Raw genomic sequence first — 130,499 nt, forward strand, 5'->3', positions numbered from 1 at the left:
AGCTCCAGACAAGAGGTAGAGCGAGTGCCGAAATCTCTCCTCCAATTTCCTGAAAGTTTCCTTCCCTTATGAAAGAGGTTTCCAATTTTTTTATTATTTCATTCCCCATTTTTATAATTTGTTTTGAATTGATTTTGGTGTAGTTTATTAGGGCTGCACTCTGCCTTGCTTCGGTTTGGAGAAGCAACAATGGAGCGGCCTGATTTGCCTCTGACAAAGGCGAACATGGATTGGGTCGGGGGGCTGCGGATCAAGGCAAAGCAGTTCACCGTGATATGTAGCACCGGACGCAGGTAAGAGGGGGGAGGGGACTCACCTGGCGGCGGTGCCACCACCGCAGTCCATGTGGCGATGGCGATGGAGCCAGGTAAGGGGGCAGGGGAGAGGGGGGCTTACCTGTGTTCATCGCAGCATCGTGGGCTTCAGTTGAGGCCCCAGCTTCAAGACGGAAGAGGCCACGGCCTTCTCTTCCTGCTTGAAGCCAGGGCCTCAATTGAAGCCTGTGACAGACACAGGTAAGGGGGCGGGGGAGTTGGGCTTATTGGACCCCATTTTGTCCCTCCTTCCCCACTTACCTGCCTCCGCCATCTGCCACGGAGGCAAGTAAGTAGGGAAGGGGGGCAAAATCCCGATCTGCCCTTCCGGATCTCACTTTGTGGAGTGGAGCGGGGGATGGGCGGATCGGCCTGAAGTGGTTTTGGGGTGGGGGGGTCCATGCACAGCCCTATTGTTTATGAGTGCGGCTAAAATGCTGTGTGTGTTTTCTTTCCACTGCTCTGCAGAGTCCCAGACTGTCTACACTTCCTGACCTGAAAAAAGCCCTATGGGAGGAATTACCTTGCAATATCTTCCCCTGGGCTTTAACTGAATTATGGAAGCCAAAGAGGTGCAGGATGTTAGAGATGTGATTGCACAATAAAAGACAGGACACTCGTGCAAACTCCATGGCCACTTCCTAAGTAAGATAAGCACAAGAAACCCAACCTCAACCCATAAGAATTTCTTTGAAGTTGTCTTCACCAATTTTTTCCCCATTAAATTGAATGACAATAGTAAAATAAAAATAAAAAATCTGTGAAAATTTTTCAATATGTCCAAATCAGACTAATTTTGTTTGGGATTCAGAATATAGGTAAATATAAGATGTATATCTATTGCATAGATATAACTTACCATAGTGTACATGGAACCACTTACAATCTGGTTTTTGGTATCCTCATGCCAAGTGACTAAGAGTTTTAGTACAGTTCTATAGTAGATAAGAGAGCAGTTCTATGGCCCCTAGACAGTGTCTGGAAGGGACATAGGAATGTTCAGTTCTCTGGCTCCAGTGTTAGAGACAGGGTGTTACATGACCTGCCCACAGGTCTGAGTGCCTATGCTTTGGGTCAGCTATCTTCACTGACCCACAAGCTTCAGCCCCTATATTAGGGAAAACAGACACCCCATATGTCCAATAGGTTCCCTTGGCCCAAATAGGAGAAGTACCAAAGAAATATGTCTTCTACTGGTTCCACAGAAAGGCATTTTTTATATTTTAAAAACAAACAAATTAATATTTATTTAATAAATACAACCATATAAACAGAACCTTATTCTTTTTAAAATGGTAATTTTTAATATGGTGTTTTTATTCTTTAATTCTATTTGTTGTTCACTGCCCAAAATATTTTGGATGGGGATCAGTATATAAATATTGTAAATGAATGAATGAATGAATGAATAAAATCTTGTAATTAATCACTCAGTTCTCGCTCTTACCCTGCCTACTCTACTCCTTTGAATGCCCACTAACTAGATGATTTTGTTCAAAGCCAGTAAATCATGCTCCCCACTCCCTACTCATCCCCATCATTACTGGTGCAGTGAGAAGTACATCAGCCACATTTCCACACTCGAAACCTGGGTGCTGAGATAAAGAAAAGGGAGTGCTCCTGGCAGCAGGGTGGGGAATAAGACTGGGAAATTGCTTTACACAACTTCTTATGCTCGCCCCAGGCTTCTTCCCTCCCACTCCAAAGTGCCATGGCTAGACAAGCAAAATTGCCCATCTATTATCTAGATCCATTCCAGTCTGGGTTCCGATCTGGTTACGGGACTGAATCAGCCTTGGTCGCCCTGATGGATGACCTTTATCGAGAGAGGGACAGGGGGAATGCAACCCTGTTAATCCTGCTCAATCTCTCGGCGGCTTTTGATACCATCAACCATGGTATCCTCCTGGATCGACTCAGTGGGATGGGCATCAGAGGCACTGTTTTACAGTGGTTCAGGTCCTACCTACAGGGTCGTTTTCAGAGAGTAGCATTGGGTGACCAGTCCTCGGCCTCTTGGCAATTGAGCTATGGAGTGCCGCAGGGCACCATCTTGTCCCCAATGTAATTTAACATCTATATGAAGCCGTTGGGAGCGGTCATTAGGGGATTTGGAGCTAAATGCCATCAATACGCTGATGACACGCAGCTCTATCTCCCTGTGACAACTGAATCAGGTGAGGCTGTGCAGGTCCTGGACCAGTGCCTAGACTCAGTAATGGGCTGGATGAGGGCCAATAAACTGAGACTGAATCCTGACAAGATGGAAGCCCTGTGGGTGAGTGGTTCCCGAGTCCGGGAGACAGGCTCATTGCCTGTTCTGGATGGGGTTGCTCTGCCTCTGAAAGAACAGGTTCATAGTTTGGGGGTACTCTTAGACCCATTTCTGTCGTTGGAGGCTCAAGTAGCCGGCTCGGAGTGCCTTTTACCATCTTCGGTTGGTTCGCCAACTACGGCCTCTCCTGGACAGGGATAGCTTGACCACAGTGGTACAGGCATTGGTAACCTCAAGATTGGATTACTGCAACGCGCTCTATGTGGGGCTGCTCCGGAAGCTGGAGCTAGTGTAGAATGCTGCAGCTCAGCTGTTGTCTGGAGCTGCCCCTTTCCAGCATGTAACTCCTCTGCTGAGGGAACTGCACTGGCTGCCTATTCGCTACCGGGCCAGGTTTAAGGTTCTTGTACTTGTGTACAAAGCCCTAAACAACTTGGGACCAGGATATCTGAGAGAGTGTCTTCTCCCTTACCAACCTGCCCGGTCACTGAGGTCATCCGGGGGCCTGCTCCTGGTGGTTCCACCTAGATCCATCCTCCGATGGGAATCCACCAGGGGAAGAGCCTTCAGTGTGGTGGCGCCCCTCCTGTGGAATTCCCTGCCTCTGGAGGTCAGGCAGGCTCCAACCTTGTACTCCTTTCGGCGTCTCCTGAAAACATCTTTATTCCAAGAAGCCTTTCTTTAACATGCAGCCTTGGATTTCTGTGTTGTTGTTGTTTTGCTTCTTTTTAAATTTTGTTTTAACTGTTTTATTCTGTTTTTATTTTTATTTTACCTTGTACACCGCTCTGAAATTTTTCAATGGGGAGCGGTATATAAATATTCTAAATAAATAAATAAATAAATAAATAAATAATAAATCTAGCAAAAATGCAGGGTGGATGGAGCACAGAGGTGAGGATCACCTCCATGCTCTGTCCGCTCTGCATTAGGATACTTGACAGCCTCCAACTTTGGAGGCTGCCAAATATCAACATAGGACTGTGCCCAAAGACTTCTGGGTATTGTTGAAATTCTCCCCTTGCCCCCCCCATTAGCCAGACAATAGAGCTGGCAGTGCCATCTTCGTGAATATCAGGGTCAGTCCAGTTCTCCCTAGTGTGGGGAAAGGTTTTTTTTGGTGGGGGGGTCAAGCGGACTCAGAAGAAGAAGCAGGACCAGAAATTTACCAGCCAACACAGGAAGCAGGGGAGGAGATTATGCAAGACTCTTCAGGAGTCAAGGATGAACTTTCCCATGAGCTTATCAAGGAGAATGCAGATGGCTCAGAGACCATCCACCCACTCCTGAGAACTCAGCCTCTGCCTGAGGGTGAGGGGACAAGTGAGCGAAGTTGAGAAGAGGTAAGAAGTGGTCTCTTAGCGTAGCAGCTCGCGAGAGGCTCCTCCTGAAAGAACCTCCCTGAGCTAAAGTGCCTGTTGGATTGTAGGTATCAGTCCTGCCTAGCTTTGTTAGCCAAATTAAGGTTAGAGAATAGCTCCTAGTAGTCACACTCCCATCATGTGTTTATTTGCTGAATACAGCTTTGTGGACATCTTTATTGTCTCACATCAGTGGGAGGGCTTGGAATCACAACAGTGAATGATTTTTCTGTATCCACTCATTCTCTCGGAAAATGCCAACAGTCAATAGAATTGATTAGCAGCAGCTTTAGGACAGCCAGAAGGAAGCAACTCCATACACAGAGCATATTTAAGGCACATAATTCATAACCACAATATGTGACAGTATTATTATTATTATTATTATTATTATTATTATTATTATTTATATAGCACCATCAATCTACATGGTGCTGTACAGCGTAAAACAGTAAATAGCAAGACCCTGCCGCATAGGCTTACATTCTACTAAAGAGTGGCCACCAGATACCTTTAAGAAAAGATTAGCCAGTTTTCATAGGGCTAAAAACAGCACTTCCATGTTCGTGATCACAGGGAATATATCTCGGAGGGCTGCTGGGGACAGAACAGAAAAGTTACAGTCACCACACTCTGTTTCTTCTAGGCATCATGCAGGTCTCTGTTGTAGACAGAATACTGCTCTAGATCAAAATTGGTCTGATTCAGCAAGACAGTTGTATGTCTGGGCCCGTTAAAATAACAACCTGATCCCCTTAAATTAGCGCTGGGTGGAAGTGACTTGAGTCAGCACAGCTAGTAGTTTGAATTCTGTTTCACGCTTTAAATCAAAACTGATATTTCCTCCTTCCCATCCAATTACTGACCAAAAAACAAAACAAAAAAAACCACGCTGCCTTTTAAGTGGATTGGATTTCAGTTCTTCCAAAATAATCCTTTAGAGAGATGCCCTTTGGAAAAACAAGGAAAGGAGATTTCAGTTCACAATGAAAAACCCATTATTTCAGCTAATAAAAAACACTTGTTAAAGCAAAGATGAGCCCATGGTGGAAATGTGATTTTCAAATTATCTGGGATAAATGTATTGTGCAAAGAAATAACCTCCCAACAGAGAGGATACATTTTTACAATGTATTCCTGTCATTTCTTGTTTTCTAGAAGGCAGAAGCATATGTTCCATGGCTACATGCATGCCATTTTTCTGGCACGACCAGATGTCGAACAGCCCAAATGCTGATGTAGCAGATTGGAGCTACCTTGAACTGAGAGAACAACATTCTCTCCCCACTTAGCCTGTTTGAAAACATTTCTCTTCCATGTGTATCTTGCTAGTTCAAATAGTTTCAAGCTTTAGGCAGTTGATTCATCAGCTAAACCAGTGGCTTCCAAACTCTATTCCAGGGAAACAAGAGGTTTGTTTACAGCTATTAGGAGTTAAGAACATAAGAAGAGCCATGCTGCATCAGACGAAGGCCTTAGCTAGACCAGGCTATATCCCCGGGCGAACCCCGCGATTGTCCCCGTGAGTCCACATGACGCACAGGGCACCCCCAGGATTGGGGGTGGATCATCCCTCCCTTGCCCCGGGATACAGCTCTACCCTTTGGGCCCGCTTTTTCCATGGTCTCGGGCTGAGCGTGTGGCCCATTTCCACGGACCCAGGAGCCACACCACGCCCATTGGGGGTAGGGTGGGGGGAGTGGGGAAAGTAGGTATTTTTTAAAAAAGAAACCCTTACCTTTGCGTATGAGTGTTCATGCGCTCTGTCTCCTTTAAGAAAATTTTAAAACGGCGGGCGCAACACCTCTCTTCGTGAGGTCATTGCACCTTACATGTAAATGAGGGTGAGATCTGGCGTTAATCGCAATGCGAGGTCTCCCCTCTCTCCCCCAGAACAAAAGGTAGGTCTAGCTAAGGCCCTAGGGTCCATCTAGTCCAGCATCTAGACCAGCTGCCCACAGGAAACCCACAAGCTGTTCATAAATGCAACAGCACCCTCCCGCCCACGTTCCCCAGCAACTGGGGTACATAGGCATAATGCCTCTGATACTGGAGGTTCCTTGAAAGCTCTTAGGGTCCCTCAAATTGCAGATCTGTAGTGGTAGAAAACCATCTCTGATGAACAGCTTGAACGCTATTGCCAATCTTCCCACCAACGTGTTGGGTGTGCAGTAGGAGGCGCTCTCAGTTCCCAAAGGGCAATGTTTGTTGTTGTTGTTGTTGTTTCATTTCAATTTCTTGAAGATATTTACGATATTGTAAACCATATTTTTTCACCCACACAGCGACTGACGAAAGGTAGTAACAGTAAGGGTGATCTGATGAATCAGTGAAAATGCTCTAATCAGTTGACAGTCCTCCTAAAATGATCTAAGATCAATGGGATGACAACAGGTTCAAGTGACATGTGCAAAGATGAACAGCCGTGAGTCCTGGCATCAAGATGCCGACACCATCACAGAAACAGCAAAGTGTTTTGGTTTTTCCCCACCATTGCGTTTTCTTTCTGATGCAGCTGTGCTGTGCCTAAGCATCAATTAGCTTTGGCAGTCATAAGACTTGCACAGTCTATCCAAACCATTCATGCTATTCCAAGCAACCATATTGGTCTATGGGAGGTGGAGCGGAGGTGGGGGAATTGACTGGCAATCGAGGCAGAGTTTTATTGGCCTTTAATGTCTTGCGCCATTTGCAGAGCCTTCTGAGAAGGCTGCATTTGCCCGCTCTCAAAAACTGTCTCCTGATGAGTCATCTGGACCCTTCAGTCTCAGCTTATAGAGCTCATGACCCTTGTCAGGAATTTGCAAGATTGGAGCTGTGAAGCCAGGCAGAAAGCAGTTGAGGCTGGTGGCTCCGATATGCGTGGGGTGGTGAATCCACTCCAGGTTTCAGACGGAACCAGTCAGAACTCTAAAGGAGGTATCCAAGGTGCAAAGTCAAGAACCTTGGATAGCTCCTTTAGAGTTCTGACTGAAACCCGGAGCGGATTCACCACCCCACTCACATCAGAGCCACCAGCCTCCCCTGTGAACACTATGCATCATCAGCAAGAGAGAGGAAGAAACTGCCCATGTCCGCAGTGACTTTGGCTTCAGCCACTGGCAGCAGAATCCATTTCATGTCTACTCAGAAGTAAGTCCCATTGAATTTAATGGGACTTAGTCCTGGGTAAGTGGGTAAAAGCCTAAATGTGCTTTTAATTCCTTGAAGGAAAGAGATTATCACTGAAGTCCAGGTCATGAAACTACCAGACTATTCAAAGTTGCATGTTCAAAGGGGTGATTTGCATGTCAGAATGAGCCATCACGAATCAAACTATTATTGTTGTTATTATTATTATTATTATTATTATTATTATTATTATTATTATTATTACATTTTTATCCCACCCGTTAGCCAAAAAGGCTCTCAAGGCAGCTTACAAAAATATTTCTTAAAACAGTCCCTGCCCACAGGCTTATAATCTAAAAAACATGAAACACAAAAGGAAAGGGGGATTGGGAGGGAGGAGGAAAAGAAGAAGCAAATTTAGGTGCTAGTTTATCACCTATTCATATCACCTGCAGCATGGTGTTCACACATTCAAATGCACATAATAAAATATTGCAATTTGAAGTGATAAGGAATCAAGTGATGCACATGCGTCTGTGGTAACCTGACAGTTTTGTTATCTCAACTTTGCTCAATGTGGCAAATAATAACATTATTGTGAATTATTTTTGGCTCAAACCTCCATTCCTGCAAGTTTGTGCATCTTCCTGTAATATATCACCAATATTTCTATTCATAAAATGTGCTGGTGCTCTATTTTATTTTATTTTATTGACAGCATTTATATACTGCTGTATATCTCAACTGATCCCAGAGTGATGGACAATAAAAGATAAAATGATGAAAAGATAAAATGATTAAAACACCATATTAAAAATGATTTTTACACACAGAGTACCAATAAAACTGTGGCTGATCAGTCAAGGAAGGCTTCCTGGAATAAAGATGTTGGAAAGAACACCGTTTTGGTGCCTGCCTGACCTCCAGAGGCAGGGAGTTCCATAGAAAGGGGGCCACCACACTGAAGGCTCTTCTCCAGGTGGACTCCAATCAGGCCATTGTCTATGCAGAACCTCCAGGAACATGCTCTCGTATGACCTCAGTGACCAGGAAGGTTGCTTGGGGAAAAGTCTCTCTCTCTCTCTCTCTCAGGTCCCAAGTTGTTTAGGGCTTTGTATACTACTACCAAAACCTTAAACTTGGCCCAGTAACAAACAGGCAGCCAGTGCAGTTCTCTTGGCAAAGGAGTTGCATGCTGAAAAGGGACAGGTCCTGACAACCGGCAAGCTGCTGCATTCTGCACTACCTCCGGTTTCCAGAGAACAGCCTTAGGGCAGCACCATGTAGAGTGCATTGCAGCAAACCAGCCCTGAGGTTGTTTGTGCCTATGCTACTGTGGCCGAGCTATTCCTGTCCATGAGAGGCCGTGGCTGGCAGACCAGCTTATATTTCTAACAGTATAATCCCATACATGTCTGCTTAGAAATAAGTCTTGTGTACTGCGAAATCATTAGGTTCAGTAGATAAGTGGGCATGGGTTTGCACCCTCTTTTTCATCTTAGCTTTGAATATTCTTTGGAATGAAAAATAACAACAACATTTTCTGTATGTATAAGACCTGGGTTTAAAATATGGCAATATATCCGTTGGTGAGATCTCACACATCAGTTTCAAACCAAAAGTTGCTGTTTGAAGTTTAATTCCACCAACACCACTGGATACATCCTGAGGACATATTTCAAAGCTTTAATGTTGCTTTTCCTTCTTTTTTTCTCCATGCGGTGTTTTAAACTGAGTTTGAATTGCTGACACCGCAAAGATGTAAACACTCCGGATAAAGCAATGAAGAGTGCAACCCTATCAAGAATGCGATTTTCCCCACAAGGCCTATAAAGTGGCTTTGGGGTGTTGCAATGCTAAAAGCATTCTTCTCTTCAGATGGTTGAACTTGTTCTAACAGAGAACTGAAATACATTTTAGTGTTTACTGTACAACTTCTGCCCACGGAAAATCGCACTGTCTGTGCTGGACATTTTATAAAGCCTCTACATCAGGTTTACAGCAGAAAAATGTAGATGGGGACGGGGGTTCATACAAAGCTTATCATCTGTGCTCAAATTTAAGAGAGAGCAGAAGGAACCTGACACCCCTGCTTCTTTTTGTCACAGCTCCCTTAGCTACCATTTTTTGAAGACTATTGGCAAATGCAGTTTGGCTAAAAGCAGGGGAATTGGGGGTGAGGCTTGTGGATTTCATTTGTAAAAAAGACGTGTTTTAACGCAAAACTTCAGCATTGGTCATAATTCCCCCCAACCCTATTTTGCTGCTAGTTTCCGAGCGTGTTTTCTGAGCGGCCACTGGGCCGCAGGAGCAGGATTTGATATGAATTAAACAAATGCTTACATCTGCATAATCTTTAAAGATAAAAACTTCAAAATTGGCACAGTAATAGATATTAAGGAGAGCTTTAAGCATACCAAATTTACATCAGATTGGGTCATCTGTTGATTTTTATTTTTTTTACATTTCCCCCCTTAAACCCTTTGCAAAGGATCTTAGGAGTGCTGCCGCCCAGGGTGTGATTTAGCAACAACAACAATAACAACTCCAACAGCTTAGCGCTGTAGGGGATAATTCGAGGGAAACAGGGACGTGGGATGAAACTCTCAGAATCCATCCACTGTTGAGGTTGTTAACAAACTGTGAAAGCTAAGCAGTGATGAAACGTTGTTCAAATCAAACTGCACAACCACAATGAGGGTGAACACGGTGGAAGGCCAGATGCTCTAGATCCTCTACAGCTTCCTGCTACCTGATATTATCCCCACCCTGGAAGGGCATTCCATTTACAAGAACATTTGCAAAGCTCAGGGTTTGGAACGTGTCGTGCTAACGATTCACTTTTATTGATCCTGTTTGGAGATTTATTTGACCTAGTAGCATCTGCTATGTGTCACACACACACACACACAGGGAACAAAAACACAAGCCACCCAAACACTGTAATTTAAAGGCGATGCCTTTTGTGGCTTAATGGTAACCAATGGCATATGTCTGACATATCCATTGTGGCATGTGCGAGAGACACCCCTGAGGATCATGTTTTATTTTTATTTAAAGTGGTATTGTGGGCTAAACTCTGTTCATTCAAACAATCTGAAGACTTGTATTGACATTTAGAGCTGTGACAAGTATTCTTAAAGTCCTATTCCTGGGTAGAAAATGGTAATTTCTGCAGAGTCGATTTCTTTTTCCTTGAAAAACGCTTAGGTTACATGAATATTTATCTTTTGCTCTCCATTGCATCTCCTGACAGCTGCTGCTTCCTCCTTACAAGTAATCCCAACCAATTTGAACCGGATTTCAATGCTACATAGCCAATCAGATTTAACGACAATATGAACATTGAGGGCAAGTGAGGGCTGCATAAATGAATTGGCAAACATTTTCGCAAGGAATGTATGGAGAAAGAGGGCCTTGCCCTCTTGACATACACTTTGCAGATGTCACACTTATAGATTTATCTTGAGAAGGCGGGGCCAGTGATGTGCAAGGCATGGGCCTCTCTCTTTTCTTCCCCATGTGCTTAGCAGATGCATGGAGAAGTACTGAACTGTTCAAATCTGAGTCCAAGCTAGAACTAGAAATAATTAGAGGTAAGTAAAAATCTGTCAGGGACATAAGAAGAGCCAAACTTTAATTCATTAATGTGCAACGTTGAGAGAGGCCCTTATTAGTGATGCATTCTTATTAGGCCCTAAACTCTAGCATATTTAGCCTTGTGTTTAATCTGCTGTCCTCTCTCTCTCTCTCTCTCTCTCTCTCTGCCTTTTCATGCTATAAATGATCAAAAATTGTTCAAACCATACTGACCAGTTGCACCATGTCTCACTGGCAAGACTAATCCTACCAAGTGTGTTGTAGCTTGTCTATCAAGCCAATCCCCATGAAAACCTCAAGTTATATTTTCCCATCAATATCAATGACATGATCCCATCTTTTCTGGCACTTACCAGGTTATCATTCCTGAAATGTCTGCCATACTTTCCCACAACAAAGACAATCGACAAAGAAATCCACCATCCCCCTACACACACACACACTATTCAATGAACACTGATTCCCCTCCATCTTTTAAAGTAAGCTTATCCTCTAAAGCTGTAATTAGTACTTATAGATACTTATGTCCCCCCCCGTAAACCGGCCTGCTCTGATCCCAGCTTAAAGCCAAATCTAGGCAATAGGACCAGCCATATGGAAAATCCTATAGCTATCAAACTAAAAAAAAGTATCAGGATTACACACCTCGTTGTTGAAAATGGAATCCAATAAACTATAATCCCACAACCCCCCCCCAAAAAAAAACCCACACCATTTTAATAGGTATATTCTATGGCTTTAAATGAATAATAATAATAATAATAATAATAATAATAATAATAATAATAATAATTTTATTAGCCACCTCTCCTTTGGATCATGGCAGGGAACAACACAAAATAAATACATAAAATTAGTTAAAAGAGCATATAAAAACAATACAATATTAAAATAATCCAATGATGCTGTGTTCTTTTCTTTAAAAAATAGATAAATAAATAAATAGTATATTTATTTATTATTTATTATTGCATTTATATACCACCTTTTTTTCCTGCAAGGAACCCAAGGCAGCATACACAATCCTCATCCTCTCCATGTTATCCTCACAAAAACGACCCTGTGAGTGGGTTGGACTGAGAGTCTGTGACTGGCCCAAAGTCACCCAGTGGGTTTCCATGGCCAAGTGGGGACTAGAACCCAGATCTCCTGACTCCCAGTCCAACACTTTAGCCATTACACCACACTGGATCTGTACGTATTCTTTGTGCATTTTACATATCTTCTCGACATTGTTATCAACACCGCAGTCCTCTTACTCATGAGCCTCACATCAAATCTGTTAAATGGGTTCTTTCTCCCAAGTTTCCTTCCAAATAAATATCTTAAGAAGTTTCATTTGTGGTTCAAGTTCAGTCTTTCAGCAGTCTGGACATCTGCAAGCCCTACCCTGGCTATTGATAACCCATCCTCATTCCTCTTTCATTTACATAACAAAACTGGGGCGTCCTGCAATGGTAAAGGATGATGAAGCCTACACATACAGGAAGATAAAAGTTTTAGTCCAGAAAACTCTGGGTGACATTGTTTCTCCTTTTCTCTGGTACTGTTCTTTGTTATAGATTTTAGAAACGGGTTTTTTAGTTGTATTTTTGTATTAATTTTATATGATACGGTTTTATGGTTATGCTTAGGACAGGACCTTGGGACAAAAGTCCAAATCCCCCCAAAAGACACCCGAATGTAGTGGGGGTAACTTGCTACATTTTGAAGTAAATAAAGTAATACACATTCCCATTTAAAATTGGGGCCCTATATAACCATTCGGTCCAGAGTCTAAAAGGATCAAATTGCACCTCTGGTTATGTTGTATTATCCTCAGCACTTTTTGTAGAAGACTAGGATATAAACGTGTTGTTGTAGTAGTAGTTGTTAATTCAATCTGGATGCTCACAAAGATGAACGTAAGAACTATGTCTGAATGCATTTTGCAGAAACTCAGAGAAAGCAACCTTCCTTGCTATTTCTTTTCATGAGCATCAACATTCAGCAGACTTGCTTAGGTTATTTCAGTGAACTAAAATCATAATCCCGAACTCTGAAAGCCTTTTCTTTTTAATGTTTGAAGGGCAAAGGGAAAAAAAACTTTTACTAAGATAGCAGTTAGACCACGAGAAGCCTCTGTCGAATCCCTTGTCTCCAATTTTCTGCCCTGATTAATTACAAAGACTACTAATTGCATGTTGATGGTACTTTAAAAGCATTTGGCGTTTTTGTCTGGTGATGATGTCAGAATTTAAAAGGTTCTGCACAAAGGTCAAGTTGAGGGGTACAACCGTGTTGTGTTTTCATCCCTCTCTCATTTCTTTCTTTCTTTCTTTCTTTCTTTCTTTCTTTTTGTTAACTTGTATGCCAGTATTACATTTTATTATATTGTAGCTTGGTAATGCAGAGAACGTTTCATGCTTCTAAACCATTCTGATTTAAAACTCTTTAATGATGTACAACATGCTTTGGGGTTAATTGGACTAGCTGCCAATTCCCAATACCAATCAATAGGCAGGGGAGGAACCAAGAGCATTCATTTACTTAATTAAGGAGGGATTAATTAAGGAGGGAAGGCTGATCGCTACAGCTCAGTGAGGATTTCAACTGAGCTCATTCCAAGTCAGACATTCTATCCACTATTTGATGAAGGAGGTTTTCTGTCTCCAAAGTTAAGGTGGCCATGCAAACAACTAGCAAAATCCAGTCGAGGTGAAGTACTCCTGAGCCTCATGGATGTGAATTGAGAGATAAAACAATATGCTCAGCTACTTCCAATTAATGCAGATTAAAAGATCTCACCTCTTGCTGGATTGTGCTCTAGTTTTAAACTTGGACTGACAAAACAAAGAAGATATTAACTGAAACAAATATTGTTATTTCGTGGGTTATTGGGATGCTCATCATCGTTTGAAATTTCTTTTCCAGAAGACTGTGGGAATTTCCTCTTTTAATGAAATTGACATATTATGTGAGATTCCAGAAGAGTCCATTTACATACTAAAAGACCAATCCTATAGCCGCTAGACTGCAGATTCCTGTTTCTGAGATTGGAGACTGTGGCCTTAGCTAGACCTAAGGTTTATCCTAGGATCGTCCCGGGGTCATCCCTGTTCATGTAAATGACACACAGGGGATCCCGGGAGCAGGCAGGATGTTACAATAAGCAGGTTGGTGGAGTAGAGGAGAGGTGTGGGGGGTTAGGGTGAAGAGTGACAATGAAGTCTGTATGGACAGAATCTTAAATGGAGTGTAGGAGGAGGCACAAATATAAACAGATTCAACTCTACTAGGTGTTATGCAAGTATCAGGTTACACCTAGGACTGTTCAGACAAATGTGAAATGACAGACAACCCCATTGTGTGAACTGGGGGACTGTCTACACGCAGGGAAAGCCCCGCAGTGACTGTGGATCTGAGCCCTGTCGGTTAGATGATGCAGGCGCAGGATTGCAGCCACCGCAGCGCTTCCCCACGATACTGCATTTTGAAAAAGTTGGGGATTTACCCTGACTTTTTCATAGGGAGCGACATCAACAAGACACTTCTGCTGTGTAACGTCGCTCTGTGGCCAGTCCAGGGCCAACTCTGGGGCAGAGCCTGGTGGAAGGCAACCAGTGATTGGTAGCCTTCCACCAGGAAGAGGGCTGAGGTGGCTACGGGACCCGGATGGCCGCCCAGAAATCCAGTGCTCCCACCTCGACACCACCTCAACAGACGGAAAGCATGGGGTTGAGGAGGGAGGTGGCAACAACCCAGCACCATGAAGACAGTCCCAAGGTCGATCTAGTCCAATTTTCTGTTTTCAACAGTAGCTAGACAGATGCCTTTCAGAAACATGCACATAAAGTAGCCACCCACCATCAGAGAACATTAAGCAAGTACCTTCCACTAGCTGCTAAAAGCCTATGAGCGCTTGCAACAATATACTGTAGTTGGATGTCATATACTCAGCATGTTACTACAGAAAGAGCCTCTGCATTATGATGTATTCATTTCAAATCTTCACTTAAAGAAGTTCCAATCTACAGAAGCAACATTTCCTGTTCTTTTAAAGATGTTATTGCAGCATTACCTAAAAACAATATACATAGGGATTTACCATTTGTCCAAAGCCTATATATCTGCAAATCTTTTTTCTGCTCATACTCGCTGATGAGCTTTTAGTGGGTTTAAGGGAAACTATTACCCTTAATGCAGATGTACACACAGTGATACCACTTCAGACAAGAGGGTTCATTGTTCTAAACGAAGCCACGTTAATTGAATAAAAGGATTTGGATTATATTTCATGCCTTACCAAGGTGCAGATAATGGAAACCTTCTCCTTACAACTTCCAAACGTGCATCCGTCAAAGAAACAAGGAAGAAAGGAGAAATGGTTTAAGAGGCAGGATTATCTTTGATAGGTGTAGACTTCAATATGGTTAAGCAGAGAAGAATAGAAGACAAAGCAACGAACGAAGGCGAGATCCGAATCAGTTCTGGGTTATGGTAAACAGACACTCTGTTCCCAAGTATTGCCACACGGCGACCAATTAATAGTCCAATAAAATATACAATGAATATCAGATTTATACATACGGGGGCACGATTTTTTTAAAAAAAAGAACTCAGAGAAGGTTGATTAATTCATTGCCTGTGAAGTTTCACAGATGTGATATAGGAAAGAGTGGAACATGCGGGACCCTTCCTCTTTGAATTCTGCTCCATCCTCATTGCTCTCTCATTCCAACTATGAGTCTTTTCATTCCCTGTATCCCAGCTTCCCTGTTCAGCTCCATTCCATTCCTTCCTGGAATTTCTGCTGCCTCCCATTCCCTTTCCCAGTGCAGAAGACAAAGGGCATGTCTACACCATAGGGTGTAGAGGGAGGGACGTGGGATGATCCCGGACTTACCTGCTTCCAGGATCATCCCAGGGTGTCTACATGCGGCATGTGATGTCCCGGGAGGAAGAGGACGTCACGCCTGCCATTTTTTTGTTTTTTGTTTTATTTTTATTATTAATTTTTATTGTTTTGCAAAAATACATAACATAAAAGCATTACATAGAAACATTACATCCAGGGAAGAAGAAGAAGAAGAAGAAGAAGAAGAAGAAGAAGAAGAAGAAGAAGAAGAAGAAGAAGAAGAAGAAGAAGAAGAGCTCTTTTTCTATTAAAAAACAAAAATAAAATTTTCCTCTGCTTTTCCATTCTGTTTTGTTTTGTTTTTTTAATCAAAAAAGAGTGCAGGAGCGCTCCATCGCAAAAATGAGTTCTTTTTTTTTTAAAAAAAAAAAACCTTCCTGCTCCACCCCACCCCCAATGGGCACAGAGCTTGCCCCATGCCTGGTTCCCTGTGTTTACTCATGAGGAACCAGGACAAAACTGGGACAGCTGGCCACACGTCCCGCAGTCTCAGGATCATCCTGAGACCATGGGAAAAGACAGGAAAAATATGTAAGGCCATATTCCAGGGAAATGCAGGGATGATCCCTCCCTGCTCTCGGGATCCACTGTACATCATGTGGATGCACAGGGATGATCCTGGGGCGATCCCTGGAATATCACCTCATCTAGACATGGCCAAAGAGCCTTCTTGCACCTTAAAGACTAACAAAATCATTATGGCAGAAGCTTTCAAGGAATAGAGTCAATTTCATCAGGTGCATGAAGGGAAATTTGTAGTCTGCGGGTACATATGTATACACAGAGGTGTAAAGGGGGGAAATGCAGAACTATGGGATACAAAAAGTGATTATCAATTAGAGTTCAATGCCTTTAAAATAAGCACAGTGATCCTTCATAACACCCATAACTGTGATAACAGAATCATCTTAGCAATGCTGAATTAATTAATGCCTGTAGCCAGACAGGAAACCATTGTCGCTATTCAGATCTAATATAATAGAACTGAAATTCAGCACTTTCATGCTGGAGTTTCCCTGAGGTTCCTTCGTTCAAGAATGAAGTTGGGATGTTTTCCCCTCAATGTCCACACTTACTTACATTGAACTATATTTGCCATTTTGTTGCCCATTCACCCCAGTGTGGAAAAGACCCTGAATAATTTGATATTATCAGCAAACTTGGCTACCTCACTCCTCAACCCTAACTCCAGATCATTTATTAACGTTTATGAGGGGTTTTGTCATAGCCCGGAAATCATCCAGTACTCTGGCTCGGTTTGTAACCACGCCATATTAATTTAACTGACATTTATTCTGAAATCCTAAATTACTGAAAATGTGGTAATAAATTAACTTGAGTGCTTATTTGCTGTTAATGCTTTTCCATATGTTCCACTGATACCATCCAGCGAACAGTACAAATAGTTTTGGTTGGTGTGATTGCATTCCTGTTTCCATGTCAGACTGTGGTGGAAAGTCTGTTTAATTGTTTAAGTGGAATGGAGAAACCTTTGCTGACTGTTCAGGCACATTATTTTCAAAGATAATATCAATGACTGACATTTAGACAGGATTTGGGACTGGATTGATATGTCTGTTGATTAACCGAAAGACACTGGAGTGACTCAAGCTTCATTTGAGAATGCTCGTCTAGCCTTTTAGACAAGACCAGACATGAAGCATCCTTTTTACAGTACCACAATGTTCCCCCATGGATGGGGTCATCTAGCGGGGGGGGGGGATGTATTGGCTGTACTGTTTGGGAATGATAGGGGTTGTAGTCCAATTCATCTCAAGAAAGGATGCAATAACATCACTTGCAGAACTGTTCTTGCAGGCACTTCATTACCGGTGGCTTTCTCAGGATCATATTCTTGCATTCTGGATGAATTCATCTAGCTTTGTGCACATCACTCTGGGAGCATAGTACCCTCCAGCAATACACAGAAGAAAATGGGGACATTCTTGTAACACCCTTATTTTTATAGCAATGTTCCCTAACACACAGGAACAACAGACATGTGCAGACTGAAGTGTCTATTCTTCTTCCTGTATTCATTTCTTGTGCAATTGCTTGCCCTTGGGGAAGCCAGAAAGACAGAATCATAGAATCATAGAATAGCAGAGTTGGAAGGGGCCTACAAGGCCATCGAGTCCAACCCCCTACTCAATGCAGGAATCCACCCTAAAGCATCCCCGACAGATGCTTGTCCAGCTGCCTCTTGAAGGCCTCTAGTGTGGGAGAGCCCACAACCTCCTTAGGTAACTGATTCCATTGTCGCACTGCTCTAACAGTCAGTAAGTTTTTCCTGATGTCCAGCTGGAATCTGGCTTCCTTTAACTTGAGCCCATTATTCCGTGTCCTGCACTCTGGCAGGATTGAGAAGAGATCCTGGCCCTCCTCTGTGTGACAACCTTTTAAGTATTTGAAGAGTGCTATCATGTCTCCCCTCAATCTTCTCTTCTCCAGGCTAAACATGCCCAGTTCTTTCAGTCTCTCTTCATAGGGCTTTGTTTCCAGACCCCTGATCATCCTCATTGCCCTCCCCTGAACACTCTCCAGCTTGTCTGCGTCCTTCTTGAATTGTGGAGCCCAGAACTGGACACAATACTCTAGATGAGGCCTAACCAGGGCCGAATAGAGAGGAACCAGTACCTCACGTGATTTGGAAGCTATACTTCTATTAATGCAGCCCAAAATAGCATTTGCCTTTTTTGCAGCCATATCGCACTGTTGGCTCATATTCAGCTTGCAATCTACAACAATTCCAAGATCCTTCTCGTTTGTAGTATAGCTGAGCCAAGTATCCCCCATCTTGTAACTGTGCCTTTGGTTTCTGTTTCCTAAATGTAGAACTTGGCATTTATCCCTATTAAATTTCATCCTGTTGTTTTCAGCCCAGCACTCCAGCCTATCAAGATCACTTTGAAGTTTGTTTCTGTCTTCCAGGGTATTAGCTATCCCACCCAATTTTGTGTCATCTGCAAATTTGATCAGTGTTCCCTGCACCTCCTCGTCCAAATCATTAATAAAAATGTTGAAGAGCACTGGGCCCAGGACTGAGCCCTGCAGTACCCTACTCGTTGCCACTCCCCAGTTTGAGAAGGTTCCATTGATAAGTACTCTTTGAGTCCGATTCTGTAGCCACCTGTGAATCCACCTAATAGTTGTTCCATCTAGCCCACTTTTAGCTAGTTTGTTAATCAGAATGTCATGTGGTACTTTGTCAAAAGCTTTGCTGAAGTCAAGATATATTAGGGTGACCAACTGTCAGGATTTCCCCGGATTTGTCCTGGTTTTTGTTCTTTCCATGGTGTAAGGGGGGATTTTCTATAATTTTTAATAATGTCCTGGAATGACACACCTTCCCCTTTAAGGCTGCCATTAGCATGGCAGGAGGGAGTGACATGCTTTCTTGAGGCACATCATTCCCCCACCCCGAGCAACAATTGAGGTCTTAAAGGGGAAAGTGGGTCATTCGTGGACATTATAGAAAAGGGCCCAATTGGAGTGGATGGTGGGGGTGCAGAATGAAATCCTTTCCCCTCCTCCACTCCAATCGGGTTCTTTAAGGTGGCGGGGGAATAATATACTTTCTGCAGGACTCAGAAAGCTGCTTCCACACACACACACACACTAGGTGTCCTCTTTTTGGTTTCCCAAATATGGTCACCCTAAGATATATGACGTCCACAGAAAGAAAGAAAGAAAGAAAGAAAGAAAGAAAGAACATTTTATTGCCTACATTTCATCTATTAGAGAGAATGCACTATGAAAATATGCAAGGTTGAATCACTCTCATAAAGATTGTTCCCAACTAACCACAGAGCGCAGTGAACATATTGTTTTAAAAAGTACTCCTAAATTTAAGTAACTGATGGGACTATTTGGTAATGATGCTTCCTATTAGAAAGGCAATTAGCAGAGAGATAGAAAAAGGCAAAGCAGGATGAGCATTTAACAGTCCCACATGCACGCAAGGCTATCTTAGAATAAAGAGGAGACCACGCCCATCTTCGGTGAGGAAAAGGTAAAACAACTTATTCATAATAAGCTTGCATGTAAAAAGCAGGTACAGCGTAGAGCTTTAAGAGTTTTTAAAAGCGTTTGTTCAGTCCATTTTGTGCTCCATTACACAAGCAGGAGCAAGAGAGCAAACACACATGTGCTCCCAGCATTGGAGGAAGTCAGAGAGAGAAAGGGGGCAGGGGAGGATGGGGAAAAGCAAGAGAAAGAAATCACAGGAAACCACACTGTAAACTATAGAGAGCCTAAGGTCACCTATAGAGAGCTAAGGTCAAAATTCCTTTTAATTAGCTAACTGCAACACTGCCCCCTTTAGGTAACTTGCAGACAGAGTTGCAACGTTCGCAACAGTAATGTCCTCAAAGACACTGCAGCAGAGGCCAAGCTCCCTTTTCCGAACCAGACAACCATTCCGTTTAGCTCAGGATTGTTTACACTGACCTTTAGCAGCGCCATAGGAAAAGAATGTGCTCAACCACTAAGCTACAGCCTGTCCCTAACAACCAGGGTTTGTACCAGCAGAAAACATTACGGATCAAGGCTGTTAGTAAAACACTTTTTATCTTCTGAAATTTATTTCCTTCATTCTTAAACAATGGGAATGTGTCTTTTTTGCACTTGCCAAAACCACAGAAGAGAACAAGCATCACTGAGTGATTAACGCCGTCTGTCTTCTCTGATTATTCCCAACAACGCTAAGGTAGATGTCTAGGATAGGAGCTGAACTTACTAAATGAACCTTCTCAACAACAGTAATGCTTATATCTTCTAACATAAGGAGTTTTGTCGAACTGAAATGCAGAGAAAATGTTTTCTGAATTACAGATGGCTGGGAAGCAAATGAAGTTATCCGATATATGCATCTGTCGCATTGCATGCTGAATCACAAAGCGAGACGAGACAAAAGGGGATGATTTATTTATTTATTTGAAATATATATATATATATATATATATATATATATATATATACTGCGCCTTCATCCCAAAAAAGGCTTTCAGGGCCATTTCCATTAAAAAAAAAAACCCTAAAAGCAATACCATTCCTTTTGCAAAGGAATACAAATACAAAAAAGAATACATATACTGATGTGTTATATTTTATGACTGCATGGCCATTTTGGTCCAGTCTGTACACTGTCCATTTCTGAGTTCAGATGAGAACTACAGGTATTGCAGAATGGGTGGAGGACAGAAAAATAAGCTATGGCGCTTTGAAGCAAAATCCACTAGTTTTTGCTCTGCTTTTTATGTCCACATCTATAGATCCGATAAATAACTTTGTCGGAGAAGAAGGGTCTCTCCAACTACCGGATTTTAAGCAATTGTTCTCAAGAGTTTTGTTCACAGTATATTTTGAAGTGGTACTAAAATCATCATCATCTTGGAAGTTAAAGCTCAAGAAGGAGTAGCATTGTCATATGGCTAGTGGCTCCCAGACATGAGGATTTGAATCATAATGTAAAAACCAACTTGTTAATGGTCCAGGAAGCTCAAAAGAATCAATTAAAAATTGAAATACTTCACATTTTGTAGTGCTTTTCAGCCTGAGCTCAAAAAATGCTTGGCAGATAATTATCCAAAGTTTTACAAAATCCAAAAACAGAGCTATGCCGAGTTATTATTATTATTATTATTATTATTATTATTATTATTATTATTATTATTTATATAGCACCATCAATGTACATGGTGCAGTTCAAGTTCCTTGCCCACATTCACCCAGTAGGTGGCAATGGGTTGTCTACAGTATACACCATATTGTGTGCTGACTTTCCCTTTTTATACATCTTAATCACTGCATAGGCTGCTAAAGATGGTAGTTCCCTATGTGAGATGCTACGTGAAAGGGGTGCCCCTAGGTTTAATCCTATAGAACTTGTGCCATTTTCTCAGATGCATCAGAGATACCGCTGGGGGACATCTTCCCTGCCCAAACCCTGTGTATTTGTTCTGCTGGGGTTGCCCAGAGGCACTTAAACTTTGCATCTGTTTCAGTTTGTGAATGGTATGTTTTTGTCCTCTAGCAATCTCACGGGATCGTTCTGAGACAATAGCAAACGATAAATGAGAACGTATGTGAGGAACAATTAAATTTAGTGTCCCAGACAGCTTCCTGTAGGAGATTAATTGACAAACTTCAAGATCAATTGGCTCGATTACTGCTGCTGGAATGGCACATGAAGATATGTTATTAATTGTGAGGTTCTCATAACAAGCATGTATATATATAATGTGTACACCATGATACTCAGAACAGTTTATTTATGTATTTTGCTTTCGTACTTCAAGGAGAGGTTTTGTTCTAAAAGATATGGTGATGTTTTAATACGTGAGCCTTAGATAGGCTTCTTTTGAAAACTTCTAGGGTAAACCCCAGGTCACCATAGGGCTAGTAGTCTGAGAATGATTGGTTGAAAATATATTTCGTGACTGGAACAACTTTACATGGGATCAAAATATTTATTTTTAAATTAACTCACCTATTAAACTTAAAATATTTTTTTAAATAAATCTACAGTGCTGTAATACTTCTGCGAGGACAATGTTAGGGCTAAATGTGAAGCCATTTTTATGTTGTCCTTGGTGTTCAGTGTCAATAACTTGAACTTTGATATTGGAGAAGTGACTTTGGCCATAGCTAGACCTAAGGTTTATCCCCGGATCGTCCAGGGGTCAAACCTGTTCATCTAGGTGACATACAGGGGATCCAGTGCTCAGGCAGGGACGAACCCTGGATGATCCCAGGATAAACCTTAGGTCTAGCTGTGGCCAAACTCATGAGCTCAGAACATATAACTGTCTGTTTCCTTTACAACAAACACATGATGTTAGATCAAGCACTCTTTTGCGTGTTCTTTTAAAAGAGATCAGTTAACATTTCTTTAAGTTCCATGATGTCAGAATAGGCACAAAGCAAATAAACATATGGTTTTGCTACTACAGCTCAAGCTATGAACTTTTTTGAAGTTTCTGAAATTTCTTCATGACTACACTGCTCAAGCTTCAGTTTTTTAAAAAATAAATAAGCAAAATTGGTGTGGTAGATTTCTAGATAGATAGATATTTAATATAGATATTCTTATATAGATAGAAAGATATTTAATAATGTTAGCAAAATCTTCTAATAGCTGGAGTGCACTATATTGAAATGAGGCCAGTAAATCAGTGCATCTGAGCTTCAAAGGATCACAGACATTCTCCTTATATCAAGTCTGCAGCATTTAAATCTCCAAGGTTTCAAACAGGAGTCTTTTCCAGCCAGAGACTGAACATGGGATCTTATGCAAGCAAAGTAGATGCTCTACCATAAAACCTGTTGTTTGCTCAGAAGAAACCAATTTGGAGACATTCCCAGAAGCTTCAAGAAGCCTTCAAAATTCACTGAATTCCTAAATTTATGGAATGTGTGAATCCCATGAGCATGGCATGGTAGCAATATCACTCCCCCAGTTTTTTCAGAGGAAGCTTTTGTCCCCAGAAACTGCCTCTGAACATGGATGTTCTGTTTAGCCCTTCTAGATAAGGTCTCCTTCTCCATGGATTTTCAAAATGCCTCTTTAAACTGTCTAAGCCAGTAGCTGTAATCATATGTGGTGGTGGAGACATAGGATAGTTTGGATTCGTAGACCTGAGGTCAGAGTCAGTGCTTTGACCTCGGACCCAGGAGTATCCGTTCCTAACCTTCTCCCCCTCGCAGCCAGCATGATAGAACTGCACCATTGCCTCTCCAAGATCACAAAAGCAACACACAGTTCACATATTAAGCCATAATGTTTTGCTCTAAATGCTTAACCACTGTGGCTTAGCATGTCACCTGAACAGGGTCAGTATTGAACATGCTTTTACCAGCAAACCTGGGTTTCGCACTGTCTCACTTCTGTAAAGGTCCAGGAGAGGCACTTTTTTGCACATTTGAAAGGAGGCTGAAGAAACTTGAAAGACTTTCTTAAGCATTGCACTTACATGTTTAGCGGTGAAACACAGTAGCACAGTCACAGGCTTCTCCTTTTTAAATTTTTGCCACTTACATGCTTGCTTAAAAGAGTTTTTGCTGCCACTTTCCTGTGTGGTGTCAGCAATACCATTCTATGTCAGATGATTCGCAGATGGGGGACTTGCATTTTTAGCAGTCAGACACAACAGCACAGTCAGAGGCTTCTCCTTCTTAAAACCCCGTTTCCCACCGCCACCATAAAACTTCTTTTACAGTTTTAGCCGCTGCTTTCTCATGGCAGCAGCAATTCTTCTCTGTCAGAAGTAGGGATGCACAGATTTTCATGGATTACCAGGCGCCTTTCATTCTCTCATCTGCTCATTGACAGAATCTGTTTCCCCCACTCAATTTCCCAAATTTACACAAATTCACACTTGCGAAAATTCACATCTGTGAAATTTTGAAATCCACCTCCCCAGAATGTGCAAATTTCACCCCATGAGCATTTCTATGCTTTCCTGTATGGGGGAAATGTATATGTTCAGCCAGTAGATGTTCAGCTCATAGGTGAGGTATAACTATTTCCAAAAAAAGGAGACTCTATGTTATTGTCTCTGACTGCTGAACTGTAAAAATGGAAGGGCCACACTTCATAAAGTGCTCTCTAAAAATATCAGATTTCTCCAGTACTCTTTTTTCTCCCACCCAAACTTGGCCTCCCCCTCATTCCTACAAATCTGCCAGTGGGGGTGGGAATATCCTGAGAATGTTCAGTGCAGAGTAGAGATGTGAGAATTACAATACTTTAGTTCACCATGATCCTCTGAACTCCACTTCGTAGTTCGGTTCATCTTACTGTCATTCTCATTTGCTGCTTGTTTATCATTCGAATAGAGAAAGTGCACATTTTCATCTACATCTTTCTGCCCATTGACTAATGCATGAAAATTTGGGTTTTTAAAAAATAATAATAATACACATTTAGAAGTGCACATTGTTCAAAATATGCATTTTTACATGAGAACATAAGAAGTGCCCTGATGCTGGATCAGACTAAGGGTCCATCTAGTCCAGCACTCTGTTCACACTGTGGCCAACCAGTTGTCAACCATGGACCCTCTAGCTGGACACAGTGCAACAGCACCCTTATACCCATGTTCCCCAGCAGCTGTCATATATCATTATCATTATTATTAAGAAGAAAGAACAAGGGGACAGGAGCAGGCAGAAGAAACATCATGGCCTGCTCCTGTTGGACTCTTCCCCCACCCCCACAGGGCAAACTGTCATCTTGGCCCTGTGGGGAAGAAGAAAGAGCAAGGGGACAGGAGCAGGCAGAAGAAACATCATGGCCTGCTCCTGTTGGACTCTTCCCCACCCCCACAGGGCAAACTGTCATCTTGTGCCTGTGGGGAAGAAGAAAGAGCAAGGGGACAGGAGCAGGCAGAAAAAACATCATGGCCTGCTCCTGTTGGACTCTTCCCCCACCCCCACAGGGCAAACTGTCATCTTGGCCCTGTGGGGAAGAAGAAAGAGCAAGGGGACAGGAGCAGGCAGAAGAAACATCATGGCCTGCTCCTGTTGGACTCTTCCCCCACCCCCACAGGGCAAACTGTCATCTTGGCCCTGTGGGGAAGAAGAAAGAACAAGAGGACAGGAGCAGGCAGAAGAAACATCATGGCCTGCTCCTGTTGAACTCTCCCTCCCTCCTGAACTCCTGTTCCTTGTATGTCATGTCTTTATTAGACTGTAAGCCTGAGGGCAGGGACTGTCTTTTTTGCTAAGTGTAAGCCGCTCTGAGAGCTTTTTTTGGCTGAGGAGCGGGGTATAAGTATGATAAATAAAATAAATAAATAATAAATTATTATTATTATTATTATTATTATTATTATTATTTATTGCATTTTTATACTGCCCAATAGCCGAAGCTCGCTACCTATATTTTTTAAATGTGATCACAAGTTCAGGATTTTTTTTCCCCTGAAAAAAAAATACACTCCTGTTCACTTTTAGGATCGTTAGCAGTGCCAGTTTGAATGATCTGAAAACTGAAATAAAATCCTCATATCAACCTACCCTGGAAACCTTCTCTTTCTGGTATGGTGGTGGTTTTCTTCTTCTTCAGCAGTTGTTCCTTTGCAGGTATTAGAAGACAGGAAAGTGGAAAACTCTCTTAACACTGCCGGAAACTATTCTGGACATCACAACATACATTGGACTTGCTTTTTATTGGAGGGAGGAATCCTTTGAGTCCCTTTAGGAGAGATCAATTAAAGGGAAGATCCCAAACCAGCAAACTTTTACTATAAAGATATGCAATAAAATTTCAGGCCTCACCTAGACCTACTGGTTTAGCATGATGGAGGGATGAAGATCTCGTGATATTTTTGTTGCGAGATCTCCCCCTGTTTACACATGGAGCACAATGACCTCAGAGGGAGAGGACATCGCACCTGCATTTTGTTTTTTAAAGAGGAAGGAGCGCATGAGCACTCGTGCACAAAAGGTAAGTATTTTATTTTATTTAAAAAACATTTCCCTGCTCCCCACACCCCATCCAGATAGGTGCAGAGCTCCTGAGGAGCTCTGTGCCCCGTGCGCAGGTCCCAGCTCCTCTCAAATAACCGAGAGTAGCCAGGACAAACCGTGACGGTGGGCCACAGTTTCTGCAGTTTCAGGATCATCCCAAGACTGCAGAAAAAGCAGACCTAAAGTGTAGGGCCATATCCCGGGGCAAGGGAGGGATCATCCCTCCCTGATCCCGGGATCCCCTGTGCATCATGTGAATGCACAGGGACGATCCCAGGGATCGCCCCAGGATAAAGCCCTGTCTAGCTATGGCCTCAGAAAGCAAATAGATGGATCCATATCCTCACTCAAATATCAGCGATCAAATGCCATTCATATTTTCTGTTTGCCATTTTTGGCATACTCTATATTTATGTCTCTTTACTAGCTATATTACAGTTAAAAAAGTTTAGCAGGGGTTTGTTTTAGGAATGTGTTTTAAATTAGTACGGTGTGCGCTGTAAAATATCTGAACCCAAATTAAGCTAACAAGCTCCCAGGGAAAGAAGAAGAAAATCTCCACATTTAGCACAAGTTAAATATTTCCCAGCTTTTATGCATTAGATACAGTGCTTGGAAGAAAAGTACATTTTCTGTGCATTGAGACATCCTAAATGGTTTGGCAGAAATCGGTACGGAAGCTGATGTTCAGATTCTGAAGGCAAAGGATCTCCAGAGGCATATGTACTAACAGAGGGAAGGCAAGGTTCCAGCCCTGGACTGAAATTGTGGTAGCGTTTGAAGCAAGATACTATATAATTGAAGGCAAGAGGGCTGTCTTGAGGAAATGATACCCTGATTCCAAAAATCTGTACCATCATGACTCCCTTCTATGTTACATCCATATCAAGACGAGTAAGTTGATCCTGTTGGCATGGGATGTTAGCTCACTAACATGTGTTTGTTTGTTTTAATTGGGTACCCGTGGTCACTCTCAGGCTGATCTATTGTGGCCAAAAGAAATAGAAAACTTAGGCTTAACAACGCCAAGGATAGTGCCGAAATTCATAATTCCCTTGGCTAAGAATTTCAATCTTGGCAACTTTGTAATGCTCACCTCCAATGTGAGGTGAACAGTATGGACCCCCTGCAGTTCTTCTGCAGCCCAGGTTGAAATATGAGCCAAAAGAGCTCATATTTCAACCCTCCTGGGCCGGTCCTGCTAATTGGCAGAGTGAGACAACCCCCTCTGATGGCAGATGCTATGGGGCTATGAATCCATTCTGGTTTTGGGTCAGAACCAGCCACAACTCAAAAGGAACTATCCAAGGTGCTAAATCTATTTTGGGGGAAGGGTTATTATGGAACTTGCATAGCTCTTTTAGAGTTCTGGCTGGTTCTGACCCAAACCTAAAATGGATTCGCAGCCTCACCAAAATAGGAGCTATCAGCCTCCACTACATAGACCTAAAATTAAGGAGGAGTAAAGGGTGCCTCTGAATCAATACTCACTGCAGGAATTCATTTTTTTTTCCAGAACTGAGCTCTTGGCCTTTTTAAACAAAAATACATGTTTCCATGTTTTGTTATGTTTTGTTTTCATTTGAGCAGAGAGAGAGAGAGAGAGAGAGAGAGTTGTTGCTTGGAAGTTAGAAACTTTGGAAGTGAGAAATTGGAAATTACAAACTTTGCTATTTTCCTGCAAAACAGCCAGAGATCTTCTATGGTAGATCCGGATCTGCCTTTTATCCACCCTTGCTTGACAGGACTGAAATTGGCCCTGAGGCTGCCATTCACTTAGGATGACCATAGGGTGCAATCATCATCTTCATCATCCTATTTTGATACATCAACTCAGCCACTCTTACAACCCAGCAAAGTAAGTTCATTTTTCCAAGCCACAGCTTCCTCATCCGTAAAATTGTAAACTGTAAATTATGTCCATCACATGGATTTGGGGGGGGGGGGGGTTATGTATGTGATTTACATGCCCAGAAGAATCATGTAATGCAGTCCACTTGGGAATGTACCACTTTAATTGTTTTACATATTGGCCCTTCACAGAATGTCAAAATATTGCAGATTCTTCAGCATCTAACAAATTTATTTAGTGCCCAGAAAATAATCTGTTGCTTCCAGTCTAGGTTATAAAGGGAAAAAAAGAAGAAAGTGCAAAAGCTGGGTTGCAGTTAAACCTCAAAAAAACCAAGATTATGGCAACCAGCTCGATTGATAACTGGCAAATAGAGGGAGAAAACGTGGAGGCAGTGACAGACTTTGTATTTCTGGGCGCAAAGATTACTGCAGACGCTGACTGCAGCCAGGAAATCAGAAGACGTTTACTTCTTGGGAGGAGAGCAATGACAAATCTTGATAAAATAGTGAAGAGCAGAGACACCACACTGACAACAAAGGTCCACATAGTTAAAGCAATGGTATTCCCCGTAGTAACCTATGGCTGCGAGAGCTGGACCATAAGGAAAGCTGAGCGAAGGAAGATAGATGCTTTTGAACTGTGGTGTTGGAGGAAAATTCTGAGAGTGCCTTGGACTGCAAGAAGATCAAACCAGTCCATACTCCAGGAAATAAAGCCAGACTGCTCACTTGAGGGAATGGTATTAAAGGCAAAACTGAAGTACTTTGGCTACATAATGAGAAGACAGGACACCCTGGAGAAGAGGCTGATGCTAGGGAAAGTGGAAGGCAAAAGGAAGAGGGGCTGACCAAGGGCAAGATGGATGGGTGATATTCTGGAGGTGACAGACTTGACCTTGGGGGAGCTGGGGGTGGCGACAGCGGACAGAAAGCTCTGGCGTGGGCTGGTCCGTGAAGTCACGAAGAGTCGGAAGCGACTGAACGAATAAACAAGAGTCGGAAGCGACTGAACGAATAAACAACAAACAACCCTGCTTCTACTAACTCTTTCTAATCTGGGGCACCTGGAATCAAACACAGGATCTTATCACCCCCTGGACTTACAAAAAGCAGAATTTCCCTCCAGCTCTGAGGGACATCCATTCAGTTTGCACTGTCAATTGCTCAGTAAACTCTAAGTTGTTTGAGAGCCGTGACAATTGTTTTCAAGTATCTGAAGGCCTGCCACACAGAAGATGGTGCAAACCTGTTCTCTGTTGTACCTGAGGACAGGACTAGAATTAATGGGTGGAAATTGCAGGGATACTGATTTCAGCAGAACATTAGGAGGAGCTCCCTAATGGTGTGGTCAATTGGGCAGTGGAACACAAAGTGGTAGACTCTCCTTTGCTGGAGAGATTTAAGAAGAGGATGGTCATCAGTCAGGGACGTTGTAGTTGCATCCTGCATTGTGGCTCACACATTGAGCAAGGGGTTGGATGAAATGATCTCCAAGGTTACTTCCGAGTCAAATTCTATTATTTTATGACAGTTTCGACAAGTGTGGACAAGTGGAGTCCCTTTGTGTTGGAAGTAAACAACTCTGATTTTTCAGAGCATAGGTAAGAACGCAGAGAGAGAGAGAGAAATTTCAGAGTTGAACACACAGGTTCTGCGACTGATGATCTTTTTTTCAGATTAATCTCCAAGTATCATGAAAGGTTGCACGTAATGATTTGTGAATCTGTGCAGAAAGTTGCACTGTAGAGATTCACAATACACTTCCCAAAAAATGTCTCCTATTCTGGACCAAGCTGTAAAAGGGAAACCATGACATTGAAATGTAACTGGAGAACCTGGCCATAGTCATAAAAAGCCACCTGTCTATTTAAATATTTCAGTGTATGACACAGGGTGTATTTAAATGTTTATTAAGGTGTTCTCGATAGAATCTGCTTTCTGTTCCCTTCACTGCATGCTTAACTTGCATCCAAAGAAAATTCCCCCTAGCTAGATACTTCATGAATACTTTGGCTTGCTGACAAAGACGATGTGTTATTTATTAAAAGTTAGGGTCGTCAAATTGCCTTTGATACAATTTTAATTGAATGCAGCAACATGTAGCAGTGTAAAAGAGATTCACAGCGACTGTGTTGTCAGAGGAGCATAGGCTCATTTTGCGGAATATTTTTATTAAAAAGAATAAAATTAAGGGAGTGTTTTTTATTATGTCCATTTGAAAGTAATTAAAAATCCCAAGCCAAGAACAAAACAGTAGTTGATGGAAATGGAAACAGACTGTAGATGCCCCTTGGCTGCTAATGACTTAACAGGCTGATATCTTTGAGTGCCAAAATAATCGTTTTCCATGAATCAGAGCATTTACATAACTAAAATAAAGAGAGAAGGGAACAGGCATGTCTTGGGTCTAGAATTCCAGGCTATCCCCAGGCCTGAATTCTTTCGCTTGGAATTTGCCAGTTCTAGGATTTATCCAATCAATCCAAAAGTGTAGGCTCACACAATGTGATCCATGATGTGAACAATGCGGCCCACCAGCCATGCAAATATGGCTAGTAAAGTTGGAGCGGTTCTACAAAGATATATGAAATGTCATTTCTTGAATCATTAAACGTATTATTTTATTACGATTTTATACATCCCCGGGCATATGTATTTATTAATATGTTTCTTACCGTTGTGTTGTCCATAGATATCCACTGATCTGGGCCACACAATGTATTTTTTATCATTGTTTTCTCAAGTCCCCATCTGCTTATTGTTCCTCCCACTTCCTCTTTTTATTTATTTATTTATTTAAGCATTTTTATGCTGCCATTCAGCCAAAAAAGGCTCTCATGGCAGCTTACAAAAGTATTACAAAAGAGAGCTTCGGCTATTGGGCGGTATAAAAATGTAATAAATAAAATAAATAAATAAATAAAAAATTCTTTTCTTCCATTGTCCCTCCTCCGAGAGAAATGGTGAAAGGTGGTGGTGGAAAGATTTCCCCTCTTTCCACACCTGGGAGCTTTTCCTAAGCTGGAGCCATGGAGGGAGGGAGGGAGGGAGCCTCCAGGCAGGGTTAGGTGATTTACTTTACTCAAAAGTAAATCCCATTGATTTCAACTGCTAACGTGACCTGTTGCCCCTTGGTCTGTGCTGGGAGGGGAGAGAAACGGAGAGAAGGGGGGCTGGAAAGATTTCCCCTCTTTCCACGCCCTTTTCCTAAGCACAGACCAAGGGGCAGCATGTGATGTTAGCAGTTCAAATCAATAAGATTTACTTTTGAGTAATGTACATCCAATAACCCTGCCTGGAGTCTCCCTCCCTGCTTGCTTGCATCTTCAAGTTCATGAACTTCAGGTGTGCTGGTTCCCTTACTCCAAAGTAAATCCCATTGATTTCAACTGCTAACATCACATGCTGTCTCACCTTTGAGGAAAGCCCATTGAACAGAGAGAGTCTTACTTCTGAGTAAATACATATAGAACAATGCCCATACATGGAAGGGGGGAGGGAGGTTGTGGCTGCAAAGAGGAACACGAGGCAAGACTGAAAAAACGGCTGCAAATTTGGGCACGGAAAGAAAAGGAACACGCCCCAAGGAAGCTGATTGGCTTTAAAAAAAAAATAGAAAAAGAAAGAACGCTTAGGAACGATACAATCGGGCACATAACAGATCATACTACAACTTATAAGAATAACATCACAAAATAATGCGACAGGAGGGGTAAGCGATAAAACGATAAAAGCCAAGCATCATGTGGAGGAATAAGATGGAAAACATTTTCAATTCATGTTTGTTGTGGCTAAGCTAAGTAAGTGGAGTAACATATCAAGAATTATTTGCTTTAGGACAGGGATGGGAACTTCTGGCCTGTGGGACTTCAGATGAGGCCCTCCCTTCAGAAGGGAGAGGGGCAGGACGGCAACTGAGCCCTTGCTCAATTGCTTTGCTGCTCCCTCAGCTTCGTCATGCAGCTGATTCTACTTCACTTCTCCCTTACATTCTCCACACTGGAGGAAACAAAGGAGGAGCAAAGCTGCCACTTCAGCAGACCTTCACTTTGTCTGCGCTTTTCTTGGCCAAGCCCCACCCCCCTGATGTCAAGGATGGGCTCTGCCCTCTGACATCATCTAGTCCATGGGCATCCAGGAGCAATCTGGACCAGTAAGGTTCCCTGTCCCTGCTTCGGGGGAAAAGGATATTGCTGCTTCTTGAACTGGCCTTTGCAGCCATACGAACCCCGTAAGGAGGTTTGCTTGGCACCTACATTATATGCTTTTAGACGCCAGGTGAAGACCTTTTTATTCTCCCAGCATTTGAACAGTCTATAAATAAATTTTAACTTGGTGTTTTAAATTTGTAATTTTGCATTGCTGCTGTTTTGATCTGGTTGAGCTTTTATATTGTATTTTATATTATGGTTTTATGCTGTTGTTTTATACTTTGAATGTTTTTAATTTTTGTGAACCGCCCAGAGAGCTCCAGCTATTGGGTGATATAGAAATGCAATAAATAAATAAATAAAACGTTTTTAAGTGGTTTATCCATTTATGTGTAGATCCGCTCCTGGTGACGTTTAGGGAGGGGAGGCTTACAAAGAAGACTCCCCCTACTCATATCAGCTCGGACCTGAAGTAACCTTCAGAGGCCCAACTCCGTGTGTTCCCATCAAAGGAAGCGAGGCAGGTAGCTACAAGACAGAGGACTGTTTGTCAGCTACCCAGAGATCATTAGTTATTGGACGGTTTAGAAATTCAATCCATCAATAATACTTGGATGTTTTAGGTCAGGGCTAGACCATTTAAGTTAGGATCAGATAGGGTGGCCACTTAGGAATTGCCAAAGAGGAGTACAAAAGAGAATGCCTATTTGAATAAAATTTGCATAAGCTGATTTACATGTACAGATGCAGATTTGGAAAGAATCATTATCATTGAAATAGAAATAATAGTATGACCTGAATGCCATGCTCAGTCTTCTGCCCAGGTGCTGTGGATGGACAACTGCAAGGCCCAGCTCTTCAAAAGCATCATTTCTAGTACAGTTTCAGGCAAGCCACCCCCACTCCCAGGTAGTTCAGCGCCCTTTCACAGAGGTACGCATTAGTTTGCTTGCAGGGAGGAGGTCACTGGCAAGGGAAGGACCCCACATGGAAACAATCTGTGTTTTTGCCTGCATGCCTCTCCAGGTGATGAGCTGGGAGTTAAGGTTCACACAGTACAAATGGCAACTAGTCAATTCTTGGCAAGCACACTGGCTCACAAGATTTACCACTCAGCCATGCTGTATTTTAGGCCTCTTTTACATGTCCCTTCCTAGCATGGTTCCTACAGCCTCCACATCTGACAATGGCTCTGCTTCCTGGCATGTTAACAAACCATGCAAGTGACACCCGGCCCTTTGCAATGAAGCCATTAGTTCTGTGGTTTATAAATATACCAGGAAGCCGAACCACATGGGTGGTTGTTACTGCCATTACGCTGGCAGAAAGAAAAGGCATTAAACACTGCAAGATCTTTCTTTTTTCTTTTCGTTTTCATATGGGCATCCCTGGGTTTTGCATCCTGAGACCGTGTTTCTCTTTTTTGATCTCCCAACACCTTGCCACCCCTCAATATCTTCCACCTGAGGCAGCTGCTTCACTCTGCCTAATGGTAGGGCTGGCTGGGGGGAAAGGAATGGGGTTTTGAGTGTCTACCTCTAAGAAGTCTGGATTTGAATCCCTGTGTGTTCAGCCATGTTTTTAGTGCTGCATCAGGACTGCACTGAGCCTTTCATTCTGGCTCAGACGACAGAGGGAATGAGAAGGACTAGCAGTAGATCATAGAACCATAGAATAGTAGAGTTAGAAGGGTTGTATGAGGCCATCGGGCCCAGCGCCCTGCTCAATGCTAGAGTCCACATTAAAGCATACCACAGCCTACTTACTCACTGGCTCCTTGCCTGTCAAGCATGCAAGTAGTAGCAATGTTGAGAAAGTGGATGGTGAGCAATAGCAGCTGTGTCAGTGGCAGTGAGGGTAACTGAGGGTAATTGATTTTCTGTATCTAGCTGACCTGTATCACATGGTATCTGTGTGGCTCACAAAACATTAAAATACAACATCATAATATAATTATAATATAAAATAATAACAACTATTAAAACCCAAGACACAGTTACAACACAGATGTTAAAACTGAGAAGACCAGTTCTGGTGATGAGAGCCAGTGTGGCATAGTGGTTAGAATGTTGGACTGGGAGTCGGGAGATCCAGGTTCTAGTCCCCACTCAGCTACAGAAGCTGACTTGGGGTGAGACACAGACTCTCAGATGAACCTTCCTCACAGGATTGTTGTTGTGAGGATAAAAAACACAGAGAGAGGAGGATTATGTATGCCACCTTGGGTTCCTTGAAGGAAAATAAAAGGTGGTGTATAAATGCAATGAATAAATGAGATAAATAAATTAGACCAGACAATAAGGGATGAGTAATTTAAAGGCCTGGGTGAAGACAGCAGCCTACACCTGGTGCTGAAAACGCCACAAAGATGTCATTATGTAAACCTTTCTGGCAAGGCTGTTCCATAAGGCAGTGGCATGTGCCACTACCAAAAAGGCCCTCTTCCTGAAGATTACCCACCTCATTTCATTTGGCAAGGTAGTAATAGCAGCTATGTTGTCACATTTTGGAAACAGGGTGGGGGTGGGAAGAAGAAGAAGAAGAAGAAGAAGAAGAAGAAGAAGAAGAAGAAGAAGAAGAAGAAGAAGAAGAAGAAGACACGCACACCTTGGCACTTGAAGATGTTGTTCGGACTTTATACTGTTAGTTTTACCCTACCCTGTGCCTGTTTACCCTACCCTGTGCCTGTTTGCATTCTCTTCCCCTCCTTATTGTTCTACTATGATTTTATTAGATTGTAAGCCTATGCGGCAGGGTCTCGCTATTTACTGTTTTACTCTGTACAGCACCATGTACATTGATGGTGCTAAATAAATAAATAAATAAATAATAATAATGTGACTTTTCCCAAATGTAGTTCTCCATACCCTGAGATCTTCATCTGACGCCCTTCTTTGAATTTCCCTGCCATGTGTGCTGCAGCAGACGGCTATGTGTCCAACACATCAGGAGGGCACCCTGTTGATGTTATCTTTGACATCACCTAAAAAGCAAAACTGAACGCTTTAGGATAGTTGTTTGATTCACATATTAAATTTGGACTCCACACCTCTTGCTTACTTACCTGTAAAATAATCCCCATTGAACTCACTGGGATTTACTTCTAAGTAGACATCATGAATCCAAAGGGGGAGGTGGGTAAGAATTATGATGATGATGATGATGATGATGATGATGATGATGATGATGATGAATCAATTTAAATTTCTACAATTAATCAACTGAGATTTCTTTAGTTGCATGAGAATCCTAATTTTAAGCACTTTTTTGTTTGTTTGTTTTACGAACAGTGTATTAACTTTTAAAACATTGTTGCCCTCTCATGAATAAAAAAAGAGAAAAACCAAGTAGCAACAACTGAAGCACAAATGCATCTGTATTGTGCCATGTTCAGTTATGCTGACACAGACATTCTAATCACAAAAGGGAATATGGCAAAGGGTTGATGGGTGTGTGTTGTTTTTTCTTTCCTGGCAATACTTTGTCATTTGTAGGATGTAGCGTTCTTTCACTGTGGCTGCACAGATTTCTAAGAAAGAAGATATCCCATCAGAGAGGGAAAAGCCAGAAGGGCTTAGATTCTGAAGCCAGGTTAGAGGAAAAGTTGTACTTCTGTTCCAGCCCACCCACTGCATGGCAAGTCAGTCTGCCTGATTGTAAATGGAGCATCGCATACAATCTTATTAGCTTTGTGTAATCCAACCATAGGTAGAGTAGTACAAGAATTTTGCTTCAGTTCATTAAACATCAGAACGTGCCATGTTTGCACCCCCGAATGTGGATGCAAGCACATTTTTCGGGAAAGGTCACACATTCCAGAGCATAGGATCAATGCATCCTTTGGAAAAATGTGCACTGTAAAAATGCATGTTCATGCTTTAGTCAATTGCGGGGAGAGTACACATTTGGGGGTGCGCTTTCAAAGATGGGCAATTTGGGAAGGGGAACGAGGCAGAACCATCTTTGAGGTGGAACTTGAGGAACCTCAACAAGCTGAACCCTCCTCGATTCTCTCGTGCTGACCCACAGGACATCTGCTCTTGGGCTGATAAAAAATGTAATGCATAAACAATAAAGCATCTGGTGCATGCTTTGTTGGGTGGAATTGCCATTGAGCAATGTGTAAGGGCTGCCTTTTGAAGAGTATCCAAAAAAAAAAGTAGCCAGTTCTGAATATAATGACCAGGTTATGAATTACCACCTATGGATCTGAACACATTTCTCCAGGAATTGAAGATCTGTGTTGCTTACCACTTTGTTTCTAGATAAAAATGGATGTTCCAATTTTGGCCTTAAAAGCACTGAGCACTCAATCATATTGGGATGCCCATTGGAGGCTGACAAGTTCAGAAGCTGACAGGCATCCTATGCAGAGCAGGAGAAGTGTGATCCTCCCACTCTGCATTTTCACTAGATGGGTATTTTTGCCCATCTAGGTCAGGCAGGAGGAAGTGGGGAGGCTAAGAAAGCACATCCCTTTTCCCTCCTCTAAGGGGTTACCTTTGTGGTTCTCTCGGCATCTGCTGCTAGTGAAGGAGGGAGGGGAGCTCAGACTTCTGGGTTCAAGGTTGGAGTGCTGCCTCTGACCTCAGATCCAGGAATCGGAATCTGGTATTTTTCTGGCTGTTATGCAGTTTGCCCCCTTTCTAGTAAGATAAAGCAGGTTGGGATTTGGGTAATTTGGCCCCACCCTCCAGTTGAATGCCGCCCCTGAGAGCTGCTCCAACATGGAATTTGGCCCTCAGGATGAAAGAAGTTCAACACCCCTGTGTTAGGTCCTGGAACTGTGATGGCCCAGGACTCCAGGGACGTTTCTGTGCATCAACTTCCCAATCCACCTCAGTTGTCCATATTAACAGTGCAGTATTGGGGCCAGGAGGAGCTGCCCATTGAGTGGAGTCAGAGGTATGGACCCACAACTCCAGTCACAGGATGCCCTTTCCCATGAGCCATCAGAGATCAAACACCATGGGCCAAATTTCCCATCAATTCATACGTTTCCAAGCCAGGATGCTTTTCAAAGGAGTTCTATCAAGCATTTAGGGCCAAGTCACCAAATATTGTGTAATAGAGTACTTAGTGACATCAGTTAAATTTGTTATTATTTGGTTCGAAATAGCTATTTGGTCTGCTGGTTAAGCATGCCTGCATTCCTAACTGGGTGTCACCACCACAACTGACCTGCCTCAGAAGACTACATATCTCACGGTGCTTGAGATACTGACATAGCAATATTACAAGCCCCAAGGAGGGAGGGGAGAGATGGGTGAGGAAGAGTGAGAGTGAGGCCACAGTGGTGACAGACAGGATATAGGAGCTCTGCACCCAGGAGGCAGTTGACAGGAAGGATTGGACACATTACATTCCATCAGAGTATGAAACCAGTGACGGCTCCAGGTTTTGGATGGCCCATGAACAAGTAAACTTCAATTTCCCCCCTTCTTCAGTGAGTCTACCTTATCACCACCATTGTCACCAACTGCTATTGCTCCTCCTCCTTGTCATCATCACTACCATTTGCTTGCTGGATAGGCAGAAAACCAGGGAACAAATAGGTAGTGGCATCTATTGTTCCTCCTTCTCACCATCACTGCCAGAATGAGAGGGCAGATGAAGAAGCAGGTTGTGATGGTGAAGAGGAGTTATCAATGGGCCCCTGCTAGGGGTGTGGGCCCTTGGTAGGTGCCCAATCATGCCTACCTTTGACATCAGCCCTGCATAAAATGCAGGATTTGTACCACAAGTCCTTTCCAATGAGAAGGAGGAGGAGGAGGAGGAGGAGGAGGAGAACTTAAAATCCAGTGACACTCTGGTCTGCACTTCTCCATCTGGCCCGAATGCTCCCCTATTCAGTGCCACGTAAAAAGAGAACATCACGGCATTGGCTCCCAAGTCATGTTGACTTCATCCTGATATTAGTCAACCCATGCAACTTTGCACATAACATTTGGGGTTTTGAACAGGGCAGATGTGTAAAACAGCAGAGTAAAAAGAAAAAGAAAGCAAATTAGAAACATGGCTGGGAACGCATAATCAGATCCACTCCTGTTGCCAATATATCTAACAGAATAGCTATACGCACAATTCTCTCACACAAATCTACAAATGTTCGGTAAAGAATGTTGAAATGAAACATATCTGCAGCCCCCCGTTAATCGTGTTCTCCCTTTTTTATATATCTGTCTATGGGCATATCTGCCTTCAGAGCTGCTTGACTGATAGGCGAGACAATTCATAACTCTTCCATACCAGCAAAACGCTGCCTTGGTTATCTGTTACATACATCCTGAATGGCAATTTCATTAATCTCTCTTTCCCATGGACACTCTCCCCCTACAAATCAAACACATCTTGACAGTAACAGGAAGACCCTTCAGCATTGCAATGCTCATGCAGAATACCACCTACAGGGCTAATGTTGAGCATATTCATCCAACACACACACACACACACACACTTTAAGCCTACAATCCTGTGCCCACTGATTTGTGAGCAGACCCCTTTAAATACAATGGTGACCTCCTCCTCATTATTACATTCATGTTCCACCATTTTTCCTCCAAAGAACCCAAAACAGCTTACATGATCTTTGTCCTCTCCGTTTTATCTTTATCCTCACAACAACCCAGTTAGATACAATCGGTTAGGCTGAGAGTCATTGACTGGCTCAAAGTCACCCAGTGAATTTCATGGCCAAGTGGAAATTAGAACACAGATCCTCTGAGTCCCAGTCCAACATTCTAACCACTACACAGCACTGGGTCATTACTTTCAAGTAAACATGCCAAGGAATGCGCTGTAACACGGCAGTCCTATTCACACGTACTTGAGAGTAAGTCAAATGGAAATAAGTGGGCTTCTCAATAAGCCTGCACAGGATCAGGCTGCATGGTTGTGATTCTATACACTAGCAGTGGAGAACTTAAATTGGATGAATGGATTGGTTAATTCCACTGAGAGCTGACTGGGGGTTGGTTCCACCCCCAGACATCATCTCGTCCCTGGCTGAAATGGTTGCTGGAGTTCCCCCAGCCAGCTCTTCAGCCAGGGACCTGCCTTACCCAATTGGGGAGAATGTGGGGCAAAACTTCCCTGAGCAAGTCCTTCACCCAGCAAACCAGTGGGGAGCCCAACTTCTCTACACACAGGCTTTCCCCAGACATAGAAAACCTGAAAGTAATGAATCCACCCCAGCTGGACCACTGGATGGTGGACCCTTGGTCCATTTACTCCAGCATTATCAAAACTGACTGGTAGCAACTCTCCAGGGTTTCAGGCAGGATTGGCTAGCAAACCTTTGACGGAGACCATGGAAGACCACAGCCTCGACGGTAGGCAATCTTTGGGGCCCATGGGCAGATTTGGAAATTTGAGAAAATGTCCTGAACTCAACCAAGGACATGTAACCTGCCCAGAGGCAGACATGGGAAATTTAGACAGCAGCAGCTAGAGGGTCCCATTTCACTGTGGAGCCACCTCAGCTAGCAGTAAGAAAATATCAAAATGTTTTTTAAATAATAAAAAAAAATTGGTGAGGAGTAGGATGTCTCAATGGGCATCCAGCAAAGTGTCTGGGGACACATTAGTGCCCATGGACACCATGTTGCCTACCAGTGTCACAGATAACTATTATTATTATTATTTATTTATATAGCACCATCAGTGTACATGGGCTAGGTGGGCAAGCTGTTTGAAATCCGCTTCCTATGTACCTTCAGAGTTTCCAGTCAGCTCTGACTTCCTACCCTTTTATTTCAGACTCTCCACACCCAGCATCAGAGTCCTGCCCAAGGGCAAGGGTGTGTAGCTAGGGTCGGACGTCACAGGGTGGGGAAAGCACAGACGCAGAAAGAGGTCAAAGTTGGTGGAAACCATCGACGTGATCACCCAAATTTATTTGTCATGGTTTGCTTCCCCTCGAGTCCCTTCCAAGCAGGAGCCCAGTTGAGCAGAGGTTGCAGCCTGACCTCCTCTTGACAAAGAAAACTCTTCACAAAGGGGAAAGCAGTTAATTTGAAATGAAACCGGATACGAACACATGAATTAAGCGCCTCGCTAGGGGAAATTGCAGTTCATAGTGCTATATCATTTCAACGATTGAAGCAGATACTACCCACTTTGTTTAGAACTAGGAGATATATAATATCCTGTGGAACCATTTCCAGGCCAATACATGCACTTCCCCTTTTGGAAAAAAAAAAACACCGCTATTGTCAAATTAACCAGATATACTTTTACATCCATTCATTTTTATTAGATTACAGCTCATTTGTCCCAGCCATATTGATACGTATCAAGTCAACCAACAAGCCGCACCATTGGTTGCCTCAAGCTCACATAATTGGTCTTATCGCAGTTTTTATGGCCGCTCTGTCTGACAGCAAGTATGCCGGGCCAAAAGGAATATGGAATGCAGACTTTTTTTCCCCTTTCTTTTTTATGCTGGTGGCAACAGTCCCACTGATCTCCACCAGACCCAAATTTGTCTTCCTGCATTTATCCGTCTGATCTGTATAACTGCAAGCATCCTTGGCAGACTGCAGTTATCTGGGTTTCCCCCTCTTTTAAAAAGCACTCATTTTGTCTTTGCAGATACGCCTCTATGATTTTCAGGATTCAGATGCCACAGATATTTGTCCCAATCTATAGCTTCAGGTCACACGCAGGCATCCCAGTGCCCACAAGGAATTCCACATGAGCAACAACAGCATTATTCTCTCCAAGTCCAGAGGAACACTTCACAAGTGCATGCTAGGGATGGAGGCATCTGTCAAGCTTGATTCCATCCCAGTATCATGAGAGCTTTTTCTTTCCCAACACACAAACATTGTCCATATTTTCATGTACGTTTTTCTATAGTACACAATTTTGGATGCATGCACCTATTGACTAAAGCATTGCACATTTTAGAAATGTATGCATTTTTCTTTGCACATTTTCTTTCCAAATGTGAGCATGTTGTTCAATGCATATTTTTTGTTGTTGAACACAGGTTTTGTTTTGTAGAATGTGTCACAAGCTCAGAAATATACAGATTTGCAGCCACAAATCTGAATCAGGGCTCAATTCAGTGTGAATTGAGTAAATCCATAAGAAACAAAAGGGGAAAACCCAATTGAGTTGATTTCTCACCCATCCCTAGGGTGACCATATTTGGGAAACCAAAAAAGAGGACACCTAGTGTGTGTGTGGGGAAGCAGCTTTCTGAGTCCTGCAGAAAGTACGTTATTCTCCCACCACCTTAAAGAACCCGATTGGAGTAGAGGAGGGGAAAGGATTTCATTCTGCACCACCACCATCCACTCCAATTGGGGCCTTTTCTATAATGTTCACGAATGACCCACTTTCCCCTTTAAGACCTCAATTGGAGCTCGGGGTGGGGATGTGCCTCAAGAAAGCATGTCATTCCCTCCTGCCATGCTAATGGCAGCCTTAAAGGGGAAAGTGTGTCATTCCAGGACATTATTGAAAATTATAGAAAATCCTCCCTGACACCATGGAAAGAACAAAAACCAGGACAAATCCGGGAAAATCCTGACAGTTGGTCACTCTACCCATCCCTGGTATATTTATGGAACATTATTTATAGAACATGCTTGATTGTCAAAGCTGAAGAAAGAAGTAACTTCTTGTGTAAAGATCTAAGTGCAAGCTGAAGTGTTCTGGATTTGGACAAAGAGTTTAATGACTGCTTGATGTCATTACAGAATCCTACACTTAAAAAATAGAGTTGTTTCCAAAGAGATCTTCGATAATGTCCTATGCAGAGTGTCTTACTTGCTATGCCATACCTATAGTGAAGCCACTATAAGTACAGCAGGTACAGGTGGCCAATTTCTGCCAAATTTAATTGTTCTCCCCCCACCATTTAATTGTGAACCTGGAGATTCCATTTGTTCATTTTTAAAAAACAAAAATATAATAAAGAATATGTCTCAGGTATCTTCAGTCTATTCATTAATTTATCACAGGGGGCTGCACCTTTGGTTATACATGACATGAAAACTCAAACTGATCATTGGGATCCTTATCATATAGGGTGGGATACAATTGTCTTAATAAATAGGAATAGGCCAAAGCACAGTGATAGTGTGTGTGTGTGTTTTATGTAAGAGTTCCCGGGTTCAGTCCTTGGTATCTCCACGTAGGGCTTGGAAAAAATCTGAGATTCTTAGGGATGGATGAAACTATCAAGCTCAATTCTGCCCAGTTCCTAATTTTTCCTACATTATGGTCATTCTGCCCCATTTCTACAGCTATACAGAAACTATGTTTTTTTTTAAAAAAAGCAACACAAAAAAAATAAATGTATATTCATGTTCATTTATCTAAATGTACCCCCTTCTCTAAATATCTGCATTTTTGCAAGCTATATTCCCTAATGTGATACATTTTTTGTGCACTTCACCTTAATACATGCATTTTGGTGTGAATTTTAAATTTGCAAAATTCATAACATTCAGGAAACTGCAAGTATCCATGTATTACTGCATTCCACTTCATACATAAGTTCAGGACATGTGAATTTCAAAAGCATGCATTAAAACGCAAACCAAACAATTTCCTCACCCATCTCTCAAAAGCTGTTCTTCCAACAGGTGTTTTTTCCCCCCTTGTTAGGGAAATCATTGGGCCCAGGTAAATATTATGTCATCAAGTACTACCAATGTAGCTGAAGGTAAGTTATGCTGTTTAAAGATGTTAACAGCTTGCTAGTTCCTACAAGAAGGGTCCTATATCCTTTTAAAACTGGTCAGACTTTTTCTTGCCAGCTAAGCAGGCAAGGGAAACTGCCAATAGGGAATTGAAAACAGGCAGATATCATAGCTCAGCACCGGAGCACTTACTTTGCATGCAGAAGGTCCTGGGTTCAATCCTGTCATCTCCAGTAAAAAGCCAAGGCACGGTATCCAATGGTGTCATTCCACAAGCTCAAATATGGCTAGCTCCACCAAATCTGGTTGTGCAAGTTGTCGCACAAGCAGTTGCTCGATGTGCGGTGAAAGGAGAATGCACAACTGGTTGTACAAGCATTTGTTCAATGGTGCTTGTGCAAACATGACTTTAGTTGGATGCTCCTCTTGCGCATTGTTTGGAACTTGGTTTCTGCTAGCGCTACATCATTTTCACTAATGGACTGGCATGGTTGGATACTGCCCAAAGTGGAAAATATTGGACTACAATATGGACAAATAGCTTGACTTCATATAAGGCAGCTTCCTGCCCCCACTTAAAGTGAAAAATCATAATGATACTTTTTTCTAATGCCCCTCCTCCTCCTCTTATAGAAAAAATAATAATCTCCCAGTCAGGTATGAAGAACAAAAAATAAAAATAAAAAATGTGACCACCTCAAAACCTGTTGCTGCTAGAACCATCTGCTTGTAGTAAGCTGGCCCTGTCTGTCAGTGAAGTTTTGATGAATTCCTCTAAACCGCTAAAGAAGAGCTGAGAGAACCTGACTTTATTTGGAACAAGGGGGACCTCTGCTGGTCAGTTGAGCATGCTACCATTCTCTTTCAGTGTCCAAAGGGTATGTCTACACAGGGACAATTTCAGGGTCTATGCTCAGCGTATAGTGGATGTAGGGAAGTTCTAACCACACTAAACATACTTCGGCCACCTGTTTCCTTAAACCAGGATTAAGCTGCACAAACAACTATTACTCAACCATAATAGCTGCATTTGCAGCTGAATGTCAAAAGCACATGCTACTGTCTCACCATGGGTTGCCATGGCTAGAACACGGCCCAGGCTATGATTGTCTTGCAGACGACACGTGCCGAAGAACTTATTATGAGAATATTGGCGAGGGAGAGAAAGTGGGAAGGCAATCATATATGGCGGGGTGGGAAACATGTGAGCCTACACATGCTCTTGGACTGCAACTTCCATCAGCTCAATGGTGAGGGCTGATGGGAGCAACAGATAAGGGTGTGCAACACTGATGGGTGTCCATCCCATTTAAGCCCGACATGATTCTGCAGTGCTTCTATACTGGTAGGCGGTGGTGGACTTTAGCTAGGGTGACCAACTGTCAGGATTTCCCCGGATTTGTCCTGGTTTTTGTTCTTTCCATGGTGTCAGGGGGGATTTTCTATAATTTTCAATAATGTCCTGGAATGACACACCTTCCCCTTTAAGGCTGCCATTAGCATGGCAGGAGGGAATGACATGCTTTCTTGAGGCACATCATTCCTCCACCCCGAGCTCCAATTGAGGTCTTAAAGGGGAAAGTGGGTCATTCGTGGACATTATAGAAAAGGCCCCAATTGGAGTGGATGGTGGTGGTGCAGAATGAAATCCTTTCCCCTCCTCCACTCCAATTGGGTTCTTTAAGGTGGCGGGGGAATAACGTACTTTCTGCAGGACTCAGAAAGCTGCTTCCCCACACACACACTAGGTGTCCTCTTTTTTGGTTTTCAAAATATGGTCACCCTACTTTAGCAGATTTTTGCCCCCAATTCCGGAAATGCTTTGCACATTTGGAGGGGACCCGTGATGGTGCAAATGGTCAATTGTATCTTGGGGGGGGATCTTGAAAATTATACAGATGGGCATATATAACTTCGGCAAGTGTGTATGATCACAAGTCAGCCTGTCTGCTATGTAGCCCCATTGAGGCATATTTCCCTCTTGTAAATATCCTTGTCAGTTATTTTCTCCCCACACCACTTGTTTTAGCCCAACAAAGACATATTCCATACTTGTCAAAGAACTTGTCAATTCCTCCCACCACTTCACTCAGGAAGGGAAGAAACCTGGAGTCTGCCCAGCCCAATGGCTTGGGCAAGAAGTTGGTCATTGGGGGGGGGGGGAGGAGCTGAATGAAGCACCCCTCATATCGTAACATGTGTGCCATGTGAAGCAGGGTGGGGCGGCGCCTATAACGGCAGCTCTGCACCAGGCATCGGCCTCTTTTGGCTTAGACTTCCACCCTCCCTCCCTCCCTTCTTCTAGTATGGGATTAGCCAGTTGTTTCCTTTCGAGAGAGGATGGTTTTTGCCTACTTCCTACTGGAAGTCTTATGTGGAAGGGTGAGTAAATAGGTTGATTCATTGTAGGGATGGGTGGGAATTGTCTATATTAGATAGGGACAGTGAGCACTCTGGCACCTTTTGGTGATTGGCATAGCTCGAGAACCTGCTCCTAGGGGGATATGCAGCTCCCATGTCAGGATACGGTATGCCTCTGGAGACCCTCCTGCTTCACCTACTTGCTGTCTTATAGCAGCGGGTGGGGATGGCGTAGGGCGGTCTGCCCACACTTACAAAGTGTCACATAAGTAAGGAGCTGGCTTTTTCGACTCCTTGCTTTGGAGAGTGGCTCACCGATAATGAATCATAGAATAGTAGAGTTGGAAGTGGCCTACAAGGCCATCGAATCCAACCCCCTGCTCAATACATGGCTTGGGACCGCAATACCTGATGGAACGCCTCTCCTGACATGAACCTACCCATACACTGCACTCAACATCTAAGGTCCTCCTCCGAGTGCCTACTCCGAGAAAAGCTCGGAGGATGGCAACAAGGGAGAGGGCCTTTTCGGTGGTTGCCCCCGACTGTGGAATGATCTCCCTGATGAGGTTCGCCTGGCGCCAACGTTGTTATCTTTTCGGTGCCAGGTCAAGACTTTTCTCTTCTCCCAGGCATTTAACAGCATTTAACAATGCTAAGTTTGTTTTCTAACGGACCCCAGAACTGTTGTTTTTAAATGGATACTGTTGTTTTTATACTGTTTTTTATGTTTTTGATGGTTTTTAAATTTTGTATACTTTCAATGTTTACTATTTTTAATTGTTGTAAACCTCCCAGAGAGCTTCGGCTGTGGGGCGGTATATAAATGTAATAAAATAAATAAATAAATAAATAAATACAGGAATCAATGTACGTGGTGTTCCCAGGTAGTCACCCTTCCAGAAACTGACCAGGCCTAGACCAACTTCGCTTCATCAAGGTTGCAGCATTCCATGGCCGAGAAAAGGACATTAATTCCTGCACTTTCACATCCAGATCCAGGGAGGGATGAATCTACCCAATTATTAAATAAAGAGGCCCTAGCTCTAGTGTCCGTGTCTTTATTCTATGCTTCCTCCTCTGCTTGCAATGAAATTGACAGGTTTCTGTTCATCACACACTTCTTCCAGTTGAATGTCTGTGTTTCAGAACACCCAAATCCTCATCCCTCTTCTATCTATTTCTGTAGAGCTTTTCTTTAAACTTTTTTTTCCTGCTTATAAACCTGATTATCTCCAAGGAAGAAGTGTACCTATTTAGAACCTTGTGTTTATGCTTGTTGGGATTAGTACTTTTGGAGCCATTGAAATATTCTTTCAGTATCAATGCATCGTTAAAAACTTAACAGTGGTTGAAACAGGCAACTGTTTTTCCCATTCCTGCACATTTGATCTTGTGCAAGTTGAACACTCTTCGCTGTGTGATTCTCATAAAACAAACATGTCAGACAATTTGGCTGTAATTTCTTTGCCAAGCTTTCGACCTGTTCCTTGATTTTAAGCTAGACTAACTCAGTGATACACTTGTCCATTTCCACAGTTGCAGTAATGTTCTACACAGAAAACCATTGTGTCTCCAAAATATTCTTTTTCTCCCTCTTTCCCAGCAGAAATTTATCTAGCATCAGTTTCCCCTGGAGAGCACTGAAGAATGTATTTATTTGTGTATTCAATGTCTTTTTAAATTGCTCTTCTGCTCAATGTGTGCCTGAGGTGATTTATCCACTGGCTTCCAGTCTGTTTCCGGGCACAATTCAAAGTGCTGGTTATGACCTATAAAGCCCTATATGGCTCGGGTCCAGGTTATCTGAAAGACCGTATTCTCCCTTATGAGCCTGCCAGTGCTTTGAGATCTTCTGGGGAAGCCCTTCTTTCAGTCCCACCATCTTCACAGGCGCACTTGGTGGGAACATGGGAGAGGGCCTTCTCGGTGGCTGCTCCGGTGCTCTGGAACTCTCTTCCCGGGGAAGCTAGATCGGTTCCCTCCTTGATGGGCTTTTGTAAAAGCAGGCAAAAACTTGTTTGTTCCAGCAGGCCTTTGGAAAATAATCTGGTCCTCCATCTATGGCTTTTTTTTTTGTACGCTTCTTTTCCTAGGTTTAAAATGTATATGTTTAAAATTTTGTAAGGCCGCCTTGAGGCCTAGTATTGGGCGAGATACCTTTTATCAGCTTAGGCTGATATACCAACTGCGCCCTTATCTGGACAGTGATAGCCTAGCTACAGTTATCCATGCTCTGATAACCTCTCGTTTGGATTACTGCAATGCGTTATACGTGGGGCTGCCTTTGAAAACAGTCCGGAAGCTTCAGCTGGTAGAAAACAGGGCAGCCCGTTTACTAACAGGGACTGGCTGGCGAGATCACATTACGCCAGTCCTTTTACAACTTCATTGGCTGCCAGTCCAGGTCCGGGCCTGATTCAAAGTGCTGGTATTGACATTTAAAGCCCTAAACGGTTTGGGGCCAGGTTATTTGAAGGAACGCCTCCTCCCATATGTACCTACCTGGACCTTAAGATCATCTACAGGGGCCCTTCTCCGTGAGCCCCTGCCAAAGGAAGTGAGGCAGGTGGCTACTAGGAGGAGGGCTTTCTCCGCTGTGGCACCCCGGTTGTGGAATGAGCTCCCCAGAGAGGTCCGCCTGGCGCCTACACTGTACTCCTTTCGTCGCCAGCTGAAGACCTTTTTATTCACTCAGTATTTTAACACTTAATTTTAACTTAAATTTAAATTATACTGTTTTAACTCTGTATTTTAACCTTATATCAATTTTGCTGCGTGGTTTTATCCTGGTTGTGCTTTTTATATTGTATTTTGTATTTGTGTTTTTAACTTGTTGGTTGTTTTATGATGGTTTTAATTTTTGTGAACTGCCCAGAGAGCTTCGGCTATTGGGCGGTATAAAAATGTAATAAATAAATAAATAAATACAAATAAATAATAATAATAATAATTTATTTTAAAAAACCTCTGAAAAGAATCAAGCACAACTATTTCAACAACAAAAACAACACTAAAACCAAAACAGATAAATACATTAGGTTGGACCACTAACCTAAATTCCACTGATTTCAGTAGAACTATTCCAACCATGATTAAGTCTGGATCCAACCCAGACATCACAATAAAACAGGGGAACTCTCTAAAACCAAGTTGTAGAATCAATTACTGAAAGATTGGCAAAACAGAATAAATGTCAATAACAAGGGAATCAATCTAACCTCCCTGAAGCACAAGTTCCACACTTGGGTGCTATTACATAAAAGACCCTGTCAAGGGTTCCCATCAAACTTTTCTCTCTAGGAAGTGAGGCACATAACATGTCCTCATATGGTGAATGCAGACTCTGGACAGGTTCTTACAGGAGATTGTGGTCTTGCAGTTACCCTGGTCCCAAGACTTATAGTGTCTTATGGCCATATAAGACATGACATTAATCATGTGATTGGCACTTGCATACTCTGCTGAAACAACAGCTTGCCTCTAGCTCATTCCCAGTCCACAGCATCCCTCTCAAAGTAAAGAGCAGCTATTAGGGGAGGATTGATCCAGATCAGAACCATAGAAGGGTAAAGGGCTAAAGCCTCACCACCCTCATGCTATGGTCCTCATCTGGACCAGCCCTGAATTCTCAAGAAAGCCCAATAGATTGAAAGTGAACAAATTACAACTGGTTGAAAGTGCTCCTTGTTCAACTTTAAAAAAAGAAAAGAAAATCAACTTGATAGACTTGAGGACTAGAAACACTTCCTAATATTCTCTGGGATCTACATTCTATGGGAAATTCTGCTTCATTGAAATCATAGCTGAGTATCCTAGTAGGATACATTCATGCTGCAGTGGACATCTTTGTACTATACCTGCAATAATACTGCTGAAAGACTGTCCCATTATGCCAGGGCCCACACAATTAGTGATGAGATTCCATGTGGAGCATGACAGAATTCAACCCACACTGGAACTCACACCACTGCTGGCTCTGGAGTGTTTTCCAAGGCACTCACATCTGCTTACTCCATGCTATGTTTCACAGTGTCCTATATGTGGGTTTTGCTAGAGCATTAATCTGTTATCAACAGCCGTTCCCTCTTTGAAGTGAAATTTCTAAATGAGCTCTTTTCTGGTGTTTTGCACGAACTTGCCAAACAAGAAATTCTCGAAGAGCAAAGAGTGTAAACATTTCACATAGGCATGACTGCAAAGACACTAATTACAATAAACTCTGCCCCAGGTGTGTGTACAGCTAAGGGGATTAGAGAAATGATTTCAATAAAAAGAATCTGTAATAGTGTTGATAACTTACATAATGGAGCTGAACACAATTCAAGGCTTCAAGATTACATTAGAAAGATCAAATAAAGGGTAAGTCCTTTATCTGGGGAATGATACAGCTTGGGCACTACTTACTGGCTGTGCACTTTGCAACAGTTAATTATTACTGGCTGCCCTTCCACCACCAAATAGACAGGCATTCTCCAATCTGGCTTCTTCCAGATGTTTGGGACTTTGACTGCCATCAGCCCAAGTCAACATGGTCAATGATTAGCAGCGCTGGGAGTTGTAGTCCCAAACTGCAACTATGGGGCAGTATATAAATGTAATACATACATAAATAAATAGATGATGATGATGATGATGGGAGTCAAAGAACTATGGCAACAAGAAAATGTCACAATTATTCCATTAGTCACTTGCATCACATCAAAAAACCATACAGAAAACCTTCAGAAACTGGGCCTACCAAAATACAACCACCCCAACATCCAGAAAGCAGTCATAATTAAAACATGCCCGTCATGTTCGTCTAGAAAAATGGCCATGCGTGAGAAAGAGATGATTGATGATGATGATCTGGGCAGTACCAGGCTGGAGAAGGCTGGAAGAGATATTTTCGTAGCCTAAGGCCAAGGGCTGATCTACTTGACAGTAACAAATAAGCTGGAGGAACTCTAAGTCATCCCCTGGGGCCTTTGAACAGCAGTAAGGAACAGCACAGGAGAGAATGATGCCTGGCCACCCTTCAGTGGCATCAACCCCTAACATCAACCCCTAACATGAGTGTGGAAATATTCTTAGGAGTCAGACTGGTATTGCAGAGCAGCTCCCAGTCTTTAAATTAATGTCTGGTTTTGGTTTTCAGAATACATCATTTTGTGAAATCTAAAATGGCAGCCACTAGCCAGGTAAAGAGGCTAAGAGCTCCAGTAAGTTCAACATGCCCCACCAAAAAAAATCAGACCCTTAACTCATAAAGATGTGAAAGAGGAGAGGTAGTTTCTTTCCTCCCTTTTGCTCCTCCAAAACCTGGGCCAAACTTTAGAAAGTTCATCCAAGTATTACAGACTATGTCCCCTGACTATCTTAAATGGCTGACCCGTAGGACTGAACCAATCCCCAAGGTGCTTTGTTCAAACATCATTCTCCCCACCCTTAAGAAATTGGCCATCCCTGGGCTAATTGAGTCATTCAGCTCCTTTCAGCTCTGATTCTCCACTGGGCATTGTTGCGCAAGAGTTGGGAATGCTTGCACTTACAATCGTAAAGGATTCCCAAGCCTATATAGGAATGAGCTACTTTTGCCAGAGTTCCCACATGGTGAACACATGTACTATGCTTCTGGTTCATGCTAGGGCCTCTTATCACCTTCTAACATCGTGTTTGTTAATCAGTGTCCATTCCTGCTGTTATATTTGCCTTTGGCTTTGTGGGAAATTGCCTTATGCTTCAAACAAAATCAGAGCGGCAAAGTAATACTATTGGAATAATGATAAGAAAACAATTCTCTTAACACTTCTGTATCTTGTGCCATTTCTTGTACTTATTTTGAAAATAAATAACTACAAAATGATCTTTTCGTAATGCTATACATGGGAGCAAATCTACAGCTTATCAAGTTGTTTTGTTTGTCATTTACAGACCGCTTTACAATCTTTATGTTCTTCTTCCAGCAGCCGTATGAGATGGTCACTCATATTTCCACTTTATAGAACTGATACTGGAAGAATATGATATGCCTCAAGCCATGCAGCAATTTCATGGCTGATCTGGGATCATCAGATAGGTTTTTCTTTCCCTCAAAATATGAGAAAGCATAGAGAAAAACAGCCAAACCATCAAGGGGTTCGTGTGGAGTATGGGGCTTTTTCATTTAGGAAAAAAAAGATATCTTATGTCTATAATCCTATGCACGTTTATCTGGGAGTAAGCTCCGTTAAACTTAAGTGAGACTTATTTCTGAGTAAACATGCTGTGTTAGTCTGGAGGCCTGATCGATTGAGGACCCAGTCAAAGTAGATCCTTTGGATTGCCAAGAAGTAAGTAGACCACTTGTGAAAGGAATGACAGTTTACTGAGAGAAAATGGATATGCAGAAAAACAATACAAAGAAAGTTCACACATCTCTTCAGCCCACAAAGCTAGCAATGCACAAAGAGCTGGCATTTTGCTGGGGCCCCAGTTAACAGCAAATAGAGATTGTTCCTCAACCTCATCTTCTCCAGGCTGGTTGTGGCACATTCCCCCTGGAGTGAAGCCAAATTGGTCAGGCCTTAGCTCCATCATTTATACTCTTTCTGATATTCTAGAATGTGCCCACAAAGCATCACAGGCAGGTGAAGCAACCTTGGGATCAGCCAGGATGGTGCATTCCATGCTGGCTGTGAAGGGGGAGGCTGAAATGTTAGATTTCTCCTTCCTGAGGTTAATGTATTTATTTTACCTTATTTATTGGCCACTTTGCTATAGCATCTGAAGCAATTCACATAATTTCTAATGCAGATTTTTTAAAAAAAAATAATAATAATCAAATATGGTAAAATCTATTATAAGGAAGAAAGAAAGAGGGGAAACAGGTTTGATCTCCAGAATGAAGCAACTAGTCTTCTGTAAAGCTTGTGAAAATACTGCCTTTGTTTCAACAGTCGGCAAAAAAGGAGGTGAAGAATTTGGCTCTTTGATAACGTCTGTGAAAATGCTCAAGCTTCCTGAACAGTCTCCTTGCTCTATATGTCTCCAAGAAATTGTAGTTTTGCATGATTTCCTTCACCTGCACCATCTAGTGGGTCTGAGGCATAATTGCAAGAGTGTTTGATTCACTGTGTCCAACTATTAACACATCCAGAGGGGGCTGGGGGCGTTGAGTAGCTCTCTGAAGAATGTAGCCCATGAAGACACTGAATCTAGTTCATGGGATTACAGCCTTCCTACTTTTATGTATGCGGTGATTCCCTGCTCACTACAAAAGTGTTGCCTATGTGAGACTCCCAGCTCCATTTCTCTCTAACACCTGAAGAGGTTGTACACATTCTAAACCAGTGCCTAGATGCAGTTATGGCTTCGATGAGGGCTAATAAACAAAAGTTGAATCCTGATAAGAGAAAGACCCTGCGAATAGACAGGGCCGGTGCCAGACTATTTTGCACCCTAGGCAGGTGAGCTGCTTTCACCCACCCACACCCACCCCAGCGTACCTAGGCGCAGGGCGCCATCTCGCCCGCCCAGCCGAAGCAAAGCCAGGATGCTGGGGTGGGATGGGCGGCTTCGCAACGGCACGCCTGGCCAGAAGCCGCTCTGGGAGAGTGACTTCCGGGCACACCGTTCCGAAGCCACCCGCCTGTCCCCCCCACCCCAGCGTTCTGTTTTGATCTGGGATCATCAGATAGGTTTTTCTTTCCCTCAAAATATGAGAAGGCATAGAGAAAAACAGCCAAACCATCTGAAGCAAAGCCAGGACGCTGGGGTGGGGGGGCAGGTGTGGCTTCACTTTGGCTGGGTGAGCGCCCAGCCAAAGAGAAGCCAGGACGCTGGGGCGGGCAAGCAGCTTCGGAATGGCACACCCGGAAGCCGCCCTATCAGAGCCACTTCTGGGTGCAGCGTTTGGCACCCCCCCTTACCTTGGCGCTCTAGGTGGCCACCTGAGTGGCCTCTATGGTAGCACCAGCCCTGCGAATAGACAGTTATCAGGTCTGGGAATTGGCCTGTTCACCTCTTCTGGGTGGGGTTGCATTCCCTCTGAGATGCCTACCAAACTGGGGATGCATTTAAATCACTTATGTCAGCAAGGGGTTGGCTCCAGATTTACACTGGATCAACTGTGCTGATGGAGGTGGACCTTCCCCACCCTCTCCTTACTACAGCAGCCCCTCCACCCCCTGACAATGCTACACAAAGAATCAGGAGACTCTGCTGAAAGGGGTGAGCTGTGATGTTGGGGGAAGGGGGTTCCCCAAAATTGGGGGGACTTCCCTGAGCAGAGCCCTTCCCATACCCAACCCAAGAAATTCATTCGGTTTGCATTTCAGTGTGAATTCACCAAATTCTCTGTTTCCAAATCTTTAAAAAAAAAAAAAACAGAATTCAGATACCATCAAAATCCAAACATTTTCAAACTTTTTGATGCAACTTCAAAAAACATATAACATGCATGTCTGATCCCTGTTTAAAGCTTCATTTAAGGGCGGGATCATTTGGGACGTACAGATTTTGTAAAATCTGTTACGTCTGCATTTCACAGATTGTCAAATTACTTTCATTCCACTGTCCACTCACTGACGAAATCAGATTTTTTCCCCAATTACACACAAATTCATATTTGCACACATTTGCATTTGCCCAAATTCACACTTGCACAAATACCTCCCCTCCCAAATGTGGGGGAGATAGGCATGTTTAGCTGATTTTTTTATTATTGTTGTCTGTATTCCTCTATGACTAATGTATAAAATTCCAGAAAGTTGTTGTGTGTGTTTTTAAAAATGGCCCAATTCTATGGAATCCACATAACTTGGGAAAGCCAGTCCACTGGGGAATCCACAGTTGGATCCATAGAAATCCAAACGCATTTGATTCTGTTGCAAATTTCTCTGATATCCTTATATATATTAACTGACATCTGTATATTAACTGTTATCTCCGGTTAAAAGGATCAAGTAGGAGATGTTCAGGAACACCTTTGTGAAATGCAGATGGAACCATTTCACAAGATCTGTACGTCCCTGATGATATCTCCCTTAAAGGAAGCTTTATACAGGGATCAGCAACTAGTAATCTAAGGGTCAAATCTACCCTTTTCCACCAGCAGACAGGGAAGATGTTGTGCTTGGAAGAAACAGTGGCGGTGGCAGCTGCTGTTAGCCTACTTGGTGGTAGGAGGCACTGTGCCATGCCACCTTCTATCTTTTTTTGAAGTAAAAACAACAAAGAGCTTATGCCATAATAAATGTATTATTTTGGAGAGCTTCTGGAACATAGGAAACTGCCTGAAACTGAGTCAGACCCTTAGTCTAGCTGGCCCAGTATTGTCAACACTGACTGGCAGTGCTCTCCAGAGTTGCAGGCAGCATTCTTGCCTAAGCCCTACCTGGAGAAGCCAGGGAGAGAACCTGGGACCTTCTGCATGCCAAGCATGTAATCCATCACACTGAGCTATGACCCTTCCCTTAAGCAGGCAGCCAACAAACTATACAATATTGATGTAGATGGACAAATAGTCTAACCTATGTTCCTAACTGTGTGCACCAAAACTTAATGGTGCACACAGGCCATAATGTGGTGCACACAGGCCATTATTAAGGCCATAATGATGAATGTTTGTCTTCTCCAGTTTCTCTCTGGTTATGAACATGTGTGGAAGAATACTCCATGGAGCAATTGTGGGTTTTAATTTGTTTTTCTGCTGGATCTCATGAAACCCAATACATGCCTTAACATGTGTTGGGTTTCCTTACTGCTGAAGATATGTACAGATTGCTTACAGCTGCACCAACCACATAAAGAGATCCAGCATTCATCCACAGCCATTGTTTCACAGAGCATTCATTTGATGAGTGTTAGATGCTAGACAACAATATCCATTATAATGAGAGGTTTGGCTTCCCACTTGGAGATGCCCTGAACTTTCATTCTCCTGAACAACATCGTACTTGTTACATAATACAAAGAAGATAAAATGCAGTTTCTTTTCCCGTCGGTACTATTACCCCATAATACTTTTTGGGGGGGGGGATAAAAGAATACAACTGGAGAAGCTCAAGCCTGTTTTCTAGTACTGTACTGGATTGTCTTACCCCTCCAACTTAGGAAATGGGTGTAGCAGCCAAGCTGGGCTTCATCCTTCAAATCAACTTCCATTCTAATTTCTTGACATTCAAGGAGAATATCTGTACGAAGGTGCTAAGAGAAATTAGGGATGGTAGAACTCCCCCAAATCCTGTTTGTGCTCTGTTTGCCAGACCCTTGCCATTTGCCTGACTCTGGCATGCTTGCAGGGCAAGCCATTAGACAATCCAGAAGCACCTGATGAGAGCTCATATGTTTTTTTTCTTTTGGTCTATGAGTGGTAGTTTGCGCAAATTCATGGCTGGGAGTATTTATGGAGATGATTTGCACAAACTTCTCGCCATAAATAGCACAATTTTCATAAAAAAGCAGGCTTGAAGGACTATTTATGCCTGAAATTTTGACAAATTGTGCTACTTATAGCCACACATTTGCACAAATCGAGATTTCCGCAAAGGTTAACAGCTGCAGATTTGTGCAAATCAGGATTTCCACCAAAAAGGTGGGAAAACATGAGCTTCCCCGATTTGGCATGCAGAGTCAAGCCGGCTAAGGGATCTGTAAACTGGAATCTGGAAGGGGGGCAGCTGGCAAAATCTCACCAAGCTCCATCCCCAACCAGATTCCTCCGACACCCCTAAAGAGACTTAAGAAAAACTCATGTACCCGTGTGATGAACCTGCAAATCTGCAGGTTTGGAAATTCCCAAGAAGGCAAGGCGTCCCTGCTAGGCTCTGAAGTGACTCTACACTGCCAGGACAGTTATTCGCCCTTCTGGAAACAGGGATGGAGCTGACCTAGGGTTCACCTTTTGGAAAGCAGAACTTTGTTCTCAATATGGCACCCAAACTTTCATTCTACAATCTCCAAGGGCAACAGATTTATTACATTACAAGTAAAACAACAACAAAATGTATAAACAATCCACAACTTAAAACAATGTCCCGACTTTGTTGGCTCAGCCAACTAGAATGCAATCTACAAATTTGAGAAATTTTTGGTCTTGATTCCAGTGGTAAAATCTGCTTTGTAGATTACATCTGGGTCTCAATTTCTATAGGTTGTACATTCCCACATCATTTCCCCCAGATATTGTCACCTTCCAGTTTTTTTATTCCTCTCCCTTTCCTGAATTGTCTCAGATATTCCCAGATATTGGTTTGAGAGCATATGATATAATTCTATTGCCAAAACTAAGCAGGTCTGGGCCTGTAAAGTACATGGATAAGAGACCATCTGGGACACATATGTAAATAAATTTGGAGAAAGAGCAAAGTTATAAACATATTTTTTAAAAAAAACACTCAAGGGTTTACAATCTCCGTAAACTATGCCTTAGGAATGAACCACAAATATATGTTCATCACTTGATGGTTGCTATATCAAGTGATAAGAACATACCAAATCAAACCAAGCAGATTCAGCATGAAGGTGACGATTTAGCAATTTAAATGGCAGCAATGCACTAACTCACGGCCTGTATTCTTATGCACAAAGCTGTTCCATAGTGTTTGAAGTAGGCCGCTTCAACACAATTGTCAACAGCAGGGGAAAACATACTGTAACAATCAAGTGTGAAAAGAGGACTTGAACTTGGACGCACAACACAAAAAATCAACAATGCACAAATGAAAGACATCAGTCCGGAGTATTAAAATGTTTTTGTTTCTTTCTATTTGTAAGAGTGTGATGCGAGGCCAGGATAAATACATGGCATGTGAGAAATGGGATAGGATATTTAATTTTGTGGTGAGGTTTCCGGTGAAGCTCCCCCCCCTGCCTTAGACCACAGTTTCATACCCGGTTGTTTCAGAGACATCTTGTGTGAAATGCCTCAAGAATATTGTTTAGGGAAAGCATAATTGGCTCAGTTTCTGTCCCATGAAAATATATTGGGGTACCTGCAGAGGGGAGATGGAGGTGTCAGACTGCAGAGCAGTCAGGTTTTCATATCTGGGTGGATCTAGCAAACCGTGGACTGGGGTCAGAGGTGACAAGCACTCAGCTGACTGCAGGCAAGGAACCATGATTAGAAAGTTCCAGAGATAGGTAGGATAATCCAAGGTGGGCAGGAGGTCATGTTCTGAAGTGAATTCTACCTGTGAATTCTACCTTATACTGAGGCATATGAGCCAATGGCATCATTCAGCATAGTACAGTTTGGCTGAAAGACCACACCTCAGTGGTGAAGCACACAGTAGAAGCTGGTGGCTCAGATTTCTACGGGGCTGTGAATCCATTAGAACAGGTTGATTTGGTCAAACACAAATAAACAGATCCTGCCCTGCATTAGAACAAGATTTTGTTTCTAATGTTCTTTGGAAAGGAAAGTTAATTTGTTCTAGTAGAAAAGTGTGAAGATAGCAGCTCAGTGAGATGTAATACATTGAAGGCATTTAAGTAATAAGGTGGTGAGTAAAAAGGGAGCAATTTGATTGCAGGATGCTACAATGGCTTCTTACATGTGCTGGAATAATGACAGCTCTTGGACCCTTCTTTATTCTTGCTGAGAATAACAGAAGAGCCGCTTCTTCTCCAATGCCAATGCCACCACCAACCCTACCCAAATAAAAAGACAATTCAATGGTACGTAATGCAGTGCCCATGAGCGCCGTGGTGCCTATGGACACATCTGATGGAGCCTGCAAAGCTCTTCACTCTCTGCTCCAGGAGGAGGAGGAGGAGGAGGAGAAGAATTCAGGTGCCATGTTCTCTTTCCTGTTCCTGAACTTGCCACTGATCAGCTGTTCAGTGGGCAGGAATGGAAAGGAAGGTGAAGAGGCAGAGAAGAGAAAAAGTGAGATAAAGAGATGGAGGGAAAGAAATCATGAGACTAGAGGCTGGGCGTGGAGAGAAACAGAATACAAATGGTCATTTGTTGAAACTGTATTTGTTTAAATGCTGGAGGCATTTCTTAATTCTCTCCTCAGTGTTATGGCTTTTGGACTCCCCTTTCTTTATTACTTGAATTCTGTACTTGTCTTTATAAAAAAAGAAATGTTTTAATCTCACCCTGCTGTTTGGATCTAATCACATATCTAGGAACCTGAGGTCGGTTATACTGGGCTCTGCTTCTTATGCTGAGAACCTGCTTCGGCCAACATCAAGGAGCTGGTGAAAGCACCCGAGGCCGAACTTCGGCAAAAAGTACACATGCACACACAGAATTTTGGCAAGTAAAGATTGAAAAGCAGCATCGCTGTGTCAATGGCCATGCAATACAGTAAATTCTGCCTTGAGTCCATAGGCATACCATATTGTTATGCTTAAGAGTGTTTAAAAAATTCAGTATCTCAAGCTGTGCTGTTTAGTGGAGAGGGTCAATGGGGGATCTGCATGGCAGAAGACATGTGCTCTGCCTTTAAAATGAAAAAGAAATTTAGCCAGCAAAGCCATGCTTAAAATAAACCCCCAAAGTGAACCACAAATAAAACCCACCTGGGCTACTTCTATGGAATAATATTTGCACATGGGGTAAATGGATATTTGGAATGTTGGGACTGAAAGCGCAGAGGAAGTGTTATGTATTCTAGGGAAATATTCAGAAGATCACACAGAAGCTATTTCAAGCCATAGAGGAAATGTTCCCTTCCAGGCAGGATCTACACTACTGCTTTAAAACGGTTTATAACAGTAATGACAAGTGTTGGGGCCCAGGACAAAACGCCATAGACAGTTTTCAAACTGTTTTCAAAGTGTCATATCCTGCTTAGTGTAGTTATTCCTTCTGGAAATGTGGAAGGATGAATGATCGCTAAGTGGAACCTCCATGGTTAGACGTAGTTCAACTGAATATCAAATACTGCAGACAAAGAACAAGGGACAGCCTTCATGCCTCGCATGGACAACTCCTGGAGGCATATGTCTCTCTATTATGAGAATAGAAAACAGACATTCAACACTGGCTCAAGATAATTTGCCAACAGCAAACCCACCCCCCACCCCATTGCCATAACAACATACGGGGAAATCAGCCCAGATTCATGGGCTACCGAAACTTGTCATCTTATATCTAAATTGGGATTCTCAGTGGGTTATTTGGCTGTAAAGGGATAAATTTGTGCCTGATTGGAAGTTGAAAGTCGCCTAGCCGATGCTGATTTGCAGGACACAACCAAACTAGTGTCTAATTGTCAGTTAATGCATTGCTTAAGAACTTTACCATATATTCTGGGAAATTGCCCCCATATTTGGCCTCAAATGACTTTTACTCAAATGCAGACTGAACACTTTGCAGCTGACAAAAGTTAAAGACTGACAGACTAGCTTATCAAATATAGAGAATTTACCCCATATTTTTTTCTAGAATGCACCTTTAAGAATTCCATATCCCAACCCCTGATTGATATTAGAAAATACTCCTTTAAAGAAAATTGTATTTTTATTAGTAGGAACCAATTACTTTGTATCATATTGAACTGTTAAATATGCCAAGCTTGCTTTGGCAAGGAAAACACTTTTTAATCTGTCTGATGTCAGTATGTCAGGTGATAGATGAGAGACAGGCTCTGGTGCTATTGGAAAGTATAAAACGTTTCTTTCTCATGATCAGTCTTCGGCGCAACGCAGTTCATTCACAGAACGCCTTGGAGAAAGAAAAGCTTAAGATTTGCTGATATAGAAAAACAGGTGGTTTTACAGCAGCCTGTGTCTAGCGTCAGCTTCTGAAGAAGGATTTTGTTAAAATCTGAAACATCGAGCCTTTGACACAAAAAGAACTATTAAAGATTTTATACTTTCCAATAGCACCAGAGCCTGTCTCTCATCTATCACCTGTCCAGTAGTGCTTTTCCCTTCTACCACACACCGTTAATATATGTCCCCAGAGGTATTTTAAGTAGTAATTATTAATCCTGTGGCATGCTCATATGTTGATTTTATTTATTTATTTCACATTTTTTAAATTATTGTTTTATCACGCGTCTGACTTATTTCTCATGGCTGTGTGCCCAAGCCTTTTTGGTTAGTACGTAATAAATTAATATTCATACCATTAACAGAAAGATATTGGATTAAATGGACCCTCGGTCTGATCCAGTAAAATTCAGCCATTTACAAGTAGAACTTGCAACAAACTATTTCCACATGTATTCAGGGCCCTGCCAGGCTACTGCCTGCAGGGCAGGACAAGCAGTGGAAGCGATTTTCACCTCTTCATCCTCCTGCTCTTTCATATTCCCTCTAGATGGGCTAAAGGAGGCGTGCTGGTGGGTGCCAGACTGAGAGGGGTCATGATCTTGCCTCCCTTTCTCTGCTCATTGGAACACCCCTTTATAGACCTTACACCCTCACAAGACCTCCAAGAGGACCTCCAAGGCCACATTTGCAGCCTCGAAAATCAGCCGCCACAGGAGGAGGGAGGAGAAACCAGAATCCTCCTCCTGAGGTCATAGTGTCTACTTATAGGATTGCACCATTAATAAAGATCCACCTAGTTCAGCCTTCTGCTTGCACAGTGGCCAACCAGCTGCCTGTGGGTGACCTACAAGTAGGTCATCAGTGCAATAGCACCATCCTGGTCATATTGCTCAGCCCTGCTTAGCATACAGCTGAATGTGTTGCACAAGCACCCACATGAAGTAGATCTGAATAGGCTTCCTACACATGACATCTCCTGCAAAAATGTAGAAGTATGAATTCCTATAAATCATATAATCCTAGAATAGCAGAGTTGGAAGAGGCCTACAAGGCCATCAAGTCCAACCCCCTGCTCAAAGCAGGAATCCGCCCTAAAGCATCCCCGACAGATGGTTGTCCAGCTGCCTCTTGGTAAAGTAGGAATTCTATGTTGGCTCCTCTGAGAAAATGGAGGCAGGCATGATACCAGTGGAACAGGGTCTCCAATTCCCTCCTCTCCCACTTTGCAAGACATTTGAAAATTCACCAGTAACAATCTGCAAAAGGCTGGTTGGTTTGTATATTTGGAACACACTTATTCTCACCATCATCCCCTTCCCCAAATACCACCTTCCATTAGCTCTTCTAAGTCTCAACCCAATGCTTGATCCGACAGGGGGGAAAAAGTCTTATGACTTCTAGCATGGGTGGTTGGGGCATGCTGAGATTTGTAGGACTTTTCTGTCTGAACAAACCTCAAAATGGAAGCCATTGTTCTGGCAATGGTCAGTGTACTGAATTGCTTGCCTTCCTGAATTTCAGTTCTTTTCCCCCATTCCTGTAAAGCAAACATTTTTTACAAGTTATTTTCTTGCATTCCCATAAAGTTCTACAATATGTTTTTTTAAAAGATCTAAGAGTAGACTGATCATCTCTCTCCAGTCTCGGAGTCCAAAAGCTAACATTCCAGAGCCTCTCCATTAAACCCCCCCCCCCCCCCATTATTAATTGCCTTCAGGAATGTCATTCCCTTCTTAGTTGTGGCAAGAAGGGCCTTTTCGGAACAATAATTTAACAAAATGAACTTTCAAAAACAATTCCGACAATTTGTGAAAGAGCATAGTGACCGGCCTCCTTATTCCCACACCCATGATACCTTTGTAGTTAAGGATAGTTTAAGGAAAAAAATGTGTCACCCTATGGCTGTCTAGGCCATTAACATTATGATCCATGACTCACCATTGCTGGTGGGCTATAACAATTTGCACATGGCTGAACTTTATTAAAAGCCTTTAGAGAATTTATTTCATGTACATTTGTTTTCTCCTTTAACTAATGACACCCCCCTTTTTTTTTGAGCCTCAATAACCAACAATTCGGTTCTCAGGGACAGTTTGATCCATCATCCTCAAGGTTCTCATTTTTATTACTTTAGGTCTGCCTTAGGACTACTTTTTTTTCATCTGTACAAAAACATATGGATTTTTGTGTATGTTTATTTCATGATTTTATTTTAATGTTCACATTTCAAGAATGTGTTCTTAAAGTATTCCTATGCACTTGGAACAGCATGATACACAAAATTTAATGTTTAGGTATTATTTATTCATTACATTTCAACCCAATAGCTGAGTTTCTTTTGGTGTTTCACAAAATGAACCATAAAATACATACTGTTAAAACATGATATAATGACCATAGGAAGTTAAAACAGTAGAAAACTGGGTAAAATACCGTAGTAAAAGCCAGCAACAGTACAAAGATCTTAAAACAAATTAAGGGCAGAATCCTATGCATGTAGAAGAGAGAAAAGAACTAGGCATGTTTAGAAGACTGAGGGGAGGCAGCTGGACAACCATCTGTCAGTTATGCTTTGAGGTGGACTCCTGCATTGAGCAGGGGGTTGGATTTGATGGCCTTATAGGCCCCTTCTAACTCTACTATTCTAGGATTCTACTTGAAAGGTTGTCATACAGAGGAGGGCCAGGATCTCTTCTCGGTCATCCCAGAATGCAGGACACGGACTAATGGGCTCAAGTTACAGGAAGCCAGATTTCAGCTGGACATGAGGGAAAACTTCCTGACTGTTAGAGCAGGATGACAATGGAACCAATGACCTAGGGAGGTTGAGGGCTTTTCCACTCTAGAGGCATTCAAGATGCAGCTGGACAGCCATCTATCAAGTATGCTTTGAAGTGGACTCCTACATTGAGCAAGGAGTTGGACTTGATGGCCTTATAGGCCCTTTCAATTGCAACTCTACGCCTAGATGGGAGGGGGGAATCTTACAAGTCCCAGCACTCCACAGCCAGCATGTACATGATTTGCATCTTAACACGTTTCTTTAAAACTAAAGGATTAAAAGGTCTGGGAGAATAAAAAGAGAGTAAAAAAGTCATAGGCACCAAGAGAGCACATCTGAAGTGCTACCATTCAAAAGGCCCTCTCTTAATAGCCACCTACCCACCTCCTTTGCTGAGAGCAGCCAATGAAGAGCCTCTGAGGAATATTTTAAAGTCCAGGCAGGTATATCTGTATTATTTAAAACATTTTATCACATCTTTAAGCTTTGCAAAACAGCTAACAAAGGTTAAAACCTCCATAAATACAAAACCGAAGAAATAAAAGAGGAAAAGCAAGAACAACACATGCAGGCGCATCAATAGAACATGAGCAAAAATGACAGCAAAAGCGATCACAGCACAGCAATAATTGCCTACCATTTAAAAGCTTGGGAGAATAACATTCTTTTTTACCTGGAGTACAGGAGTGGGGACCTCTTTCAGCCTGCAGACCAAATTCAATTTCTGAGCTCAGTGGTGGGCGGAGCTGAAGACAAAGGGGGTGGAACAAAACGGAAAAGGGATGTGGTCAAAAATACAACAAAATACCAGCATACTATAGCTTATTAAGCCATAGGAGCGTCATGCCAAATTTTTACAATGACGGGAAAAAATACACAAAAGCCAAGCAATCACCACATTATTGGTTGTTGGAGGGAAAGGGTAGCATGACTTTTCCACCCTTACTGTAACAGACACCAGTTGAATGTCCTGGAGAGGAAGGTGCTCAACTGAGATACCACCACTGAAACCATATAATCTCTTACCACTAATCCACTCAGACAACAGACACCCCCAAACCACATCTTTTGACAAGACCTCAAGTGTCAGATAGACTCACAGAAGAGAAAGCAATCCATATCTTGATCCCAAGCTGCACACAACCTGCACTTTGAATTGTGTCAAGAACAATTTTTTTGGAAACCAATAGAAAGGTATTAACACTGGTAAGAATTTTTTCTATCAGTCTATTACTAAATATATTTCTTTTTTAAAAAATCAGTCTATTCAAGTTAATACTCTGGCCTCCATATTGTCCTGTGTTGGCTACAGCAGACTCAGCGAGCCACAAAGCAAGGTAATGAAGCAGGCAAAGATCAAAGCACATGAAATCAATCAGATACATGAAGTCAGGAGTGACCAAAATAGCACACAGAGATCAAACACACTAAGCAGTCAGATACATTACACAGTGCAGCAGCAGAATCAAGCAAGAATCCAAACTCAGGAGCACAGAGGATCAATCATAAGGCAAGGCCAGAACACAAGGCAGTAGGAGCTGATAAGCCATTGTTTACAGCACTACCTAGATAGCCACTGAAGGCTTTTATCACCTGAGTTTGCTGAGCCCCACCCAGGCACAGCTGCAGCACATTAGGGCTCTCTGACCAGAGCCCTACTCATGAGGGATCACTTTCTCCTGAGGAGTCTTTTTTTTTTTTTTTTTTTTTGCAAGCAGGAACTCCTTCCCAGGATCCACTGAAGTGTCTTGATCCCCAGGGATATTTGGCTCAGAAGGCTGCAGATGGTCATCCAAGGAGAATTCCACCAGAGGGGACTTGACACATGTTCTGAACCAATTGCAGTTACATACAAAGAGGGAGCCACATGCCATCCCAGTTCTTATAGGCTCTACCTAAGTCAAATTAAACTCAACTAATTTCCATTGCAAACTATATACAATTGTCTTTTGCTGAGTCTTACCATTGTTCAATCCAAACCAGTGGATGAGTTCAGGTGATCACAGAGACCAATGGTGGCATGGAGCCACGCTGTGGAGAGGTGTTAGGGAAACAACAGACACACACACACACACACCCGCACCAGACAACACAGTTTACCTACCCTCTCTGAGATGCACCCCCCCTCCAGAAACCTCCCCATGCATCCCTGTGGCCTCCATGCCAAAAAAGGGATCTTTGTGGCCACACCATGAGTTGCTTTGCAGATCTTGGCCATATAGATCTGCCGAACAGAGTGACAACAGCATTTTTGGCTGCTCTTAGTGCCTGTAGGTCCTCGTTACCCTCACAGACACCCCCTGGTGTATGGTAAGCCATGGTGGGGCTCCTTATCCCTACAGCAGAGCATGGGTTGTGAAGGTGGGTACTTAACCCTTCAAGGATGGGGATAATGCCCCCCACAACACGTTAATCCCTCATGTGTTGCTCCAGAAGCTCCCCACCATGAATTAGCGCATTATGCAAACCCAGCCAGTATCATGAAATCTGATTGGTAAGGGTTCTTCAGTGGCTCTCATTCCTACCCACTCCTACCTGAGAACCTTTACCTGGAGATGCCAGTGAGTGAACTGGAGAACTATTATATTCAAAGCATTTGCTCTACCACTGGATTTTGACTCCTCCCGCAAAGTATACATTGTTTCCATAAAAAAGACGTTAAGGAATAGACTGACACCACTCTACAACCACAGAGTATATTAGCCAGTGGTCTTTCAATTTTGACCAGAAAATTAGGCTACATATGACTCTACTCTTCTTTGTGTGTGTGTGTGTGTGTGTTCTTTAAAAAAAAATCTCTATGTGATACATATGCAAAACAGGAGTGGATATTTCATTTTCATTTGTCCTGTTGACAATCTAATGCTAAATTTATTGGGGGTGCATTTTAAAAAAAACAGTTGAAGGGAGCGAAAACCTTCGCTGGAAACATACCCTCTTTGAATGGTTATGGCTCATTTTAAAGCTGCTGAAAAAAGAGAGGCTTCATGAAAAATTTAAATTATTTTATTAATACCAAAGCGCTTACTTGAAAGCAATCCAAGATTAAATGCAAAAAGCCTTCGGCGTAATATCCTTTCCAACTTTCTGTCTTGTTTCAATAGTAGCTGTCAAGAGTAATGAATAATCCACACAGAGTTTTGTTTTTTGAGATGGCAAAAAATAAACTATAATAATGTTTGTTTTGGGACACAGGTCAGAGGGAACAAAAGAAGAATGTAATTATTCTGGATTAAAACAGATGTACAAAATTGGGAGATATTGATTCTCTTCTCATGTGTCCAAATCTTTCATGCTTCATGTTTTCAATAGTTAACACCCTAAGATGATTACTCTACCAGGTTTTGTGTTATTAGTTATAGACAACTTAAGGCATTCAAAGCTATATTTATTTTGGAATATTGCATGTTTTTGAACCTAAGCAAATTGGCCTTGAAGACAACAGTAGTCTTTTCACTAAACACATGTAATGGTGCAGAACAGATTTGAAAAGCTTAAAATATCCTTGTTCGTCAGTCGGCCTATTGACGCACTAACGTACAAACTTGAATATACTTGCTATTACAATTTCTCAAATTAAGAATTGTGAAGTTTGAATGAGAATCCAATCTTACAGCAGTGAACAGAACTAGAATGGATCAAGAACAGAATGCCACAGAAATGTTAGGCCATGTCTTATCCATCTACATTCTTGTCCTAATGACGTATAATATAAACAATAAATTGTTACAGTTTGATGAGGAGTAATGTTCTGTGTGGCAGCCCTGTGAGAAAAGCACTTCTGTGAAGCCATGTGGCGAGATAAAAACTTTAAAAATAAAAAGAAGGTTTGATCGAAAGCAGAGGAAGCGGTGGCACTCCAGATGTTGTTTGACAACAAATCCTATCATTCCTGGCCATTGGCCATGTTGTCTGATGGGAGTTTGAGCCCAACAACATCTGGTGTGCCATGCGTTCCTCACCCCAGATCTAAAGATCCCCTTCGTCCAATGGAATGAGCTCGGAGGAAGAGTCCCTCTGTCACAGGATGTGCCTTCCAGAATGAGAAAGAATTGTCTCAAAACCAAAGGGATGTCCTAAATACATAATTCCACCGCTTAACATTAACCTACCAATTAAAGGTTCTAACCTAGCATTATGGAAGCATTCATTTGGCCTTCCATCCCTACATGGCTGTTCCAGAAGAGTCAACGTTGAGGGCAGAAGAGGCGGAACTCCTTGAAATATAATCAGGTTCTTCGATGTTTTGCCTCGACATGCTTATTTATATGTCTCACAGCTGAATATTAGCCCTCTGCAGGCAATTTGAAAGAGAAATAGACATCTACATTATAAGTGAGCTGCCCGCCTACTCGTCCTCTCCCCACACCCCTCCTTCGCAGCTCACAAAGAATTCTTTCATGACAATGGACGGAGAACGACTTCGTGAAAATAAATAGCCAAGAAGCAATATGGATTTAATTGCCTGTGCTGCAGCATTGCTAAAATAAAACAGCTGTGATCACATACTGAGATAAAACCATTGTTCAATAAATATGTCTTATTAAACATTGCTTCAATGATGATGACTTCAGCTGTCCAATGACAAAGTGGGCCCACTTTCTGGACCACCCATTGCTCCAAGGGTGTCGTGATGTGACCGGCCTCAATGTGAGTCTCTTTTGCTTGGGTGGAACATTCGGTCCTCTATTTGTGGATGTAATAGATCCTGTAGTTCACCAATGGGTTACATTGTGGTAACTTGGGTTTATTTACTGATTGAACCAAGCCTTTTTTCGCTTTGTAGACAATCACAAAGGGTGCTCCTTTCTAAGGGCTACTAAAAAAAAAGTCTGTTGCAAGCAAGAGATTGATCAAATGATAAGTTGGATAGACATATACATACATTGTTATTATTATTATTAGTAGTAGTAGTAGTAGTAGTAGTAGTAGTATCCTGCCTTTTGTCCAATGCTGGGCCTCAAGGTGGCTTTACAAAATTAAAACATATGCAGTTAAAACCTATAAATAGAAATATGTAAAAGTTAAAAATATAATTAAATTTGCTTCAATATTAAACATTTAAAACAACACAACAATTTTAAGAATCCTATGCATACACAGAGGTCCAGACTATTTGCCAAAAGAACAAAAAAGTTTTTGCCTGCCTCCAAAAGCACATTTATTATAATTTTAATGATGATGTTGGGGTTTTTTTTTTTAAAAAAAAAAAAGCTAAGGAAATGGATCAGTAGAAGACATAAAAGAACAGGTTACTCAGTACAGTAAAACAATCATAATGAGAGAGAGTGAGAGAGAGAGAGAGTTTTAACAATATCAATTAAATCCCAGGGCATTATTTATCAAACAGATAAATCCAATACTGAAATATAAACTACAGAGAGAGGGAAAATATATTTTTAGAACAACAAAAATGTTATTAAAAATGTTTAGCAGTGAACAAAAAAACAGTGTTTGGATGGATTTCCAGTATGTAGACCTGACTAATGCATATATATTACAAACTAGAACCAAACTTTTATAAATGCCTCTGGTACCTAAACAAACCAATCTTTGAAGGATTCATTTATATATATATATATATATATATATATATATATATATATATATATATAATATATGAGTTTGAGCTACTGTTTGTTTGTTATCAGCTCCAGCTGATAACATGTCCAATTTTCAAACACAATATCGAGAATATCAGCAGTTGTAAACACACATGGCTTTTTCTTCAATGGAGGACGCTTGGATACTCTTATAAATGGGTGCAGTATATATATTGCTTGCAGCATATTTAGTCTGCAATTACAACAAACAACTGGAAGAATTGGTACTGTGTATGGAAACAGACATTATGTGAATGTCAGCTACGTCAATTTAAAAAGTAATTTTCTAATCTTGAGACAGAGAAACCCAGGTGTAAGAAAGAGTTGAGCAACATTACGAGTGGCTGTGACTGAAGAAACATAACTATCCCTCCCAATATATGCTTCTCTTCATGCAAATATATACCCACTTTGTGATATTTTTAACTTAGACATATCAATCAAATATATATCTTGTAACGAATATATATTTAAAAGAACAGTAAAAAAGTGTTCCCATTAAGTTAATCTTTTGTACAGTTATTAGACATTTTTCTTCAAACAAGCATGTTTTCCATTAGAATCAAATAATCATTCAATACAAAAAATGCTGTATTTTTTAAAAAAACACCACCACCAAAACAAGGGACCTCTTGAAAACAATACAATCAGCTAGGATGAAGACACCCCTCTAGTGGACATAGGATGTGTAACTATTCCATTTAAGTACTGATTTAAATTCTCCTGGAGCCTTAATATATTAGGAACAAGAAGTATTTCAACCTACCTTTGCAAAAGGCCGTGACTTGACCATGTGCTGAATTTTACCATTAACAGCTGCAAATCAGATAATAACTGCGCTTAACCATTTTTTTCCCCTGAGAGTGCAGGACGAATCCACCCCTGCAACACTTTTCCACCCCACAAATTCCCTTTCGCAAGCATGGGTCCTGTTGATTGTGTTGTGCAAGATGATGATGATGATGATGATGATGATGATTTATTTATTTATTTATTTATTTATTTATATAGCACCATCAATGTACATGGTGCTGTACAGAGAGGGATTTACAGCGTGGCATGTGCTGCAGCAGCGGGCATTGGTCCCCCCTTAGGTGTTGGTTATACACCTGGGCAGCAATGATGGGTTTTACAAGCATTTCAGGACTTTCAGGCCATACAACGCCTATGGCCAGGGGTTGTCGTGGTCTGGTCCTGCATAGTTCCTAGAGTGAACTGGAAGTGGGCCCACAACCAGCACGCCATTGAATGTGCACAGTCTCATAATAACTATTAGGGGTGTGCACGCCCCCCCCCCCCCCGCTCCACCCCGCAAGCCGATCCGAAAATTTCAGATCGGCCCGCTCCGCTCTGCCCATAGTCTGCTCCTCTTTGCCATGGAGCTCCGGTTCCGAATCGGAGCTCTGCAGTGGAGGGGAGTGGCACCACGTAAGCCCCCGCTCCCTCCTCTCCCTTACCTGCAGAGACCAAGGGGGAGGGGGCCTTACCTGCGTCCGTCCACGGTCCCTCGGCTTCTTCAATTGAGCCAGTGACTCAACCAGGAAGTCTGGGCCGCAAGTGCGGTCTAGACTTCCTGGTTGAGCCGCAGGCTCAATTGAAGAAGCTGAGGGACCGTGGACGGATGCAGGTAAAGGAGAGGAGGGAGGGGGGTTTACCGGGCCCTGCCGCTGTCACCACATGGGCGACAGCGACAGTGGCAGGGCCCGGTAAACCCCACTTACCTTTCTGGCGGAGCTCCGGATCGAGGCGAAGGATCCGCCTTCACCTCGATCCTCTTCGCCATGCTCCGCCGGCCCCCCAATCCACTTCGCCTCCACCTTAAGGGTAGGCGAAGCCCCCCCGCTCCGCTCCTGCTTCTCCGGTTTGAGGAGAAGCGGAGCACATCCCTAATAACTATAGCAATGTTTTTGGTGTCTGTCAAATAATTACACTTTCTCTTTAAGGCAAAGGGATTTGTTCCCTTGACATTCACACCTACCAAATGTATGTACAGTGCAATCCTATGCATGTTTACTCTGAAATAAGACCCAATGGGGTCTTATTTTGTTTGAATCCTACTCCATTACTTGGTTTGGATCCTACTCCATTATTTGCTTGAGGGTGAAATCCTATGCATGATAAACATTCAGATGATTGCACCTTTACTTGCTTTTACATAATTTAGCTGTTTATATTATTTATTTTACTACATTTCTAATCCACCCAATAACTAATGTTCTAATGGTTGATAATGTTTATTTATTTATCTTGACCTATAATTGACTCAAGACTTCATTGGTCCTTTATTGTATGTATGTTAATCAGGTTTGAATTGTTGATTTTGATTTTATTGTTGTTTCATTATTATGTTCTGTATTTTATTTTGCTTTTAATTTGAGAGAGGGTTTTCCCTAGAAGTCAGCTTATAAATCTTCTAAATAAATGAGTGCAACTACCATGACTGAGCAGACAATAAGATTTACTTATACACATATGGCAGGTATTTGTACAAACTCCTATTGATTCTTGGGAATTTGATTAGTGTGCTTGCTATTTGCATCACTCTCTCCTTTGGCATTCATTAGAATGATTGGTTGTAGCTGATCCAATGTGAATTTTCTTTATGTTTAATCTGATTAAGTAATAGCATGGGATTGTGATGTCAACGTACCAGAAACAGGCAAGTGACACCTGTTGCAAGGAGGAAGGCAGACTTGGCCTGTGAAAGGCAGGTCACAAGCTTAAAATAGAGTGAGGCAAATTGCAGTTGCAGAAAACAGTCTCTTGGTCAGCACAGTTCAGAGCAAGACCATGGCTTCCAACAGACTGCAGGTAAAAAGACTATCATGAAATGCCAAGGTATTTGTAACTGGGGAGAAATCTCTAATCAAATAATTGAATTTTGATTCCTAATTAGTTACCCAAAAAAATCTGCTGAAAGCAGAATAACTTCACAGTAGATGAAGGATGGAGCAACTGTTTAAGACCTGAAGTTCTTAAAAAACACTTAATTTTAACTTAAATTTAAATTTTACTGTTCTAATTCTGTATTTTATTTTTTTATTTTTATTTTTTTTATTGATTAACAATACACTAATACAATACTACAAAAATCACAACAGCACAACACAAGAAAATTAAAATCTGTATTTTAATCTTATATCAATTTTGTTGCGTGGTTTTATCCTGGTTGTGCTTTTTATACTGTATTTTGAAACTGTGCTTTTAACATGTTGGTTGTTTTATTATGGTTTTAACTTCTGTGAACCGCCCAGAGAGCTTCAGCTATTGGGCAGTATAAAAATGTAATAAATAAATAAATAAATAAAAATAGCATAATTTCTCTATATATTATATACCAATATTTCTGTCTGAGTTACTAAAAGCTTAAATTCTTTTATTAAATACTGTTGTTTTTATACCGTTTTTTATGTTTTTGATGGTTTTTAAATTTTGTATACTTTTAATGTTTACCATTTTTAATTGTTGTAAACCACCCAGAGAGCTTCGGCTGTGGGGCGGTATATAAATGTAATTAAATAAGTAAATAAATGAATTCTACTGTGCTATTAGCTGATGCTGGTTGTGAATTAACAAAGGAACTCTCAGCATTGCCAGCTTTGATTTAAAGTCTTTAATGGTTTCTTGTGCTGGCAATTTAGTAGGATGTGTATTATGATGGACTGCTATATTATTGATCATTAATCATTCTGCAAATGCATTTCCAGGAGGTTAGTTAAACCTTGCACATGTTGTTATAGAGCAAGGTTAGGCAAGCTTGTTGTCTCCAGAAGTGTTGGACTACAATTCCCATAGTACCCTATCATTGCCCATGTTGGCTGGGGCTGATGGAAATTGATGTCCCAAACACCTGGAGGTTTCCAGGTTGCCTATCCCTGCTATGGTAACTTGATCCTTATCCTTAAAAAGAAAAAGTCCTGTTCCTCATATAGATTCACCTTTCATGTCTTTGCTCTCAAATGCCACAAATGAGCCCAAGTTCTAGCACTATGAGATGGAGAAAAACTTCTCTCTATTCATTTTCTCCAAGTCATGCATAGGTTTAAGAATGTAAGAAGAGCCTCCCTGGGTATGACCCAAGTTCTGCTAAATGGGACCATGAGTGCTTTCTCTCTCAAATCTTTGGCTTATTCAGTGTTATGGGGAAATATTAACCTACTGTACAGGATTTTTTTCTTTGGAATTACAAAACCAATCAAATCTCTGTGTGGGAGATGTACCAGAGGATAAGGAGGAATGATTTACCTGTGGCTTATCCTGCACTGAGGAGCAAGTCAAACTAGTTGATCTTTGAGTAGGGTGACCATATGAAAAAGAGGACAGGGCTCCTATATCTTTAACAGTAGCATGGCAAAGAAAAGAGAATTTCAGCAGGTGTCATTGGTATGCATGCAGCACCTGGTGAAATTTCCTCTTTATCACAACAGTTAAAGCTTCAGGAGCTATACTAAAATGACCAGATACAAAAGAGGGCAGGGCTCAACTTTAACTGTTGTGATGAAGAGGGAGTTTCACTAGGTGCTGCATTCATACCAATGACACCTGCTGAAATTCCATTTTCAATACAACTGTTAAAGATACAGAAGTTCTGACCTCCTTTTCATACGGTCACCCTACCTTTGAGGTCCCTTCCAGCTCTATCATTCTTTGGGGTCTTGTAATGTGGGATAATAGCTTCAATTACATGAAAACTTTAGTTGCATAGATCCATGCATCTATTCCAGAGAAGAAACAAATCTGGGACTTGAGTCCAAACTAGGGCTTTGCTGAGAAATCCTTTTACTCTTTTTGTTTGACGGAGTTCTGCAGTGCGCCTGACATGGTTTGCATTTCTGTGCTGAGCTGTGGCTTTTCCCCAAAACTCCAAAAATGGTGTGTGGGTGTGTGATGAGCTGTAGAGATTTGCACAAACTGTAGCAGAAATGGGTGCAAATTTGCATAAGCTGTGGTCCAAATTTGTGCAAAATTCAGGGAAAAATTCACAAATTAAGGAACACAGAAAATTCAGGAACTGGCCTGACCCCCTTCCAACCAAGCCATGCTCTGTACTGGAAAATTGACCATAGTCCAGGAGCTCACTGAGTTCCACACCACAAACACAAGCCTCCGGCATACCTAGTCCAAACCATTTTGCCACTGACAGCCATCCTGGTCCAAGGTAGTGGTAAAGCTGGAACTAACCACAACATAGGATATGATACTATACCCATATTGCCTAAGCCCATCTGTTACAGGTATGGCCCTAACATCTGTGATTTCCTGGCATTTTGCAGCTTGAGTGAAAGTAGCAAAGCCAATAGCATGTCATGTAAATCCAAAAATATTATTTGGTCTTAGATTAGGTTTTAAGAAGGCTCTGCCTACCATTCTACTAAAATTATTATTTCAGGGAACATAACACTAATGTCCAGAATTCTTTAAGTAATTAGCAGGAATAAGGATTGGGACTGTGGTGTAGAGCAGGGGGTGGGGGGCTTTAACTCTTTGTCCCAATGTGCTGAAACCTTGAATCAGGTTAGGTCCACCACACCTGTGACTTAAATTGGAAGAAAAGCTCCTGTTCCTGCAAATGGAAGTTTTTTGTCCGCAAGCAAATAGTAGCCACAGAGGTCCGATTTGATTGGGATCACAGTGTGTGCATGTGTGTCCACACACCCCAAATTAGGGAACTAACGCTGATAATTGTATGACTGGCATCATGGCCATATTGCTTCTAAAAGGGCCCCATAAGTTGTTTGTTCGGCTCATTGCTAGTGAAAACTGTTGCTGCTATTTGTTTGCATAGCACTCACACAGCCTGATTGATTTCCTGAAACCTGACAGAGAGCACCATATCTCTGTTGGCAGAGACGATCTCCGAGATTAACAAGTTAAACTGCCTTGGAATTCCTGTATGATAGATGATGGTGGGTTTCCAAGCTTTTATTTTAATGGTCCCTCTTGCTAAGCCAACTATATTACAGGACAAGTGGGAGACCATTACAAAAGAAAAATAATTTTCAGTTCAGCAAATTGAATTTAACATCTAAAAAGATGAAAGGTTCATTAATCAGCTGCTTTTTGTGCTGTCTTGACTATTGGCCGTGACATAAAATGTAGCTAACAATGAATTCCGCTGGTACTGGAAGGTTCTAAATTATATTAACAAATCACAATGCTATGGAAGAACAGTGAAGAGCTTCTACGTCGTCCCCGAAGGGACAGTGCAAACACTAGCACCTCATTATTTACTTTGCTTCTAATGTAATGCTATACGTATCTACTGAGAAGAACGTCACAAGATATAGTGATGGCCACTGATCTGGATGGCTTTAAAAGGGGGTTGGATAAATTCCTGGAGGAGGAGGCTATCAATGGCTATTAGCCCTGATGGCTATATGCTACCTCCAGTATCAGAGGCAGTAAGCTGATATACACCAGTTGTTAGGGAACATGGGTGGGAGGGTGCTGTTGCACCATGTCCTGCTTGTGGGTCCCTGGCCGACAGCTGGTTGGCCACTGTGTGAACAGAGTGCTGGACTAGATGGACCTTTGATCTGATCCAGCAGGGCTCTTCTTATGTTCTTTTTTTACTTGATATGGAAACCATCATACATTTCTGAACATACATTTCTGATTCATTCCTAACACATACTTTACAGAGAATGTAAACCCTAGATGGACCCTTTGTCTGATTCATCATGGCTCTTCTTATGTTCTTAATTCCCATTGAATCTTATGGAGATTCCCTCCTAGGTAAATCAATATGGGATTTCAAGTTTAGACAGCAATCCTAATCGCTATCTAATTAGGGGGGGGGGGGTTATGCTTAATCTCAAGGCATTTGGGGGAACGGCACCACTGCAGCACCCAGGGCCACAGTGTCAAAGGTAGGCACGGTTGGGCACCTGTCAAGGGCCCACACCTTAGCAGATACCCACCGACAAGCATTCCCCTCTCCTACACCATTGCAACCTGCTTATTCACCTGGGTCTTGCTCTGGCCCAGGCAGCGGTGGTGATGAGAAGGAGAAGCAGTAGACGCCATTGTCTCTATTCTGACTGGCAGGAAATCTCCAAGGCCTCACAAGGGGATCCTTCTAACTCTGAAATGCCTGGGAGTTAACCTAGCAATGTATCCATGCAAACCATGTCTTCTGCGTACCACTGAGCTACGGCCCTTCTCACTTAACTTCATCTCTGGATGTTAATCACTCAGGGACTCCAACATCAAAAGGTGACTTATATGACTGTAAAACAGCCATGAAAAGCTTGGTTATACTCCACAAGCGTATCCAAGTGTAAATGCCACGGAACAATAATACATGTAGTTTCTTGACATTTCAGAGGTCTTTAGGGGCAAAAGGAATTGACAGGCTGAGTCTGATCAAAGGTCCCAGGGCTGGTGCAAGACATTTTTCTGCCTGAGGCAAGGAACAAGACGGTGCACCTCCCATTCCAGGTACAAAAGTTGATTGGTCTGGCAGATTAAACTTCCTTCAGCACTGACAGTGGGACAGCAAGCAAGCTTAGGGTACAGCAAGCAAGCATAGCCCACAATGCTCTCCTCCAATACCTTACTGCTGCCTCTCAACATCTGCCACCTGAAGGAACTGATTCACTCTGCCCAATAGCAGGGCCGGCCGTGAGAGTTCTTTTAGCCCAGCAGCAGCCAACAAGATGAAGTTGACAATAATGCATGCTACTGGAAGGCATCTCCTGTTGCTTGTCCTCAGCGTCTTGTATTCAAGGCTATAGTGCTTTTGAATACCATTTAACTTAGTACCTCCATCACGTCTCCATTGTTTTAACCCATTGTTTTCTTTTTCCCACTTACAGATAAAAGATGAGGACAATGGCTACAATAAGAATTTATTCTGTATCCCTAAACATTATGAAGATGATCTAGACAGAGTCTTTATACCTCATGGCCTTATCCTCGACAGGTACACACAGATGGTTGGGACAGGAGCTAAACTTAAGTGGTGATTCACCCACTTCCTCCATCTTAGATCCAAATCGTTGCCTTTTAAAATTTTAGTTATTTATTTATTACATTTCTATACCACCGAAGAGCCAAAGTTTTCTGGGTGGTTCACACCAGTTCAAATCATGAAACACAACACAATAAGACATCACCTGCTGGTTTTAAAGTGGTTTTATGATGCTGTAATGGTTGTGTTTTCTCCTGTTGGTTTATCTTGATTTTATTGTGCACAGTTTTTTAAAATCTTATTTTAATGTTTGTACCTTGTTTGTAATGTATTGTATACCGACCACAGGACTTCAGCTATTAAGTGGTTTGGAAGTACAGTAAGTAAGCAAGTAAATAAATGACATCTTTGTGACATACACCTAAGAATTGTTAAGATTCCATCCCAAATGCAACATGCGGATTTAACAAATGCATTTAGAAATGTATGTATCAAACTCAACAGAGAGTGAGGATTTTAATGGCAGCCATTAGGGGCAGGTGCCATTTTCCCGCTCCAGAATGCTTCTTGGAACAGCAAAAGGTGTAATAGCATCTTTTGCAGGGCATATTGATGGTTTAAAAATGGTAGCTGAACAGCCACAGGGAGATGGGGAAGGATTGGGGAGTTTTACCCCTGCCCTTGAAATTTGCCACACCCACCTGAAAACATAAAGGAAAAATGGTCTTATCCCCTCTTTCAAAGCCAAGTCCCACCCACCCCTAAAATTGTATGCAGTAGCTTGTCACATGATTCTGGCACTTTTCATCACACCACCATGTAACGGAGTGGTGGTGTTTGTAGATGGTACAGATTAATACATAACAAGGATTAAGAAATAGAAATGCAAAAACAAAAACAAAAAAACCCCATCAATAAAACAATATAAATCAATACTTATTTCTCTTTCTTGAACCTAGGACAGAACGTTTGGCTAGAGACATCATGCAAGACATGGGGAACCATCACATCTTTGCACTTTGTGTTCTTAAAGGAGGATATAAATTCTTTGCGGAGTTGATGGATCATATCAAAGCCCTAAATCGGAACACAGATCAGTCAGTCCCTATCACCGTGGATTTTGTGAGACTAAAAAGCTACTGTGTAAGTACACTTCTTCATGTAAATCAACTTCAGTTGCCAGTTCAATGTCAGCTAGATAACATGGGATTATATTATTGGGTGCAGTTCTGTTAGGAGATGCTAAGTAAGAGCGTCTGGTGGTAAATATATAGAAGAGCTATGTGGATACCAGGACCTCTGTAATATACAAATCGTCCTCCCTTCCAATCATACATATGGTCATTTCACTAGTTTTGGGTATTGTAGCAGAGTATCAGAGCTTGGCTGCAGTAGACAGTCCACCATGCAAGTCTGGGAAACCAGAAGCCAATAAATACTATGGTTGGCCAGAGGAAATCTCTGAACAGGAAGTCTACAGGAATGTTTCATTTTATTTTTTACATTTCCATACCACCCAATGGCCAAAGATCCCCGGGAGGTTTACAAAGATAAAAACCATAAATGTACAAAATAAAGTGTAATATAAAACTATTTGCATACTTCTTTAAAAAAAAAAAAAGCACAATCAACAATCAAAATCCCAGAACCCTTTAAAATCTTATCGTATGCTGTCAAATGAATAGGAAAGACTTAAACCGGCACCAGAGAGGTGACACTGTCACCCGAAAGATGACACCAGAAAGATGACAATGTTGGCATCAAGCGGACCTTAATTCCGTAATTGGGGGCCACTGAGAAAGTTGTCTTCATTGTTGCCTCTCGGAGGAGGCGCTTGTTCATATGAAGTCAATGGGGGGCGGGTGTTGGTTGGTTAAGAATGTACATGGACTTAGTTGTGGGGCTGCATGAGCTAGCCACACACTCCACTGCATCCAACTTCCATGACTCCCCCACTGACCACACTTTTGGACAACATGCAAAGAGGCTCAGTTTGCAGACTGACCTATGCATGTAGAACTCTTCCATGTTAGCAGAGACCTAGCCCAACAAGCCCACAACTTCACATGGACAAGCTCTATGTGTGAACATTAGCACATGCGTAGAACCCCTCTAGACATCTTGCTGAAACAATGAATGGCAAGATGACATGGGTGATGGCTACTACATGCATCAATGATAGGACAGGACTAACCCAGCATCTCCCGTCATGTGTTCTTTCAACGTGTATCTGTGTGGTTTGGAGGAACCCTACCTTTTTATCTAATCTTCCAAGTTAAAGCCAAAGGCCACCCTTCATAGGAAGAAACATCTGGAGCCCAGGAATCTTTTCTGGTTCAGACCTGATGTGGACAATACCCCCCAGATCCACTGGTTCCTACATCTAGCGATGTAGGAGAATTCTGTTTTGAGGGTGAAAACTCAGAGGATTTTACCAGTTCGGTCCTGGTGGTTTTCATTCCATTTCCCCCCACTGGCCTCAACTTGATCTGTAGTAAGTCAATACAATACATGGATTTTGACCTGCTATATATTCCTATTGTAAATCTTCTTGTCAGTTTCATCCTCTCCTCACACTACTTTGTTTAGCCCAACAGAGCCATACTTGTCAAAGAATTTGTCAATTTCATTCCCCACTTCGAAACTTCCCAAGGTCGTCGTCATCATCGTCATCATCATCATCATCCCATTTGTGCAAATTTAAAGACCTGGTTTTTTTAAAAAATGAAACAAAACACCATCCCATTTGCACAAATCACAGGACCCCCCCCCAAAAAATATGTTTATTTATTAATGCATGCAAAAAAATAAAACAAATACGAACATTTATGGAATCAGAAAAATCCACCACAGTCTTCCGCTATGACATCCTGTCAGGCTTAAATGGAGTGGAATTCACAACACTGTACACCCCTATCCCGATAGAAAGGAAAGATCATAGTTCTTGATGTCAATGAAGTTGGTACCACACTGAGTTTGGGAGGGACGATTCAGGTGAAATAGAATTTCTTGCACATATTGATTGTGGTTGTAATTTTCATAAGGGTAAAAGGAAACATTGGCTGCCTTCCTTGCAGATCAGATGAATGCCAGATCACTTTATGTCTCAAGGTTACTACCAATACCAACATTACTGTAATAGATAAACTTTTAAACATTGCTATTCCTCATAGGTCTTTGCTGCTTGATAATTCAACGATAATCAGACTTGCTCTGCATACTGCACTCTTTTTATTCCCTTTGTCTTGTCCCTTGTTTGCAATGTATTATAGTTGATTGGCTAATAAATCCTGATTCATTGATTGTATTAAAGCATGCTCTGGAAGATGTTCTTAATGTTTTCCCAGAATGATTCGTCGACAGAAAATGTTAGTATCATTGGAGAAGAGTTGCCTTCCTTTAAAGGAAAGGTATGGATCAACTTCTTTAGTGTTACAAAGGCAAAATAAAATAAAAGATGCTTCCATTCTTATAGAAATTCAAGTCCAAGAACTGGACCCAAAAACACACACTGGCCAGGTTCACACATAAAGCTAATCCATGGCTTATTTCACCCATGGTTTATTGCCCTACCCAGGGTTCGTCTGGGAGATGATCAAACAAACTGGTTTGTTTTCCTCCTCCTTTGCCCACTCCCACCCTCTGTCCCAAATGCCTTTGTGGTGCTATAATACTGGCATATACAGCAGCTAGCTGTTGTTTTTACTGTTCTCGCCTGCCGCCTGTGTAATGTGGTGAGACAAGCCAGGAAATAACCCACACATAAGAGGGAGGCGTCAGTAGGCTCGGAAGAACTCCAAAGTTAGCAGAAGTACAGAAAAGTCTTCGGGGAGCTCCAAAGCAACCCAGTGAAGATTGAGCATGGACAGTGACCATGGGATTTGGACTGACCAGCAAGGGGAATAGAAACTGGGGGAGGAGAAAATGGAATGGACTGTCTTAGAAAAGGGTATGGCTGGCGGGCTGAAAGTCTGAACACCAGAATTCTGTATTGCAATGATTTGTTGCAAGTTTCACTTCTGTTTTCCATTAATTTCCTGTATGCCTGACTTTGCTACAGTGCAAATAGCTAAAGAAATTACATATTTTGTGTGTTGTGTTTCTTTTCTATGTGAATCCTGCGGAGCAGAATGTCTTGGTCGTAGAGGTAAGTATGCCATTAATGCGCCTGGTTCAAGACCCTTCACACATTACAAAGAGTTTGATGAGCAAAATCTGTACACAGGAACTAGGGACATAGTAGTGTTCACAAGGAGAGGTGCAGAGAAGTGATAGATTTGAAGTATGTCAAAATCACCATTCACGGAGGAAAATCCTTCAACACCAGGTAGTCCCAAGTAAGTCCCAGCCTTTCTTGGAAACGTTTATAAATAATCTCTGTAATGTGCTGCCTGGGTGGGTAGAGCTGTCCTGGAGTTGAGAACGCATCACAGGCCAGGGAGCCTTCTGAAATGTAGTCTTGGTATGTGGCTGCCCACATATCCAAGGGGTCCTAGAGTTTGCTCCTGACAAATAGTGCATACCATCTATTGACCTTTTTCTTTCAGAACACAGTATATTGTTTATGCCAGACATACAATAATCTTTCTTTCTTCCTTTTCTTTCCTGGAGGACATTATTGATACAGGCAGAACAATACAAACACTACTTTCCAAAATAAAGGAGTACGAACCGCAGATGATTAAGGTAGTAAGGTAAACCATCACACTCTTCTTTGGAAGTGCAGGATCAAGGCCAATCTAGAACCTGGGTCCTTTGAAATGGCCCCATTGAGATGTCTGCAGGTTTAAGCCCCGCCAAAAATCAGGGGATGATGGGACTGCCTTGAGTCTTGGCATGCGTGTATCCCTGGATAAGCTTTCATGGTGGTGAGTTTGGGATTTTAACGTGCAAATTGACGGAGCTATGGAAAGGGGTGTGAATGGGGTGTTGGATTTTCATAAATTCCCCAAAAATCAGGGGATGATGGGACTGCCTTGAGTCTCGGCATGCGTATGTATCCCTGGATAAGCTTTCATGGTGGTGAGTTTGAGTTTTCTAACGTGCAAATTGACGGAGCTATGGAAAGGGGTGTGAATGGGGTGTTGGATTTTCATAAATTCCCCAAAAATCAGGGGATGATGGGACTGCCTTGAGTCTCAGCGTGCGTATGTATCCCTAGATAAGCTTTCATGGTGGTGAGTTTGAGGTTTCTAACATGCAAATTGACGGAGCTATGGAAAGGGGTGTGAATGGGGTGCCCGATTTTCATAAATTCCCCAAAAATCAGGGGATGATGGGATTGCCTTGAAACTTGGCGTGCATGTGTATACCCCCATGAGGTGTCATGGTGCCAAACTTGAGGTTTCTAACTTTCACAGAAAAAAGTTGTATACTTTTTTAGCTTAATGCAAGCCTATGGGGGGGGAAACGGAGCTCCGATCCGGATCCGGAGCTCCAAGCGGAGCGGACATAGGCGGAGCGGGGGCGGGGCGGAGCGGGCCGATCCGCAAATTGTGGATCTGGAAGAGAAGAGGAGCGGGGGGTCAGTGCACACCCCTAGTTTCCGGACCATTTTCAAAGGCAGCCCCACGTATAACGCATTGTAGTAATCCAAACGAGAGGTTATTAGAGCATGGATAACTGTAGCTAGGCTATCTCTGTCTAGATAAGGGCGTAGTTGGTATATCAACCTAAGCTGATAAAAGGCCTAGACAATGCCGGTGAAGAAGGAGCAGTAGATGCCACTGCCTGCTTGCTCACTGGCTTCCTGCCTGTCAAGCAAGCCAATGGTAGCAATGATGAGAATGAAAATTTGTCAAGAGATCAGCTGGAAACCCTGGGGGTGATAAGGTAGACACACTGAAAGAGGGCACCTTGCCCAAGGACTCCCAAAAACCTGGAGCCTGCACAGGAGAATGTTGACTTGTTGGAGCCCAACGGTTTATAGAATCCTGAAGGTCAGCATTAGGGACGATAATGATAATGATTAATAATAATCTCTCCTCCACACACTACATGCAGCAAGGGTGGAGAAGCTGTGGACCACCAGGTGTCGATGGGCTGCAACTCCCATCATCCCTGGCCATGGTAGTTGGGGCTGATGGGGGATGGAGTCCAATAACATCTGAATGACCAGAGGTTCTCCTCCACTGCTATACAAAGCTTTTCCCTTCCCCACCCTTCAGAAAGCCCTTCTCCAGTCTATAGCAATAAAATGTTCTGCTTGTGTCCAAGGCATGCAACCAGTCTGAAATGTGAAGCTGGGAGTAGGCTGGAGGTTTCAGGAAAATGGGAAAGAGAAAATCTGTCCTTTTCCTTACTTCCTGCTGAAATCTCCCCTTTTCCTTAAGCTCTGAGCAATACCAAAAGGCTCCTCTTCCAGGCTGACTGGAGCCCTGACAGGAGTATTCCTGTTACGAACTGGAGACACACTACAACACTGTCCCCACGTGTTCCCTGTAATAGCAAACTTTGAGGCCCAGCATTGAGCAAAAGGTGGGATACAAATTAATATAATAATAATAATAATAATAATAATAATAATAATAATAATAATAGTAGTAGTAGTATGGTGCCCTTTAATGGTGAAGTAAATCGGAACCACTCAAACATAAGGAAATATATTGGTTTATATTCAAAGGGAGAAAAATGAACCCCCAAACAGTCCAAGAAGGAATTATGCTCAATGACCTCCTGTTTAGGGCTCCTGTTCTAGCTGGGTTGTGACCCTGAACCTGCTAGAGGTTGAGTATATGCTGGACTGGGAGTTGGGAGATCTGGGTTCTAGTCCCCACTCAGCCATGGGTGACTTTGGACCAGTCACATACTCTCAGCCCAACCTACCTCACAGGGTTGTTGTTGTGAGGATAAAATGGAGAGGAGGAGGATTATGTACGCCACCTTGGGTTCCTTGGAGGAAAAGAAGGTAGGATATAAATGCAATAATAAAGAATAAATAAATACAAACTTTCTGTTCTGGTTCCCCACCACTCATCTATTGTTAATGATCTCTTAGTCCAGCACATATATAGTTTCTAACATCGAGATTTTATTGAGATGTTCGTAGTTTTAGATCAGTGGTCTTCAACTGGTGAGTTATGACCCAAAAGTGGGTTGCAAGATCAGGCATGGAGAAAATTGTGAAAATGGGTCCTATGTTTCAGATTGGGAGGGTGAGGTGGGTTTTAGGTCTGGAGCAGTTGAAGACCACTGTTTTAGATGATTTTTTTTTTTTAGCATGCTTAGATACTAAACATTTTCTTTCTTTCTTTGAAAAAACAAAACAAACCAATAGCCTGCTTGTTAAAAGGACAACTAGAACTTCAGGATATCAGCCTGACTGTAAGTTGGCTCTTTTCTGTAAAATTTCAAAATCTTTCAAAAATAAACATATCTTAAAATGTGTAAGCTTGATCATTCAAACCTGGCTACAGAAAATCCTGGTAGCAAAGTGATAGGAAATACAAGGGGAAGGAAGCATGCATGGAAGGAAATATGAAGACAATTGTATTCCATCATACATTGTCTCTAACATAAATTCACACCGGAATCTCAAACCTTGAGGGCCTGTCCACAAACAACCAATGCATAAATGATGTATGTGCATCAATCTGACCCCCAACACTCATAACCTTTAACATGCAGCATGAGACATACTTTATTTATCTATGGTATTTTCTTTCTCCACCAAGAAGGGAGGCAGACATCATGAGATTCTGCACACACATACAGTATATCTGTGGCCTTCTCATCATGTTATGCCCTTTTTGTGAGTGGTTGTGTTCAGTCTGGTTCAGGTTTGGTCATAGAAACATGGGAAGGACATGCAGTATTCATCTTGTCCAATTCCTCCCCATGGTTTTCCTTCTATTGAGTCACATCCACTGTGCAAGCTAAGATATGTCTACATACAAGCCGATTCATTCAGCTCATGCTCACTAGCAATAACAAACAAGGTGACATCAGAAGTGCTAAAACACAAGCTTGGTCTGCGTTGAAAGCATTGAATCAGTCCTAAACTACAGTCAAGTTTAGAGCAAATAGTCTGGATGAGGGATAACACTAGTTTTAATTTTTGTGAACCACCCAGAGAGCTCCGGCTATTGGGCGGTATAGAAATGTAATAAATAAATAAATAAATAGTGAGATGCTGCCAAAATCTTTGGTCTACCCTTGCAGATATGAGGATGGATTTTGGAAGGGCTTTCTGAGAAGAGTCTGAAAAGCACACCATCACCACACTTAGTCTTGCTAGGATCCTTTCCTTATCTGGTGCAACCATACGATTGATGTCATTGATCCACAGTTGGCATGCTAGATGTTAAATCAAGCCTGGCAAGGGAGACTTTGATCTGGAAAGAATCTGGATCTATTACTATTTCTCTATTGGGACCAATGGAGATCTCTCACCCCCTGCTACTGACATAGTCCTGCCCATGCAGTCTATGGCATGAATGCATCAGACAGTGTGGTTGAAGTCTCCTATAGAAAGAAAGTACGGCCAGCACTATACACATTTGGGAGTTCATGTAGCTTGGTGCAGTCACCTTATTTTGGAATTTAGGTGCATGTGCAGCTGACATCACTCTACTGTCATGTCATATCTTCACTTGCAGCTTTTGCAAACAGATTAAAACCATCATGGTTAACTAGTAATCATGGTTAAGTAATAGTGCATTTTTTTCTTTTTTATTGCTGTTCAGGGATCCATGCATTACATAGAGGATAAGGCTCTTTCTTAGATATGTACAGCCCAAGCTCAGTGTAAACACTAAGTCCATTTTTCTCCCATAAACAAAAACTTTTGTTAAAAATTACATGCTGTTGACGCAAGGGCCTGGTTCACACATAATGCTAACCCATGGTTGTTGAATTCCGGATATCTGTGATGTGTGAACATGGCCACGTTACTACAACTCAGAAAGAGAACCCATGGTTTGTTTTTGAGTTGTAAACTCAAAGTTGTTTAAACCACAGGCTGTCATTAAGTGCAAACCCAGAACCATGGGTTGTTCATGGATTGTTTCACAAGGCAGCGGGCAAGAGAAGCAAAAAAATAATAATCTAACTGCTCTACTTGCCAGTACTACAGCACCACAAAGCCATTTAGTATATAAGGCGGGAGAGGGACAAGGAAGAGTGAAACAAACAACCTAGGGATTGGGAAAACAAACCATGATTTGTTTGATCATCTGCCAGATAAACCCTGGGCAAAGCAACAAACCATGGATTAGTGTTATGTGCAAACTAGGTCAGTATTTAAAACGTATATGATGGCTCGTCCTTTGGAACCATCTTGCTTTCAAAAATGATACTATGCATCGAGTGATCATTTCTTCCAACACAGCAACATTTTTCTAAGCTGAACAAGTCTAGTATGATATTCTAACCTCTGAACTTTTGTTACAGATACAGGATTTGAAATTCCAGACAAATTTGTGGTGGGATATGCTCTTGACTATAATGAGTACTTCAGGGACCTAAATGTAAGTGCACTCACTTTCACATTGAATAAACTTTGACATATGTCATTTATTTAGTATGTTTATATTATCTTCTAACTCTCTTGCCCTCTCCTGACTGTCTTCATCCCTTCCCATTCCCTTTTATTCTGCCTGTTCTGATCTTCCTGTTAAACCATGTCTTTGCTTCAGGGCAAGTGCTTTCACAAGAGAGCTGCTTGGGCTTAATGTTCTCCTTTCAGAAACCAGCCATTTTAGAAGTGAGTCCAATGGTAGTCCTTGGGAAAACTACATTTCCCAAGAGCCACCCACTCCTCTTATCCTAGCACATTGTTAATGCAGTGCACAGGATGCTGTGGAGGGAGAGACCTCCCTCCTTTCTCCCCACATGAACAACTTGTACTGTTTAAAGCCAGAATGTATATATATATATATCACAAATATATATATAACAAATAATTTGACACATTCAATAAACAGAAGTATGGATACATAACCCCTTTGCAATGAACTATACATACAAATATGTGTGCAAATTGTGGGTTTAATTTTTGTGAACCGCCCAGAGAGCTTCGGCTGTTGGGCGGTATAAAAATGTAATAAATAAATAAATAAATAAATAAATAAATACAAATATGAGAAATACAATATTTAGACTCATCCTGCCCATCTCCCCTACATCCCATGTTTTTGGAAACATGGCTAGTATTTTCTTAGCTTCCATTTTCTTAGATGACAAAGCATATTTTGCAATTTGGGTGGTAATCAATACACATTGGTCTACAAGCAGTGTACATATCTGATCTGGTAGCAGCGGGAGGGAAAGGGGATGGGGGTTTATTTGACAGGGTCTGGAGAAACAAATAAGAAATTTCTGCTTAGGATGGTCATATAAGGAACAATGTGAAACATTCTCAATCTTCCCAGACTCACAAACACAACATTTTTGGAGGGTATTATTAAGAGCTCCATCACACCAGCGATTTATCACACATTCACCATGCCTGGTATGCAGTTGTGCAGTGCAATACGCAAAAGACATCATCTCTGTCCTACACTAATTTTGCCTCTTTCCCTCCATTTTCCTTTTTATATTTGTAGTGAGGAAAGTCTGATTTTTTTCCTCCATGCAAAATAAATGCGCTCCTCCCTCCTGTGTATTGCTGTCCTTGCGCTCTATCAGACCATCCGGTTCTTTGTTGGGAGTGTGTGCGTCTAAAGGCAGTCTCACTGACAAAAGAGGAGGGTGAAGAGTAGGTAAAGCTTCAGTACTGATCCCATAGGCGGGAGAGGGCCTTCTCAGTGGCTGCTCCAAGGCTCTGGAACTCTCTTCCAAGAGAGGATAAGTTGGCTCCCTCTGTGCAACACTTTCGGAGGAAGGCAAAAAAAAAATTGTTCCGGCAGGCTTTTGGAACTATTCTGGACCTGTGTTAATGTATTGGATTCCCCCCCCCCCTTTTAATCTGTTACTATTTTTAATTTTTTTTAACATGTTTTTAATTGTACTGTAGGTTTAATTCTATTTTAACTCTTGCAAATTTATATTTATATGATTTAATTGTACATGTTTTAATCTTGTAAACCGCCTTGAGTCCCAGTACTGGGGAAAAGGCGGGATATTGATGATGATGATGATGAATTTACCCCATGATGGAATGGTAGTACCACCACTGGTCCTGCCATCAGCAGCATGGTTGATTAAAGTGGGTTTAAAGTGGGTTTAAAAGGGAAAGGGGATTGGGATTGGGTATTGGTCAGTATCTGGGAGGTTGACTTTGAAGCTGGATTGACTGAGAAAGCAAGCATCACGGTTTCCATTTTTATTTTCGATGCCAAATGACAACACTTACTGGTCTATAACACAGAATGATACAATTGTGTGTATATATGTGTGTTTTTCTTCTTCTTCTTAAAGCATATCTGCATTTTGAATGAGAAAGCCAAGGAGAAATATAAAGTCTGATTATGTCATTAAGTAGACCAGGACGATAAACAGCCTTTGGATGAACAAAATCAAGATCCATTTTTTTTAATATATACAGAAGACATCTCCAACAACGAGTTGCCATAAAGGTGCATTGTGCAGTATAGTTTCCCTAAAATAAATGGTAAAAATAACATATGTTTGTATTTCATCCCAGAATGCTTCTTGTGTAACAAAACAGAATAGATTAAATTCATATTGATAAACTGAAATGTACCCTTCAGAGAAAGCATTCTTATGTAACTGCAGCAGGGAAGAATGACATTTAATTTGGCTGACCTGTTGAAATTCTACAGTAATGTTCATCAGCTGTAAACTAGAATGCCACATTGTTGAACAAGCTATTTGCAGAACTGTTTTAGGTGCTACAGGTTAATTAAATCCATTTTGCAAACTATACACATTACATAGAAGCCAGCTTGTTTTGTGGAATCAACAGGGCTGTAAAATAAATTTGAAGCTAATTGGAGAGCCATATCAGTACAAAATGGTCACAGCGTGTTCTCCTATACTCTCTGTGCCACGTTATCGCTTGTGTGCAAATATCAGCATTTTAATTGTTATTGGCAATCGGGCTTGCTTGATGAGCCATCGTAACAAGATTACAGTCCAATAGACTTCATTGTCCTTATAATTATTATAGTACCATTGGTGTGCCTGGCATTTTACAAATAAAACAAGCAAAAGAACAGATAGTTCCTCATCCCCACAGTGCATACAATCAACAGTTTGAGAGTGGAGAAGACAACAATAGGGGAAAGAATGGGATGGGGAAAGCAAGACTAATAGATGTCACCAAATAGTTACATAAATTGGGCTTTTCAGAGTGGTCCCACACTTTACACCACAACGATGTTTTAAACTTGATGTCCAGGCTTCACTGCATATTCAAAGGGGCTGAGGGATCATAACTGTCTTGAACATCACTCATACATTCCTAAAGCTGAATTCCTGCTAATAGCTTCTGAAGAATGTGTGTTGCTGCCCATGGTTACTCTCCCAAAACAGCACTTCACAGCCCTGTGCTAGGTTACAGAGGGAGCCCTCAGCAAAGTGTCCTCTGATGGGTCATTTCCTGAAAAGCCCCAGGCTTACATAGTGGCAGCCACAATGCTGTGATGAGCAGCAGCCAGCTTGGAGCTACCATTTAAATTTCCCACAATACCTTGGAGTGATGCCACTTTAGTAGCATTGTGGGAAATCAAAATGGTGGATAGCTTCCAGACCCAGGACATCAGTGCAGCTGCCTGAGAAGGCTCATTGGCTCAAAGCATATGTTTGTGTGTGCACAGGGTGCCACATCCATTACACCTTCATGTTGGAGCAACCATACATACCTGTTCGTGTGGAACTTCACAACAGCATCAGAACTCCACATGTGCACTACTTCCACTGGAATTAGGGCACATAGCACATCAAATTGCCTGTCCATTCAGATGAGAGAAATTCTGCACAATCCTTCACCTAGAAAGGTGAGGTTGGTTGGGATTCTTAGAAGGCAAACACCACAGCATCACTACACTATGGAACTTCCTCGCTCTGGGAGATCCCTCTTTCATGGTCTTTAGGCACCACTTGAAATGTTTGTGGTTGCTCCGGGATTTTGAGTGGGCTTGTTAGTGGTATTTTTTATCTGTCATGTTTTGGATTTGCTATTTTAATGTTTATTGTTTTATAACTGTTATGATCTTGGTTGCTTTTATTCTGATAATGATGTATGCTGCCACAGGTTCTTAGGAGATAACGCAGAAAGGCAGGATGTAAATATCTGAAATAAATAGATAAATAAGCTGTTATTTATTGCTTTGTCTCTATAACCTGGGTTCATCCTGCAACCACTGCATAACTCTTCCTGCGCAGAGCGAGTCCTATCTATGTTATTCAGAAGCAAATTTAGTGGGGCAAACTCCCTGGTAGAGATTTGGAAGCCCAGGAAAACAAATCAGAAAAAAATTGGCAGTGGGAAGGGCGCAAGTGGCTTTTTTAATGCCCTTTTTCTGCCTGTTTCCCTCGCTCCGCCCCACAAATTAGAAAAATGGAACAACTGGGGATTGAGCTGTATATACACACACATATTAAGATGGTGAATAAAATGTTTAAGATCAGGTGTTCATATATTGATATCCACTGGCCTTTGCTCACCCAAAATGATTTATGTGAAATAGGAAGCCCATTTTGGAAGACCACGGTTGTAAAATTTCTGAAAATGTGCAAGCCATGGGTGGAAATACCATATTTCTTCGATTGTAAGACACCATCGATTGTAAAACGCACACTGATTTCAGTACCACCAGCAGAAAAAAAGCTTTGTGTCTAAGAAATAATAAATGCACCCGCGATTCTAAGATGCACCCCGTTTTTAGAGATGTTTATATGGGGGGGGGAAAGTGCGTCTTAGAATCGAAGAAATACGGTAGTTCTTTAATCCTCTCTGTATGGTTTCCAGAACAGTTATTTCTTCCATTCCTTATTAAAATTATTTAATGTAATTTTTACTGATAGACATTATTATTATTATTATTATTATTATTATTTATTTATTTATATAGCACCATCAATGTACATGGTGCTGTACAGATAACACAGTAAATAGCCAGACCCTGCCGCATAGGCTTACAATCTAATAAGTTGTAGTAAACAATAAAGAGGGAAGGAGAATGCAAACAGGCACAGGGAAGTGTAAACAGGCACCGGGTAGGGTGAAGCTAACAGTATAGAGTCAGAACAAACTCAATATTTGAAGGCTATAGGGAAAAGAAAAGTTTTTAGCTGAGTTTTAAAAGCAGTGATTGAGTTTGTAGTTCTCAAGTGTTCTGGAAGAGCGTTCCAGGCGTAAGGGGCAGCAGAAGAAAAAGGACGAAGCCGAGTAAGGGAAGTGGAGGTCCTTGGGCAGGCGAGAAGCATGGCATCAGAGGAGCGGAGAGCACGAGCGGGGCGATAGTGTGAGATGAGAGAGGAGAGATAGGCAGGAGCTAGACCGTGAAGAGCTTTGAAGGTCAGCAGGAGAAGTTTATATTGGATTCTGGAGTGAATTGGAAGCCAATGAAGAGATTTCAGGGATGCTCCAAGCCATGCCCGTTTTCCCAAAATGGGACTATGAAGAAAATGTGCATTCTTGCCAGTTTCAGTTTTATTCTGTTGAGTCCTGCGTTTCTGGGCTTGTTCTAGTCAGATGTTGTAGCAGTCAATGAATGTACAGTGCCTTGCATAAGTATTCACCCCCCCTTTGAGGACAAGATAGTTGTCTCCTAGACAAGAACCTGAATGTCTTAGAATGGCCCAGTCAAAGCCCAGACCTCAATCCAATTAAGAATCTGTAGCAAGACTTGAACATTGCTGGTCACCAATGGTCCCCATCAAACCTGACAGAGCTTTAGCAATTTTGCCCAGAAGAACGGGCAAATATTGTAGGATCCAGATACACAAAGTTGATAGAGACTTACCCAAAAGTACTCACAGCTGTAATCATTGCCAAAATGTGCTTCTACCAAGTATTGACTCGGGGGAGGGTGTGTGTGTGTGAATATTTATGCAACTAACAAATACCAGTTTGTTTTTATTTACTTTTGTGCCACTATAAAAATATTTTGCAACCTCAAAGTGTTAAGTATGTTGTGTAAATCAAATTGTAGACATACCAATTAACTCCATTTTAATTCCAGGTTGTATCACAAGTCAAAGAGGAGTGAATACTTACACAAGACACAGTAGTTCTAAAAGCCACATGTGAGAAAAACACTGTAGGTTATCCTGCCATTTTTACACACACACACACACACACACACACACACACGGTCTTTGTGGAACTCACTGCTACAGTTTCTTTAAAGGAATTTTGCATTTCTCCTTCCAGTCTCAAAAGTCTTATACACTGCAGGCTTTGGGGCAACAATATAATGTCCAACTTTGGTGGTATTAACATCTGTCCTGATGCAAGAGTTCTGCAGGTGGAGGGATGATAGACTCCCAAAAATGCCAATACTGCTATTACCACATTGTTTTATTTTTATTATAATGCTCATGGGCGCACGGGATATTTAATGGACCCCAGAATGGTTTTTAAATGGATACTGTTGTTTTTATACTGTTTTTTATGTTTTGATGGTTTTTAAATTTTGTATACTTTTAATGTTTACCATGTTTAATTGTTGTAAACCACCCAGAGAGCTTCGGCTGTGGGGCGGTATATAAACGCAATAAAATAAATAAATAAATATAAATAAATAAAAGTTTTATATGCAAAGAAAACAATGACACATTAATGGTAATGTACTCCAGGCAGATAATATCTGGCTTGTCTGTAGACAAGATCCTCATGTAACAATATAATTCTTTAATGCACCCTTCCTTAACCTGGTTCCCTTCTGGTATGTTGGACTACAACTCCCAGCATTCCCACAACAAGCCATGCAGTGAGTTGTATAGTCCAATATATCTGACAGGCTAGAATACAGCAAGACCTCAAAACTGAATACTAAGCAACTCTCTGCCTATTATAATATAACGCCTCACACAGCTGTCCAATCATCTCCCTCTCCACCACAGCCAATAGCAAGCCCGCTCCACCAACGCTTTCGCTCCCTCCCCTTTCTTTTCCTCACCTCACCCACGCGCTTCCCATTCCATCCTCCCTTTCGCTCAGCCAATAGCAACACCGCGTTCGGCACAGGGGCGACAGCCTGCGCTTATTCAACGAGGACGCGGAGGATGAGCTGCCCATCAGCGACGATGAGCCAATGGGCAGGCCGGATGGGGAAGTGGGGAGACACGCGCGAGACACAGCTGTTTGCCCTAGGCTATGATATAGGCTCGGCGTTTTCAAGATGGCGGCTGTGCCGGACTCTGACGATGAGGGGGAAAGGTAAACGTACCATCCCCTCCCCTTCGGGACGGATGATTGACACGCTGCTCCTCCCATCTGCGTCGTGGGAAAAAGCGGGAAAATAGGGGAGGGGGATTTGCTCCCGCCTACGGCTGTGAGGGGAAAAATGTGTCCTTTCCCGTCCCTCGTTATGAGGGGAATCGCGTAATGATCCAAGTGCTCTTACTGCGCGGCCCTTTACACGCTTGCTTCTGAGTAAACCTACTTATGACTGGGCTGAACACGCACATACTATGGATAGGTTCCTTTGCGCTCCAATATGTCAGCATTTTATGTCAAGAAAATTATTATTATTATTATTTATTGCATTTTTATACCGCCCAATAGCCGAAGCTCCCTGGGCGGTTCACAAAAACGTAAACAATTCAAAGTGTAAAACAAACAGTATAAAAACATGAGATAAAATACACATCAAAACGAATTAAAACATACCATACATGATTAAAACATCCTGAAAACATTCTAAAATTTCACTGGATAGGCCTGCCGGAATAGATCAGTCTTTATGGCTTTTTTAAATTCTAAAAGACTGTCAAGTTGACGAATCTTTTGTAAGCCGCCGTGAGAGCCTTTTTTGGCTGAATGGCAGCATAAAAATGCTTATTTATTTTTTACATTTTTATACCACCCGATAACCGAAGCTCTCTCGGCAGTTCACGATATTTATTTTATTTTTATCTAAATAAAGAAAAAACCCATTAAAATCATGAATTCACAATAAAATAGGAACATTTTATATGAACGACTGAATAAAATCGCATCCAGTCAATCTCATAATCAGAGGCTAGGAATATAAAGGTCTTTCCCTGGCACTGAAAAACAAAACACATCGGTGTAAAGTCTAGGTGAATATTTCTGCTGGGAGTGTTGTTAAGGGATGTCCATAGATTATTAATAGACTGAAGCTAACAGAGCCAGGAATTTCCTTTCCCCCATTTCAACAGAAGTTTCCTTCATTAGGGCAGAAGTGAGAGTTGCCCATTGAGATCAATGCCGAAATCCACTTTCGGATATGGAGCGGTATACAGATTTTGTAAATAAATAAATTTAAGGCAGCTGTAATTTCAGAGCAGCTCTTCCAACACAAACAAAAGGTAGCAGCTAGGAGGAGAGATATGTCTGTTTCGAACTCAGGTCTAAGTTTTGTAGGATGACCCTATGGATAGGGTGACCATATGAAAAGGAGGACAGGGCTCCTGTATCTTTAACTGTTGCATAGAAAAGGGAATTTCAGCAGGTGTCATTTGTATGCATGGCGCACCTGGTGAAATTTCCTCTTCATCGCAACAGTTAAAGCTGCAGGAGCTATACTGCGACCAGATTTAAAGGAGGACAGGGCTCCTGTATCTTTAACAGTTGCATAGAAAAGGGAATTTCAGCATTTGTCATTTGTATATATGGAGAACATGGTGAAATTTCCTCTTCATCACAATAGTTAAAGCTGCAGGTGCCCTGCCCTCTTTTAAAACTGGTCACAGAATAGCTGCAGTATAGCTTCTGCAGCTTTAACTGTTGCGATGAAGAGGAAATTTCACCAGGTGCGCCATGCATACAAAGGACACCTGCTGAAATTCCCTTTTCTATGCAACTGTTAAAGATACAGGAGCCCTGTCCTCCTTTTCATATGGTCACCCTACCTATGGAAAGGAGGACAGGGCTCCAGTATCCTTAACAGCAGAATTGAAAAGGGAATTTCATCAGGTGTCCTTTGTATGCATGCAGCACCTAGTGAAAGTCCCTCTTCATCACAACTGTTAAAGCTGAAGGAGCCCTGTCTTCTTTTGTACCTGCCCTACTAGACTGACCGGTTATGAAAGAGGGCAAGGCTCCTGGGGTGTTAACTGTTGTGATTGAAGAGGGAGTTTCACCAGGTGCTGCATGCATACAATTGACACCTGCTGAAATTACCTTTTCAGTTCGACTGTTAAAGATACTGGAGCCCTGTCCTCCTTTCCATAGGGTCACCCTAAAGTTTTGCATTCAGTAGAACACAGTGCTTTGTACGACTGAATGCTGGATTTTGGCCTGGAGCTGCAAATGAGCAGATTTTAAATAGACTGATCAATTTTGCAAAATGTGGGGTGTTTGGCTGTCTGGGGAATGCTGGGGGTTGTAGGACTTTTCCCCACACCATAAGTAGGGTGACCATATGAAAAGGAGGACAGGGCTCCTGTATCTTTAACAGTTGCATAGAAAGCAGGTGTCATTTGTATATATGGGGAACCTGGGGAAATTCCCTCTTCATCACCACAGTTAAAGCTGCAGGAGCTATACCAGAGTGCCCAGATTTAAAAGAGGGCAGGGCACCTGCAGCTTTAACTGCTGTGATGAAGAGGAAATTTCACCAGATTCCCCATATATACAAATGACACCTGATGAAATTCCCTTTTCTATGCAACTGTTAAAGATACCGGAGCCCTGTCCTCCTTTCCATAGGGACACCCTAAAGTTTTGCATTCAGTAGAACACAGTGCTTTGCAGGACTGAATGCTGGATTGACAGCCCTGTCCTCCTTTTCATATGGTCACCCTACCATAAGTTAATATGTAAAAAGCACTTTTGGAATTCTTGCTCAGGAATATGAAATTGTTTCCTGACCTCTGTAAGAACGGCTCTACTAAATAAATTAAATTAAAGGTTATTTCACTTCTTGGCATCTGAACACTGACAAAGCATGTTACCCTGCAGGCTCATGTATGTAATATATATAATTTTCACACATGGAACTTGAAAGCTGTCACGTAGCATATTTATTTAATTGAAATATTTGTAACCCGCCCTATATCACTAGGATCTCAGGACGGTATACAGATAAAATTATACAATATAAATCAATAAATACACACAGCTAAAAACAAATTAAACCATTAATCAAGCTAAATCCAGTATAGAATTTAAAAGCAATAAAAAGCAGTTAAAACAATGTGTGTTCCTATGCCTACAAGAAGTAGTTAACATTTTTTCATCCTTTTCTCTGATTGAAACTGACCAAGTTTAGTTTATATCATCAAGTCACTTGGCCAGTTCAAGTGTAATAGCAAACCTTATGGATCTTGGACTGGCAATTATTCTGTATTCATTAACCTGGACTAAAATGAAGGGTGGGGGCGTTATGTGGAACTGCAAACTGTTTCACTGTTGAACTATGATACTATGTGCAGTTTAGGATTTGCTTTAGGGTATTAGAAATAGTTATCTCAGAAAACCAATAAAATAGATCATGCTGCTCATAATAACCAGCCTGCTCTTCTGTTTTGTTGATACTGCTTTTTGTTTTACAATGCTTACTACATGACTAAACAAAATGTTATTAGTTTACCATCAATATTTGTGTTGTAGATAGTTCTGTTTGCCTCCAGGTGACAATATGGTGATTGTGGATGTATACATACAATATTTATCTCGCTGCATCTACAAGAAAATGAACAGACTTGCTTTAGAGCGTAAAGTTTCATATTCCTCCTATGCAAATTAATAGTAACCCCAGAGTTAAAATTATGTTGTTATTTTATGAAATGTTTGTTCATTTTTCTTGTTCTAGAATGAGCATGAAAGACAAAGCTAAGCTGCGGTTGAAGAAATTTGATGTTGGAGACCGATTTTCCCATTTGCCACTAGCAAAAGCCTCTGTTCTTATCCCACTGATGGTCAAAGATGGAAAACTGTGTGTTCTTTTCACTGTCAGATCAATGAAGGTGTGTACATCTGAAAGCCAAAACTGATTTCATTCATAATTTGTGAGATTGTCTGAAATAATTGTTGCCTGACAGTAATGTGGGTGCAAGACGGGTGAGCATTCAAGATGAACACAGAAAGAGAGAATAGTTTCAGGATGCGATAAACACATTTAATGGAGCAAAGCCTGACATATTTCAGCCTCTTGATTTTTATTAGGCCTTTTTCAAGGGCTGTAACAATACATATATAAAGCATGAATGAGACAACACAGAGTAAAAAAAAAACCTATCAGAAAAGTATATTGCAAGCATGGCCTGTGCATGCATGTAAACAATAACATGATTTCTATACTACACATAAATGGTTCACAAGGCACATTGCAAGTAAGGCCTGTGCATATATTTCAATAGTATATTTTTAAAAGTATGTTTTATACTAATTAAATGTTTACTAGAATCTTACGTTAACCAACATTAAAATAATAATATTAACAAAATGCTGTTTTAATTTCTAGCTGAGAAGGTCACCGGGAGAAGTCTGTTTTCCAGGAGGTAGAAGTGATCCAACAGACAGAGATGAAATAGCCACAGCTCTCCGAGAAGCCAAGGAAGAAGTGGGACTCCATCCTGAACAGACCGAAGTCATTTGTAGGCTTGTACCTGGAATAGATAAAGTAAGGTGCAATTTGTCCAAAATTTCATTTATATTAAAAACAACAACAATAAATCAAGATGAATGGCTTTAAAAGGAGATTGAACAAGTTCATGAGGGATAAGACTGTCACTGGCGACTAAATTGCTATATGATGGCTTTATACTGCTTTCAGGTTCAGAGGCACCAGGCCAGGGGGAAACATCAGCAGAAGATTGCTACTGCCCTCCAGACCTCCTTGTGGGCTTTCCACAGGCATTTGTCTGGTCACTGTGGGAAACAGGGTGCTAATTAGATGGAACTTTGCTCTGATGCAGCACAGAGTTCTGTATACATACGGATATATATCCTTTAACTTGAGGCACTATTTCAGACAGAGAAGGACAATAGCCACAGAATTCTATATATCAGTTACATTGACCCAAGTTCTAGAACTATCTTTTTACTCATGGCTAAGTTTTTTTCACGTTTCTGAGCAGCTGTTGTGACATTAGTTACAGAGTTGGAATTTATAGCTTAAATGCCAAAGAAGAGGGAAATAAAAAAATTGAACATTTCCACCCTGGTCTTCAATAACCAACCTGAACTTTACCTTCATCATTAAGGTAAACATTATCATCAGATAGTGAAAGGAACTTTTATAAGCTGTTACTAGACTAGTAAAGCACACTGTTTGGGAAGGTGTGCTCACAACTGACCCTCTTGTTATTACTTGCAGGGTTGAGCATGTTGTCTTGAAAGTGTGCACCAGCTTCCATTTATTTATTTTTATTTATTTATAATATTTGTATACTGCTCCACATCTAGACAGATTCCAGAGTGGTGAACAGCAAGAGATAAAATGAACAAAAAATCAAAATAATAAAACACGATACTAAAATTATTCTTTAAAAAACAGAATTTGAGACTCATCAACCAAGGAAGGTTTCCTGGAAAAGAGCTGTTTTCAAGAAGCTCCGAAAACAAGACAGTATTGGCACCTGCTTGACCTCCAGAGGCAGGAAGTTCCATAAGAAGGGGGCCACTACACTGTAGGCTCTTCTCCTGGTGGATTCCATTCAGGCCATAGGTCCATTTGGAGCCACCAGGAGCATGCCCCCTGATGACCTCACTGATTGGGCAGGTTGGTAAGGGAGAAGGCATGTTCTCAGGTATCCTGGTCTCAAGTTATTTAAGGCTTTGTACACCAGCTCCAAAACTTTATACTTGGCCAGTAGCAAAGAGGCAGCCAGTGCAGTTTCATCAGCAAAGGAGTTGTGTTGAAAAGGGGAAGCTCCTGATAACAGACAAGCTGCTGCATTCTGCACTAACTCCAGTTTCCAGTACAGCCTTAAGGGCAGTCCCATTTCAGTAACCCAGTCTTGAGGTTATTAGCACCTTTTCCACTGTGGCCAAGCTATCCCTTACCAAGTTTGGCTGTAGTTCTGAACCAGCCAAACTTGGTAAAATGGCCACTTGGGCCTCCAGCGACAGTGATGGATCTAGGAGTGCCTCCACACTATGAACCTGATCTTTCAGAGGGAGTGCAACCCCATCCAGAATAGGCAATGAGACTATCTCCTGGACTCAGGAACCACTCACTCACAGGGCTTCTGACTTGCAAGAATTCAGTTTCAGTTTATTGGCCCTCATCCAGCCCATTACTGAGTTTAGGCACTGATCCAGGACTTGCACAACCTTACCTGATTCATATGTTTCAGGGAGATAGAGCTGTGTGGCATCAGCATACTAATGGAACTTGGCTCCAAATCCCAAATGACTGCTCCCAGTGGCTTCATATAGATGTTAAACAACATTGGGGACAGGATAGTTCCCTGAGGAATCCCATAGCTCAATTGCCAAGGGACCGAGAAATGGTTACCCAATGTTACTCTCTGTAATTGCCCCGCAGGTAGGACTGGAACCACTGTAATACAGTGCCTCCAAGCCCATACCACAGAGTCGTTCCAGGATTATATCATGGTCAATGGGATCAAAAGCTGGTGTGAGATTGAGAAGAATCAGCAAGGTTGCATTCCTGCATCCCTCTCTCAATAAAAGACATCCATAAGGGCAACCATGGTTGAATCAGTCCCATAACCAAGTCGAAACCCAGACTGGAATGAGTCTAGATAATCAGTACCCTCCAAGAGTTCCATTCATTGTGTGTGGTATCTTTCCTTCCCCCTCTTGAAAAATCGATGCAGAGGTTGAGCTAGGGTTTGTCCTTCTTAGACAGAATGTTCTTCTAAATGTGCCCACCTACGTTTGATCAAGGGAGACAGTACATAGCATTTTTCACTATCCCTTTCTCTTTGAACATGGGTGTAGGTATTGAACTGATATTTTATCTTGAAACATAGAGCGTCATCAGACAGGGGAAATCGCAGTTCCCTACCATCGCTTCTCTGCCCCCGCTCCTGTCCCATGATACTTCCTCTTTCTACCAGGAGAAGAGGAAGTGAGCAAAGACCACATGGCCCATTCAGGGGCCATTTTTATTGTGCCATTTTTCCTGCACACAGCAGGAAATGGCGGCACATTCTGATAAAAGAAATCAGTTTAAAAGGGGTCCATTTTGTGACAGAAAACAGGCAAGAAGGAGAGGAAGGCGAGCAGGAGGTCGACATTGTCTAAAGGACACACTGACATCTGTAAGCAGCATGCGATAAAACACTCATCTGAAGACACCCATAGAATCAAACCATGACTTTTTTCAAAGTTCAACTGAATTATCTCTTTACAAATTCAGTTGGCTAAATGAGCTATCTATAGAACCGAAGGCCTCACTTTGCTAGGACAAAAAATGTAGCTTTAAGATACAGTTACTTTTAGTTGTCCCCCACCCCCTCCAATATAAATTATGTGTTAGCTACATTTATTACACCCATTTTAGTTTCATATACATGGTTAATACGTAGCAGGCTTTTCTAGAGAACTTAATCCCTTTTTAATGTTCCTTGATTCTTTCTATTCTGCTTTGGCTATTGGGCAGTATAGAAATATAACAAATACGTAAATAAATACATTTATTGCAGTGATTGCTTGTGACGATTTCACAAATTCTCTAAGCCTATTAAAACAGTTATTATATCAATATAATCAGTAGATTTGATGAATTGGAGTGCAGAGGACTATCACTGTATGATGAGAAGACTCAATCCATGCTAATTATAGGGCCACATTGCAGTCCTATGTTAAGATTGCGTTGGATAAATCACATTCCACCATTATATCCAAAAATCATTTCCAAATGGCTCAACATATTGATTTGAAACTTGACAGTGTAAGAGAGGTTGGTTTGTGGGTGGTTCATGCTGAAATGTTGAAAATGGCTTATTTATAGGAGTTTAAAATTTGATGGGTGATCTCCAGCAATATGATAAATATAATCTGTTTTTGTTCTCATAGGATTTGCTGAGGTTAAAATTTATCTGCCAATTTCACTGTACAGTATATTTTGGGTCTGGTGCAACATTGTTGAGCCAGGTCAAGGGGAAGGTCTAATACACACTGTTCACTAGTAGTACTGTAACATGTTTGTAGCTTTCAATTATTATTAAAATGTGATATATTTTCCCCAAGCTCTGGCCCATTTTATATTTTGAGAGCTCATACAGTACCCCCCAAAGTGTGACTGATTACCAGGGAGACAGGATAGAATGCAGGGGAGGTGAGACTTATGCCAGTTAAGCTGAAATAGTTGGGGAGATTTCCTAGGTGACATTCCAACCCTTGAGCCAAGAAATATTCCCTATCCCTGTTCTACCACCTTGTTCCTACCAATACTTTACATCTCTGATGTAAGGCCTGTCCACAGTCAGCATCATTTATCTAACAATTGCACTTGAAAATTCCATTAGAATTTTTAAAATGAATAATAATGAATTTAATAGTTTCTTAAGACTTTCTCACTTCTGTTCTGCAAGGCACCTGAATTGGGACCAAAATAATTAAGTAGTAGTAGGAAGATAAGTCTTTTATGACTTTTAGATGCTTTAACCTATTAATACCTTTCTTCTTTTCAGACGTTTTCTTTAGTAACTCCAGTTGTAGCCTTTATAGAAGATACATTCCAAGCCCATCCTAATCCAGAAGAAGTCAGTGATGTGTTCTCTGTCCCATTGGAGTATTTTATTAGTCCTTTAAAGTACAGAGTGATACCTCTTGTGAAGATGGGAGAGGTTTCATATTTGATGCATTCCTTTGAATATGATGACCCGGAGCGCAAGACATCCTTTACAATATGGGGTCTCACAGCAAACTTTGTGGTGTTCCTTGCTCTTGCAATTTTTGGAAAGAAACCAACATTTAAAGTTCAGTTTGATCTTGATAACCTGAATTCTTCAGCTGAGAACAATTTCATGAAGTTATACAATGGGGGGAGAAGCAAACTTTGACTTGTGGAACTGTTAATTTTTCCTACCAAAACATATAAGTCAGACAAATATTTGGCTTAAATACATTTCTTTAAATTGTCAAACACTTATTTGGCTTAAATACATTTCCTTAAATTGTATTTGTAAATTATAGAAGTATATAAATTTATGGATCCACTTTTGCAGTGTTCATGTCTTGACATGATTATACAAAATAAAACACACTGGTCACCAGTCATCTATTCTGTATCACGTTTCTATCAAAAGGACCAAAATTTCAATTTGCATCAGTCTCTCAGGCTGCTATTCTAAGCTCAGTGGAATTCACTTCTGTCTAGGCATGCATAGGATTGCACTGACAGGTGATTTCTCACATTTTTTACAGACATGCACATTAGAAATGTTTAGATTGACATTTTTCCTCTTTAAAGTACATGTAAGTGGCTATACCTAGAGAAATTTATTTCATGAGACATTTAATCAATTTAATTATAACTAAACAAGTAGAGAATTATATATTCCATGTATTTTAAATGGGAATGTAATGACTTACACACATACAGGAGAAATTGCATTGAATTTGGTGAAGTCTAGCTTTATTTCCCAGTCTGTAAGTTCCTTGCAACTTGCAATTTTGAATGAACTGCTGACGTTATCGGCACCTCATGTACAACAAATATGAGAAAGTTTACTTCCCCTCTCCCTCTTTTTGCCTTTTCAGTTGTGTGGAACAGTAAATCATTTGGAACGGTTGTGGTATGGTAACTTGACTGTCGGCGTTAAGATGTAGAAAAGCTTTCGTTCAAATTCCTGTCCACCCATGAATTTACTAGATAACCTTACTGGCTTGACTATCCAATTTGCCTCACAGGGCGGGCTGTGAGGATAGAATGAAATAATGTAGGAAATGGGTAAAGTTGTGACAAATATTTATTCATTTTTAAATAATATTTATATGCTGTTTAATATAATAAAACCTCTAAGTAGTTTACATACAATGGACTATATTTATAACGTAAATGAAGCACCAGGCACAATGAGACTTGCAGTTTGGGATGAGGCCTCTTGGTGGAGCTGTTAGACACTTAACACATACTGTAATTGCACATTTAACCACTTCAGTGGGTTTTTTTAAAAAAATTCTGTTGCTTCTTATTGGCAGTATTCAAATTGACATTACCTAAAATTAACAATAAAACAAAAGAGTACATTAAAATGCTTTCTTACTGTCGTTACATGCTGCGTAGGTGAGGGAATGAATTCTTCTGAGTTCTTCTAATGACCCGGCTTAATCATTCACACTTCAGAATTAAGTATGTTCACACATTTAAAATAATTGTAACCATGGCTACAGCACATGCACATGTTAATAGGTTAACATTAGAATTTGCAAACTAGCATTGAAGACATCAGTCTGCTAATTACTGAAGTTCTTTTCTAGTTTCAAAGACACGCTTTGTTTTTTCCAATAAGCAGCTATACAAGGTAGCTCTAATACTTGTATAAGGCCCAAGGTCTTTGAACTTGGATTTTGTTTAGTAATATGTTGAGAAGTAAATATGAACAGGATGCAGACAGAGAAGCTAAGGGACAACAAATGGCAGCTTAGAAGAAAGTTAATGGCAATTTCCAGCAATTCGTGGATGCAATTGTCCCTGTGCATCCACATGACGCACAGGGGATCCTGGGATCAGGGAGGGATGATCCCTCTCTTGCCCCGGGATCTCGCCCTCCCCTTTAGCCCCATTTTTTCCGTGGTCTCGGGCTGTGGCTGGGCACCGCAGGTTGACCCAGCGATTCCTCGCAAGTTGCTGGGAGTCGCGCATGCGGTGCAGAGCTCCTCAAGAGCACTGCGCCCATTGGGCGTAGGGGGGAGCGGGGCAAATAATTTAAATTTTAAAAAATTACTAACATTTTGGGCACGAGCGGTCGTGCGCTGCTGGCCCTTTAATAAAAAAAAGGTGGGTGCGACGCCTCTCCTTCTGAGGTCGTCGCGTGTAAACAGAGGAAGGATCTCACGATAAACACATCACGAGATCTTCCCTCCTCCGTTGCAAGCTAACCGGTAGGTCTAGCTGAGGCCTCAGTTTAGATTAACTTTGAACTGAGTTTAGATTGGTTTTGGCTAGATGGGACAGGATTATGTTGATAGATTCTTGTGCATTTTTAAATGCCAGGTACTGACTTTTATACAATGTATAAGGTACCATTTATTGTTGTTCTCTAAGGTTCAAGCTCTGAAGACCACATTTACAGATGCAGTATTGACAAAATTCAATATACAACAGTATCAACTAGTCCAAGCAGAGTGACTTAATACAATGTACTCCTACAGAATAAGAAAATTGTGTTATATTTTTGTAAAATCAGTATGGCATTTATAATATTACTCAAGTATTTCCAGATGCATTTCAACTGAATGAGTTGTCTTCGGCACCTCATAAACTGCCAGTCTCTTCTTTTTTGAAGGCAGTGATTTATTTACAGATCTTCAAATAGCTGTTCTATATACTATTGTGATTTAATTTCAGTGCTGTTAAATTCAAAGAATCTTACTGCTTCCTCTACCAAGATTTACAAGTACTGGTTCATTTGTATTTTATTGGAGGTGTGTGGGGACAGACCCAGCTGGATATATACAACATATATTTGCAGTTGAAGAGGCATGCTCTCTATTCAACATTAATAAATGAGTGCATGTTAAACAATTGGACAACCTGTGGCCTTCCAGATGTTGGATTGCAATTCTATCGTCCCTCACCATTGCCTATGCTGGCTAGTGCTGATAGGAGTTGCAATTCAAGAATATCTGGAGGGTCACATTTTTTATTTATTACATTTATATCCCACCTTCTTTCCTCCAAGGAACCCAAGGCGACATACATAATCCTCCTCCTCTCCATTTTATCCTCACAACAACAATCCTGTGAGGTAGGCTGGGCTGAGAGGCTGTGACTGGTCCAAAGTCACCCAGTGGGTTTCCATGGCCAAGTGGGGACTAGAACCCGGATCTCCTGACTCCCACTCCAACACTTTAGCCACTACACCACACTGGCACTCACGTTCTTCATCCCTGCTTAAAATATTGGCTTTATTTCTGTTGCTCCAAAAAGGGGAAAAACAAAGGTTTGTGGCACATGAAAAACAGATTTAAGGGGCACAGGAGTGCCCCTTCCATTAAGGTGGGTTGTTAAATGAACAGAGATTGTGGCATTGTAAACCTCAATTCTATTGCTTATAAAAATAACACCTGTTGAAAAATAATACCTGATGAGGTCTACAATTTTGCAAAAAGTTTCAACTGATCCAATAAAATTTGCCATAGGTACACCCAAATTAAAACTCCAGTTTATAGAATGGCATATTTTATGTTTCTTTCAAATTTTGGTGAAAACTATTGATGTACTTTATTCTGGCTGGCCCAGGAGGTGTGCCATTCATTGGATTGGTGACATTCTGAGCGGCGATTCAAGCATTATGTTTTTTTACACAACAGATTCCTCATAATTACTAACACGAGACACTGCAGTAGTTAAACCAAATTATAAGTCTTGTCAAACATCTGGTAGATGTACCGGCCAAGGCATGTACATGTTAGGGGGTAAGTAAACTGCAAGAGGGCCAAATTCTCCACTATCAGCAACTGTTTTTGAGGATGGGAAGGAACTGCAGGAGCCCTGCAGACGTTCAACCAGTAAGATAACACAGTAGCTCTGAATGCTGCCTGAACAGGGGTCTTCAGGCTGTCCACACAGTGGAGAATGGCAGCTTGTCATTTTCAGGTGCATTGGAGAATGCTTTTCCATCACCAGTGTTGAAGTAAAAGTCTGATCTTGGGAATGATGGAGGCACCCTCTTGTCATTCCTCTCAGGCAGCAAAATGTCTCAGGCTGTCTGTCTTGAGTGCTTACTCATAGCTTTCTCTGTGAATAAAGGAAGATCCATTTATTTTGTGTGTGTGTTTCAAAAAAAAAAAAAAAGGCCGCCTATTTGAAAAGCATTGCTAGTTAATTTGGGAAAGAGTTTTGAAGGTGAAGTTGCATGCCTTCAATATCTCCGCACGGGTTTCTACATTCATAGCTTGCCCTCTCACCCCCACCCACAAAGAGACCATTTCTGCATTAATTTCAAAGTATTGTTTTCATTCTTGGAATGTTTGTCCCTTCCTACATGGTATCATTGTTTGCAGCCCAGCTTTTTCATGTTTAACCGAGGAAATACTTTGTTATGATGATTATATTTCATATCAGTATCTTTCACAAAAGGCAAAAAGACAGGAAGTATCCCACATCAATGAAATCCAGAAATAGTAGCCACTTTAAAAATATTATGAACAAATAGTGGCTGTTGTAGCAGGAAGAGCACCCCAGGATAATGCAAATAGCAAACAACCTTTTTATTGGACAATGAGTTTATAATACATCTAAGAGATGGTTATCTAGAAAAGCAAATGAATCTTGCTTTGTTTTGCTTTTTCCATCAATATTTTCCAGAGTATCTCATTCTAGTTATCCTGGAGTAATTGGTTTGGAGTCTCTGTCCATAGAACACCATTGACATTCAAGGTAGGCAACTTGTGGTTCTCCAGATGTTTTCCCAACATGCCTCACCATTGACTATGATGGCTCGGGCTAATGGATGTTGTAAGCAGAAACATCTGGAGGGTCACAAGCTGCCCACCTTTAATACCTGGGTGTTAAAATCTTCCTCAGATTCCCATTCCTCACTCTTCCAGTCTCTGTTCCTTTTCAGTGTCAGTCTTCGTATAGAAGGTCCAAGCACCTCTTGAAAACAACTCTGTTTTGAGAAGCCTTCCTTAACTCAACTGACTAGCCACTTTTTTAAAAAAAAACTGGTCCTTTGTTTTAAATTGAACAGTTCTAAATTGCTTTTTAAAACTTCTTTCTTTTTACTGTTTATACCTATGTACACCACTCTGGAAACTATTTAAGATGTGGAGCGGTATATAAATATTGTAAATAAATAAATAAAGTTATTCCAAGAGAGAACTACCCAGCGTCAGCTCCACATCTGAGGAAGCCCTCAGCACAGTGTCTCCAACGGGCCGCCACCTCCATCAGTGTCCTCCTAGCAGGGTCTCCTGTTGGTGGTAGCAGAAGAGGACAGCAGAGTTGCTATCTGCAAAAGGTAGATGGGACATGTCAACCTACTATTCTTATGTCCTACAATCTCCTCAACATAATATCATTCAAGAGCAGGGGGTGGGGAACCTCAGGCCCAGGGCCCAAAACTGCCCCTCCAGGTTTCTCCAGATCCCCTGGCACCACCACTTCCCCCCCCCCCCAAACATAATTTGGTGGTTTTCCGGCTACTGCTTTTTGCTCCCATCTACAATGCTTATCCTAAAGCTTAGTTACTGACATAAGAAGTTTAAGCGACAATTATCAGTTTTATTCTGGTTGCACTTTTATATTGTGGGTTTATATTGTGGTTTTAAGCTTCCGTATTTTATATTGTACCTTATGATTTTAATTTTTATGAACTGCCCAGAGAGCTTCGGCTGTTGGGTAGTATAGAAATGAATTGAAGTAAATAAATAAATATGCTCACACACACACACACAGTATTTTGTCCCTCTTTTGACTCTGGCCTCAGCCACTGTTAGAATGTGTCCCCCAGCAGCACCTCAGAAATTAAATTCAGCCCTCAGGGTGAAAGAACTCCCTCACCCTGGCTCCAAGTGCATTGCAGACTTTCCAGTAAGGGGTGGTCATTTTTATTTCCCACAATTCCCTGAACCAACATTTTGTGTCGGGTACCGTGGGACATGAAAATGGCTGCCCAAGGATGCATTTGCTTCTAATACTTGTCCTTGGTCATTGTTAATTTTAAGGCATCAGGTTTATTTGCTAGAGCAAAGTAATGAGCAGTGATTTTGTTTTTATCTGCTGCGAACAGTGGTATAGACTGTTTTATGTGCTGTTTGAATTATTTTTATTACCTTGCTTTACTATTTGCTGCTTTTCATTTTTTCCTCCTGCTGCTGTCCATTTGATTTCATTTCTGTCTGTTGTACTTTAATTACCTTTGTTCTATCTATCTTGCTATTGAACCAAATAAAACAAACAAAATAAAAAGCAGGAAGTACCATTTTGAAATAATAAAACCAAAATTATTGGGGTAATCAGTATTACTCTATTGCATAAAATGTGTTGTTTCTATGTAGTATCTGCATTTAAGTTCACAAGTGGAGGACTATGACAGTAAATTGATAAAATGGAAGTGAGCGGGTGAGGCCTGATATAAGTGAAAGATATTTTCACTGAGCTTTTCTACATGAAGCATTTATCACACAATCATCACTGTTGTTTATGGCTTCTTTAGACAATGACGTGACCCTCAAATTTTGCTTCTGTGTCTAAACAGCACTTTGGGCAAGTTTTTTTTTTTTTTTTTAGGCAGGGAAAATATGGTATTTATTTGTAAAAGTGAAAGAAAATGCTTTTCCACTTATGTACTTATACAATTCCACCATACCACAGTGCCACCTAGTGGTAATGTAGTGGAAAAGTAGGAAAGGATACACTCTTCATACAGAGCTTGAATCTACATTTTGTGACAAAACCAAAAGTAGATATAGTGGTTTAACAGCCTTATCTACGGAAAAAACACTGTCCATCTGCTACTGGCACTTTTTCTGTTTTGTCACAAAATGTGGTCACAGGATTCCTCCATTCCAGCAACCAGTGAATGCTGTTTCAACATCAGCAGAAATATACATTGTGGTGTAGCTCTGCAATTCTTTTGGGGTGGGTGGGTGAGTAATGTATCTGTTGAGAGTTCACTATGAAGTGGAAGACAGGTGGGTTTTTAATCTCTAAAATCCTAAAACAGGAATGGGGAACTTTTTTCTTGTTTAGGTCTTCATTACCCCAGTCAAAACCTGCCAGGGTCCACCTTTTTGCATTAGGCATGGCCAGAGCCCAAAGTGGGTTGATTTGTGGTTGTGATTCTTGTCTTTGTTCAGTATGTAAGGGGGTGGGGAAAACCTTTCCATCAAGGTAACCAGAAACATCAGGACACAGTAAATGATATCAATAACCCATAGTTATTGATATCAACAAGTTCAGAACTTCTTGCTCCCATATGAAGCTAGCCATGTGTTCAGATGATCCCTATAGGCCCTGTTTTGTGTACCCCACCATCTGAAGCACAGCGAATGGTGGCACAAGACAGGGCCTTCTCTACAGTGGGGCCAAAATGGCTTCCTGGTAAAGTTCACATCACTCTTTCCTCGTCAGCTTTTAGATGCCATCACACAGCATCACACCCTGATTAGCTCCCTTTCATGTTTCTGCTGCTCTGATAAATGCTGCCACTGAGTCGTATTCATAACATATAATTTGGTATTGTTATGGGCATCCCATTTCTCCGAGTGGTGAGAAATTCCAGGGTCACATTGCTTACCTGGGTTCGATTCCCTTTGAAAGGAGGTCAACTGAGACCTACTGACGTTTTGTAATGTTTGGGTTTATATACAAATGTAGCCCAGTAGAGAGGAACGGCTTAAACTCTCCAAAGGACCGCTAGATACCATTGCTCCTACATTAGGGCAGGATCTACACTACTGCTTTAAAATGGTTGATTAGAGGTTTGACAACTGTTGGGGCCCAGGACACGCTCCATATGCAGTTTTCAAAATGTTTTCAAAGTGTTTTATCCTGCTTGGTTTAGATCTGGCCCAGGTCTCTGAAGAGACAACCACTCTCCAAAATACAGGTTGCCTATGTTAATAAATAAAAGCCCTTTTCCCTCACACCAATACCCACCTGAAAATCACCACGGAGGTGTTTTTACCCCATGCAGAAGAAAATATGGAAGCACTGATATTGCATTGCACCCATACTATTTAATATATTAGCTTACTGGATACAGGTGTGTGGTGTGGGTGGGTGTGTATATGTGTATGTATACACACACACACACCTGTATCCAGTAAGTTAGTACATTAGAGTCTAGGCTAAAACCTTTCTCCTTAAGGTTTTTCCTTATAAGTATGGGGGGGGGGGGAACCAGGAAGATAACCTCAGCTGTTTTTTTCCTGATTATCAGCAGGAGGCTTGGTATGTAGTGATAGCAGAAGAAATTACATCTTTCTGCTTACAGAAGTGTAGCACTGCATCATTTGCAAGCAGCAGACTCATAAATATCACTGCTGCCCAGAGGAAGCAGTTTAGTTTTATTTTCCATGCACATCTACTCTGAGTTCCTTGGACTCCAGTGGAAAGACAGTGAACAGGATGATGATCTGGTACTGCACACAGATATGTTTATTTCATTAATGAAGTCAACATGACAACCACTTCCCTTTAACCACCACACTAAATAGGTTGCCTGTCTCTGGCTAAAGGATACTGGCATTGCTGTCCACCATAGTCAGCACCCTGGGAGTATGTACCCAGTGGTTCTGTAGCTGGGTTTAAGGTGCTTCCTAAATCTAAACCATGATCTAGCAGTAGAGATACTTTGTGAATTCACACAATCAGGACTTTATTATCCTTGTGCTCAACATAAGCTTGGCGGTTCTAAAAAATTAGGGGACTCTTCTTCCTAATGGGAAAAGGGAAGCCAATCACTTACTCCCTCAAAATTGGGGACTCTCCTTCCACATGAACTTTGTAAGTCCCTTAATTAAAGACACTCTAATCTGTCTTGTCATTTTCAGAACAATGGTCCTCATGGAACATAGGAAGATAAGCGTGTCTATTTGGGATACCTCCACAATGTCAGGGCTGGTTTTGCCCAATTCCCTTTTGCCCGTTCATCTGAAACTTTGCAAACTTGCCCCCCTCAGAAGAGACAATTATCCCTACAGTTCCATCCAATTCTCCCAAGAAATTTAAAAAGTTATTAACAGTTCCCTTTAAAAAGAAATCAAGATGTAAAAGTACATAGTATAATAATCCTTGCACCGCTTTTTTCTGACATTTGGCAGGTGTAATCCCCTTCTAAAGGTATACTATGGGCATGTCTATACCATGCCTTAACCTGGGGATTGCCCTGGGATCATCCCTGTGCATCCACATGATGCACAGGGGATCTTGGGAGCAGGGAGGGATAACTGGGACAGCTTTTAGCCCAATTTTTCCCGTGGTCTCAGGATTGCCCTGAGACTGCAGGAGATGTGGGTGGCTGTCCTGGTTTCATCCTGGCTCTTCATGAGTAAATGTGAGTAGCTGGGAATCTGGCATGGGGCACAGAGCTCTTCTGGTGCTCCGTGCCCATCAGGGGTGGGGAGGGGAGCAGGGTCGGGGCTTTTAAAATTATTTTTACCTTTTAATTTTTGCTGGAGCATGAGTGTGCTCCAGCTCTTCTGTCTGTAAAAAGGAAAATGGCCGTGCGACGGGCGGAATGCCCAGGATGTCACGCGGCCCATGTGGACTGAGGGGGAGGATCTCGTGATCAGCATATTGTGAGATCCTCCCCCTCATCTCCCCTGTTGTAGACATACCCTGTCTACAAATATCATCCAATTCTAAGAAAAAGAAAGAAAAAACTATAGCTAGGGATGCATGTTTTTTTGTTAAATCCATTCCATCTCTTTTTCACAGATTAGCGGTTGGGGTGTGCGAAGTGGGTCTTCTCCGCCCTAAAATTCGGGGCAGAGCTCTATTGTGTGAGTTCTCTGCTCCAATTTTTGGAGGGAGGGCTTCTCTCTGCACCAGCTGATTACTCGTCGGAAAACAGCTCTGTTTTTTGGAGAACTGTGCTATATCATCATTGGGAATTAACAAAAATGCATACATCTCCATCATTTTTAAAGATAATGAGATGGAACTTGGCAAGATGATAGCTCTTAAGGAGGGCTTTAGACATGCCAAATTCGAAGCAGTTTCTTTCATCCCTTGATTTTTTAGGAATTTTATTTTTTAAAATTCCTGACGCACTAAGACCAGCTGCCACACAAAAGATATTAGAGCCTCGTGTGGCGCAGAGTGGTAAGCGGCAGTTACTGCAGCCGAAACTCTCCCCACGGCCTGAGTTCGATCCCAGCGGAAGCTGGTTCTCAGGCAGCCGGCTCAGGTCGACTCAGCCTTCCATCCTTCCGAGGTCGGTAAAATGAGTACCCAGCTAGCTTGGGGGAAAGGTAACCACAACTGGGGAAGGCAATGGCAAACCACCCTGCTAAAAAGTCTGCCAAGAAAACATCAGTGAAAGCAGGCGTCCCTCTAGGAGTCAGTAATGACTCAAGTGCTTTGCACGAGAGGTTCCTTTCCTTTCCATTATTAGTAGGTACAACATTCCTAGCAAGTGAGCAATGGGGTGGAAGGACAGAAGAAACTTGCCAAATGCAGGCTGGCCATACAGTTATTTATGAAAAAAATATTTATATCCTGCCTGTCTTGAAACGAGTGCAGCTTCCAATCTCTTAAAACAGTACTCATTAAAGCAATAAAAACAAAATTAAAATCGAACAGTCTTAAAAACAATGATAATAAAACAGCATTGCAGCCTGATAACTGAGTGAGCCAGCTAACGTTCTTGTTCAAAGAAATATTAAAAGCAATTGGTTTTGGATTCTTGCTAAAACCAAGATGGAACTGGAATTGGCGAGCTTTTTCTCTTGGGAGAGAGAACTGGAGCCATTATTATAAAGGGGCTTTTTAAAATCTCCCCGAGGTTATTTTGTAGGATAGAGGGAGGCATGCGTACAAGTACCACGAGGTCAGGACCGGTTTGAGCCCAGAACTGGATGAAACCACCTTGGGGGATTAATATGTCTATCACAGAAACACCAGAGACAGACCTTTATCAGTCTGCGTCACCTGTGCCTTCTCAAAGTTTGCACATTAGATGCAACTTATTAAGTGTACAGTAATCAAGAGTAGAAATCTCCTGATGCATAAACCAGGTCTAGCTCCTTCTAGTGTTCAATTGTTGATGAGACCCTTTCCCCCTCTGCCAGCACATGCTGGACATCAGGTTCGCAAAGCCATAGTGACTTGCAATTCTGGTTTTCTAGGAAAGTCGTTTTAGAAACATTTATCCTTCTGTACATTTATGCTCTTGCTGTGTCCTGGTGGCATGCTTCAGGCTGGACATGTCATGCCTTTTTGTCCAAACGAGTTGGCAGTTCATCTTACTTCTACACCATGGCAAGCTCTGAACAGATTGATAGGTCAGTAATCTGCTTCATTTGGCTGATGTACTCATGCGAACATATTGTGTTCACTGCACCATTATTTAGGTATGGTAGCTTGAGGCAAAGCAACGTGCCTTCAAAAGTTATAATTCAACTGTCTGGTTATTTTCCAGCACTTGGGTGGGGGGTTGTGTTGGATCCTTCTCCTTGCGTGGACACCATTACTTTTTTACACAGCAGACCTGTTTCCATCATGTTCATCACATGTCTCAAGGTAAATACTGTAACATTTAAAGGCAACATGCACATCTGTAACAGAGGGCAATGGAGGGAATGCAAACCTAAGAGCTGCAATGGACTGCATTGAAGTTCTGATTTTTATTTATTATTTCATTTAAAAATTTCCTTGGTCTCCTTTCAGGGCAGACGCCCTCTTGGGTTGACTTACAGCAATAAAATACATTAAAACAGCTAAAATGTTAATAGCGCTAAAACATAAACAAAATAAAATATCAATAAAAACAACAATAAAACTAGCAGCAGCAACTATAGTAATAACAGCAACAGCAGCAATTATATCAAGAGAAAGCAAAGGTAAAATAATATGTTTTTAAAGCCTTCTTAAAAGCTTGCAATGATGGATCATAGTGGATCCACAATGGGAACTTGTTCCAAAAGTGTGGGGCCGCTGCAGAGAAGGTCCTCTGATGTGTCCTCATCCACCTAACTGCTCTCAATGGTGAGCAAATGAGAAGGGCCTCTCTTTCTGATCTTGAAGTGTGGGTGGGCTGATATTGTTACAAAAATGAGTAAAATACAAACCAATTTTGTGATTAAATCCAATAAAAAGCAATCTGGATGCGATGATTTTGGTTTCAAAGAAAAAGACTTTATTCCAACACTGCAGGTAACAAAGAAATCCTTTGCGCAAAGGGTTCCCTCCCTCCAGACCAGAATTAAGAGAGAGACCCCGATCAGATATTAACTTTGAGTTTTATACAAGGGACGAACTTCAAATGATTACAATTGGCTGGTAGCCCAAAGCATCACAGCTGATGTCACTTTCAGGATTCTTGACATGCTCAGATGGGGAGAAGATCGGTTAACTTTGAATATTCTCCATTACTGCTTAATCCCTCCAGCAATGCACCCTGGGACATACCTATCTTAGATTGCTCACGTATCTTATTGTCTGGAGAAGTTTTCCCGCTTCATCGCATCAGCTGCGCTAAAATCAGAGGCTAGAACTCTTTACCGGGAGACCAGGGTGGGTCGGTGGGTGGGGTGGGAATACATAGATGCCAGGCGCGCAAGTGAGTGCTAATTAAAAAAAAAATAATTAGCAGCTGGGACTCCTGCTTTACATGAGAGTAAGCAGACTTACTCTATTAGGTAAATGGGTTTTTCCTCTCTACCTGGGAGTAAGGAATCTACTCTATTCATCTAAAACTAAAAGATGGCGATTTGGGGGCGGGGAAGTGGAGGATTTGGGAGAGAGAAGAAGGGGAGGGGAGAATGGACGAAGGGAATCATAGGAAACTAGCTAAATTTATGGCTGAAGATGGTTCTTCAAGTGAAGGCTTGGGACCTTGATACATGAGGGAGCCTGCCTCAGATTTGATATCTTTTGGAGGAGCCTCCTTTGCAACCCAACAACATGCGACATACATTATGGTGGAACATTGGGACAGGGCTTCCTCTGTTGTGGCACCTGTTTGTGGAATGCCCTCCCCTTGGAGTTCTGACTGACACGGACGCTAGCTTCGTTTCAGCGCCAAGTTAAAACGTGGCTTTTTATCAAAGCCTTCTTCTTTTTTAGTTCTTACTTTTTTTCTGGAGCATAACGGTGCTCCAGCTCCTGCCTTTTTTTAAAAAAAATGGCGGCCGCAACGTCCTGCTTCCTCCCCAGATGTCGTGTGCCGCGTGTCAACCCAGAGGAAATGTGAGTTCCTCCCTGCTCCCTCCCCTGGTGTAGACATGCCCTCTGAAGGTCAAAAACAACACTTCAAATCAGGACTTAAATTCTGGCTTGTTGATGTGAACATAGTTCCGTGCATACCCACGTGAAGCAAACCTGCAGAGTTCCAAAATGCAGGGCTAAGGATTGCCCCCTGCCACTTGGGCCGGGAAAACCACAATTTATGCATGTGTGCACTCTTCAAAAGTGACACAAGGGAATTATGTTTTGCTCACTGTTATCAGAGCCCAAGTTCGACATGTCACATAAGACTTGATAGATTTGACTGAACCAGTACAGACTGCATGTGAGAGATGCCACTAAAATAATATTTCTGGAGCCCATTACAATCACTTTGAATATTTTCTTAGAATAATCCTATAATTTACACAGGAGTAGAACTCTCTTGATGTTCAGTATGCACCAGCACAGATTTCTTCTCTAAACTGTGCTCTATCATTTGAAAATGACTGCTATTTCCGTCAATCCCTTCATAGTTCTTCAGCTTGGGTTTCTTTTTATGATACAAAAGAATATTTTCCTGGCCATTGGGCAGGGTTGGTAACAGCTGCACTGTTTAAATGTTAATGTATAGCTTCAGAAATCCCTAGCAGAAATCAGCCACGGGAGCCAAATTTTCTGTGTTGCAGCTCAAACCTGAGGCAACTCTTCAAACAATCATTGTTCAGTTCTTCCTGTTTGGTCTAACCTGCAGTGATAGAAGTATCTTGCAGCTCTTTTAAAATACTGCATTTTGAGACTGTTACACATGTGTGGGAGGAAATTCTTCATTGCTGACAATGGGACATCTTCCCTCAAAGCAAATGTACCCTTCAAAAGAGGGATTTTCCTCAGCAGAGGAGGGAGATGTGACATACCCTCTCTATGCCTCCTCAAGTTCCATGAATTGCACAATTCTCATTTAAAAAAAAAAAAACATGGTGCAAAGTTGAACTTAATATCACATAAAGGGAGGGTTCACAATTCAAGATAAGCCAGGGTTTCTCCAGGGTGCTTGTAAATGCTGCAAGAGAGAGCAGCATTTCCCATTTGCAGGGGTGTGTGCCCCTCCTGTGTTTTTACACCACATGCTTTGGTATTGATATTAGGTACCAAATACAGCCAAATACTATTTAAATAAGAACTATAATGGAATGTACTCTTTGTTGGCCAGGGAACACTGTCTTCTCTTTTATGACTTTTGATTTTATTAATGCTGAATTCTATTGATTTCATTTCTTATCGCCCCATAGCGGAAGCTCTTTAGGCAGTTCACAAATTGATTGTCCACCTTCTCCTTTATTATTTGCAATGGTAATTGAGTCTTTAGCTAACTCATTAAGAGGAAATGACATGATTGATGGCATAAAGGATTGCGGATCTGAGCATCTCATCAGCCTCTATGCAGATGACATGCTTTTTAATGCTAGGAGACCCAGTACAAACTGCCCCAGCATTGCAATGGAACTGAGTAGATTTGAACACATTTTGGGGCTAAAGGTTAACTGGGACAAATTGGATTTAATGTGCTTAAATGTACCTCCAAATTTTCAACTTAAGATATCCAAAGAGCTGGGCATTCCTTTAACAAACAAGCAGTTTAGATATTTGGGTGTGTATCTGACTAAGAATCTGGGTAAGGCACTGGGAGCTAATTATGGAGTCGTCTGGAAGAAAATTCTTACAGATCTTAAAGCACAGTCTAAGCTAACACTCTCTTTAGTTAGCCACATAGCATCTGTTAAAATGTCATTATTACCTAAGCTGTCATACTTACATACTCTATGTGCTCCCCAATGAGGTCCCTAATTAAAGACTCAGTTCATGGCAAAGAAAGGTGGATTTTTTTTCATATTTAAGAGTAAACATCCTAGAACTATCAAGGTACACCAGTAGAGGTTTATATCAGAGGGGGGAATGAGGCATTCCGCTATTTAAAACATATTATGAAGCATACCAACTCTGACATCTAATCTCTTTTCTTCTACAAAATTGCCAGCTGCATTGGGCACAAATAGATACAACACTTTTAGATATAGAGCCTCCTGAAAGCATCCCATTTATAAAACGATTATTACAATAAGTGGCCAGGAACTCGGTATCCACTTTTATGGGACCATTTAATGTTTATAGATGATGGTTGAATAAGTTAATGCCAAATCTCTCTCCATTATTCCCATTATATTGTCACCCAGAATTTATTAGTAATGCAAGGCAAATCAGAGTAGAAGCCTTTAAGACAGCAGGGCTGTATAGAATGTGGAATTTCTATCAAGATAATGCCCCTCTCTCTAGGGATTTGTGGAGAACCCATATGAAGGACTTCAATATTACATGGACGGAGAGGTGCCAGGTGGGCAGATTTATACGTTAACTACATGTTAAGGGATACTCCACACATCCCCTTACACAGTTTGAATTCTTAATCAAGATTAAGATTATACCTCTATAGGTACTAACTCAGGTCTGGTGTCTCGATTATATTCCATTCTTCTTAATGCCAGGATGGGCAGCTCTGACAGTCTAAAGAAAATGCAGGAGTTGGAGTGGTCGACCAAGGTAGAGGATGCAGGTTGGTCAAATTTGTTGAACAAATTCCCATTCAAATCGGTTTCAATGTCCACAAAGGAAACAATGTTCAATGTTAAAAGATTTTGCAAAAATGGTATTTAACCCCAGTAAGGGTGGCACAATTCAATAAATCGAGTTTGCAATATTGCTGGAGGGGCTGTGGAGAGGTAGGCTGTTTTCAGCATATGTGGTGGCATTGTGTTACAATAAAAGGGGTCTTGGACTTACCGTAATATTTAAAGAAATTGAAAAGATAACTGGGCAAAAGATTATTAAATCTCCAGAATTAGCATTTTTAGCTTTATTTCAGGAGGAAAATGAAAAACTTATATCTAAACTATTAATATCTCTTGTGGTTGCTGTCAGATTGGTTATAGTTAGATATTGGAAGGATTTGGCTGGTGCCACACTAATAAATTGGTATAGTAAGGTTTGATATATTATATGGCAACATTTTTTGTAAACTGCCCAGAGAGCTTCTGCTATTGGGCAGTATAAAAATGCAATAGATGATGCCGACAAAGATGATGATGATGATGATAATGTAAATAAATAATAAAATTAATGGGGAAACTGACCAATAAACTGAGATTGTTAAGGGGAACAAGATCTAAAGACACGTTTAATACAGGTTGGCATTGCTTCATGTTAGATACAACCTCATTGGAATGGGAGAATAAAATCCCACATTTTTTAAAAAAATCTTTTTGGTTGGCGTAATGAAAGGTATCTCTCCTGTGGCGGATTAACTTACACTATTTTTTTTCCTGACCTACAAAGGAAGGAAGGAAATGTTTAAGATCTGAAGAATGATGTTCTGTATAGTTATAATAGTATCACTGATTTCCTGTGAGGGAGGGAGGGAGGGGAGGGATATTTGTGTATAAGATTGGTTTTGTTTTGGATCTTCATTTCTTATTTCTGTATGAAATTTAAAATAAAAAGTAATAATAATAAAGCAAAAATAAATGTATTGCTGCCATAGAGACTTAAACATATTTAACCATCACTAATGGGGGGGAAAATAGGGGTGAGGCAGGTGGCTTCCAGGAGGAGGGCCTTCTCTGCTGTGGCACCCTGGCTGTGGAATGAGCTCCCTAAGGAGGTTCGCTTGGCACCTACATTATATGCCTTTAGACGCCAGGTGAAGACCTTTTTATTCTCCCAGTATTTTAATAGTCTATAAATAAATTTTAACCTTGCAGTTTTAAATTTGTATTTTAAATTTGTATTTTTGCATTGCTGCTGTGTTTATCTTGGTTGTGCTTTTATATTGTATTTTATATGATGGTTTTATACTGTAGTTTTGTTTTGAGTTGTCTTAATTTTGTAAACCGCCCAGAGAGCTTTGGCTATTGGGTGGTACAGAAATGCAATAAATAAATAAATAAATAAATTTTATTGTTTTATGCAAGGTTGTACATTTTTCTATTTTTTAGTATATCTAAGCTACCTTGACATTCACATAATGACATTAAAATTAATACTTAAACTGTGTCATAGCTACGAAATACTATCATGATGTCTTAACCATAAAATACCATCAGATATCAAGGAAAAATACATGAAGATGTTGAATATAGGGTTAAATCCAGATTGCTGGTTGTTCTGGGACCAACAGAACGTTGGCATGTAATATTTTTATTTATTTATTTATTTATCATACTTATACCCCGCTCCTCAGCCAAAAAAGGCTCTCAGAGCGGCTTACACTTAGCAAAAAAGACAGTCCCTGCCCTCAGGCTTACAATCTAATAAAGACATGACACACAAGGAAAAGGAGTCAAGGAGGGAGGGAGGGAGGAGAGAGAGAGAGAGAGAGAGTCCAGCAGGAGCAGGCCCCGATGTTACTTCTGCCTGCTCCTGTCCCCTCGGTCCTTCTTCTTCCCCACAGGGCCAAGATGGCAGTTTGCCCTGGGGGGGGGGGGGGGAAGAGTCCAGCAGGAGCAGGCCCCGATGTTACTTCTGCCTGCTCCTGTCCCCTCGGTCCTTCTTCTTCCCCACAGGGCCAAGATGTTAAGGCTGGTCCTCTCAGGAGTGTTGGTCACCCTCTGGAAAACTTTTGCCTTTGCAGTTCAGGAGGTAGAAAATGTGGTATGTTTCAAACGCCTCCTGAAAACACATTTGTTAATTGCAATTAATTATACACTGTTCCATGTTACTGTTCCTTGTATTGTTTTGTGCTGTTGAAGTAGTTAGAATTATTTTAAAGTGTTTTTACATGTGATTTTTCATATTTATATATGAACAGCTTAGATATATTATTATATTAAGTATATAATAGTATATATTATATAAATATCGGTATATGATATAATAAATATTAATAAATAAAATAATAATTCAGTTATACTTAAAAGATGAATCCATACTTAGTCATACTTAGAGTAGTCCCACTGAAATTAATGAGAATTTAGTTATTGGATTTGGATCCAGCCCATAAATATTAAACAACTGGTGAATATTTAGTGATTATTGGACATCAACATTTGCAGAGGAGAATTTTAGGGAGCAAATTTGTTTCAACGCTTAACTCTCCAAACACCCCTTTCTCAATGAAATGTTGAAGGATGCATAGCCTATCATAATACCATAGGGTTAGGAACATCTCTCCTTATCTTATGACAGCTTAATTAAGAGCTATCTTAGGATAACCTACACCATTAAGACAAAGTCTTAAATTGCAAAAAATAAAGTTATTGTGCCGAAACAGAAGTCATTGTACTCTGTTCTATATAGGATTTTTTTAAAATTTATTTTTTTGCCAGCGGAATAAGAAAATATGAAATCAGACCATTAGGAGCCAACTACATGAACAACAAACGAGATCAAGTAACTGCTTTGAAGCTTGGCAGTGTAAGTAATAGACTGGAGCCTATTATGAGCAAAATCCTACTGATAAAGATAGACCACTAAACATAATGGCCAGCCTCTGAGCTTCAATACAAGCCATTGCTAGTCATTTTGTCATGCTGTAGCACATTCTCCTAATGGCCTCTAGCAATTACATCCTTTAGGTGTTATTGAATTCTTCTTCTGCAGGATTAATGGGTCTAAACTTTACTAATTAGATGAAAAGTTTGATGGATAGGTAGATGAATGTTGTGGATAGATAGAGATAGGGATAGTAATATAAAAGAGCCTCAGCGGCTCTTTGCGTCCTTCAATTCTCTTCTGAAGCCTAATCCACCATCTCTCCCCGCCTCTCTGTCTGCTAATAACTTTGCCTCTTTTTTCAATGCTAAAATCCAAACTATTCACTCTGATCTGGCCAGCTCTGCTCCTCTTCCAGTTCCTGTTCCTCTTCTGTCAGTTCCTCCTGCAAATTTCTCTGCATTTCCTTCGGTCTCAGCTGATGAACTGTCTACAGTACTGCGCTCTTCGAAGCCTTCCACTTGTTCTCGTGATCCGATTCCTTCTTGCGTCTTTATAAATCTTATTCCCGCTATCCTCCCTTCCTTGCTTCATATTATTAATTTTTCTCTGTCCTCTGGTTCATTTCCTTCTGCTTTTAAACATGCTACAGTCTCTCCCATTCTCAAGAAACCTACTCTTGATAGGCTATCTCTGTCTAACTACCGACCTGTCTCTTTGTTGCCTTTTGTTTCAAAGATCCTGGAGCATGTGGTCTACTCTTGTTGTCTTGACTTTCTTTCTAGTAACTCTGCTCTGGATCCTTTTCAATCTGGATTCTGTCCTTTGCATTCCACTGAAACAGCCCTTACTAAGATCACCAATGATCTCCTTACTGCCAAGTCTAAAGGCCTTTATTCCGTTCTTATTCTCCTTGATCTAACTGCAGCCTTTGACATGGTTGAGCATGATCTTCTCTTAGATTCCCTTCATGACCTTGGACTTTGTGGCTCTGTCTACAACTGGTTTGCCTCCTATCTAGCGGGCCGCTCTTTCAGCGTGTTGGCTAATGGCAGCTCGTCTTCCTCCTTTCCGATTTCAGTAGGGGTTCCGCAAGGCTCGGTGCTTGGTCCGTTGTTGTTTTCTTTATACATGTTGCCCTTGGGCAAGCTTATTCAATCTCATGGCCTCCAATACCATCTGTATGCTGATGATACACAATTATATCTCTCATCTCCGGAACTTTCTCCTGATGTTCACGATCGTATCTCGGCATGTCTTTCAGATATCTCAGCTTGGCTGCTTCATCGTCGTTTGAAACTTAATATGGCAAAGACTGACCTGCTTGTTTTTCCTCCTCATCTCTCATTCTCTCTTACTGTCAATGATGTTACGCTTACTCCGGTCAAGGAAGCTCGTAGTCTTGGCTTTATATTTGATTCCTCACTCTCCTTTATTCCTCATATTGAGGCAGTAGCTAAATCTTGTCGTTTTTTCCTGTATAATATTGCCAGGATTCGATCATTTTTGTCTGTCTCTTCTGCCAAAATGCTTCTTCATGCACTGGTTATTTCTCAGTTGGACTACTGCAACCTTCTTCTCTCTGGCCTTCCTTCTTCTCACATCAGTCCGTTGGTTTCTGTCTACCACTCTGCCGCTAAGATCATCTTCTTGGCTCGCTGCTCTGACCATGTTACTCCACTTCTGAAATCTCTTCACTGGCTTCCAATTCACTTCAGAATCCAATATAAACTTCTCCTGTTGACCTACAAAGCTTTTCACTGTCTAGCTCCTTCCTATCTCTCCTCTCTCATCTCACACTATTGCCCCGCTCGTGCTCTTCGCTCCTCTGACGCCATGTTTCTCGCCTGCCCAAGGGTCTCTACTTCCCTTGCTCGGCTTCGTCCATTTTCTTCTGCTGCCCCTTACGCCTGGAACGCTCTTCCAGAACATCTGAGATCCACAAGTTCAATCGCAGCTTTTAAAGCTCAGCTAAAAACTTTTCTTTTTCCTAAAGCTTTTAAAACTTAATGCTGTTTGGACTTTATACTGTTAGTTTTACCCTACCCTGTGCCTGTTTACCCTACCCAGTGCCTGTTTGCATTCTCTTCCCCTCCTTATCGCTTTACTATGATTTTAATAGAATGTAAGCCTATGCGGCAGGGTCTTGCTATTTACTGTTTTACTCTGTACAGCACCATGTACATAGATGGTGCTATATAAATAAATAAATAATAATAATAATAATAATATAGTACTGTCCGGCTCTTTTATAACAAGTAATACCAGTGTCACAATTTCAGAGATGGGCAGACAGCTACATGTCCTCTTTTATTATCATAGATGTGTTATCGCAGTACCTGAAAAAGATACCAATACTGAAATACTGACAATATTTCAAGTCATTTAATTGCATTGACTAATTAAACAGTTAAAAACTTTGTGATTCATCAACTAAAAGTGTTTTAATTTGCATGGTGGTTTTTCCCCCCTTTCAATGGGACTCAACACACCTAGCCTTCTGGTAAGTACCCTCATTTTGTTCATAAAATCACCATCAAGCAATGCTTTCAAAGTATAATGCATTCGATGATACCTATACATATATAAATAATAAATAAACACCTTTTGCAGAGCCCACATACACAATTTATCTGAGCTCTGCACCAACACAGTTTTATCAGAGACATACAGGCCTCGGGCAATAACAAAAGAACCATGATGTATTGGTAAGATGAGGGGTTCTGTGTGTTTTGAAATGTGCTACACAAAGATGTTTCAAAACCAAACCTTTTGGAAGAGGTGGGATTCATTTCTTGACCTATACTGAGTGTTGGTTTTGCAAGATAATGTTTTGATTTAATTCCTAAAGATCAAAAGCCACCTACTTCAAAACAAGAAACAAAAAACTAGTCTGTATTGTTCTACAGGTTCCTCCTTTTATTTTATATTGTATTGCTAAACGTTCTTATTACATAGCGGTCTGCTCTTTCCTGTCCTGCTCTGTGGACTTAACTAAGCTATGATAAAAGCCTTAAGTCTGCAATGCCAGGAATCATGGTGCTATATAAAATAATAATAATAATAATAATAATAATAATAATAATAATAATAATAGGCAAAAGCGTCCTTCCTTTTCAAATATCCTGTGCGCTCATTGGTCAGAAAACTGGAAGGCAGGAGCAAATTTACTGCTTATTTATCCATTTGGCAGAATACAATCTGCATTATTTTCTTGTATCTCCAAAAACAAGGGCTGGGAGAATCTTGGCAGGATCTACACAACGGCTTTATAATGGTATTGACAACTGTTGGTGCCCAGGACATACTCCATATACAGTTTTCAAACCATTTTCAAAGTGTCATAACCTCTTTGCTGTAGATCTGGCCGTTTTGTAGGCTACACCATCATGGAAAGGGCCAGGAATGACAAAATTGTCATTAACTGCCAATCTTAATATGTATAGTGTAGACCTGCCATCAGAAAGTTGGCAAGACAAATGCAAAGGGGTAGCTGTGTTAGTCTGCTGCCGAAACACACACACACACACACACACACACACACACACACACACACGCCTTAGCTAGACCTAAGGTTTATCCCGGGATCGTCCCGGGGTCATCCCTGTTCATGTAAATGACACACAGGATATCCCGGGAGCAGACAGGGACGAACCTTAGGTCTAGCTAAGGCCTTATAAAGCCCTATAAAGCATGGGATAAGGCTGTTTGAAAGATGACATCCTCCCATATGAGCTGTAAGGAAGGGGTTAAGCGTACTCAGAATTACTGTTTTTAGCAATTCATTTTTGTTCATTGTCTGTTATAGAATTGCAGAAGTACCGCTTATCTCTTCACCTGGCCGTAGGCGGGAAGCCATCTCCTGGCTCCGTTGAGGCGAGAGAAGTGACCTTGGGGCAATTTGCAACTGTGAAAGAGAAACTGGCCTTCCGGAGGGAGGGGGAGGAGTAGAATAACGAGGGGCCTTAAAAAGTCTACCAAATCTGAGGCCAGTGCCTGAGCTGAAGGACACCTGGCTGCGGGGAAGTATATTCTGTAACAAATGTTTTTAGTTTGCTGGTATGGGGTTCGGGGTTGATGTATCTATTTTAGTAGCTAATCTGATGTAAATGCTTGCCTCTTACCCTTCCTATTTCAATAAAGGATTGGGCTTAACCCTTTCAAATTGAGAGCTGTGTGCTTTATTCCAAGATCTGTGCAAAATCCAGTGGGCAGCCGGTTTGGCTGAGTGTGGTTTCCTTTACATGAGCCTGCCAGGATTTTAAGATCCTTCATAGAAGCCCTTCTCTCTGTTCCACCATCATCAGAAGCAAATTTGGCAGGAACATGAGATAAGGACTTCTTGATGGCTTCTCCCAGGTTTTGGAACTCCCTGCTAAGGGAGACTTTTTTGGTGGGATATCCATACGATCCCGTCATGATAATGCTATATCCCTCTTGCATATTTATACCTTGTAGCAAACACAAGGACATCTGTTGTGGTATTTATGGAATAAAAAGCAGGAAACAATCGTAGTAAAGCAGTATATGGAAGGTGTAATGTGCCCCAATAGTTATCAGTGCACTTCAATGCCGATAAAAAGCACTAGTGTAGATCTAGCCCAAATTAGCTTCACCTTTGACGTTCTTCTGCCAGCAGGCAAAGATGTTTTATTCAGACACGCTTTGTGCTTTTAAGCTAACTTGTTTGCTGAAGTAGGAAGAGGGCCATAGCTCAGTGGTGGAGCACATGCTTTGTACGCAGAGGGTCCCAGGTTCAATCTCCAGCATCTCCAGGTAGGGCAAGAAAAAATCCTCCTGAAACCCAGGAGAGCTGCTGCAAGTGAGGGTCGACAATACTAGGCTAGATGGACCAAAGGTCTGATTCAGTATATGTTCTTGAAGTAGGTTTTAACTGGTGAGTGCTGGCTATTTCTTAACTTCATTGATGTGTTTTAAATAATTGCTTTTATGCTTTAATTATCATTTTGTATTTGATCTTGTATTTTTGTTAGCCACCTTAAGCTCTAATTTCAGTGAAAAGGTGGGATATAAAAGAAATGTTTGTTTTAAGAACATAAGAAGAGCCATGCTGGATCAGACTGAGGGTCCATCTAGTCCAGCACTCTGTTCACAAACTGGCCAACCAGACACCCACAAGCAGGACACGGTGCAAGAGCACCTTCCCACCCATGTTCCCCAGCAACTAGTGTATACAGGCTTACTGCCTCTGATACTGGAGGTAGCACACAACCATCAAGGCTAGTAGTCATGGATAGCCTTCGCCTCCAGGGATTTATCCAACCCCGTTTTAAAGCCATCCAAATTGGGGGCCGTCACCACATCTTGTGGTTGCAAATTCCATAGTTTAACTATGCGCTGTGTGAAGAAGTCCTTCCTTTTATCTGTCCTAAATCTCCCACCAATTAGCTTCATGGGAGGATCCCAGGTTCTGTTGTTATGGGAGAAGCCAGAGATATATGCAAACCTTGTGCTCTCTGATAGGGTGGCCATATTTTGGAAACCAAAAAGGAGGACAACATGGTCGCCCCCAAGGGGGCATGTCCAGTACCAAGGGGGCGTGCCCACCCGAACATAGCCTTGGTCACATGTCTGATTTTACAGCACACATTTAAGACAAATCTGTTCTATGTAACATCTTAATGTTAAAATCACTGAAATAAAGAACAAGTGAGAGATTCAATGTATCTGAAATTAACTTCACTCACTCCTACTTTTGTAGGTTTTGCTGTACTTTGAAGCTTTTGCTATACTCTGTGTGTTACATTCTCCCCTTCCCTCAAATATCTTTTCTGACTGTATCTTCACTCATTGCAAGCTGCTGTTGTTGTTAACAGGATTTGCTACTGGCTCCAGATCTGTTTCAAATTTGGTATGGCTAAAGCTCTACCTAAAAGCTATCATGGTGCCAACTTTCATCTCTTTATCTTTAAAAATGACGATTTTAAAAATAATAATGTTAAAACCTCAATTTTAAAAAAATTCCTAAAAAATCAATGGATGAACGGATCTGTTTCAAATTTGGTGTGGCTAAAGCTCTACCTAAATCCTATCATGGTACAAAGTTTCATCTCTTTAACTTTAAAAATGATGATTTTAAAAATAATAATTTTAAAACCTTAATTTTTAAAAAATTCCTAAAAAAATCAATGGATGAACAGATCTGTTTCAAATTTGGTGTGACTAAAGCCCTTCCTAAGAGCTACCATTGTGCCAAGTTTCATGTCTTTATCTTAAAAAATGACGGAGTTATAAGCATTTTTGTTAATTCCCGTTAGAGCTGATTTTGGGGGGGAAAACCTGATTTCCCCTCCCCCTCCCGGATTTGCCACCAGAAACCCGGGCAAATCCGGGCAAATCCGGGCATATGGTCACCCTACTCTCTGACAAAGCTATGGCTAATTCCTTTTTAAAAAAAATAGAACAATGCTTATGAACAAATCAGCACCATAGTCCAAGAAGAGTATTTCATAGCCATGGTCTTCTTGTACACTATTTTTTGTCAGCCTGCTCCTTCGATTTGTCTGTTACTGTTGAATAGTCACCGTTTTATACAGTTCCCTGCATACTTCTTGTTGGCAAATTACAAATCCTGTGCAAAGAAAATTGTGTTCTGAGGAAATGACAACTCTAAGCTGATGCTTTTCTGAATACCTTCAAAAATATGTGGAATTGCTGAAAATGTCTAAGTTAACACACACACACACATCAGTAATCAAATAATTTGTTGTTGTTGTTGGAATAGTTTTAAAGATCACTGTAAACTGCTCAGAGAACTTCAGCTATGGGGCGGTATACAAATGCAATAGATGATGATGATTAGAAACATAAACATAATGAGAAGACAGGATACCCTGGAGAAGATGCTGATGCTAGGGAAAGTGGAAGGCAAAAGGAAGAGGGGCCGACCAAGGGCAAGATGGAGGGATGATATTCTGGAGGTGACAGACTTGACCTTGGGGGAGATAGGGATGGCAACGGCCGACAGAAAGCTCTGGCGTTTGCTGGTCCATGAAGTCACAAAGAGTCGGAAGCAACTGAACGAATAAACAACAAACAATTTATATAATGCAATATACAATTAAGCCTCCAGACATTGAATGCCTTGTAGCCTTCTAATGCAGAGTGGGGGAAGTGCTCCTCTGTGCTCTTTCCCATGCTGCATTTCAGCTAGATGGGCTTTTTTTTTGCCTGTCTAGCTGAGGAGGCAGGTATGGGGAGGGAAGACAGCTGGGAGTGAGGGACTGTATCAAAGGCCTTTTAGAACACCAAGTAAACAATCTCTACTGGATCAAGCCTCTCCACTTGTTTATTGACTCTCTTAAACCCTATTCAGCCATTCCTAAACTGGAGAGAGTAAACACGTGAAGAGATACCCCCTTACATTGTCACTTCACTTGTCTTTTTAGATTCAAAATATATTCAAAATATATCTTAATGATGGTTGCCCTCTACTCGTGCAAGGTGACCTTCTGAAGAGGAAAGTCTCCTGTATTCCATACAATACACGTGACCCTACAGATGTTATTGGACCGCAACTCCCATAATTCCTCACCATTGGCTATGCTGGCTAGGACTGATGGAAATTGCTATCCAAAAAACATGCCACACGTTTGCCACTGCTGCTCTGCATTGTGCACCTTCGCTTTCAGTTGCTTTGGGCAACAATCCTCTACTGGCAATGACATACTATGGAAGCAGTGAGAGACTTCTCATTAATCTAAGTGAGTCTTCTTCGAGATGAATGTTTTAATAATTGAATTATACTCAGTTCAATTATTTTCAATTAAATTATTTCCTCTATTCCTGTCAGGATCTGTCTTGTCCTGCAGCACCATCTGGCAGCAGCTTGCCATAGAACCAGCCGCAGGGCTTTGCAGGTTGTGAACCCTGGCTGGTAAAGCCTTGCAGGGTTCAGGCCCAGACCAGCAGGCACTCCCAGGTGGGCTCATACGGAACAGATGGGAGCTGCCAGGAAAGGCCTATATAAGAGCTGCATTTCACCTACAGCCTCTGCCACAGCAACACGGTTTCTCGTGCTAGCTGCAGCTGGTTCCTGACCATTTGCAACCACAGAACTTGCCTCGCCTTGCTGGACCGCTTGCTCGTCTCAACCACGTCTCTGCCTCTGGCCCCTTTGCTACTTGGTACGTGCCTGAACCTTGCTTTGCCTTTGACCATTGACTTTTGCCTCTGGCCCTTGTTTGGACTCTGTTCCTCCTGGACTCTGCCTCTTGCCTTGACCCCTGCTCGGACCTTACCTGCATGTTGACTGGACTTCTCTTCTGTCCCTGGCCCCTGCTTGGATTCTGAACCTGTGTCTGTTTCCTGGATCTGCCTCCTGCCTCTGGCCCTCTGTTGGACTCTGCCACCAGAGACTCGTGCCTCACTCCCAGCTTGCTCCACCAGTATTCCAACTGCCCAAGCCGGTTCCATCTCCGTCCATCCTGGCCCCGGCGTTCCTGCCTAAGGACCCTGCCGCCCACGCCCCAGATCATGACAATTCTACATTTCACTTTGGTCATTGGTGGTTGATTTCATTAATTACAATTTTAATAATATGTATTATTTTAAAAGCAGTTTTTTGGAAATAAAAATAAATGCTTTGCTCCATTATGCAAACCACTACAATTTGCACACACGTGATCTTTCGTATGGTTCTCAGGGGCATGCTTTATTGTCAACCAGAGACAGCAGCCTGGCAAGAGGATGAAGCTAACTGCCTATACATTTTTGGCAGTCCCATGAGATCAGATCAATTCAGGGCCAATGCTCATTGGTCTGACATTTCCAGTTGGCATTATCGTAATGCACGTTGCAATGGTGAATAAATGGACCCCACTGGTTTCAAAGCCTCTATGTTAACTTGTTTTTCTCAACCCTTCCCAATAATTCCAGTATGCATTATCATCGTTTTGCAGGTTCTTCATTTCCAAAATTTCACTGATGGCAACTGATCTTACTTTACTTGGACACACAGCTCCATTTGCCAAATTGTCAGTAGAAGGTAGCATTTATGTGTCTTGAAATGAATCTAGTAATATTGGGCAGCACTTAAGTATATTAAAACACACATTGTTTGTTCGCCCATTGGCTTGGCTTTTTAAAAAATTCTGCTCCGGAATTCTACCAAAAGAACCCTGCCTATAACACATTTAACACATGTAAGTTTATATTCAAATTATACATAGGCTTCTAGCAAATTGCTTTTTAAAGAGCAAATACTAATGGTAGGGGTTCAAATTCTGCATGACATAGCAGATAACCATCAGCCCTCATTGTGTCTAGAAAACTGCAGTGTAATCCTCTACATTTATTTATTTATTTATTGCGGTTTTTATACTGCCCAATAGCTGAAGCTCTCTGGGCGGTTTACAAAAATTAACACCACAAAAACCATTCAAAACATAAAACAAACAGTATAAAAGCACAATATAAAATACAATATAAAAACACAACCAGGATATGTATTTATGTATTTTATACTTACTGTTTTTCCCCGCCTCGATCAGGGTGGAAAGGCGGGTAAGAAATAAATTTATTATTATTATTATTATTATTATTATTATTATTATTATTATTATTAAAATCAAGCAGCAATGCAGAAAGTAATCCAGATTTAAAATACAATTTCAAAACAGCAAAGTTAAAAAAATTAAGTTGCTAGACTGTTAAAATGCTGAGAAAATAGAAAGGTCTTCAACCTAGTGTAGGTGCCAGGCAAACCTCTGTCTACTCAGAAGTAAGCCCATTCAGGTTCAGTGGTATTTTCTCCCAGGTAACTCGACATAGGATTGCAGCCCTCAAGAATTATTAGATTCATACACCTTAGGTAACCTGGAATCTCTTCGCTGGGCTGAGAGTATGAATGCATTGAATTTCTCTTCCTCCATTTAAAGTGGAACCCATTTTCATTGTTCCAAATGATTCCAAAACACATTAATATACTTTTCTCAGCTGTGTGTGTGGGGGGGATATAGCTCTCAGTAGCAGTTCTAAACAGAAAATTGCTTCGTTGCATCTATGATTCATACTGACTTTCTGCAGATAAGGGAGGAAAGAGCCTCCAGTGAAGTTCAGGGGGGTTGGGAATAAAACAATTATCTCCGATTCTGAATGAGATTTTTGAATTACAAAATTGCTCGACATAGAGACCTGATGGTTAGATATTTTCTTTTCTCTCTTTTGCAGACTGACTTTCCATAATGACGGCAAACAATCACAGAGACAGATCTCCCTACCGATATCAGTGATGGACAATGGAATATAATAATAACTGACTGAAATAGCTCTCCTGAATAGAGACTCTAGCCCAAACCGCCACATAAATTAAGTACATTTTTCATTTGTTACCAAAAATCAAGAAAGAGGAATGAGCTGGGCTCTGTAATAAACAAGATGTGCTGGGAGACTCAGAGTAGTTTCCTATTTTCATTCTTCTTACTATTCCGGAGTCTTTTAAGGCTACGCTACAGTAAATGCATAATGAATGGCTGAGCCTTGCTTTCTTCTTTATCTCAGAGTTGGCACCAAAGGAGGTTTCCCCCCACTCCTTTTTAGGCCCCATGTGTTTGTGGTGGTGGTGGTGGTGGTGGTGTGTGTGTGTGGGGGGGGGTGGATTTAAGGACAAAAGGTGGCTGGGTAGAAAGGTTTAATCCTACATTGAGTGTAGTGATTACAAGCCCTCCCACCAAGATGTGAGACAATAAAGAGGTCTGTTGTGCAATCCACAAAACCTTATTCAGTAGATAGACATCTCTTCACACCTTAAGGGAGTGCGAATGCTAGAAGCTATCATCTAAACTTTATTAACCTAACAAAGCAAGACAATTGTCTACCAACTAAATGCACAGTTTCCTGTCAGTCCCAACAGGGTTTTACTGAAAACCTCCTTCAGGGAGGTCCTTCAAACTGTAACCTCTGGTGTATGGTTAGTCTAGTAGACAGCCTCCCA

General features: G+C 41.5%; 2 protein-coding genes across 2 annotated transcripts; both read left to right on the forward strand.

Moving 5' to 3' along the window:
* Positions 1-225: 225 nt before the first annotated feature.
* LOC134408933 (hypoxanthine-guanine phosphoribosyltransferase-like) lies at positions 226-87,449 on the forward strand. The gene is made up of 10 exons (XM_063141446.1): positions 226-293; positions 73,366-73,439; positions 75,893-76,055; positions 77,003-77,186; positions 79,391-79,453; positions 80,173-80,190; positions 80,655-80,737; positions 83,320-83,366; positions 85,434-85,510; positions 87,402-87,449. The coding sequence occupies exons 1-10, from the start codon at positions 226-228 to the stop codon at positions 87,447-87,449; spliced, it is 825 nt and encodes a 274-aa protein (XP_062997516.1).
* Positions 87,450-92,161: 4,712 nt separating this feature from the next.
* Positions 92,162-102,120, forward strand: NUDT7 (nudix hydrolase 7). The gene is made up of 4 exons (XM_063140940.1): positions 92,162-92,331; positions 95,894-96,047; positions 96,545-96,703; positions 100,689-102,120. Exons 1-4 carry the CDS (start codon positions 92,294-92,296, stop codon positions 101,058-101,060), a joined length of 723 nt encoding a protein of 240 aa, XP_062997010.1. The 5' UTR covers positions 92,162-92,293; the 3' UTR covers positions 101,061-102,120.
* Positions 102,121-130,499: the final 28,379 nt, after the last annotated feature.

This window comes from Elgaria multicarinata, chromosome 14 (genome assembly GCF_023053635.1).
Source record: "Elgaria multicarinata webbii isolate HBS135686 ecotype San Diego chromosome 14, rElgMul1.1.pri, whole genome shotgun sequence".
Lineage (NCBI taxonomy): Eukaryota > Metazoa > Chordata > Lepidosauria > Squamata > Anguidae > Elgaria > Elgaria multicarinata.

Bases quoted from the DNA above. Each gene is read 5' to 3' on its own strand.
- LOC134408933 (XM_063141446.1), top strand. From the start codon at position 226: ATGGATTGGGTCGGGGGGCTGCGGATCAAGGCAAAGCAGTTCACCGTG. The intron at 80,738-83,319 runs GTAAACCATCAC...ACAAACCAATAG, and splicing joins CAGATGATTAAGGTAGTAAG to CCTGCTTGTTAAAAGGACAA. The intron at 85,511-87,401 runs GTAAGTGCACTC...TTCTTCTTAAAG, and splicing joins AGTACTTCAGGGACCTAAAT to CATATCTGCATTTTGAATGA.
- NUDT7 (XM_063140940.1), top strand. From the start codon at position 92,294: ATGGCGGCTGTGCCGGACTCTGACGATGAGGGGGAAAG. The intron at 92,332-95,893 runs GTAAACGTACCA...TTCTTGTTCTAG, and splicing joins TCTGACGATGAGGGGGAAAG to AATGAGCATGAAAGACAAAG. The intron at 96,048-96,544 runs GTGTGTACATCT...TTTAATTTCTAG, and splicing joins TCACTGTCAGATCAATGAAG to CTGAGAAGGTCACCGGGAGA.